At 41.3% G+C, this 127,340-nt stretch overlaps 5 protein-coding genes across 5 annotated transcripts in view; 3 read left to right on the top strand and 2 right to left on the bottom strand.

Moving 5' to 3' along the window:
- Positions 1-16,142: 16,142 nt before the first annotated feature.
- Positions 16,143-52,376, top strand: LOC116309182 (monocarboxylate transporter 1-like). The gene is made up of 5 exons (XM_031725728.2): positions 16,143-16,320; positions 30,310-30,641; positions 48,760-48,903; positions 49,027-49,821; positions 49,961-52,376. Exons 2-5 carry the CDS (start codon positions 30,425-30,427, stop codon positions 50,242-50,244), a joined length of 1,440 nt encoding a protein of 479 aa, XP_031581588.1. The 5' UTR covers positions 16,143-16,320; positions 30,310-30,424; the 3' UTR covers positions 50,245-52,376.
- Positions 52,377-53,927: 1,551 nt separating this feature from the next.
- LOC116309194 (vasopressin V2 receptor-like) lies at positions 53,928-57,682 on the bottom strand. Its single transcript, XM_039604283.1, has 6 exons — positions 57,413-57,682; positions 56,512-56,757; positions 55,960-56,106; positions 55,757-55,884; positions 54,601-54,737; positions 53,928-54,196 (listed from the first exon to the last, which is right to left on the bottom strand). The coding sequence occupies exons 1-6, from the start codon at positions 57,680-57,682 to the stop codon at positions 54,015-54,017; spliced, it is 1,110 nt and encodes a 369-aa protein (XP_039460217.1). The 3' UTR covers positions 53,928-54,014.
- An 8,740-nt stretch (positions 57,683-66,422) lies between these two features.
- On the bottom strand, positions 66,423-72,586 carry LOC116309172 (isocitrate dehydrogenase [NAD] subunit gamma, mitochondrial-like). The gene is made up of 12 exons (XM_031725711.2): positions 72,483-72,586; positions 71,331-71,378; positions 71,111-71,116; positions 70,901-70,998; positions 69,844-69,959; positions 68,794-68,854; positions 68,538-68,670; positions 68,318-68,451; positions 68,140-68,242; positions 67,758-67,904; positions 66,862-67,017; positions 66,423-66,748 (listed from the first exon to the last, which is right to left on the bottom strand). Exons 1-12 carry the CDS (start codon positions 72,549-72,551, stop codon positions 66,647-66,649), a joined length of 1,173 nt encoding a protein of 390 aa, XP_031581571.1. The 5' UTR covers positions 72,552-72,586; the 3' UTR covers positions 66,423-66,646.
- A 2,336-nt stretch (positions 72,587-74,922) lies between these two features.
- Positions 74,923-112,882, top strand: fam120c (family with sequence similarity 120C). The gene is made up of 17 exons (XM_031725710.2): positions 74,923-76,482; positions 81,550-81,796; positions 81,958-82,040; positions 85,229-85,357; positions 88,339-88,441; positions 88,592-88,665; positions 89,021-89,295; positions 93,612-93,774; positions 93,861-93,944; positions 96,116-96,287; positions 98,225-98,474; positions 100,812-100,926; positions 102,411-102,620; positions 104,711-104,948; positions 105,473-105,608; positions 106,121-106,184; positions 106,283-112,882. Exons 1-17 carry the CDS (start codon positions 75,967-75,969, stop codon positions 106,535-106,537), a joined length of 3,114 nt encoding a protein of 1,037 aa, XP_031581570.1. The 5' UTR covers positions 74,923-75,966; the 3' UTR covers positions 106,538-112,882.
- A 10,542-nt stretch (positions 112,883-123,424) lies between these two features.
- The window catches only part of hsd17b10 (hydroxysteroid (17-beta) dehydrogenase 10), a 4,529-nt gene continuing 613 nt past the window's right edge, over positions 123,425-127,340 (top strand). Inside the window, exons 1-6 of the mRNA XM_031725730.2 lie at positions 123,425-123,515; positions 125,196-125,360; positions 126,550-126,714; positions 126,793-126,921; positions 127,007-127,115; positions 127,252-127,340. The exon at positions 127,252-127,340 is cut by the window's right edge and continues 613 nt beyond it. Of these exons, the coding sequence (XP_031581590.1) occupies positions 123,492-123,515; positions 125,196-125,360; positions 126,550-126,714; positions 126,793-126,921; positions 127,007-127,115; positions 127,252-127,340 (681 nt within the window). The 5' untranslated portion in view covers positions 123,425-123,491. The remainder of the gene's footprint in view (positions 123,516-125,195; positions 125,361-126,549; positions 126,715-126,792; positions 126,922-127,006; positions 127,116-127,251) is intronic.

Raw genomic sequence — 127,340 nt, 5'->3', positions numbered from 1 at the left:
AAACCGTCCAACAATTTCTGGCCAATTATAAATGGAAACCCAGCTATTTTTAATCAGAAAGTTTTACTACTAATCTCCACATGATGCAATAAAAACAATCAACACAATTAGCTGCAAATAAGTTAAGAACCACTTCAAATGTGTCTTTTAGGGACTCTTTGTGTTCTATTTGTGTTGTATGGAAGAAGACGTGTGGGGTTCTCAGTGTTGGGAACTGTGAGCTGTGAGAGGATGTCAACAAACAAACAACACTATGTCAAAACACTTACAATAAACTAAGTTGGATATAAGGATCCTTCTCTCTAACTCTAAAGGAGCTGAGTTTGTGCCTGAGGAGCCCTACTTCAGCTCATGGCTCTCACTTGGCCACCCGTAGAGGAAGCGGCTACTTTGAATGGTGTCAGCAACACCTTGGCCTTTCTTTATGTGAAAAACCGATCAGGAATGTTAATGGAGACTTGCTATTCTTTGATAAAGAAAAGACTTCCTGTTGCTACTTTGGCACTTAAACCACGTCTGAAGCCCGAGTACAAATCCTGGAGCCGTTTCTCTGAAGGCTTGGATCAATGTGTGATTTTGCTAATGAAGTCATTTCTAGAGGCGGTGTGCTACCACCTGTTGTGCCTGATCCTTTGATCCCATCATCCCTTTATTTCCATCATCCCCTCCCTACCTGTTTAAATCCTATATATTGTCAGTATGGTGTGGCTCACCTTTCCCTGTCTGGCACTATGAGGACAGCAGGTTGATGAATCTATGATGGACAAAAACACTGGGTAAATACATCCCAGTGACAATGTTAATGAGTACAGGTAAACAAACCACTTCAGAGTGCACATATTAGACAAAGGATGTTTAATATGGAGCTGCCAGGCAGGAGGAAAAGAGGAAAACCACAGAGAAGATTTATGGATGTCGTGAAGGAGGAGAGGCAGAGGGTTGGTGTGACAGAGGACGGTGCTGAGGGCAGATGATCAGCTGTGGAGAGCTGCTCCTATAAAGGGAGCAGCTGAGAGAAGACGAAGAAACAAACCATTTTACTTTTTGAAGATGCTGAGCTGCTGGCTCAAACTTTCATTGCTTGGGTATTTCTATGAAAAATTAAAATGCATAATACCTCATTGTTTGTGTCACATTGTAGCGTGCTCTGAATTGAACTTACACCAGTGTCTACGAACTCAATTCCCAAAACACTGAAATGCTGTGTAAACTGTAAATGCAATGATGTACAAAGGGATGTTGTTCAAAGCAGAATATAGAAAACTTAGTATAAAATGACATTTTACTATTTCACAAAAGAATATTAGCTCATTCTGAGTTTAATGTTGTTTAAAGAAGAGAGGATCATTAGTAATCATGGCCTCCTAACTTTGTTTAAATTTTGCTTCCACCAAACTGAAAATGTGCTAATGGTTTCGTTAGATTTAGTAATTGATATTTTTTATGTTTCACTGTGAATAAATTATGGCTTTATTAGACTTTTGCGAGCTCTTTTTAGTTACATTGTGCACAGAATCGCAACTTTTTCAGAACTGGGGTTTGTCATTAATACATACGGTCCACTGAAAATGAGCAGCAAACGATGGACAGGTGATGTTGCTGTGTCACACTTCATCTTTAGGTGATATGGCTTTAAAATTATGTCTCTGAAACAAGGACGTCTCATTTTATTAAACGCCTGCTGAGTCGACGTCTCTCTCCTCCTCACTCTCTGGTGCTGGTGGGTGGGACTGACACACGAGGAGATCATCATCGCTGGTGTACATATGATGCTCATTTGCACACTGTGATTTGATTAAATTAAAAATTTGAGTAGATGTGCTTCAATATTCCAAATGGTTTTTGTACGTGTTGCCTTTTGGAAAAGATACACCGCCTTAAGTTTCAAAGAACCCAAATAAAACACAATTTAAAATCTCATCTGAGTGAGAATAAGTTTCTTGGAATTTTTTAATTTTTAAGTCCAAATTTTTATTTGTGGCTTCTATTAAAGCAGCTGTGCTTGAGTCACATTTCAAAATAATCCTTCTTTATCTTATACCAGGCCTCGGTGAAGCCCTGACTTCATCCTCTGTCTAAAACTGTCTCCCTTCTCCCTTGTCTCCCAACTTTACGACTGGAACTTGCTGCTCACAGAGCTGTGTGCCATCTCTGACATCATAAAGAGCCAAGAGTAGAAAAAAACTGCCTGAAACTGAGTGTTTAGTGCAGTCCGCAGCCCGAGCAGGTGTACATGCCCTGACCTCTACCCTTGTTTAAATATGCTCATCCACCACCGCAACTGTATATATGACAGAAAATAAGGAACAGCAGAATAGACCCCACCACATTTACACCACAACTTAAACATAAACCAGTCATTCAAAAAATCATGACATGATCTTTGTGTCTAGCATGTTTTAAAGTGACCTAACAGACTGTGTACATGCTGTTACACATGATGGGCGTGTACCAAGCAGGCGTGTGAGACCGTCTGGTGCGTCTGTATGTCAGCTGCTGTGTTTGCATGTGTTACATTGTACAGCATGTATACTTTCAAGTACAGAACACTGTGTTTCCATTACAAGAAATGAAGGAAAGACATCCAGCCCCCATCAACATGTGAATGAGGAAGAAAAGAAAGCTGAGTAATTTGTCACTGATGACCTTGTTGGCGGGGGTCGGATGTTGTAGCTCCACCTCGGCTGTGATTGGAGGGAATCATGGGTGGAATCTACATATGGCTTTAATTTGAAGTTTTGGTGTTCGCCTTTGTTCCAGGGTGCAGAGGCTGTGGCTAGCATGTACAGAAAGTCAGTGTGTTGCATGATTTGATTCACAGCAGCCTGCGATGGATTCCTGACTGAGGGCTGTGCTGCACAAAGTGTCCTTGGCAGTGTCTGGACATTTGGTTTGGATTAGGTTTTATTTGTTTTTCGCTCATTTGTTGGGATGAAAAGACCACAAACCTGTCCTTGTTAGATACTTTCTTCTTGTTAAACATTTACCTTTAGCCTCCACATTAGTCTGGACACTGTATGTTGCAGACATGTGGCTCACCTTGTGTGTTTTGACCCTTTTCTGAACCCATTTTTAGTTGTTTAGCTTAGTTTGATATCTTATTATTTATTTAATGAATCAGAACTCATCTTGTAAACATCAGATATTGTAAGATAAGGTTTAAAAACCTCTGTTGCTTTATCTGCCTCTTCAGCTGCAGAGCACTTATAGTCACCAGCTGTTGCATGTGAATGTGTAAACCTCACATGGTGTTCATATTTGTGTGTCAGCCAGTGTCGAGGGTCTGGTGTTTTTTTTAAATCAATGAAGCCAAAAAATGTATTTGGAAATCTTTAGCAGATGTTTATCCCAATTCCAAGAACTACTGACCACATATATGGTTAATATTTGACATTTACTGGTGTTACCGCCTATTTATGAATACAAGCATTTGTTGTTTTGTTTTTTTTTCTCAAAAAAGAAGAAAAAAAGAAGAAAAAAACATCATGGGTGGAATAAAAACACTAAAAAAAAGGAAGCTAAGTTTCTGATCACTACTGATCCTTACTTCTTCTTCTTCAGTTTATAGTTCATCTCTTTTTTTTCCTTGTGACTGGATTTAAGTTAGAATTTAGATCAAGGAACATCTCCAGGGATTTTCCAGATGACTGTTCAGTTTCACCATTTGTTGACGTCCATATTTGTCCCATTGCTGGCTGCTGATGTGTCTTTGAAGTTGACTAATGGCGAGTCTTATCGTTGCCTTCAAATTCACTGTAGCCTCTGAACTGCTGTTGTTGCTGTAGCTCTCCTCATTCAGCAGGCGGCCCACATACTGAAGATTGCAGTAGCCTGAGCCTGAGTCTGCTCCAGATCATTTCTTTCTGTCTGCACAATCCAGTAAGGGCAAAAGTCCTCATGTTCTCAAATCTCTTCTTCATCTCTTGAATCTTGTCTCTCATTTAAAAACACTGAGGTTCTCTGAGCAGCGAATCTTGTCACCACAGAGACAGAGCTATTAACTTGCCGAGGCCTACGCTCTATTTGCAGCCGGGATATACCTGCAAATAGATAGTGGGTAATGTGGAAGCAGGCGGATGTCGGAGCGTCAAATAAAACATTGTTGGAAATGTATGCGGGAAACCTGGAGCAGAAAGACAAATCATAAGCACACACACACAAACAGATACTATACCACCACTACAGCACACACACACACACACACACACACACACACACACACACATACGCACGCGCACACACACAGACAGTCTGTCCTCCTCATACAGGTCAGTCACTGAGGTGGGACACAAACCTCTACATTTTTATTACCACAGGTCCACTGGCCCGAAACCATGTATAGGGGAGTGTTATAGCATGCTGGCAATAATAATAATAACAATAATGAGGCACACAAATTAAACAAAACAAAACATGAAGGAATATCATCTGTGGATGAAGCTCTGTTCGAGCAAGATTTCACTTAAAGTAATAAAAACAAATACAAAAAAGTCATTTTGGTGAAAACATTTCTGAAGTGAATAAGAAAGTCACATGTTGACATTTGGCTGTGTGTGTGTGTGTGTGTGTGTGTGTGTGTGTGCTCCCGTGACCTAAATTCAGCTGATGTAAATGAATTGGCATCCACACAGCAGAGGGCGCTGAAAAAGGAGCTTAGCAGTGACCTTGAACAGAAAAGTGACGGTCAACCTGATCAAGATTACACACGTTATGGAAGTAGTAAATCGCTGAGCGCCTCATCCAAGGATGCAGCACCATTCCGGAGAAATGTCATTTTGCTTGTATGTCAAACAGCCTTTGATTTCAGGGCTGAGGTCCAGCAGAGCTCACAGAGACTCTCCAACTTCACAACCCTCCTCTGTTTTTACATATTTACGATTTCCTCCTACTTTTCTCTTTGCCTTTGTTAGTTGTTCTTTGTGGTTGGATAAAAGCTTCAGCAATTTGAGGCGTCTAGAAAATTACATCAAATTGCTCCTTATCATTAAACGTCTTTAAATCATTATTACCAGATGGCTTCATGTGCACATCTGAGTTGGGGCTACACACTGAATAAAACGATGGCAGTAGGAGTCACCGAAGCAGAACTTTGAATCTTGACCGTTTTAGTTTTTCATTTCTAAAAAAGTAATTTATTCAACACAATTCAGCGGGTTATGCACTGAAGTTAGAGGATAGAAATAAAGTATCTATCATATCGCGCTAGCATTGATCCAATGCCAGTACCAGTGCTGTTCAATATTTGGATCAATCGGCCCGCCTCTAAACCACACAATCAAATAAGACGGAGCATAAACAGGTCAGTAAGTCCAGTTTACAGGAGTTTATCAGCCACAGACTTTAGAAGAAAATAGTTAAACAAACTCACTGTACTATATAAAGGCAAGTGGTGACGCACTTTCATTGTCTCACTAAACAAGAAGAATTAACTGAATTATGCAGAATATGTATTTTCTATTTCCTCATTTGGAGAGAAAATGTGGCAGAGTATCATACTGGTGAGTTTCAGTACCTCATAAAAGTCCTCTGCACTCCCAACATTGTTTTTTACCTTAGGAGATCTTTTAAGGCTAAAGGACTTTCGTAAATACCATCTTTGCCAGGATCTAGTCGTAACTTTATAGGGAAATTCCTAGAAAACATCATATTTCTGGGAATGCTTTAGAATTCTATCACAAGGAGTTACGCTTAATATTGGAGGCATTATGAGTTCACAGGGCTAAGGTTTATTTGGGATCCATACTGATAACAGCAACTTTTAAGGTATTTAGAAAGAGCTGGGGTAGTTTTTGAGATAATGACGCTTCTTATTGTTTCCTTATCTGCCTCATGCATGCCTACACTGTGGCCCGGCTGTGCTTTGTGAGTCTTTTTACCCAGCTCCCTCTCTGTTTGTGTTTACTTGCCTTTGTTTGTGTGTAGATCCCCAAAGACATGACCCTCTCCAGTTTCAGCTCACTTGCAAACCTCTGGGTCATCATTTAGTACACCATCTGCAGCACATAGCCTGGTCATTCAGTCCTCGCCAGATAATCAACTAAACTTCTGTGATAAAAGCTGACAGGATCACACTTTTTTCTTTAGCTGTTTTTTTTTTTTTTCACAGTCTGATTCTCTTGTGAACTTCATAGCCTGCAAACTAGCTAGAATGAAATCTTAAAATGATGTTTTCTAATAAATGTCCTTGGAAATTAAGATTTAAATCATGGTAAAGATAAAACAAATATTGCAGATGCTATTGGATACAGGGATCCACTCCTTGAAGTCTTCCCCAGAAATCTCTGCAGATGACCCAACATTTGTACAATGACACTCTAACCTCAAGTAATTGATTAAAGAGTTTAACTTTGGTTTACCTGCCTCAGCAAAATCTCTTATTTTACTGTATATCTCCTTTTTAATGTGTCCAAATAAAGTATTAATACTGACAGTTTTATTTTGGGTTTTGCTTCTTTTTGTCCATCTTCCTTTTTTTCACCTGTTCCTTATGCTTTTCTGTGTTTGTGTTTTCTACTGTGAATGCAGTTGTAATGCAGTAAGTCAATAATTTATGGTACAGAGCTAACTTGCTCCAGACCAGCTAATGTTCTAGATTAGAGTTCAGTGGGTGTAAAATCAGCACACACTGACCTCACCCGATTTGTCTGTAGTCTGCAGCTGTGTTGCTTTCAGTGTTGCTTTTTACTCCCTATTGTTCACCTAACAGCTTCATATTCTTCTTATATTCCTTTGTAAAATCAGCTGCTCTGCCTGTGCCCTTACCAATAATTGTTAAACAGAGCTGGAACCCATCCCACTGGGTGAGAGGTGAAGTACACCCTGAACAGGTCACCAAGCCATCACAGGGCTTTTGTTTTCCCTATAGCCAAAAAAAGGGTAAAACTGTGGGAGGCAAAACTGGGATAAAGGTTAGTGGGACAAAGGTAAGAGGGTCTTTAAAAATTACACTATCTGCGGGACAAAGGTGAGGGAGTCCAGCACTAGTGTGGATGAGATGACAGACCCAAACTCCAATTTAACCCTTAAAGTCTAAGGCTATTGTTTTGACATTCCCACCAAAGAAACTTTCTCATATTTAACGGCAACTTCTGGAGCAGAAACGTGAAATCCTCATCACCAGACCAGGGTAAAATCTGAAAAGCAGATATTGACAGTTTTACATCTATCCTCTTTTCAACTCTGAGTGAATGGATGTTGATATTACTGCACCTGTTGTTAAAAGTCTCAACCACAACTGCAAGATCTTTGATGAAACATAATTTAAACACAACATTCTTCATCCACTTAAGTCAGTCGTCATGGCACATTTAACAGATATAGCTTGAACCCAGGACAGAGGCCTTCAGTGGGTAAGGGGTTAAATAATCTAAAAACACAGAAACGTCACTACTTGTTGGTTCAAGGCAGGCTTGATTTGAGACACAGACACAAACAGAACAGAACACCTGGTTTTTATTGACAATGACGCACTTTGTGTACTGTTTGTACGAGAAATGACGAAATCAAATCGAGCATAAACGCCCCATCGATCACATTTTGTGTATGCTCAGGCTAAGATGTCCACGTTTGGGTAGGTTTAAACTATCAAGGTGATGTCTGTCCAAATGTCACACAGATCCAACCCATTCTGACCCGCAGCTCCTCACCTCCTATCCCATCTAACCACGCCGTTGTAATGCTTAAACATGACCATGAAATTTAACACCCAATTCAATGGCTGACCTAAACAACCAGCAACAGAAAAGGTGGATTAAGGAATGAGTGGGGAAAAAGCTGATGCTTAAGTTGCTACACATTGTTTTAAAATGCGATCGGGTTCCTTCCACGTGTCAGTATGTGACGAGCTGTGAGTGAAAACATGGGGGCAGATTTAGCTTATAGCCTGAAGTGAAATGTAATTTTTGTTTTTTTTTATTTTAATACCTTTTATATGCTGTCTTGTTGCCCTTGACAACAGGTTGTGCTCGTTGCTTTAAAGGTGCCGTACTCACAAATGTTAGGATCCATAAAACATGATCACCTTGGCCTCCAGTAACACGAATGTTGGAATGTTGGAGTTGTGTTGGAGTTGTGCATATTAAACATATGTAGGTCTGCTTTCTTGCATTTGTGCAATATCTTTAAAATTAGAAACATCCTGTCTCAGAGTGATGCTGAAAAACTAGTTAATGCATTTATTACTTCTAGGCTGGACTAATGTAATTCAAGCTGTCCAAAAAACTCCTTTGAAAAGCCTTTAATTGATCCTAAATGCTGCAGAAACATCACTGACAGGGACTAAGAGAGAGTGTGTATTTTTTGCAAACTGGCTTCTCTTCATTGGCTCCCTGTTAAACCCAGAATAGAATTTTACAACGTCCTGAATAATCAGGCCCCATCCTGTCATATTACCATATCACCTGAATAGAGTACTTCACTATCAGTCGCTTTCAGGAATAAAGTCCCAGTTTGGGTTCAGGTGACAGACACCCTCTCTGCTTTTAAGAGCATGCTCAAAACTTCACTTTTTGATAAAGCATATAGCTAAGGCTGGATCAGGCGACTGTGAATCCTCCCTGAAGCTTGATTTAGACTACTGCGGGACATCTTAATCCTAACTCACATGATAACCAGAAACTCATTTTCTCGTTGTGCTGTGGGTCGACCTGACTTGTAGTTACACATCTTCCAGCAGGAACATAATTCACACATGAGTTACGGTGCAACAGGCATAAGTTGTTGGAGGGTTCCCATGATGCATAGTGTTTCTTCTTCACTCACCTTTTTTCACTCACTATGGTTTTTTTTAACACCTCTCTGCATTTAATCATTAGTTATTATTGATCTCTGGCTCTCTTCCACAGCATGTGCTTTGTCTTGTCTCCTTCCCCTCACCCCCAGCCAGTCGCAGAGGATAGCTGCCCCTCCCTGAGCCTGATTCTGCTCGAGATTTCTTCCCATTAAAAGGGAATTTTTCTTTTCCACTGTCACTTAGGCAAGGTAGACCAATTCATCCATCTCCAGAAATACAGCACGATGCTTGTTTTTCTGCTCTTAGAAACATTGCTGCAGCACTTTCATGGATAGAACCTGGTCTGCATGTGGCTTATATAGTGAGTCACAAATACACAACAGTTGCTTCACTGATTACATGTTTTAAAGTTTTACTACTGTTTACATCTGCCACCTCCATCTTGGATTGCAAAGTTAGGGTTGGTGGGGCTGACTTTGCTTTTCAGGGTGGAAGTTGAACTTAAGGAAGTTGAAAATTTTGACTGGGAAATAATAATTACACTGTACCTGTAAAGGTTGTAAATTAGATAACGCATACAATAAAAGTATGAAGACATAAGAACTCAGACGAATATCTGGGCACAGATAAAGACATGCACAACAGAAGAATTTTATCAGCGGCTTACTTTAACAGAAGTAGTGAGCTCTGTGCTTTGACGCTTTTACAGATTCAAGGTTTGTCTGCTGGAGAATGGTGAATCATGAAGAAACTGTTGGCTCACATGAGCAGAAAAACTTATGTAAACAGAAGGAAATCCTTGAGCACACACTGTTATTGCAGCATGCATTCCTAATGTCTGAAACTGAACTGTTCAAAGGACAAAAACATTTCTCCTTCAGTCTTTTTTTTCTCTCACAGATACCATCCCCCTCACTGTTACGGTTTTTGTTTTTACTGCCTGCCCCCATATCTTTGTTTTACTCTCTTCCCCCTCATCTCAGTTAGTGTTTACACAGTAGCATGTGTCTTCCTTGAACTGGCTATTGTGTTTGGCTGCATCCGTACGAATGAGTTCTTCAGATGAGCATTTTAGCACACATTCAGAAGGCTTTATCACTACTTACCACTCCTGTGCAATGGTTTGTTTAACTCCTGCACATTTTAGCCGTCCTGCAGTACCTGTCCTTCATTATCCATGCTTGCACAAGGATGGAGGCCTTTGCTTTCTTCCAGAAAACAGTCAAGAGTTAGGGGAATTGTGAATCAGTGGAGTCTATGTTAGCGGTGGGACAGACCCAGACTGTCTCTAAATAATGATTTCCTCTTCTCTTACATTTTAAATGAGTCACTTTATTTTCGGTTGTTCTTCCTGCCTTTGTTTCTGTTTCCTGCTAACAACTTTGTCACATCAATTACATTTACCTCAAATGATGTCAGAGCTGGGGGTGACGTCACGTCAGAGTTGGGAACATTTCAGTGGTAAAGTTGGAAAAGCAAGGAAAAACAGGTCATGTTTTTCTCCTTGGCAAGGTAGACCAATTCATGCATCTCCAGAAATACAGCACGATGCTTGTTTTTCTGCTCTTAGAAACATTGCTGCAGCACGTTCATGGATAGAACCTGGTCTGCATGTGGCTTATTTAGTGAGTCACAAATACACAACAGTTGCTTCACTGATTACATGTTTTAAAGTTTTACTACTGTTTACATCTGCCACCTCCATCTTGGATTGCAAAGTTATGGTTGGTGGGGCTGACTTCACTTTTCAGGGTGGAAGTTGAACTTAAGGAAGTTGAAAATTTTGACTGGGAAATCCTGACTTCTGGAACAGAACATTATTACTCACCTAGTAAACAGCCGTGATCCTTTTTGTACCAACAGTTTCCTGCTAATACGTCGGATCTTTTTTGGGTGACCTACTGCCCCTGTCCTACTGCTTTTTATCAAATCCCTGAACTGTTCGGACTCTCGTCTGCCCACCTTTGTCACCTTGTTAGCTATGGGGGCTCCTTATCTCTGTGACCCCACACAGTTAATTTAAACTGTTATTGTGGACTTTTGTCACAAGCTCTGCCTCATTCCTGCTGTTTAGTTAACCCCTGATTTAACATGGTATATTACAGGTTCTTATTTCAAATATCCCTTTACCAAGAAAGATTTCCACAACAATTTCAATTACCATCATAACTACTCCATGAGTGCTGATGGAATGAATAAGACGTAAATGGTATTTAACTAAGCTGCTGCAAAGAAAAAGAAACTAATGGGGGGAAACAGAGATTAGCAGGGTAGTGAATGAATGCACATCACCAGCTTTTTCACCTTATTAGAAATCTGGTTTTTATCCTTTAGCTACAGATGTAGTGTCCATGCTGCAAGTTCAGGGCTATTGTGTAGTAACCCGTTTTACCACAATCTTTACCTAAACCTAAACATCGAGTTACCAAAAACAGCCAAAGTTCAGAAACACAAAGATCCCACTGGGATCCAAACCAGTTTGGCAAACCTGAAACTGAAGTTTAGAGAAATCTGCCCTCTAAACTTCTAATGTGGTTTTCTAAGCCTCTTACCTCTCTGCTCCCTATATTGTTGTGGCCATCAGTCAGAACACTGGCACCACAGGACACCTTGCTCTTAATGGGGAGATGCTAGAGGTATGTAACACAAAAACATTTGTTTATGAGTTTGGACAGGAGTCATTCTGCAGTTCTCAGTCTGAGACTGTGTCATAATTTCCAGCAGTTTCTATCTGTCCAAACTAAAAATGCTCAAAGAGTTTTCAAACTAAAACTGATTCTTGATTTTAGGGATTAAAAAACCTCAGAGTATTGGGCTTTTTAGACGATGGATGAATGGATAGACATGACCTTAGTAAGATCTTTTAGTGTTTGGGCATTTGTGTTGTGTTCATTGCTGAAGTTATTTCCTTTGGGGTGGCACAGTGGCGGAGTGGTTAGCACTGGTGCCTCACAGCAAGAAGGCATTTGTGTGGCATTTACATGTTCTATCCATGCCTGGAGATACTCTGGTATCCTGCCACAGTGCCAGGACATGTAGTTTACATGTACCTTGCTTCTCACCATGTATCAGCTGGTTCCAGTACCCTGCTGGTGACCCTGAATTGGATTTTTTTTAAATGGAAGGATGATTATTTTTGTAAGATTTTGTAGCTATTCATTATTGCCTGTGCCTTTTTTTCTTTTTTTGTATCATCAGTGGGTTCAATTAGCCAATCAGTCCACCTCCCATTGGCAGGATGAGGTTGTTATTTAACATACGTCCTTCTCCAAGTATTTCTTATGTTTGTTTGCCTGCAGTGTATTTCTATTTTTTTCTGTTATTTAACATTTTCATTGTGTATTTTCTTAGTTCATTTGTGTTCCTTGTTTTTAGTCTAGTTCAAACCTTGTGTGATCCTTTGCCGGACAAGGCTCCTCCTCACTGGTGTTCACCTATACGACTGCCTCCACGTTTATGACTTAAGCTTCGGATTAAGGATTTGGATCACAGACAGCTAGGCAAGCAGCCATAGCCATATTCATTGTACTGGACTGGACCTGATAAATACTGAGGCGTTACTTTAAACTCCTTCCTCTTCTCCATCTCTCGCGCTTCCTAACTCAACTTTGCCACAGTCGGACTCTTTCTCTTTCTCTTCCTCATTAGCAGAAGCTGAATGAATATGATGAATATTCCAATTAGTGGCTGTCATATTACGGTTCCAAAAGCATCCTCACATGCAGTCAGCTGGAAGCATTTGACAGAGGACGGTGATGGTCGCGGTAACTAAACAAATGCCCATTGTACACGAGTGACAATCTCATCTCTTCCCCACCGCAGTGCTTTCATGAGAGCGCTGGAGAACAGAGTGTAGTAGGGGTACATACAGTTGCATTCACTGTTGCAGGGTCAGTGGGCATGTGATCTCTTTTTTCAGTGGAGGATGAGGAAGGAATGTTAATCCAATGAACTGTACATTAGTTTCACATGGCCTTGCTGTTGGAATGTAAAGCAGGAGCTGCAGAGGAAAGGTACAGGTTCGATAAATAAATGAGCACTTAAAGAAATCCGACAGAAACTTCCTATTTAGAAATTCCTGCATTGCAGTACTGAGTGTATCACTATCAAACATCACATCCTTTGTGCCTTTGATCTTCTTGTGATTACATTAATATCTATCAGTAATAAAACAGAAAGGGAGCAGAGTACACATTGCAAAGGAGGGTGCCTCCTGCTTATCTTTCTGCAGCTGTAATACCTTCAAATCTGATTTGATTACTAAGCGCTGTGTCTTTGAACAACACACCCAGTCATGTCCTCAGGTCATTTCAGGGGTTCTCAGTTTGTGCAACAATCGTCCGGTAGCAGAGTGGAGAAGGATGGGAGGGAGCATGATTGCAACACATGATATTTAAAGTGTGTGGATGCAATAAAAATATGGTATTGCATAATGCATTAGAATAAAATGGCAAATAAAACACACACACGTGTAAATTCGCACACACTTGCACGCACACACACACACGTCTTTTGAAGCTTATGAAATATGAAATTCTCCAAGAAGCGGTCAGTGGCAGAGGAGTGCTCATTCAGCAGTTTTTGAGGCTGTATGTGTGTCATTGTATGCTGCTGCAAGAAATTCATTTTATCCAAACACAGAAAAGTACTATAAATATGTATATACTGTATATTTACTAGTACCTCCTGAAACGCTACAATGCCTCTCTACTATTTGGTCCTAAAGAGACGGCTCATACCAACAGGTTTACGTGAACCTGCTTTTATTACAGCATCTTTAATGTAATTAGGTAATGCAATACACTGCATTACAATATTATGTAATTCTGTTACTTTTACCTGTGGCTTTACCTCTCATTTATTTTATTCTAAATCATAAAAATGTTAAAATATATATTAATGATAAACAGCTAATGACTGTGTATGCATCTCTGTGTGCGTGTAGCAGCTGAAGCATATATGGCAAGCTTTTAACACTAAGTGCTGAGCATGTATTTCAGATCAGTAATTCAGGGTGTGCTACGTGCCTCTGTTGTATTATGGCCTCTTTTGACCTGCGGGCCTGACCACAGGCCGTGCGAGCTACCTGAGCCTGGAGTGCTCTGATATAAATGTTCTCTCATCCTGGGGAACAGCATGCTCTTTGGTGCCACCTGTTCATTCATACATGCTTCATGCTACTGACTTGCTGATAAACACATGCTCTATAATAGAATAGAATAGAATAGAATAGAATAGAATAGAATAGAATAGAATAGAATAGAATAGCCCTTTATTGTTATTGTAATATGTTATTTTTTTTCTAGTTGCCACATTGTTCTCATTCCCAAGCTGTGACAGTGTTGACTCAGTTTGGATAATACAGACATACTATAAGAGAGACACGTGCACATGATGAAGCCTGAATTAAAATCTACTGGAGAATTACACAGGAGTAAAGATGGTTATTATGCTATAAGTGTAACTTGTAGCATTTAAAAATCTTATTTTATGGACCAGTCAATTTATATAGCACCAAATCACAACAACAGTTGCCTCAAGCCACTTTATATTGTAAGGTAAAGACTCTACAGTAATACAAATAACACAGAGAAAACCCGAACACACATATGACCCTCTATGAGCAACCGCTTTGGCAACAGTGAGAAGGAAAAACTCCCTTTTAACAGGAAGAACCCTTCGGCACAGCTATCTGCCGTGACCAGTTGGAGTGAGGGGAGGAAGACAGGACAAAAACACACTGTCGAAGAGAGCCTGAGATTAATAACAACTATTAAGTAAATGCAGAGTCATGTATGAGCAAAGAGTCAGCAAATGCTCTTTGAATTTTTACAATCAGATTGGATTGGCTTCTAGAAGGACTTTGAGTGAAATCTAAAATCTGTTATTTGAGACCACTACAGAACATGCCAGAGAGTCTCATTAGAAATCTTCTTCTTTTTTTTTTTGCACTTCTTACTTTAAGATTCACAGTAGCCGCTCATCTGTCTCCATCTCATCCTATTACTAGCATCCTCTTCTGTCACACCAACCCTTTGTATGTCTTCCTTTAATGCATCCACTAATCTTTTCTGTGGTCCTTCTGTTTTTCTCCAAATTTAACATTCTTTGTCCACTATATCCAAACCATTTCAGCCTTGTCTCTTATTTTGTCTACCGATGATCCGAGCTGTCTCCTTGGGATATAACCATTTCTATTCTAGAACACCCTAAAAGTTCCTATTCTCACCTCCACACCCCTTCTTTTCCCTTCTCTCTCAGACCTCCTAACATGTCTTCCCCCTTTTCCTCTCTTCCTTTGTCTTCGGTTTATGTTTCCTGAAAAATTATAATTTACTGTCTTTTACTGGATTAAAGTCCCCAAAGACTCTCTATTGCAAAAATAAGGACAAGAACCAGCCTAGCAAAGACTGCCCACTGGGCATCTTCAATAAATGAGAAGGAGTGCTTACATTTAGGGCTTTTAGTTGTATTTTCATAAATTTTACAGCTGGTCCTACTGATAAAGACCTTCACCACAGCCATTCACACTACATTAAAGCAATGACGTAACAGAAAAACAATTAAATTACAGAAAAGTCTCAGTTTTTTCAGTTTTTTACTGTCTACAACAGAAATGTATTTATTTATTTACAATGTATCCACAGTAAATTAAACACATTTACTTTGAATTCTGCTGTATAATTATAGGACAATCTGGGAAATGAGCTGCTAGAAGCTTTTCAGTAATTTTACTTTTTATGATTTAAGCCCAAAGAGTTGTGCTGACAGATTTCTTTCATTAACTGCAGCAGAAAAACTGAGACGTACTCTTGATATCGCACCACTTTTTCTAATTATGAGAGTTAAATGTGCAGTTACACTTCTGTACACTGACACAAACAACAATTTTCACCAGTCCAGCCCAGTTAAGATCAAATTATGGCCCATTACGTAAAGTCAGTTTGACATTCCTGCTCTATTGAATTTAAGCTTAGATCATTTTGACTTGGGGTTGAAGCATAGGTAGATACTGGCATGTTTGAGTAATATAAATTGTACTGTTAGACAGCCTGCTGGACATTGCAGTGTTTCTCCGGGATCAGCTGAACCAATATGGTTTTAGGATATGAGGCGATGGATATAAAACATATTTAGGCTGCTACAAAAATCTCAAGCATCTCTCAATATTTCAAACCTAAACCAAATAAAACTCTAAGTAAATAGAGGCTCAGTAGAGTGACTCCATCTGGTTTCCACTCATTTCTTCTGTAAATTTAGGCGGATAAAGCAGGTAGTGTGACGTGTTAGACTTCATCTTTACAAACCAACGTCCGTTCTCCGTTGAAGTCACATATGGTTCCCGCTAAGCCCCGCCTAGCACGTGCAGGTTTTCAGCTTCCCCTTACTGCAACTCAGAGATTCTTTCACATGCGCATGCGCCACGGTTATAACGCCATCACCATCACGTAGCTCCTCACAGTCTGAGGTCTGTGGTACCCGGAGGTGGTACCGTAGCAACGTGTCGCCGTACTCTACAACAAAAAGGACACCGGGGCGACCCGCGCTCCACCGAGCTTCCAGCGGACGCAGCCGAAGAACCTTCCGCGGTGAGTGAGCGGGACCGAGAGTCCCAACGTGGCGTGTCGAGGCAAAAGATCCGCTTTTTATAGTTTTACATCACAATTTGGGCTCAACGGCTAAAGCTGCATTAAATTAGCTAGCTCTGCTTCTCGGTTAGCCGCCTCATGTGTGAGCCACTCTCATCCCACCCGCTTCCGCTGTCGTTGTTCAGTCCGTTTACTACGACAAGGCGCACATGATTGAAGCTAAGTGGCTTCATAGGAGCGCTCTGAAGCGACGTGGTTTCATTCACCGTGGCGTGATGCTGCCCTCCCGCTATTTTTACATCCACATGTGAAGGCAATGTGGCTCCTCTGTCCGCCTCAGACCAGCCGGAAAGTTGAATATGTATGAAAATAGTTTTGTGGCACAAACACGTGAAGGGCTTCACATCTCATCTACATGAGAGAGGTTTGTCGAAGCCGCATAAAAAAGGAATTTTAGTGGTTTCTGTGACTTTACCAGAATAGTCAAACAGAAAGTCAGTGTGATGTAAATTTTGTCATTTTCCATCTCATTATGTTGACTGAGAGTCCAATCCCTCGTGTCCTATTGTGGTTTTCCGCAGACCTTTCAGTCTTCTAGTGATTTCACCCCCTCTCCCCCAGGGACCTTTGGCTCCCTAGCGTGCCCCAATCTACACACAGGTCCAGTTCACTTAATTCGGTTAGCACGTCCCCACAAAGTGTTTTTCCTGGCTCAAAATGGAGCTCTGGGAAGCTTGACTAGGCATGATTAGTCTGTATTGTTTTAAGGAAATGAGTTTTTGCTATCATGTCAGTCATTTGATAAGCAAAATGCATTTTATGGCTTTGGAAAGTGAGTGAAGAGTTCAGAGAGTGAACAAAATCTCTTGACTCTTGTGTGTCTGGGGGGGAAAAATGCCACATTTTCCAGAGACGCCATGCCAGTGCCAAGTCTGAAACTTCTTCCACTACCTCTTGTTTGAAAATGTCGGTACCATCGTCCCACCCATGTCAGCGACTATTAAAAGTCGCCACTGCAAGAAATTCAGAAATGATTCCCAGATTCAGCCTGCAGATTCTGACCACTGTGGTCGTTTCCCCATGGAAAACTACTCTTAAATTTTCTGTGTAGTGCTCGTAGGTGGTATAAAACCTGGATACAAATGATGTGCCATCACAAAAATGGTTTCTGAAGTCATGTTATATAGCATGGACCCAAGCTTCTTTTTTTTTTGCCGTCCACATCTCAGTGTTTTGAAACTGGATGTGATGAGCAAGGGAGTCTGACTGAGAACAGTACATTTGTTGGCTAACAGCCAGTGATTGACAAATCTAAACCAGTGAACATACTCTGGATAATCCTAGTTTCTAACTCTTAATGACTCAATGTTTTATTCTGTATGAACTGAAACTTGCGACTGAGTCCATAAAGTGACCAGTAAAGAGTTCAGTAGTCGGATTAAAAGAGCTGATAAAAGTTCTTATGTATAACAATAGTCTTTTAGCCGTCACAAGTGTTGCGCCATGCTAGCAATTAAACAGAAGTCAGGTTTGAGAAATTGCCCTATTTTCTTCACATTTTCAACCGAAAGCTACATCGAGCTTTTGTGTTCAATGGCTTCATCTGGCCCAGTGTAATAAGAATTGGATTATTAGTTACTAGATTTGATATTACTGGCTGATAACACTCTTTCCGAGCATTCAAATACGATAAAGTCTTTGTTTTTGGTGTCGTGTTAGTTTGTTTCTGCAATTTCAAAAAGCTCAGTCCTTTTCTCAGATTACACAGAAAGCAATAATGCAACAGCTTGAAAATATATGAGCAGAGGGGAGAAAAAGAATCAAATCAAATAATCTCTGTTGTTTAAAAAGGTCTAATGGGGACATAGAAATTGTCTTAGCTGTGATTTCCAGTATGGTGCAATGTTGCATCTGACTGCAGGCGAACGTGTTATCTCACTCAATGAGTTTCACATGCCGACCCTCTGAGGGTCACGGCTGAATGGAAAGATCGCATGACAGCCACACGCACAGGGATCCCACACAACCCTTATTGTCCCCAAACAGCCAGAGCTGTTTATTAATAGGTGTGTAACCAGGGCATGTTCTCAAGCTGTGGTGCATAAAATGAGTGATTGCTGTGTCATTTTCCACTTGCGGTGACAAGGTGACCCCTACAAGGACAAACATGGCACTGGATTTATGTTTCTTTGTAGCTACTGAGTGCTGGGGGCTGTCCTCTGAACTCTGACCTCCCTAGAGGACTGACAGTTAAACAGCTGAACATCTCCCCCTGGGTTTCAGGAAAACATAATTTGTAGCTGACAGAAGTTATTGAAACAGTTTTTTGTTTTGTTTTTTCCTTTTTTATCTTTTGAAAGGGAGATGCCTTAAAGTTGAAATCTGAGGGGCTGCTCATATTCACATTTAAACTTCCTGTAAGCACTATCCACACTAATTACAATGATTATTTGCTATGAATAATTGTCACAGTACTAGATACAGTTGCCTTTTGTTTGACATTTCTCGGAGAAATAAATTGACCATTGGAGGAGAAAGTGTAGATACAACATAGACTTTTCAGGGTTTTTTTTTTTTTTTTTTTCTTTTTTCTTTTCTTAAAGCACATTTACCAGGTACCTACCTGCTGTTCATATGTTTTGTTTCAGCTGAAAGGGAGAGTGGCCTTAAAGAGTGTCTATAAATGGATGTATTTCCAGGTTTATTTTGTAAACAACAGTCCCTATTTAAATGGAAATGAAGGATATGGGTACGATTTAGGGGGGGCCTAGCAAAGTTGCTACTCTACAATTGTGCACTTTTGTTACTTCCAGTTTCAAAACACCAAGGTGTTAACGTCCCATTGTGAAGGGCCTCGGCTCGAGGTTTCACAATGGGAGTTCACTAACCAATACTACAATATTACCATTTATACAAAGCCTACAAACTAAAATGGCTTGTTTCAGACTGAGTTGCTGCAGCAAGGCACAGCTTAAGATAAATAAGGATTACTTTCTATTATGCAGTTACTTTAATAGAGACACAAGAATAAAAATATGGAGCTCGAAACCAGCAGAACAGGTCCTGCTTAAACTTGTTTGTAGATCAGACTTAATAATAGTGACATACTGTTCTCGTTGTGCAACTGGAAATGAGGCCAGTAGGTACATTTTAAACAAAATATTTTTGAAATCCAGTTAATGTGGTTAAAAGTTTGTTGCCAAAATGCACCATGGGTGTCACAGATCCCCTCTTCAACTATGTACACAAGCCCACAACTTTACCCGGATATTTCATAAGCCCAAAGTTAATCATTTGCACTAATGATTAAACTAACACTTTGCTCCAGGCGTGAGTTCTGTTATCTGTGGGGGGCAAAAAATGAGACTAAATTTGACTTTGTGGACCCGGGGCTCAAATATATCTTCCCACTGAACACCTTATTAAAACAAGTTCACTTTCTTTCTTGGTTGTGTACCTTTTTAAAAACACACATTGTGTTTATTGAAAGATTACCAGGTCATCCCAGTGTGGTTTTTGTGTTACAGACATGTTCTAGCACTCAGGTATTGCCTGTAAGGGGAGCACGTAGTCAGCAGTACTTCATTATGAAATCTTTGTTGCAGGTAATCTTTATTGTTATGACTTGTCAATTCTGAGGATGCCAGCCAAATTTCAAAAACTGCTATACCCAAGCGCACCTTTGTCTTTGTGATTGTTGGCAGGTATCCAGTGTGTTAATACCAGAAAGTTGTAGGTCACAGACTGCATTGTTTTGGTTGGAGAAGACGCCCAGTATCTATCACCTGAATTAACCTGGGCTGGTTTAGGCAGATCTTTTGAAGAAATGGATAGTAAATGTAGTGTGTTGCTCTCATTTTTAGCTTTAAGCTATTTTACACTGGCGCCTCAACCTTATAGACATTAACCAGAGCAGCAGGATGTGGGAACAGAAATCTCTTAGGCTACGTTCACACTGCAGGTCTTAATGCTCAATTCCGATTTTTTGATCAAATCCGATTTTTTTTGGTCTGCTTGTTCACACTACAAATGAAATGCAGCAGCAAACGCGCTCTAGTGTGAACGATCAAAGCGGCCCGCATGCGCAAAAGAAGACGTCACACACAACTCGCTCTGTTTAGACCCAGACCAAACAGTATTGTTTGACTGATGGCCCTCAATATAAAGACTTCGGACTTTACGTTTCCCAATTTTTGCTTTAAGTTATTTTGTTATTTACATAATAATGTAAATAACCTAATAATTATCCTTATTGCTGTTTTAGAGGAGCGGTGCTTCAAAGGATAGTTGCAGATTTCTGTCAGAATTTGCAGATTATACAGTACAAATAAAATGTTCACGTTGTCTTCCCAACAGTTTCACTGACATCTACACTGGATGGACAGGAAGCGTTCGCGATGTCTTCTCGGGCGCTTCTCCGGCGCTGATAATTGGCGTCTGTCTTGTGTCAGTGACGTAAAAGACGGATTTAATGCGATATGACTGTTCAAACAGCAGTCGCTTTCTGAAACATCGGATATGTATCGGATTCAGTACCACATACGAAAGTGACCCAGATCAGATTTGAAAATATCGGATTTGTGCTGTTCACACTGTCATACCATGATCGGATATGGGTCGCATAGGGTCAAAAAAATCGGATTTGATGCGCTTTCGCCTGCAGTGTGAACGTAGCCTTAATCTGTCAACTTGGACTTTAAATAGTCTTGACCACGTCATCTCCCTCCTAGAATAGAATAGAATGCCTTTATTGTCACTATACAGTTGTACAATGAGATATAGAGTCTGTGTAATTAGTCCATATGAAAGTTGAGCAGGTAATTGTATCGGGAATTCACAGCTGTTCTTCTTCCTGCTCCCTTAACCCAAGCAGCACCACATGAGGGAGGGGACACACTGTGTGGTGAAAGGCAAGTCTGCCTGCCTGCACATGACAAGTTCTCCACATGTTAGAAACCACAAGTTTGGACAATGTCCTCATGTGATTCTCCTGACATGGACATAGTTCAAGTGTGCAAATGGCTTATGTAAAGCAAGTGGGATAATATTTAAAAAAGGTGTCACAGTGACTACATAAATGCAGTGGAAAGGTCCAGTTTAGTGACTGCAGGTCAGGTGTGTCAGGTGTGTCAGGTAACCTGTCAGTCACAGCAGCCACACCTGTAATTCCCTTATCCAAATGGATGAATTATTAATTCACCCCAATTAATGATAAGCGATTAAGTGATCAGATGGAAGGGAAAACATTTTCCCTCCCATCTAATAATCCAAATCTGTAATTTTGGCCTTTCCACTTGTTTGAACAAATAAAAAGTCCTGTTTAAATAGTTAAACTTGGCCTTAGAAAAAAATCCATATTTTATTTTCTTCAATAAATGGGTCAGTTGAGCAGATACTCCACAACAAAGAGGAATCCTGTAATGCGAGTGTCTGAATGCTATAGTAGTATTTGACACTGGTCATGGTTTGGGTACGTGCATTTACACCTGCACGAGCTTCACGTGAGCATCGCTGGACTCCAGGGTGAAACATTTGCGTGTGGCAGCTGATTGTCCTCGATCAGGCCTACGTGCGTGTGTACATGCACAGGCTTTGCATGCAAAAGTATAAGGATTTATGTGTACGTGAGTTTCTGAAGTGCACAATGGGGCCACATTAACAGCAGTGAATGCCTGTGGGGTTTAAGTGCTAATTACTGCAAGCTGGTAAACGTCACACTGCAATTATTTTGACTAGTAATATTGTTTGGTGTTTTTTTTTTTTTTTTTTTTTTTTTTTTTTTTTTAAATATTGTTTGGTGTAATGATCAGAAAAAATGGGTTCAATTGGTTTATATAAAAACCAGTCTTAACTGAAAAGATCATCTTCTGTCATCTAAAGTAATTTTTCCCCTGTTCCAAGATATTAAAATCCAATCGAAAGTGAGAGTTCAAAACTTATGTTGTCTTATGTTCAGTCATGGGGTTAAGGAAGTTCTGAGTCATCATGATGCTGTAAAATTACAAACTCACTCCTCCCTTAAGTACCCTGGCTAACCCTCTTCTCTCTCTTCCTTCCCTTGCTTCCTGTCGCCAGTTTTCAGTGAGTGGCTGCAGTATCTTGTCTTTCATTTGGCAAATTAAGCAAGACTGGCATTTTTAGTCTTAGTGCTGACAGTGTTTGTCCTGCAGTCGGACTCTCTAAAGGTTAGTCATTAATCTCAGTACAAGGGCACATTGTATAAATCCAGCCTCAGTTTGTTTTATTGTCAGACTTTTGTAACCTTTCACCTGCTGTACCCACTTATTTATTCTCAGTCTGTTGGATTTCAGGTAACCCCATCCCCTCTACACTCTGAGAGAAGCGTTGTTAGTGGGGATGAATGGCCTCATTGATGGTTCCTTCAGGACTTGTCCTGCTTTACTGTTGCACACAAACACCTAACTGGGCTTCAGCACAGATCAGTACGACCTCAGGGGAAAAGGCAGCATTATTCTGTTCCCACTGGTGAAGCCTACTTCACATTAACAGCAGGCAGTAAACTTCACATCTCACTTCTTTCTGTCTGGGTGACATGATATCTGATGCTGGTTTGGTCTGTGACGTATAAAACCAATGTTTCTAACCAGTGCTGCACATGTCGTTAGGTTTTTGCAGTATATGAAGTGAGAATTTAAAAAACCTGCACTGTTTTGTTTTTGTAGCAAACCTCTTATTCGCACACTGCACATTTGCACTTGCGCTGTAGGGCAGCAGAGGTACACAGAAGTGCATACCAAACGTTTCAATGCCCACCTGTATTCATATCTGCAGAAACAAGTCTGGAATGCCTACAAAAACAAACAAACCAAAAAAAACCAAAGCAGTTTTGCTTAGAAATAAGATCCACTGGCACAACCTTCATCATGTCATTGTCAGATAATTCTACACAATCCAACAAACAATCTTGTGCCCTCCAATTCAGGTCCAGGAATCTTTTGAAGTGGATAAAACAGAAAAAAGAGAAATCTCTTCTTGCTGAAGGGATTTTTGGTTTCCAGGTACCTTAAACAAACTTGGAGCAATCCCTAAGATGGGTAGCTCTCACAGTAACTTCTCCAGGCAGCTTTAGGTCTTTATTACTCAAGGCCTTTGATGTGCACTAATATGTAGTAGTTTTGTTTTTTGTTTTTTTTTTCTAACTGATTTTTGTGTGTAGTACTGTTTGGTTGACAGAACATCCCACGGTACACTGGACATGTTATGGGAATCTCTCGGTAAGAGCATAGAAGATTCACCTTGAGCAGGTTTTTTTTGATTCATGTATAGTGAGCAGCTAAGTCTGGTTCTGGTTGCAGGATAGCGATTATTTTATTTGAGTGTTGACTCAGCGTCTAACCCTCTCCTGCTAGTAGAGCCAACTTGAAAGGCTAACTCTACTATCATGCTATTAGCTAATACAGCTGCCCAAATGCTTGTGGTGGCACTCGTGCTCCACATGTTTTTTGCTTTGGAAGTCTGTCGACATAAATAGACTTGTGGACTTGTGAATATAATTATTTGGCTCACAGGTGAGGTGTCATCTTGACCCCCTGCCAACCAACCAACATATTTGTTGCCTAAAATAAGCGTTTATGAGCGAGATACCGAAGGCAACAGTTGCTCCATGAGCTGGCCTCTTGTGTTTTAAAAATATGGTGTGGTCACTTGTGTCAGGAAATGAAAGGCACAGTATTCTTGTTTATTCTTGTTTACAAACATAGAATTAAAGTTATCTTGATGCCTGAACTATATACTATACTATACTATATATACATACTACTAATGAAGAAGGGGTAGTTTAAAAAACACCTTATTTTTTAGTTTCCTGTCAGGAAGTTTACACCCATATCACACTCTGAAGACACACAGCAGTAATGAGGTTGACTACAGCAATTAAGGCTAGTAACAGTCAAGACTGTTCGTATCATATACAAACAAAGTTTGTAATGGGCAACTGTTTTGCATGGACCAAATTATTCAAAGTTTGCTTAGCTTGCTGTTGGTCTACAGAGCATCACTGCTCAGAAAATGCCACATTTCCTGGAGAAATTGAAAGTAATGTATCTTAGTCTTGGTATGGTGCTAAAATGGGATCCAGTATGCAGAAAGAAACATTATACGTTGTCATAGGCTGTTCCCTCTCCAAGTGTAATTGAGAAGCTGGCCTATCCAAGCCAGATCTGGCCTCTGATGACCTTTCTGTCGCAAGTACATAAGGTAACCCACGGTCACGCAAGGCTATGTACAGTACAAAGAATTTAAAAAATACAGATTAACTTGCTTTAAAAAGCTGCTTCTTATTAGCTTCAGTTACCAAAGACTGAATTGCAAATATTACTCTCCTGATCTGCGACATCTTTCACTCAGTTTCTTTAGAAATGCTTTGAAGGCATTAAAAAAAGGGAACTTGGATTGTTGTGACATCATGTGTTTTGATCTGTTTTTCAAGTTATCAAATTGCAACTGTGCAACTATTTCAGTTTCTGTGAATAGAAAAATCAACGCATTGTGTAAGTATTCATTTACTCATGGGTATAATAAAGATTCACAGATCCAGTTCAGTTTTAAGACCCTGACTTTTGGTATCTGTCAGTGTTGGAATGAGATTTCAGCGTTAAATGAATGTACTGGATTTTAATTTATAAGCAAGAGGGAAGGAAATATGTACTTAAAAAGAGGCTAGTCTTCCAAGAACTCATTATGTTTAAGTGTAGTAAAACCTTCCCAACAAGTGTAAAGGAACATGGTGAGTGAGCGGCAGAAAGGAAGAGCAGCGTCTGTGGAGCTTTTCAACAGATGTCATCTTGACCACAGTTGGTGGTTAAGTCCATTGCAAACATGCATCACATTGCTGACCCTTTCCTTCTAGCTTCCTTTGTGATGTTTGCTCTCGGTCTAGCAATTAGTGTCACATTTTCCTGAAAATGATGAGGATCATAAATGAGCCTGATGGGACTATTTCATCAGCCTCAAATTGAAACATCCACAAGTTGGAGTGAAGAGGAAACTCTGGGTGGCGGGGGACACTTAAAATGCACACAGTGCAGTTTGGTTTGTCAGAAATAAAGGAAGATTGGGTGCAGTGTCATCACATTCCTCCTCAGCACAGGAAGGCAGTGGTGCAACTCATGTCAGGACCCCAGTGCTTAGCTTATCGCTGACTCAGTAGCAATTGATGGGACTTTTACCCCCTCCCCCGTTTTTTTTTGTTTTTTGTTTTTTGTTTTTTTTTGTCGTCTCCATTGTGAGTGGAACATTAAGTTTTGTGTTTTGGCTTTTTTCCCTTATGAAATTGCACTTAAGTGCAGCACATCAAAGGCTGACTTTGACTTGAGGTACAGTGCAAGTGCTTTCACAAGCATGTGAGAACTCTGCCTGGTGAGATCACTGAAAGTGGACTTGGGTAACAACTCCTTGAGCAACATGAAGACCTCACTGCTGTTGCCAGGCTTACTCTGTGGCCCCTGGATGACTTTTCTCTACATCCAGTTGGCTTTCTTGAAGGTCATAGTACATTAAAGGCCAGAGCCAAAGGATCTGAGCTACTGACATTTAGTTGGCCTAATCTGGACCTCCTAAATTGCACCAGTGGTAAGATAGTGTGTTAGGTAACATTAAGCTACTGGGCTGAGTGCTGAGTGAGTGAAGATTGGTGACGTGATGACAGAGAGGAATGTTTTCTAATGAATAAATACAAGTACACAGAGATACTCTGAAATTATTCCTGTGATGGTATTGTGTTTTCAAGTGTGTGTGTGAACCAAAGTCTACGACAGAAGATCCGACCAGGCATGCAGTGTAGACCAGCCAGCTTGGAGTAAAAGTTATTTTATGGCCATTAGGGTTCATGTTGAGGTCTCAGCTGTGTGTGTTTGGCAGCTCTGTAGTTGTTAATGTGAGGAGTCTGAAACCGTCAGAGCAGGCATGTAATGAGGAAGTAGAACTGTCTTGTTTGCTTTTCACCATTTAACAAGCCTGTCTCAGTAATCGCTTTTAAAATTGTCAGAAACTTTCCATACTGGGCTGAAAATCCACTGATGTTTTTGCAACATTGCTTCAATCCTTGAGGCCTAAATATTGAGAGAACTGAACTGTCTTGGTACATTATGACTCAGCGTAGAGTCCTACTGAGTTTCAGAAACTCCCATGTGTCTGCATAATGGCGCATGTGGAGGTCATGTCTAGCCATATAATATCTCAAAAGGTCACATTATTTTTATGCAGGTAAAACTGGATGGAGATGACCTCAGTGTCATCCCTTCCTTTTCAGGAATGGTGACACGTGCTCATTGCACAGACCACTTTTAGTATGAGTAGTAACATAATAGGTCTGTTAAACCCATACGATGAAATACACCGCGTGTTGGCACTCTGGAAAGTGCAGACCAACTGGCATGTGGTAAGCTCCATCTCAACCTACTGGTCTTCCTCCTGGGTGCTTGAATACTTGAAAAGGAACTGAATCATACTTGATATACACGTGACTCTGACACCAGCTCGCGTGTTTATTCATATGCTGGGTTCTCGCCAGGATTTGAAGCCCAGCTGGAACTTGACTACCTGCAGCAAAATCTTTTCCTATAAGCAATGACTCTACATATAAAGCATCCTGTATTTAAAAGGCAGTGGGCCCAATTATCTGCCATAAGTGTACTTCATAGGTAGGAAAACAATATTCAGCTTTATTTATGTAGCACCCAATCACAATAGCAGTCGCTTCCTAATTTCCTTAGGAATTAATGAAGTATTCTGATTCAAGGTGATTTATATTGTAAGATAGACCTTACAATAATACAGAGAAAACCCAAGCTATTAAACAACTTGTTTTGAGCTAGCACTTGGCGACAGTGGGAAGGAAAAACTTCTTTTTGTTTGCTTTCTCTCTTGATGGTAATTGTCGTAGGTCTGCTCCTTTCAATTTTATCAACTCCCTTAACCACAGGTTGTACTTGTTGGAGTAGCAAGGGTGAATTGCCACTAGCTGCCACTTTCCCATATGACAGCAGCAGCTCTTGGTACAGCTAATTAGGTTAGAGGAAACTAATGGCAACGTGAACACTGAAGTGAGTAGACTGACCCATAAATTGGTGCATCTTTACCCAGGGCCTTTTGTGAATCCCTAGCCCTGATTTATGGAAATGATCTAGCTCATAAGCTCCAAAATGACAAAACCCGACTTTTATAAAAACTACCAAGTTAAAATCTAGGAATAAAGTGTAGTGAAAGTAACAGTTAGGAGTGCATCATGGGCAGCAAGAAGAGCCAGCCCAGATATGCCTTATTCAGTCCCTCATAGGGTCTGAACTCTGACCTTATGCAGCCTTAGACAAGATTTAGTTCAATCTTGAGTCTAACCTGTGTGACCTTCTCTTCATGCTTCAAGTTGGAAATAAAGGCTGCAAAGAACTGCATAGATTGGTACTTGACTACTTTTTTTTTTTTTTAAATGTAATCTTGGGTGCAAGAAAAGATTCTGAAGTTGACGAAATGCCAACTATTGAAACTAATCAAATGGAAGGAAGGGAGAGACTGAAAGCTCAGTATAAAAGCCAAATGAACAAAAAAATGCAAAACAACCAGATTCAGGGCTTTAATACTCCAGTCTGCGGTCTAAGATTTGATTAACAATCAGAGCTGCAAGCAGTCACGTTTGTGTGTATGTGTTGTGATGAAAATGTGTTTAAAGTTCGAAATGACACAAGTCTGTGCTTTAAATTTGGCCGATGCAGTCTTTAGCCTAGTAACTTGCTTCCCTTCTGTTCAACACAGGCAGAGGTGATGGCTACACAAGTTTCAGCATGTGAGAGAAGAGAACAGTGAGAGCTAGCTGTGGGGATGTGCTGTGAGCGTGGGGCCGGGTTAACCAGTCACTCTACATCTGCAATGATTGGTAGAGCATGGTTGTTTACAACATGATCAAGGCTAAATGCTGTGTAGGAGAACTTCACTCCTGGCTGTTCATTTCTTACTGAAAGACTGGCTGGATGCTCTTGAAGTTTCCCAGAACAGTCCTCTTATTCAGTGCACTAAAAATTGGTTTTAGTGATTTGAGTGGGAGTTTCTCCATGACTCTGCTTTAAATAGCATCACTATAGAGCTATAGGGTCCCTTCAGTCTATTTTTGGTTAATAAAGGTGTGTTCTAAAGTCCATTTAAGGTAAAGCAAACCCAAACAGTAGCAGAGATGATGTCAGAGCCAGCTATAAATGGCTCCGTTGTGTGTGTGACCTAAATTGGAAAGGGGACATTTAGATGGTTGCATTCATAGAAGCAGATCAGGAATTTCCAGCTGTAAAAATGCCAAACAGTGAGTTTAACAGTAAACATGATGGCTATCTGGGTTGCAAGCTGCTTTGGAGCAGGTTTTGAGATGTGATTGAAGTGGACAGTAATTCTTTTGGGGCTGTTGGTTATGTTTTTTACACTCAGTTCACCAGATAGCTTCTGTGTTTAGCTTTCTCTGCCATGAAATGAACAAGTCTGAGAGGAGTGTTTCTCAAGAACTGAACACGAACAGGAATGGCACGGTTACCAGGCAATTGAGTTTCATCAGATGAGAAATAAGATAACAGCTTATGCAAGCTTCATAATTCCTGCTTGCTGTCTGTGCAAGTGGACATTAAGCACTTCATGTAGAAAGGCTAATTTACACCATGGAGCAAGGAATAGATTGAACTTCTCTTCCTAATTTCTGTGTGCACAACATAAACTAGGACTGTAGGGAGGCCAACAAAGAACAGACCAAAGCTAAAGTTCCACATTTAACTACTTGCGCCATCTTATCTTAGATGACATTAAAACAGAGTATGCCACTCCCTGGCCTTGTTCCTTGGTTTTTAAAACTTGGTCTTCACCAGTTGCTCAGTGGTCTTTCAGGTCTTAAATTTCGACATGACTAATGATTGCCAGCTGAGCTGTTGGCGTTTCATCAGACCCAATGGTGCCAATATCGGCAACTTTTATAATGCTGTGGAATTTTATATTGATGTGATAAAGTAATTCACCAGGTCACCAAATGCCAACATGTATGAAGACATTTGGTGTTTGCCTTTGTACCCAATTAAAACGATTAGAAGCAGTTGGCTGAGAGAGAATAAAAATGTTGGCAGGTGTTCTTGAATTGAGAACGTCAAATATGGGCTGGCTGTGGCTCAGGTGGTAGAGCAGATCAGCTACTGATCGGAAGGTTGGTGGTTCGATCCTTGGCTTCCCCAGTCTGCATGCCAAATATCCTTGGGCAAGATACTAACCCCGAGTTGCCCTCTGATGCGTTCATCGGAGTATGAATGTGTATGAATGTAGTTTACGTTGCACTTGAGTTTAGAAGTGCTTGTATGAGTGGGTGTGAATGGGTGAATGAGGCAGTTGTATAGAGCGCTTTGAGTACTCCGGGAGAGTAGAAATGCGCTATATAAGAATCAGTCCATTTACCATTTACCATATATCGGGGCTTCAAAAAAGTGGTGGTTTTGGCATGATGTCTCCTGATCTATCCATCTGTCCATTAGGCTGTCAGTCGACTGGCTTGCGAGTGCCTTGGCCTTAGAGTATTAATAATGGCCAATTTTCATTCTGAAGCTTCAGTTGTAGGTTTCTAGCATTATACACCCCTGTTGCATTTTTGTGTCTTACTGGCACAACTCAGCTAAGATATGTTATTAGTCACACCACCCCCTTTCCTCCTATGATGAGCAGGGTTTTTCCTGGCTGAGAAATGCACCTTTGGGGGATGACCCTGCATACACGTGTGGTTGCAGCATCCTTGGTGACTTTAAATTCCTTCTGAGGAAGACCAGATCCCCTGAGATTTGTCAGAATATTAATAGTAAAAGTTTTAAAAATAGTAAATGTCTTTGTATTAGTATGACCGGTCTAGTATTATAAAGACTGTACTTTGATAGATTCTGAGGAATTTTCTGTATCGCAATCACCTTGTTGCACATTCTTTCTGGATTTTAACACACTCCCTGCTCTTCGCTTCCTTCACAGGTACCGCTTGTACTCCCAGTTTGTGCTGCATCCTCTAGTCCTGTGAAGCTCCGCTGTCCTTCAGGAACGGCCTTAAACACAATTTCCATCGTCATCTCAGTTGTCGTGAGCAAATATGCCTCCAGCAGTTGGCGGGCCAGTAGGGTACACCCCTCCTGAGGGTGGCTGGGGTTGGGCGGTGGTGTTGGGGGCCTTCATCTCCATTGGCTTCTCCTACGCCTTCCCCAAATCCATCACTGTGTTCTTCAAAGACATCGAGGTCATCTTCAATGCCACACCGAGTCAAGTGTCCTGGATCTCTTCCATCATGCTGGCTGTCATGTATGCAGGAGGTGAGTGATCAGCTGTCAACATCAACAACTAAAACCCTGAAGTGTCCTTAAGAATTTTATTTTATTTTTTTTTAATTAGTTTGTTGTCAGGTGTTATACAAATGCACAAAGATGTTTGTTTTTAGACCATTTTATTGTGGCCACTAAACCAGAATTAAGCAGAAAACTGTTAACGCTTGCAGATAAGAAGCTGAAACTAAGGTTGTAATTAAAATTTTAGAATCAAAAACTTACTAAATTGATTATTGTTCAATCAATTATCACCTTAATTGATAGTCATGAGCATTAAATCCACATTTTGGACATTCCATCCATTTTTCCTTACAGAACCGCTCCTAATATAATGGTCGTGGTCAAAGATGTTAGAAGAATGACTTCTGTGGTAAACCCTGTCAGCCAAACTTACTGCACAGCTTCCGAAACACTGAGAACTTACTTTTAATAACTGGCAACAAGGAAAAGTCTTCCTGTATGCTTTAGTTATCTTTAGCTGTAGCTTCCTGAAGTGTTCCTCTAGGATTCTACACTAATGTACAACACATCTCCAGCACAGCACCCACACTGGTGTTGCAAAGACTGGATTGCTTTCTGTTTATAGAAACACGTCCTTGAATCAGGTGTAAATGTTATGTTTTTGTGTAAACAGCAGAAATGATGCTCATCAGATCTGATTTGAACTCACGTCCTGGAGCTCAGTTAAATCTTTCATTCTAGTTTAGAGTTGATCATTTTAAACATTTGATGTACTTCCTATTATCCTTTAATTTTGAGCCATTAACTCAATATGCATGCAAGATGACCTCAAAAAATGGGGCTTCCCCTTTCCCCCTTTTTATGCCATTCTACAGTTGGAACAAGTCATCATTTCAGCTACCAGGAAAAGTCTGTCACTACCTGACAGAAGAAAAAAACTGGAGTTGAGTTTTTAGTTTCCTGAAAGACTTCATATCTGATGGCAGGCAGACTGAGACAGTCAAGTCAATACGTCAAGTTGACTACAATTTGCAGTCAACATTTAATTACATAGTTTATTAAGATAGACCTACATGACTTGGCTCTAATAGGGCTTCATCTGGATGACCCTGTAGTGTCCTGGCTTAGCGGACGACCAGGGAATGCTGGCAGTGAAACAGAATTATTGGAGCGCTTTATTTTTATTTAATCTATCATTGTTGGTATAAACATTTAAACATTTATTGGAGCTTTCTCGGTTCTGCCTCTGTCGTTCGCCCAAAGTAAACATGCTATCCATCCTTCACCACTCAAACTCTGAGTCATTCACAGCTTGAATAGCCCTCACTGAACACTCAATGGGTGCCTAACAGTGGTTGCAGGGAAAAGAAAAAGGAAATCAAGCAGATGTTTGTTCTACTGTAACCCATTCAAAACCTAATGGAAAAAGAACACATTGTATTAATGACTAAATTCACTTCTCTCATAAGGGTTCATGCTGTGGTTTACTGGGTAAACATAGGGATTACAATGGGCAATACATAAGCTTAGTGTAAATAAAATGGACTCAACAGCACGTAATGCAAAAAAAATCTACGTGTATTTCGACATATCTGAAATTTCTCGTTGCAAAATTTTAACTGCCTCTTTCATGAGGCTGTGAAAGTGCACTTTTGAAATGGCAGTTTCAAAGGTGACACCCATATAGCTTTTTTAATACCGTCAATTTGAACGATTGACTCCTACATAAAGCCAGAATTTTCCACCTATAAAAATCTTCTGTGGGCTGTGTATTGGTGAAACTTCCACTTAAGCTGGAAAAAGCAGTAACATGCAAACGGAAGCACCCCATGCATCACGTGACCTCATTTGGGTTAGAAGTACGTGTTGATGACAATCGCTGGAGTTGGCGCTCTCCGCTAGATTGCCCAGATGTAATGTGGTGTTTGTTTATCATCTTGTTTGAGGTCTAATTCTGGCTGAGAGGCCAGAATTAGGCCACCAGTGACGCTAACTAGTAATAAGAAAAGAATGTTTAACTCTTCAGCTGCATTTCCTAAAGCTGACAAAAGTTCAGCTGGCATGTATGAGGCTCATCTGCACAAACTCACTACTTTATTTGAAAATAAACCCAGAAACACAGCTTTACTTGATATTAACATGAACATGCACTAACTATGGACACTGGCTAGATGTCTTGTTGGTCCGTTGGTAGCTAAACTCAACACTTTGTACAAAAATCAAGTTTGTGCTTGCTGAATAATCGGGGACCAAATCTGGTCATCAGAATAGTCATCTTTAGCTGCCTCTAAGCTGTGTATTCTTATAGCTCACTGCTGCTTGGAGAGATTTTGCTAATTGCATGTTTAGATAGATGTGTGTTTGAAATGAATGTGCCGCCCATACTGCTGAGCAGTTCTAGATTTGTTCTTGGCTGCAGAGGAATTACCTTGAATTTTACAAGTCTTTGTAAATCAGAAAAGATGGGCGGTACAGCAGTGTTATTTCTGGTAGTGTCTTCTGTCTCTTCTAGTTGGGCACCTCTGTCACTGCTGGGAATAGAGCTTTAAATTTAGGTAACCTGAAGTTGTCAGGACTAGAGGGTAGGGTAAGAACAATGTCCCATCAGGCCTGGCAGAAATTCAAGAGGGAAATCTGCAGAGCTGCTTTCTAGGACTTCCTCGACTGTCACTCATGTAAGAACACAAATGTCACATGTGATCAGAGATTGTCTGATCTTTAACCCACTAGGTCCAGGTTTACTACTACCAAGTCCTGCTGCATGCTCTGTCCAGGCATCTCCATCATTTAAAGCACTCAGAGTATTTCCAGTAGTCTAAATGCATCTTTAATGGGCTGTTTCCTGCTATCCTGTGAAAAATATCCTGACCCAATTCCCTTCAAGTTCATGTACAAACACGACTAAACTATGAGTCTGATCATTGGAAAGCAAGCTGTCCTTGGGCTTAATTACATATACATGGGATTGTTAAGACATATTTACAAAAAGACAGAAGTGATCGGTTTTCAGGTTGGGCTGGATTTTCAGATCGAATTTCTTTGCTTTTCTTCTGAAGACAAAGTCGAAGAGACAGATAAAGAAGGACCTAAGTGTATTCAGTCAGCACAGCCCCCACAGTCTCTGTGTTCGTTAGTACTTCAAATTTCAGAGCTGTGTGTCAGTCTGCAGTCTTTTTCTGCAGGTTAAGACTTTTATAAAACTACCGAGGGAGGAAATGATGGGAGGAGTGAAATTGCACAACAGGAGCCAGCTGGTGAAATGTATTCCCCCAAATATTGAAATGTTCCTACTTTCTTGCTTCACGATTCACAGATCACCAGTTCCTGGAGTCGTTGTACTAAATGAGAGAAGCTGAAAGACTGTAGGTTTAGGTTACCGCAACCATTTTACTCACCGACTGGTTAACACATGAGGCAAGGCACGTACGCAGACCGACTTCCACAAAAGGAGGGGAGGGGAAAAAAAAAAACACACCCCACACGAGTCATGCGCAACGTCACTGAAAGCTGAGTAACAGTGCGAACAAATAAATGCACAGGATGTTCTGTACGTAGGTAAGAGTGAGACAATCATAAAGGGAGACTATTTAACGCCCACAAACTTCCCTTTTAACCAGAAACCAAAAATGAGTCATGCATCATGTATTGAAATTAATACGACCAACATAAGTGATTCCCTCAAAGTTGTGTCATTTGGCAGTAGAAGGTAATATTTCAGCAGCCGGCCACAAGTTTAACCAAAATTGTTGGAATATTTGTGTTTAACAGGGAACAGGATCCAAGACTAACTTACTGTTTATGAAAATTGAAGATTTAGTGTATGTAATGTAATTTGTGTTCCAGCAAGTGTATAACTCAGGATCAGATGCATTAAAACAAAAGAATAGTCATTTTTTGCTTCGTTCCACAGCAGATCGGTTTAACATGGTGTAAAAGGAGCAGCTGTATTAAAGCATTAGGCGTGATGCAGGTGAGTTTCACTTGCATTCTGCCCTACTGCTTTCAAAGTCAAACCATGTGCTGCATAAAAAGGTCACAGCTGCTGACAGAATGATGGCAAAAGGCCAGGCATTGCCTGGCGCTGATCGAAACAGGTTTGTTTTGTATTAAACTGTCTGACGTAACCACGGGTACCCACAGGTGTCACCACGATAACCAGCCTTTAAGGTTGACACTTAATTATTTAGTGTTTTTTCCGGCTTAGATTTGACCTTTTGGTATTACACATGCAAAAAACAGTCAGTCCATGTACAACAAGGGGCAATTAATTCAGAGACGGGAAACTCTGAATGCAATTACAGGTCATTCTTCAGCTCTGGTTAAACATCTTTGGGTTTACTTGATGTACTGTTGGTGCATTTTAAACATACCAACAACAAAGTAGTACAAATGGCTTCATATCTTTGAGAATCTTCTCACGAGGATCATTATTTGACCCAGAAACTGCCACTTAACCCCTGACTCCCTCACTAGTTTGTATGTTACACCAGTAGAGCTGTTTTTGGTCGTAGACCCCACTCAAATTAATTTGTCAGACTTCTACACTGTAGGGTACTTAAGAGGTCATGTGGTCACTGAGCTGGACTGTCCTCTCTCAGCGAATGACACTATAGGTTTTTCATTAAACCTCTTATTGGGGTATAATTTTAATTGAAACTTGTCTCTAGCAGTTATATGAATAAGACTAGGGCTGTGCGATATGACCAAAATCTCATATCCCGATATAAGAATTCTATCGTCCCAACTAGAAAGCGAAAATTTCAGAAGAAATTTTATGTGTGCCTATGCCGCTGCTAATCACTGTAGTTTGCCATTCATACAGCTACAGAGAGCAAAACTCAGCAGAGCAGCCATTCTCCACCATGAATTATGATAAAAACAAACACCGCTCGCGCCTCACAGATGACAGCTTACAGTTTTGGGTAAAGATGAAGTGACTTTGTACAGCCCCGATTTGCAGACGCTGTGCACACAGGTTCATGAGCAGAAGTCCCCATTGTAGCACGGCAGACCCGACAATGTTTGCATGAACACGCTTTGAAGCATTACGTTATGGACCACTTTTCACACATGGTTGGTGTACCCACACAGGCAGCTGTAGCTTTTCAACTCATAGCCCAACACACACCCAAAAACAGCCAAGAGAGCACAGACTTTACACCCGTGGGTCCACCTCCCCTGCAGCGGCACTGCAGACCACGCCCGACACACACACATCAAACACATAAAATAAATATATATGCACTTTTGCATTCACTTTTTGTTTTTGTTATTTTTACACAGTGTTCTGAATGATGAACAATGGTCTACAGCCAACCTTGTGTATTATTATACAAACTTTGGTTGTAAGATTCGGATAAGCATTTAATAAAAGCTAAATATTTTATATGAGAGTAAGAAAGAAAAGTATATCTTTATGTCCACCTTTCTCTGTTAATGCCCTACCTGGCCCCTGGCAAAAGCTTTGCTAGATCCGCCCCTGCACAGTTACCAGCTGTCAGCTACACAAAAAAAGGAGCTTGGTGTTTACAGGAGTGCAGAATTATTAGGCAAATGAGTATTTTGTCCACATCATCCTCTTCATGCATGTTGTCTTACTCCAAGCTGTATAGGCTCGAAAGCCTACTACCAATTAAGCATATTAGTTGATGTGCATCTCTGTAATGAGAAGGGTGTGGTCTAATGACATCAACACCCTATATCAGGTGTGCATAATTATTAGGCAACTTCCTTTCCTTTGGCAAATGGGTCAAAAGAAGGACTTGACAGGCTCAGAAAAGTCAAAAATAGTGAGATATCTTGCAGAGGGATGCAGCAGTCTTAAAATTGCAAAGCTTCTGAAGCGTGATCATCGAACAATCAAGCGTTTCATTCAAAATAGTCAACAGGGTCGCAAGAAGCGTGTGGAAAACCAAGGCGCAAAATAACTGCCCATGAACTGAGAAAAGTCAACATGCAGCTGCCAAGATGCCACTTGCCACCAGTTTGGCCATATTTCAGAGCTGCAACATCACTGAGTGCCCAAAAGCACAAGGTGTGCAATACTCAGAGACATGGCCAAGGTAAGAAAGGCTGAAAGACGACCACCACTGAACAAGACACACAAGCTGAAACGTCAAGACTGGGCCAAGAAATATCTGAAGACTGATTTTTCTAAGGTTTTATGGACTGATGAAATGAGAGTGAGTCTTGATGGGCCAGATGGATGGGCCCGTGGCTGGATTGGTAAAGGGCAGAGAGCTCCAGTCCCACTCAGATGCCAGCAAGGTGGAGGTGGAGTACTGGTTTGGGCTGGTATCATCAAAGATGAGCTTGTGGGGCCTTTTCGGGTTGAGGATGGAGTCAAGCTCAACTCACAGTGCTACTGCCAGTTTCTGGAAGACACCTTCTTCAAGCAGTGGTACAGGAAGAAGTCTGCATCCTTCAAGAAAAACATGATTTTCATGCAGGACAATGCTCCATCACGCGCGTCCAAGTACTCCACAGCGTGGCTGGCAAGAAAGGGTATAAAAGAAGAAAAACTAATGACATGGCCTCCTTGTTCACCTGATCTGAACCCATTGAGAACCTGTGGTCCATCATCAAATGTGAGATTTACAAGGAGGGAAAACAATACACCTCTCTGAACAGTGTCTGGGAGGCTGTGGTTGCTGCTGCACGCAATGTTGATGGTGAACAGATCAAAACACTGACAGAATCCATGGATGGCAGGCTTTTGAGTGTCCTTGCAAAGAAAGGTGGCTATATTGGTCGCTGATTTGCTTTGGTTTTGTTTTTGAATGTCAGAAATGTATATTTGTGAATGTGGAGATGTTATATTGGTTTCACTGGTAAAATAAATAATTGAAATGGGTATATATTTGTTTTTGTTAAGTTGCCTAATAATTATGCACAGTAATAGTCACCTGCACACAGATATCCCCTAAAATAGCTAAAACTAAAACTACTTCCAAAAACTTTCAGCTTTGATATTAATGAGTTTTTGGGTTCATTTAGAACATGGTTGTTGTTCAATAATAAAATTATTCCTCAAAAATACAACTTGCCTAATAATTCTGCACTCCCTGTATTTGTCTGTCAAAAATAGTTCATAACTTCCCTTCAACTCATTCATGTCACCTAAAGAGTAAACCTGTTTCTCCATCACCAGTTCAGCTCTGATGATTCAGTAAGGACATCTGCCGTTTTACAGCTGTAGCTCCAGCAAACATCAGCTGATACCAGAAATTAAAAGCAAATGAATTCTAACAACAGCTGATCAAGCTTAAACGTGCTGCTGTTGTTTTTGCGCGATAAACAAACAAGAGAGAAACGCCGATCATTGATCAGTTTCATGACTGAAGTTTCAACAGGCGAGAGAATGACAGGGAGGCTGTCATAAAGTTCAACATGCGCACACAGCTGTATAGAAACTCCGTCGTGCTAGCTAGAACGCAGTACGAGTTATTGTAAGTGATTGAAAAAGTCAGCACAACGAAAATAAACTACACCTAAACTCGGTTTATATCTGACCGAAATAGAGTGCAGTTCATAACTCTTACCTGAAATTCAGTTCACCTCACGCCCTGCCTTCGCTTTCCCTGATCCATGATTGACCACCGCGTTAGCAATCGCCTGCCCGGCCTCGTATGTCTCGTTGGCGGCATGTCCTTTCTGTCACACACCGTGGATAGCTGCCCTCTGTTGTAGCTCCACCACCAAACAACTCAGTTATTTTTTCCACATCGACCAGCATCATCGGCCCATATAAACGAAAAATAAGTCCAGCTAAGACACAGACCCTTGCTGAGCGATCGGGCGATTAAACAAATTTTAGCCACCTCACTATCAGCCAAGCCTGGGTGGTTTTTCACGAAGGGTCGCTAGCTGCGCTAGCTAGCTAGCTTAGCGGCGCTAGCTAGCTAGCCAGCCGGCTATCAGCAACACGAAGAGAACTGTTGCTAAATAAACTACACCTAAACTCGGTTTATATCTGACCCAAATAGAGTGCAGGTCATAACTTCTTACCTGAAATTCAGTTCACCTCACGCTCCTGCCTTCGCTTTCCCTGATCCACGATTGACCTCCGTGTTAGCAAACACCGGTCGCCTGCCTCGTATGTCTCATTCGCGGCATGTCCTTTCTGTCATACACCGGTGGATAGCTGCCCACTGTTGTAGCTCCGCGTTATAGCACCACCAAACAACTCAGTTATTTTTTCCACATCCAGCTGTAACTCCGATTCTATGCGGGCATTTGCGAGAGACCGGGGAGGTGAAACGACAGACAGAGTCCCCTCGCTATCCATTTGCAGCCAAGTGCGGCAGCTAGCTAGGTAGCCGGCTAGCTGTCAGGCAGGACCGACGTAGTCAGAGCACTGTCGCTAAATATGGGATGTCTTGATAAAACAAGCAGATATTTGAAGTTTACACACCTACATTCTCGCCTGAAATAATCTTAAAAGCTTATTTTGTGACCTAGAAACACGAATAAAAGACATATAAAACGAAGTGGTGGCCGCCATTGTTCACTCTGTAGAGGCGTGCTATGAATTGTGGGATATTGAGTTTTCCACCAAGCATTACCGTAACTTTTGAATGATTTATGCAACCTTAAAAATTCCAAGGGCTCCTGAAAGCAGCGAGCGCTGCCAGCGCACCGCTGAAATTGTCATCATTACGGTAATCCAAATAAGGGTACACAGGCTGTACCACTCCCGGCATACCACTAGAGAGAGCCAAGACACCACAAATGAAGTCTGTTTATTTGGCGCCAAAAGATGAATTGGCCTAAATTTGCACTAAAATATTAATATTTAAAAACTATAAAAGTTATAAACACCAAAAGTCATAACATAATAGTCCAGCTCCAGCCGCACAAAATGATCTAACATATGTAACCCTAATGTCAAAACTGTTTGGCAGAGGAGCTGGAAAATTTTCACTAAAATATTAATATTTAAAAACTATAAAATTCATAAACACCAAAAGTCATAGCACACCATTCCAGATCCGCCGCACAAAATGAGGTAACATATATGAAGCTTGTCTCAAAACTGCGAGGCGAGATTCGCTGCAAAATTTCAGGCGGAAACTGGAGAATAATAATAATAACTAGAAAGGAAAATTTCAGAAGAAATTTTATGTGTGCCTATGCCGCTGCTAATCAGTGTAGTTTGCCATTCATACGGCTACAGAGAGCAAAACTCAGCAGAGCAGCCATTCTCCACCATGAATTATGATAAAACAAACACCGCTCGCGCCTCACAGATGACAGCTTACAGTTTTGGGTAAAGATGAGGTGACTTCAGACAGCCCCGATTTGCAGACGCTGTGCACAGAGGTTCATGAGCAGAAGTCCCATTGTATCACGGCAGACCCCGACAATGTTTGCATGAACATGCTTTGAAGCATTACGTTATGGACCACTTTTCACACATGGTTGGTGTACCCACACAGGCAGGCGTAGCTTTTCAACTCATAGTCCAACACACACCCAAAAAGCTAAGAGAGCACAGACTTTACACCCGTGGGTCCACCTCCCCTGCAGCGGCACTGCAGACCACGCCCGACACACACATCAAACACATAAAATAAATATGTATGCACTTTCGCATTCACTTTTTGTTTTTTGTTATTTTTACACAGTGTTCTGAATGATGAACAATGGTCTACAGCCAATCTTGTGTATTATTATACAAACTTTGGTTGTAAGATTCGGATAAGCATTTAATAAATGCTAAATATTTTATATGAGAGTAAGAAAGAAAAGTATATCTTTATGTCCACCTTTCTCTGTTAATGCCCTACCTGGCCCCCTGGCAAAAGCTTTGCTAGATCCGCCCCTGCACAGTTACCAGCTGTCAGCTACACAAAAAAAGGAGCTTGGTGTTTGTCTCTCAGAAACAGTTCATAACTTCCCTTCAACTCATTAATGTCACCTAAGGGTAAACGTGTTTCTCCATCACCTGTTCAGCTCTGATGATTCAGTAAGGATATCTGGTTTGGAACAGCCGTTTTTACAGCTGTGGCTGCAAACACCAGCTGATACTAGAAATTAAAAGCAAATGAATTCTAACAACAGCTGATCAAGCTTAAACGTGCTGCTGTTGTTTAGCGCGATAAACAAACAAGAGAGAAAAGCCGATCATTGATCAGTTTCATGACTGAAGTTTCAACAGGCGAGAGAATGACAGGGGAGGCTTCGTAACGACAGAATAAATCGTAATATTTTCTCTGAATGTGGCACGATTCCGTTTGTACGGCAACTCTACTGAACTAACCATTATGAATAAAATAAAGTCCAACGTCAGTAACTTAGCGCACACAGCTGTATATAAACTCCCGTCGTGCTAGCTAGCACGCAGTACGATTGTAAAAAGTCAGCACAACGAAAATAAACTACACCTAAACTCTGTTTATATCTGACCCAAATAGAGTGCAGTTCATAACTTCTTACCTGAAATTCAGTTCACCTCACGCTCCTGCCTTCGCTTTCCCTGATCCATGATTGACCACCGCGTTAGCAATCGCCTGCCCGGCCTCATATGTCTCGTTGGCGGCATGTCCTTTCTGTCACACACCGGTGGATAGCTGCCCTCTGTTGTAGCTCCACCACCAAACAACTCAGTTATTTTTTCCACATCGACCAGCATCATCGGCCCATATAAACGGAAAATAAGTCCAGCTAAGACACAGACCCTTGCCGAGCGATCGGGCGATTAAACAAATTTTAGCCACCTCACTATAAGCCAAGCCTGGGTGGTTTTTCACGAAGGGTCGCTAGCCGCGCTAGCTAGCTAAGCTAGCGGCGCTAGCTAACTAACCAGCCGGCTATCAGCAACACGTAAGAGAACTGTTGCTAAATAAACTACACCTAAACTCGGTTTATATCTGACCCAAATAGAGTGCAGGTCATAACTTCTTACCTGAAATTCAGTTCACCTCACGCTCCTGCCTTCGCTTTCCCTGATCCACGATTGACCTCCGCGTTAGCAAACACCGGACGATCGGCGGTAGCCTCACCGCCTTTGTATGTCTCGCTCGCGGCATGTCCTTTCTGTCACACACCGTGGATAGCTGCCCTCTGTTGTAGCTCCACCACCAAACAACTCAGTTATTTTTCCACATCGACCAGCATCATCGGCCCATATAAACGAAAAATAAGTCCAGCTAAGACACAGACCCTTGCCGAGCGATCGGGCGATTAAACAAATTTTAGCCACCTCACTATCAGCCAAGCCTGGGTGGTTTTCACGAAGGGTCGCTAGTCGCGCTTAGCTAGCTAAGCTTAGCGCGCTAGCTAGCTAGCCAGCCGGCTATCAGCAACACGTAAGAGAACTGTTGCTAAATAAACTACACCTAAACTCGGTTTATATCTGACCCAAATAGAGTGCAGGTCATAACTTCTTACCTGAAATTCAGTTCACCTCACGCCCTGCCTTCGCTTTCCCTGATCCACGATTGACCTCCAGGTTAGCAAACACCGGACGATCGGCGGTAGCCTCACCGCCTTTGTATGTCTCGTTCGCGGCATGTCCTTTCTGTCACACACCGGTGGATAGCTGCCCTCTGTTGTAGCTCCACCACCAAACAACTCAGTTATTTTTTCCACATCGACCAGCATTATCGGCCCATATAAACGAAAAATAAGTCCAGCTAAGACACAGACCCCGATCGGGCGATTAAACAAATTTTAGCCACCTCACTATCAGCCAAGCCTGGGTGGTTTTTCACGAAGGCGCTAGCTAGCTAAGCTAGCGGCGCTAGCTAGCTAGCCGCTATCAGCAACACTTAAGAGAATTGTCGCTAATATGGGATGTCTTGATAAAACGAGCAGATATTTGAAGTTTACACACCTACATTCTCGCCTGAAAATATCTTAAAAGTGTATTTTGTGACCTAGAAACACGAATAAAAGACATATAAAACTAAGTGGTGTCCGCCATTGTTTAACTCGGCAGAGGGTGCTATGAATTATGGGATATGGAGTTTTGTAACAAGCATACAGATTTTCAGCCGTACTACTCCCGGTATACCACTAGAGAGAGCCAACCCACCACAAATAAAGTCTGTTTCTATGGAAATTGGCCTAAATTTGCACTAAAATCTAAATATTTCAAAAACTATAAAAGTCATAAACACCAAAAGTGTATACCATACTAGTCCAGCTCCAGCCGCACAAAATGATCTAACATATGTAACCCTATTTTCAAAACTGTTTGGCAGAGAAGCGGGAAAATTTTCACTAAAATATTAATATTTAAAAACTATAATAGTTATAAACACCAAAAGTCATAGCACACCATTCCTGATCCAGCCGCACAAAATGAGGTAACATATATGAAGCTTGTCTCAAAACTGCGGGTGAGTTTCGCTGCAAAATTTCAGGCGGAAACTGAAGAATAATAATAATAATAATAAATCCGACGAATAGTAATATGTGTGCCTCTTGTCATAGGCACACATAATAAATCCGAGGAATAGTAATATGTGTGCCTCTTGTCATAGGCACACATAATAACGATATAAATCACAAAAATGTAACATTTTCTGTAAATTATGTGAATCTCGGGCAGCTCGACTTGCGGGAAGTGTTTCCAGCTGCGCGTCATGTAGCTGGAGCTTTGAGTATTTATTACACGGCGTGCTGCGGGGAAAAGCCTGTTCTAACGTTTGAGTCTAAGGTTTGTTTTTTAGCACCTGGCGGCTCTTGTTTTGCTTCTCATCCGTAAATAATCTGCTCTTTCACGTGATTGAGTTTATTTTGAAAAGTCTCAACAGGATCTTGAGCTTTATTGTGAAGGGTTTATGTGGAACATAAACAAGCGGACACGCGATGGTGTTACCGTCGTTGTTGCTAACCGCAACGCATAAAAACAAGTGCTTGTCCGTCCGTAGTGTGGTTATATTAAATATAAGAGAGAGAGAGAAATTACGAAATTAATATAGCCACTACAGTGACCATCAAAACGATGAAAAAATATTGCCGTAAACAGTTTATTTTGTGACACCACGAAACAAACGATAGCGTAAAATGAAACCATAGACGTTTTTATATCGTCATCCGATATATATCGTTATATCGAACAGCAATAAATAAGACCATGTAAAATAAGTGGGTTGAACTTGGCACCCTGCTAACACTGAAATCTGATCTATCTCGGTTTGTTTTAAAAGGGTCAGTTTTTACCCAAACTCACGGTTTTGGTTCGTACAGCCGAAAGGAACCGTGATTGAAGGTCCCAGACGAGATGAATGTGACTTTCCCGGTCGAGAGTGAAGAGGGGTTTTTTTGTTTGTTTTTGGTTTTGGTTTTGTTTTGTTTTTAAATCTTTTGTAAAACTTTCCTTATTTCCCTTGTCAGGAATAAAGATTTCAGAGGGCCATGATTAGTCTTACTCATGAAAACAGTCCTAATAACCCCTGGTGTTCACACTCACTATGTGATGCTTTGAGGGCATTTTTAGTGTGAAGGCCAAATAGACTTAGTCAAAACATCTTTAATCATAGCTGTGAAATAATCTTTCCTGACATTGAACCCGTCTAATGTGTGTGGGGGTTTGTTTTTGTTTTGTTTTTTTCTTCCCAGAAACCACACGAAGTACCCTCTTTGTAAATGCAGTAAACAGATTTGCATTGATTTAGCAGTAGCTTTGGGAGATTTAGCTGTTTGAGCAATTTCAATAGCCCTGTGTACACCAGCTGTTTACATCTGATTGACTCAGTCTAAATGGGATCCTATTCTTTTGTTGAATATTTAAAAGTTTAACCCACATCTTTCCCAAAGTTTGTACTTTCTCATACACGATTTCTTTTGCCTGCCACTTTAATTTTATGCTCTACTTTCTTTAAAGGGTAGTTAAGAAAGCACAAAAGTTGTCTTTCTGGGAGGAACTGTTATAAGTGGCGATGTGCACGATGAGTTCTTGTTGTAAACAGGATGCAGTTCGTTGTTTTTCAACTGGAACTGTTAGTGAGGTTACAGACCTCATATGTATTAAACGATATGAAATGCTTCAGATAAAAATGAGTGATGCAAATGAAAATTTTAGAGGATAAAGGGAAATCAAACACAATGCTTACAGAGCCTTACTTTTCATGTTCCCATTCTGTATCAGTATTCTTTCATAAAGAATTTCTATTCATATTTCTATGAAGGAGAAGCGCTCTTTGTAGAGCTGTTGAATTGGGTCCCTTTAAAGAAAGCCATCTGATTTTTATAAAAACAAAATGCATACAGGAAATGTTTGCATTAAATTGTAAAAAAAAATTGCTATATTTTTGAGTCATAGTTGTGTAATAAATAAAATGACATCCACGGTGCTGTTGTTTGTGCGGCAGGCTGTCTTGAATCGGCGGCCTCCACAGCTTTGGGAAGATAGATATGTTTGTCTGATCTTCACCCTCTTTTCTACTGGAAAAAACCTGTTTCCAATTATCACTCCATGACTTAAGACTTTGGTCACAAGTCCAGTAATCCTATAGATAGTCAGGGCTCCACAGTACACGTTCCCTCACTGACACAAAGACGTACGTGCGTATAGAAGGTACAAACACTAGCGACTGGCGTGGTTCCAGCCCCAATTTAAATGGCTTTGTACCCTGAACATGTTATTCCTGCACTTTTTGGCAGACGTGCTTATTTAATGTATAACTCTAAGCAGTCTGGGAAACCCAGGCAAGAGGATTATTGATCCTGATTTGTGTAATCCTTACAGCTTTAGACGTGTAGTGGAGTTGCAAACAAAAACACGTTCGTTAACTTTGTAGTCAGAAATTCCAGGATTTTACGTTGTGGAGTGGGGAAAGGGGGCTTTTTGTGGCTCCGCGTAATTCCGGTCACAACCTCATGATGAGTAGGCGCACGGATACAGGACGTCTCTTTCTGACTTTTCTGAGTCAGTAGGAGGAAAAAGAGCCTGTGTCTGAAGAAGGGATGAGTGGGAATTGGTGTATGGGTGCTTATTGTGTTGCACTAAGAGCAGAGGCTCTTTACTGTCTTGATGTTTTAGAGCAAAAAAAAGAGAGTTTGAAGTTCACCACACATGAAGTGTTTTATTGTCCATTTTTCCTGTTGACACTGCTGGCAGTTTGTTTTGTTTTTCTCTTGCACTCATTCACAGTGGCTTCCAGTGTTAGAATATTAGTGTTTTTTTTTTTTTTTCTATAACAAACCCTGCCGTGCTTTGGTTTCTGATGAGCATTGAACAAAGAGTGATATAATATGCACTGAAAGTGTGTAGTTTTATTGCCAGCTTGTCTGTATATTTTTAGCTTTGGCCTAGAGTAGTTTTGCATGAGTCAGTGTCATGAATAAGACTAATTTAGCTTATAGTGAGCTTTGGAGCAACTCCTCAGTTCTTCTGCTGCCTGAATCAAGTTGTTGTCATTCTTCTCTCTTAAAGACACCCCTTTTGTGATTGGCTGCCCCTCAGTGTAAACAGAGTTTATAGATGGATGGAGGTAGATGTTTTGAATGTGATGGTCGTACTGAGCTTTAAACCACACAAAAAAAAGAAGAAAAAAAAAGATGGGTTTAATGCAGGCCAGATGGAGGGACGTTGATCTGTGAGTAATGTGGCTGGTGGAGAAATGTGATGCACTTGAACTGTTGGGGCAAATCCAATCAGCTGTTTCTTCTGCACAGTTTTCTTTTTGCCACAAAGTCTGATCAGTCGTTGTTTAATGAAATAAATGAAATGAAGACATGCTAGCGCTCTGTTATTGGGATGCTTTTATATAAATAAATCTAGTCCTGGACTGAAGCAGAAGGGTCAGTGCTAAAATTAGATGCTCGCACACCTGCCTGCTCGCTGCTTGTGGATGCTGTGTCAGAGTGGAGATGAGGACAAGTCTTTGTGGTATCACAGGGAGAAAGGGAGCAAATGAAGGAGGGGGAGGGGGAGAAGGCGAAAGGGATCATTTATATAATATCTGAGAACACTACTCACTGTGCTCTCTGTGCTTTGCCAGCAAACACTGTCAGGAGTTGTTTATGTGCAGCCTTTGTGCTGAGGGTTTGTAGTTATTCCTGTCCTTGTTCAGTTTCACTTCAGGTTACCGTGAAGCTCCAACAAGCTTAGACAGCAGGCACAAGTCTTTGTTTTAAGCACAGCACGACTTTACTCGTTTGACTCGAACGTGGAAACCCACCACCCTGAACATGGCAGCCTGCCCAGCTCGGGCTTTGTGCCAGCCGGTCAGACCCTCAGTAGGGGACAGACACAACACAGAAGCGAGCTGTCCGAGACAGTGCATGAGTAAGTGCTCATGCAGCCAGAGCGCCCTCAGCCTTTGTGGCCTTCTGCTCAGTTTGAAGGGCAAAGCCACCATGGTCTACGTGAAGGACCCAGGCTGAGTGAAATGGAAATGGATGCCGGCTAAGTGCACTTGAGTCTTTGCGTCTTCTAAAATCATGAATATTTAAAGACTCTATTTTTGTCCTCCTCTCTCTGTCCACTCGGAGCTTATTGTTGGACATGATTACAAATTATTTATTGATGAATCTGCAGGATTTCAAAATATTGCTGTGGAACACGTGATAAATGTCTGGTTGTGAAGCTGTAGAGTCACCTTAGGTTACCTTTTGATGAGCCATGACTAGCCTGATGTTTATCCCTAATCAGCTGCTGTCTTTCACCGTGTCCGTCCATCCTTAGGAAGGAGGAGCCAACTAGCTCCTTTGGGGGAGAAAAGGCTCAGTGTGCTTGTATTGGTCACCCTCACAGATGTAAAGGATGTGCTGGTTTTGTTCGGGATATTGTGAGGTGGATCAAGACGCACCACTTTGACCATCCAGCTTTCAGAGATGTCTTATCTTAACTTCAGGGAGCTAATCCTGGAATTAAGTTAATCTATGCTGTATCTAAAGTGTGAGGGGAAACTACTGAGTCATAGTTTGGTACATAAGGGTCGACTTAAATGCACCTCTCATACCTTTAATAATGAAATGAACCCAGGGAAAACGCACAAGTGGCAAAACTGCAGTTTAGTCTTCACTGGGAGTCAGACCAGATGTGAGTGGAAACTTGGAAATGTTTCTAATTTGTAATTGGTCACCATTAATCTTATCTTTCTCCTGACTGGTGTAAACCCCAAAGATATTTGGTTTACATTATAGAAAACAAAATGCTGTACGAACAGTAACTGTAGGCTCATGTGCAGGCCTTCAGTATGTATTCGTATCCAGCAGAGCCAGTGTCCACTGTCAGCCTGGATCCATGTGAAGGCCCATTCATGGCGAGCCTGGCAGGCAGGCAGAGACACGTGGGCCTCCTCTGCCTGGCTCCCTTCTCCTCCTCCTCCTCACCCATTTCTTTCCCACCTCCCTCCTTCCTCCCCTCTTTCTCCAGTGAACATCTTGTAACTGGTGCTGTTACGCAAGCGTTGTCCCAGTTTTTCATTTGTGCTGTCATAGCACCACCTGTTGGTGAACTGCTCTCCAGTCTGTCTGTAAGTCTTAAAAGCATTGAACTCATGTCTGTAAGATGCCCCAAATTGAATTTACACGTGTTTTGGAGTATTTATTCTTTGATGGTGTAGATGTGGCGTAAACTCGAGACACGTGTTTGAGTGGGTGGTGTTACCAGAGGCAGTCCGTCACGCAGTTATTAAAAGTAGTATTTCATGTCAGGAGCTCAACAAATATAAATTAGGTTAAGTTCTGCCAGTTATCTGGCTTCTGGTCATTCTAATTGATTTAAAGGGGATTTCATCGTATTAAACACAAGTTAAATGTCAGTAAACAGATTTTCAGTTTCCTGCTGGTTTTCAGTTGTTTTCAGTGCGGCAAAAAGGTGGAATTCCTAATAATCCTAATAGCAACTCAAGGAGACATCTTAAGTATCTCATTTTATTTAAACCAAAGACTAAATCTCAAGTTTAAAAAAATAAATAAATAAAATGAAGGAAAATACCATAGTTGTTTCTGACGTGGTAGAAGTTTGAGTTTTGCGGTCTTTTATGGTTTCACAGAAAAGAAAATCTGTAGTTGGGCTCAAAAGCTGCGTGGAATTAAACTGGCACGGATCAAAAGTGTTAGTCCTGCCTGCTGTGCTGGCAGCAAAATATTGGCCACAGATTTACTTTAAATAGTAAATTGTCTTCTGTCGCTCTACATGGTGCTTGATGGTTCTCTTTCTTACCATTCTCCTGTTCCTCTCCAGGTCCAATCAGCAGCATCCTCGTGAATAAATTCGGCAGCCGACCGATCATCATCCTCGGCGGTTGTCTGTCAGGGTCTGGTCTGGTTGCAGCTTCTTTCTGCAACACGGTGGAGCAGCTGTACTTCTTCATTGGAGTAATTGGAGGTTTGTTTTTCATCAGTTTTCTTGAGTAAATCCTCAAAATGAGGGAAATCTGGACTCTTTCTTTTGATGGCTGAGACGAGTTTTGTTTTCTTGTTAATCTTGTTTCTGTGCCCTCGTTTCCAGGTTTGGGACTGGCCTTCAACTTGAATCCGGCGCTCACTATGATCGGTAAATATTTCTACAAGCGTCGGCCCATCGCCAACGGCCTCGCCATGGCGGGCAGCCCTGTGTTTCTGTCAACCTTGGCTCCTCTCAACTCCTGGCTGTACGATGAGTTTGGGTGGAGAGGCAGCTTCCTCATCCTCGGTGGACTCCTGCTCAACTGCTGCGTGGCCGGCTCGCTGATGCGTCCCATCGGCCCCAAACCTCAGCCGCCCAAAGTGGAGGCAGTGGAAGCAGGGCAGCCTCAGCCCAAGAGGACAGTGCTGCAGAAAATCAACTCCTTCATCGACCTGACGCTCTTCAAGCACCGCGGCTTCCTGCTCTACCTGCTGGGCAACTTCGTCATGTTCTTCGGCCTCTTTTCTCCGCTCGTCTTCCTCTCGAATTACGCAAAGAGTAACGGCATCAGCAAAGAAAAGGCAGCCTTCCTTCTGTCAGTGCTGGCATTCATCGATATGTTTGCTCGACCCTCCATGGGCGTTTTGGCAAACACCAAATGGGTCCGGCCCAGGATCCAGTACTACTTTGCTGCATCAGTCCTGTACAACGGCGTGTGTCACGTGCTGGCGCCTATTTCAACTGACTACTCGGGATTTGTGGTCTACGCTATCTTCTTTGGCTTTGGTTTTGGCTGGCTGAGCGCTGTGCTGTTTGAGACGCTGATGGACCTGGTGGGGGCTCAGAGGTTTTCTTCAGCTGTGGGTCTGGTCACCATCGTGGAGTGTGTACCGGTGCTGCTGGGCCCACCACTCACAGGTAAGACATCCCAGGAAAAGGGAGGGTGGAGATTTGGGCTGGTTATAAAACTTGATGTCAAAGATTATCGGTGTAATAATTGTTAAAATGTTGACGCAGATCATAAAATCTGAATCTTCTTTCTTTTGCCCACCTCCAGGGAGCTTCTATAACTACTACCAGCACTATAACTACACCTACATCACCTGTGGCATCGTCCTCATTATCGGAAGCATCTTCCTCTTTGTGGGAATGGGCATCAACTACCGCATGTTAGACCGAGAAAAGAAAGCGGAGGAGCAAAAAGGGGAGCAAAAAGGGGAGCCCAAAGAGGAGCGTGCTGCCATGCTGGCGCCTTCTTCTCCGGCAAAATCGAGCGAGGATGGCGTACCATCGGCTGTCACAATGGACGAAGTCTCCAGGATGGATGAGGACACAGTGTAAACGGACAAACTTGGGAAGAAATGAACACGCACGAGAGCTGCAGTTACAACCACACAGCATCTTTATAGAGAATAAATCCCTTTTTACACCATCCTGAAGCCATAGAAACCGCTCCATGATTAAAACCAGAGACCTGCTGCGGTCACACTGATGTGAATCTGCGCTCTGCATCATTCAGACCTCCGGTTTTTCAGTCTTTGACGTGCCTTTTTGGTGAACTGAGAGCGTTCCAGGCGGTGCTGCTTGCATAAACAACAGATAGACGCACAGCAGACGGAGTGACTGTAACCATCCCTGAAAGTAACGAGGACTTTGTCTCAGGGTCTCGAGCTGTCACAAAGGTTCAAAGCCTCGTGCGCACACTTTTTAACTTTTTTTTTTTTTTAAATAGGTCACCATACATGTTAAAATACAGAAAGTTCTCCCTCGTGTTCTGCACAATCACTTCACTGTTCAAGGGCTGCATGTAAGTGCTCGCATCCACGTTGTTAATCATAATATTAGTTAGATTTTTTTTTTTTTTTTTTAATTAATTAAAAAATATGGGGTAAAAAGTAGTTCACTACAACACAGGGAAAAGTTAAGGTTCATGTTTTTAACCTTTTTAGGAATATAAAATAACAAACATCAATTTTTCTGTTTGTGGAAAATTAGGAAGCTGTAATGTAGGAATCTTCTGAGCAGTATGAAACTAGGTCAGGATGCAGGTATGGAGGCAGAAATGTGGAATTTCAGAGCAGCGCTGATCTTTTATTGAACTGATGAAGTTTATGCGCATCATCAGAACAGGTCACACAGGCAGGCTCCAACCCTGCTGATGTATCCACCACGTGAGCTGCAGGTTGGGTAGGGTAATAAACGGTAGCAAACGTTGGCGTGTGTGAGGGGGTGAAGCTGTGGGGAGTAGACAGATGGGTGGGTGGCTTCTGTGTGCTCTGAGTAGTCTGAACGTTGTTACAAAATTTTATTATTTTTTTTTTATGTTATTTTTGGGGCGCAGAACAGCACATTTGTGGTATTTGAATAGTGAAAAACGGTTTAGTTCAGTTTCTACAAATCCCTACAAAAAAAGTAAAATATTTTAGCTTTCTGGAAACGACAATCTAACGAGGTCCTTTTAATAGATTTTAATGTATTTAGATCAGTGGCGACGTGAGTGAGTGAGGTGTGTTTGTGTCAGCAGGTAGTTTTAAAGTTTAGGGGGATTTTGTCATTTCATTCATTGAAAGTTCAGTCACAAAAATATCAGCACACAGGTTTGTTTGTGAAGTGTACAGAATTACTCATATCAGAAGGACCGATTTAACCAGGTGAATTAACGTGGCTGAAAGCTGAGAACCTTTAAAGAACCCTGTTGGGAGAGGGACTAACACGGTTATCATCTTTGTTTTCATCACATTGAGAGTAACAGAAATATTGCACATGACCAGCTTTAGAATCGGATAAAGTCCCTGTCCACATGAAGCGTTTCCACGGTCGCTCGAGCATTTCCTTCCTCACAGAGGAAAGCTTCTGACTGGGCGACAGATTTTGTTTCCCTTTCAGTAGGAATGGATACTTATTATGTTATGTTTTTTGGTAACTAAATATGACCAAATGTTAGTATTCAAAGTGATTAATTACAAAGTGTGAATTTGTTTCTTCGCGTGTATTTTTGTAAAGGTACTACTGGTACCAATGGGAAACTGGTTTCTCTCTCCTCGCTGAAGTATCCACCTGTTCAACAGGTTCATATTTCAGGGGAAAGAGTATCTGCTGCGTCGGTACGTCCACATTCGACTGCTCCAAACCCTGATTTCTTTTCCGTTAAAAACAAAAGAACTGACCTTCATGAAATTGTGGGTAATCGATAAACTGTTACTCAAGGTTTTATTTTCTGAATTATGGTGATTCCAAATTAAAAGTTGTTCTAATTTCAGGATGAGTGTTTTGTGAAGTGACACGTTGAAAGGATGCAATACTGTTTCATGGGTTTTAAAGCGGTACTGTAACAGCACCTTTTTTAGTGTTTTTATAAAGCGAACAAAATTTTTTTTAGTTTCTGTAATATTTTATTTCTTTTAGTTGCTGTGGATTTTTTTTGTGTTCATATTATTATTGAGTGTTGAGAATAAACAGTTTTTAAAATGAAACCTGCTCTATTGATTCTGTAATTATAAATAATTATAAAAAATGCTTTTTTCAAAATTAGCAGAAAAACTGTACATTTACAGTCATTACACATGTGTAACATTTTTATATAAAACTTACATTCTTGCACACAAATCCTGAAAAGGAGGCATCTCTATATACCTGAAGCTACCACAGCTAGCAAATACTTACAGAAACTTGACGAGAGAGAAACGTGAAACTCAATGACTCCCAAATTCACACTCACTGGACATTTCATTAGGTACACCTTGTTTGTACAGAGTTAGACTTCGTTGATTCTTCATGGCACATCCGTTATCTCTGTTGGCTTGAGATCAAGGGGACTCTGGACGACATCTGAGTCCATACAAATCCAAGAAACCATTTTCAGATGATTTGAGTTCTATGACGTGTTATCCTGCTGGATGCAACCATCAGACGATGGGCACACACTGGGCATAGAAGGGTTGGACAGCACCAATCTGTGTGTACGCTGTGGTGTTTAGACAACGCTCATTTGGTGCCAAGAGGCAAAAGGCGTGCCAAAATATATCCTCCACACCACCAGCAGCTCGGCCCACTGGTGTAATCCAGGATTGAGTCTTGCTCGTTCACTTCAAATTCTGACCCCTACCATGTGAATGTTTTTCCAATCTTCCGTTATCCAGTTTTGGAGAGCATGTGTAAATTACAGCCTCAGTTTCCTGTTCTTAGCTGAGAGGAGGGGCACCCAACGTGCTTATCTGCTGCTGTAGCCCATCTGCTTTAAGGCTTAACATGTTGTGCATTTAAAGATGCTCTTTTGCCTTTTTGCCTCTTTTACTTTTACATACTTTGGCTGTAGCCAGGAGTTATGAGTTATTGTTGCCTTTCTATCAGCTTGAAGTAGTTTGGCTTTTTTTCCACCCAGAGAATCGCTGCTCACTGGATATGTTCTCTTTCTTCACACCTCTGTAAACTCCAGAGATGGTGTGTGTGTGTGTGTGTGTGTGTGTGTGTGTGTGTGTGTGTGTGTGTGTGTGTGTGTGTGTGTGTGAAAATCCCAGCAGATCAACAGTTTCTGAAAGTCCAGCCTGTCTGACACCAACAATCACACCTTCTCCAAAATCACTTAAATTACTTTTCTGCATGGTGTGATGCTCGGTTTGTTGAGACGACCAGGTGAAGTTCAATGTCCACACGACTGAAAGCACCAAGTTAATGCCATGTGACTGGCTGATCAGAAAATTGCAGTGGTGTACCTAATGAAATGGAATGAGTGCATAGCTCTAACATTCAGATTTAACAAACATGACCCAGAAATGAGCCTCACAGGTGCTGGAAGATGGATTTTTGTAGTCTTTGGAGAGACTCGTGGTTTCCATGGTTTCATGGAGGGTGTGTGAGTGATGGAGCTCTTGTGTTTTTCATGGAGCTAAGGCAATACATACAGTTACATTTAAAAAAAAAAAAAAAAAAAAAAATGTCACATATTTCTATTATAATAAAAATCCTCGCTCCACTCAACCTTTTCATTTTCGGCTATTTTCAGCGCCCCCTTCACATTGGTTAACTCTGGTCTCATCTTAACAGTTTAACTAATATTTCCTTAAACATCAGCCGCCTCAGCTGTGCCACATGCCCTCCATTGTGTCCAGTGTTCAGTTGGAGGTATGCGTGATGGTGGAGTCGTTCGTTACGGAAGCTCGGCGCCGACTGTGCGGCTGACAGTGAAGCAGCAGACGAAGCTCCGGGGAGACGCTGCTGGAGAAGGCGGAGTAGATCCAGGGGTTGGTGCAGGAATTTAGACTGGCCAACAGCATCAGCAGGGTAAACGCTACACCTGTGTACATACACAGGAGGAGGAGGTCCGTAAATGGCACAGGGGACTGCAGATCACGGCATCAAGTCCAAATCTGCTTCAGGGTGGCGTCTTTGGTAGCCTTAAAGGCACTTACTGTAAATTCTTGTATATAAAAGTTCTTTAGAGAGTTTTAGAGTTAACACAATGACTTCATGTCTAAGGCATCTTTATGTTGTACAGATAGGAGCCTGCACCAGCTGTCACGGGATGAGAGGTGGAGAAACAGATTACCGCTCCATTTCAATTGGGTTCAGGGTATTTATGTAAAGTTATTTTTTAGTTATTTTATACGATTTGGAGGTTTAAAAACTGGGATGTAGAGAACAAAAAAATCCTTAAAATTACAGCAAGTTGGTCTGGCAGGACTTTGTGTGTGTGTGTACCGTTTTGAGGTGGGTCAGGGTCCCAGGCGGCCCAGAGCTGGACGCTGAAGAACGGGGCCCAGCAGAGCGAGTACACGAGCACAATGACCAGCGTCATCCTCACCGTCTTTGACATGGCTGCTGTTACCTCTCCACCTCTCACAGGGGGCAGTTTGGGTAGGTGTGGTGAGCAGGCAGCAGAGGGCGCTGTCGGGTCTGGTGGGACGCCCGCTTGCAACTGAGCTGACGGGGAGGACAAAAACATTCCTGTGACGCTCACTCTCTCTGAAATTTCCTGTTTCCTGGAAAAGTCCAAAATTTCTTCTGCAAGTATGAGTTAAGACCATAAATATGTTTCAATTTTTATTAATTAATTTTTTATTTATAACTTTTTGATTGTAGTAAAAGCACATATTAGCTAATTTCAGGCATGAGACTCCAGATCTTTGTCACCTTTTACCACCACATTGCTTGAGGAGTAAGACTGCAAGAAGTCAAGTACCTGAAGCTCGAGCAGAAGTGGGTGAAGAGTTTTTATGGAAAGTTTAGTTTACCTGAGCAGCACCAACATATCAGTCATAACCATAACTGAGAAACTGAAAAACAGTGCACACTCTTAGGCTGTGACTTATCAGTCATGTGGCAAAACACACCATACTTCATATACATAATCAACCTTCTGCAGACCAGTGAGGACTATAATTTACCAAATGAACATCATGTTGATTTCAACAGGACTGCAGAGCTGTGACTGGGAGCCTAAATTCATCAGGAAACATGAGTTAGACTGAGGGTTGTTTCTCCATAAGCTTCTATACAGACTGATGTCCTTTACTAACTACAGCAGTCGCCCCCTGCTGGCCATTAGAAACTATTGCAGGTTTAAGGCTTATGGATACGTCCATCTCAAGGCTCAGTGTAGGATAAATAAGCATTATTTTCATTACTGGATCATGCAAAGCTACTGTAGAGTCCAAGAATGATCACCAGACTGTACTCTGTATAAATCTCACCGGGGTGAAGAGCAGTGAAGGTGTGAACGTCACAATGTGACGTGATGCTGCTGGACCTGAGTGGACCCATTGGTAGGTGCTGATAGGTGGACACAGGGTCCAAACTGCTGTCATTCCCAGGGTTGTTGTACATGAGGGGGGAAACATAGAAGGGGACATTAGACTTTCCTCCTCCTCCTCCTCCTCTTTCTCCTCTCTGGGTTTCTTTTCTTAATTGAGGGAGAGCAGCAGGGGACAGGCGTCGGTCTGATTTCAGGTACAGATTGTTATGAATCTCCTTGAAGATTCGCACCTAAAAGAAGAAAGATGAGAGAGGGTACATTTTTGTTTCCAGAAGCATCTTGTCTTGTGGTTCTCTCTGTTCTACCTGGCAGATGGTGATGATCAGAACGGGGAGGATGAAGATGGCTACGGTCATCCACGTCACGTAGGCTTTGAGGCCCCAGGACTCGGCGAAGTTGCCCCAACATTCATACACACCTGGAGCCAACTCAGAACGGGAAAAGATAAAGACCTGCAAACCGGCAAAGAGATGAATGGAGGTGATGGTAACGACAAACAGTCTGATTTTGTGTTTGTGCTCTCTTCTATAAGATTTTAATTGGCACAGTGCTTATTTACACCTTCATGTTTTAATGTGATAAAAGTGTTGGTTGGAAATGTGTAAAAATGGGACACTACTTCTTTGTTTATGTGTTCTTATCTTCAAAGTTAAAGGTAATCTTATGTGAATTTGATGATAGGCCTTTAAAGTAAAAGCTTAGGACCACAATGATGCCCCTGTCCTTTCTTTGACTATCACCTTGTTTTCTTCTCTTTTTAACGTTAATTCTAAGAGAAGGTCAGCCTAACAGTAATCAGAACCTAAGTTGTGAATCTCAGGAGCAGATCTGTGGCCAGCCTCTTTGCTTTGGCCTACCTGTGGCAGGCTGAGCAGCAGCGACAGTACCCAGGCCAGCACGATGAAGCTGTTCCAGCGCTTCGTGGCCCCGCTGCGATGTGCCTGCAGGGGGCAGCAGATAGCATAGTGGCGATCCACCGTCATGGCCACGATCATGTAGGAGGAGGCAAACATTCCCAGAACCTGAAGGTACTTCACCAGGCGACATAAGAAGTCAGGACCAGGAAAACGTCCCTTAGCGTCCCACACGAGCTGGGGCAACACCTCAGAGAGGAAGAGGAGAGGGACGAAGGATATATGTGCTTTTGCAATAACATGTAACAATATATTTCTCTGTGGAGAGTTGTGATATATGATGCACAAAATGTATGCACACACACATGCACACAAACACACACAGACGTTTGTGCACTTTAAAAATTAGAGTTACAGATTAGTGTGCACATTCATAAATCCCAGAACACATTTATAGATTTTTTGCACATTTCCATATTTCAGTTCAAATTTACAGATTAATGCAAAAACTGAAAGACTTCTCTGCACTTTTCTGAATTTGCATGTACATTTAAAATCTCAGAATTGTGTACAAAATACAAAAAAACACCAAAAACATAAAAAATCAATAAAAATTACAAATATTTGTGCAAATTAATAGATTCATGTGCACTTTTACCCCAGTTTAGTTCACATTTACATATAGGTGTGCATATTTGGAGACCTGTGAAGACATTTGCAGACTTCAGTGTGTTTATGTCTTTTTCCACATTTATGTATTTGTTTACAAATTGTAAAAAAATAATCACATTTCCAGATTATTTTCATTTCATAACTCTGCACATATTATCAGATAATTCTATAGTTACACACCTGTAGTGACGTATAACACACATATAATCCACAACATGAATGTGTGTGCTACCTGGAACAGCGCCACCACCAGGTCAGCCACACAGAGGTTCAGCATGAACTGGTGCAGGGGGTTGTGGTGTCGCCTTCGCCTTAGCAACACCACCAGGACCAACCCGTTGCCAAGTAAAGCCATCACTAAGATGACCGCCAGCACCACCACCTCGGCCACGGCCAGCAGGGCGTCTCGTTCCCACTCTGTGACATTAGCGCCTGTGGGGGCCTCGGAGAACACCGGCCGGTCGATGGACGGATACGTGTCTGTTATCACAGAAACCGACATGCTGGCTGGGACAGGAGAGGAACACCACAGAAAGACGAGACGACGACATCGTTATGAAGGGAATTTGATGGACTGTGAAATAAACTTCAGTCTTTCCTGGTCCATCTTCTATATACAGGTGATTATTATTATGTTTTAGAAACTTTAATACAAGCACCTCAAAAGTGGGATAGAGTACAGCACTCAAGTTAATTTAAAATGCTGTTCATTCAGTCTATTTATTCATCATCACAGCTCTTAATTGTATGTATTTTCAGTCACTATAAAAGTTTATTGTTAAATTCTTAGAATCAGGTGCAGCTTTGGGGGAAATCCCTAACTGCCAGTTAGTTTGTAATGATGTTCACTGGAGACTAGCCAAACAACAGGACTGCATTACCGCCTTCATATTTGCTCTGATGAGCCCTCGGGGCGTGCCTCTGCGATTGTGTCTGCGTGTGTGCGCTGAACTGTAAAATCTGCTGAGTGTCTTTGTTTGTAATTCTTGAAGCCCTCCGCCCCTTTTATTTGTTTGTTTAGGGAAGAAGTGTTGATCTCTTTTTAGTTCATGGGACACAAAAAGACCAATTTGATCCCAAATGGGCCAGACAAATGCCACTGTTGTATAAGATCCTATAAAAACATTTGAAAATGTTCCCTTTCTTTTTCTGTCAGATTCACTGTTTGTTTGTTTCTTTCTTTTTTCTTTTTCCTTCTTTGCTGTTCTTTCAGTTCATTGTACTCATTACATCCATTTTCCCCAGATTCTTTGAGTATTTATTTGAAATAATCACTAGTCTAAATAATGTCCAAAACTGGTTTTTTTTTAATCATTTATAAGGTTTGTGCGTCTATTCAATAAAGAACTAATCTGTTTGATTTTCCTCAGTGTTCAGGCTCTATTCTTTACATCACTTCCTCTTTCCCATGCTGTCAAACTCAGTATTGACATCATTACTGTAGGCCAATCATTTTCTTTTCCTCAGTTTATCCAATCAGCCTCTCTGTCTTTGTGCTTTAAAGCTCTGTGCTCTTCTGTTATTTGCCTTTCTGACTTGCTTCCTCCTTATCCAAGCCTCTTTTGCCATCTTCATCACCACCAGCACTTATCATGTAGATCCTGAGCACTGGGGCAATCTAATTTATTCTGTATCTGAATAAATCACTTTTCCTTATTGAACTATCGTTAAACCCTACATGGAAGTGGGTGGTAAAGGTAGACTTAAGCAGCTTTCCAGCAAACCCAAAGCAAAGCTGAACCTGCAAAATCCAAGTGTGCAAAGAACTGTTCAAGTGTCCTAAGAACCTCTGGCCAAATATTTTTTTACAAGCCCGTTTCTGCATAGTTTTCATTGTTTTAGCTGCTCCTGTAGTCAGGTGAGTGTGACAGACATCAGTAGATGCATGCAGCATTTGTAGATATACAAACACTTCTTTTTAGCCTCAGACAACAGATTTCTTTGGGCAGTAGAAAAAGAAAGCTTCCTCTTGGTTGAGATTATTGCATGGTCTACCCACTGACTCGCTGGAAGTTACCATGGATAATGATGACCTCACACCTGGGCCAGAGTCATGTCATCCATATGCCCCCAGTGTTCTGTTTTATCTTGAACTGTTAATCCATTTTTGAAAATCTATAGGTCCTAATTCAGTTCCCTGTGCAACTCCACATATGGCATTCAAATCAGACAGATGTCCTGCTTGGTCATGAAATCAGATCCAAGTCCAAGATCGAGGAGGCACCAAACTGCCCGTGAAGTGCACACTGATGCTGGAACATCACAGGACGTCTACACCAGGGATCTCAAACTCCAGTCCTTGAGGGCCAGTGTCCTGCAACTTTTTCATGTGTTGCAACACACCTGAATAAAATTAGTAGGTCATTAGCAAGAGTATCGAACTTGACTGCATGCTGAAGTGGCAACCCCTAACCCTACTCAAGTAAATTTAAGTAAATGTATGTGTTTGGAAAAATGTACTTCTAAAAGTATTTTTATTGCACCATGTTTATTCACTCATGAGCTGCTGTAACATGAATCAAATGGCTGAATTGCCACCTCAGCATGCAGTCAAGTCTTGCTAATGACCTACTAATTGTATTCAGATGTGTTGCAACAGGGACACATGGAAATGTTGCAGGACATCGGCCCTCGAGGATTGGAGTTTGAGACCAATGGTCTGCACCAGGGGTGGGCAATCTCAGTCCACGAGGGCCGGTGTCCCTGCAGGTTTTAGATGTGTCCTCGAACCAACACAGCTGATTTAAATGGCTAAATTAGCTCCTCAACATGTCCTGAAGTTCTCCAGAGGCCTGGTAACGAACTAATCATGTGATTCAGGTGTGTTGACCCAAGGTGAGATCTAAAACTTGCAGGGACACCGGCCCTTGTGGACTGAGATTGCCCACCCCTGGTCTACACAGAGCTCTTCAAACTGATGCATTTGTTTGTGTTGGCAAAACTGGATTAGGTCAGGATTTGGTAATATGTGAGCAAACTGCTCACATACTTTGACGATCTGAGCTCCTAATGAGGTTGTCCTAAGTTCATCCATGTTTGGAGTCGAACACTTCGGTATGCGGATAACAATGCAACATGCTTTTGACTGCTTACTAAAAAGCAACTTGTCGCAGGAGGATGTCACATGTTTCAAATGCCTTTAATCAAGCTGTCATCAAATATAACTCCAGTCAAACCTTCATCGTCATTTGCATGCTAGAGCTTAAAACTGCGTTTGTCAATGGCACTGTGGACAGTTCACACGCAATGATTCCCGGAAGTGTTCCTGAGTCCATGCAGTGATAACGTCTGTTTTTAATGCAGTGCTGTTGGAGGACCCGGCCATCACAGGCATACCTGTCAACCTCGTTCCTTGTGCACAGAGATTTCTTGAGATTCTCAGATTTTTTTGATGATATCACGGACTGTAGATGATGAGTATTCAGAGTCTTCACAATATCACATTGATGTACATTATTCAGAATAGATCAACAATTTTTGGATGCAGTTTTTTGGGGAAATTGGGGAAACTCTGTCTCTCCATGATGCTATTTTTTACATCAAACAATCAATGTTAGTTGTTGCCATTTTACCTAATAACTTGAAAAGTGATTCTCCAGTTGTTAAAAGTACCACTTTTCCAGCCTTTTTAACACCTGCCTCAACATTTTTGAGATGTGTTGCTGTCACCAAATTCAAAGTGATTTTTTTAAAATGCTGTCAGATTTCTCAGAACATTTGATATGTTTTCTGTGCTCTATTGTGAATAAAATGCAGCTTTTTGACATTTGCACATCATTGCAGTCTGTTTTTGTTTACATTTTAAATCTTTTTTGAATTCGGTTTGTGATTTGTGATTTGCCAATGAATCATCTGAACTGGCAGCTGCTGTAAAAATCATTTGAGGTGATCGTGGCCGAGTTTCTAATTTAATCCCAAATTTTTACAATAAAAGAATCAGCAGATAATTAAAAAAACAATTATTAGCAGACAGAAAATGATTTAAATGAACTCCAACAGCAAAGCCCTGCATGGATACAGTAATAATATTAATTTATTATATGAAATATACTTTAACATATTTTTTTGTACTTCATTCTCCAGTGGTTATATAATAAAAAAAACCCCACTGCAGTAGTTAAAACTCATTCACAAAACACTCATTAAATGACAAAACTAAAGAAAAATCATCAGATCTCTTTTGTGTTTCCTCCTTTTTTATGTTTTTTGTTGAAATGAGTAGCCAAGTCTGGCAGAACGAAGCACTTTAGGATGTAAATATTAGAGTCTGCAGGTGAGAAAGTGTTTTTCATTCAGCCAGAGGTGACTGCGCAGGAGCTAAATACAGGAGTCACTCCAGTATCTGTTTAAATAAACTCAACAGCCGAGACTTACGACGAAGACTAGACGCCTGCTTTATATTGAAGGTTATTTGCCTATTGCTTTGCAAAAATGGCAAAGCTAAAGCTAAAATCTTCAGTTTTCTTTTGTTTTCTCTGTTTTAATTTTAATATTCAATTTGAACATCATGAACTTCAGTCGGAAGAGGAGAAAATTTTTCGCAGTCAGCCGGAGGTGTCAGGTTGGAAGTATAGAGACGAACAGAGAATTCCCTCCAGCCCATGGAGCTGAGTTTGTTGACACCTTTCAGCTCTTTTAATCCTATTAGAAAGATGGACACCTGCTGCTTTACACATATTTTGCTTTGCAGAAGCCGAGAAGCTTAAAAATCAATCCAGTTTACTCGTTTTTTGCAATCCTCTACCGTTCTTGATTAAAAAAAATACACAAAGAGAATGAAACAGGAGGTTTAAAGTGCCTGACTAAAATTAACATCTGTACAGATTTTAATTTCCCATTTTCATGGAAAACAGGAAAATCAGAGGGAAATACGAGGAGACGGAGCCGACTCACCTCCTCCTCAGCGTCCCGTGAAGCATCTGTAGGAGCCAGGACAACCTGATCTGCTGTTGCACACACTAGCCGCATCCATGCTGTGTCTGCTGCATGTGTGTGTGTGCGTTTGTGTGCTTATTACACTGATGGTGACCTCTGCCAACTCGCTCTGCTGTTTCTCCTCTCTCTCCTCTTTAGCACATCCCTCTCTCTCTCTTACTGTTCTCGCCTTTCTTGATTTTATGAAAGTGGAAGAAGAAGAGGAGGAGAGAGAGAGAGGGTGATGAAAGGACGCAGTGCCCGGGCAGTGTTGGGGAATTAATGTGATTTCCTGTTGATTATTGATATTAAACATGTTGCTGTTGGCCCTGCTTTTGATCCACCCTTCAGAGCAGATCACGGGGAACATACACCAGCAGATGAAATGAGATTTTCTCTATTAGGCTTCCAGAAATGATCAAAGACCCTTCATACGCGCAAACTAATATGCGTACGTGTGAGTTTGCATCAGCGGGTGGTCGAGAGGGGCGGGAACAGGCGGGCAGAGAGAGTGTCAGATGTTGTGACAGATGGGAGCTCAGGTTTTTGGAGAGAAATGAGAAGGCAGCAGCAACAGAAGGAGACTTGTCTTTCTCAGCAACCTTTTTCCCTCTCACCCCGCTCCACTGTTTTCCCCTCTTCTGCATCTCGCTGTCCTGCATTCCAGTTTCCTCTCCCGCTCTCATTCCTTCTCCCTCTGACGGGGCGGTAATCTGCTTGCTTCCCCTCGATTGCTCCTTCATTTGGAGAGGCCTCTAATTATCAAGGGGCCCGCAGAGCGACCTTAAACATACACACAGAAACAGTTGAACGCGAGGCTGATTGCTGCTCCGCCGTTTGTGTATAAACAGCTTTCTTATGTCTGTTAAGTAGTAAGCACGAACACCAGAGCTTTAATTAGTTTTAATTTAAGCGTGAATTGTTGTTTTTTTTTAGCTGCATGACAGTCAAAAGAAAGACTTTTGTTTTTGTCAGCAAATCCCTTCATTACCCACTGTGCTCTGTTCCTACTCAAGAAACTTATCCTTTTAAGGCAGGTCATGCATACTGATGTCTCACAGCTTGTGTCAGTGTACTGGCTTCCTGCGCCTGTTAGAAAAGACTGTAAAGTCCTTTTACTTTTTTGTGAAGTCTAACCTTTCATAGATCTGCCACTTCCAGCTACAGGTATTAGATATTTTGCTTCCTGTCTTTTATTTCCGGTTAACCTGTCCCATGAATGCTCGATTGACTTTTTTTTTTAAAAAAACAAAAAAACACAGAACTTTATTTATGAACAGGAAACAAGTCACTAATCAACAGTTCACAGTTCAAACTGTTGAAAAATCAACAGTTTTTCAATCACAAGGCTGAGCATTCAAAAAAATAATTAAAAAAGAATAAAAACATAAAAAAGGCAACCATTCTACCCAGAAAAAGTTGGATCAATAATCAATAAAATAAATTAAGATGATTGAATAGAGCAGCTAGTTTAAGGGCTTTCAAGTCATTTACAAGTTTTAATGACTTAATCAGGAGTTTACATTTGTTCAGCCATCTGTTTATACATGTTTTAGCTTTAAATTATCTACACTGATGTGTCCAAATTTGATTATCAACAAATATCCCAAATTCAATTACAGTGACTGTTAAATGTGTAACTCAATTGCCCTGGACTTTTCCCTCAGATGTGAATGTAGTTCAGTGGCTAAAACCATTATTGACACCTGGTTCTAGAAAAAAAAAAAAAGCCACACAGTTGAAAGTTGATTTTATCCAAAAATGGCTACTGATCCATTTTAATTGTCCTAAAAACTCCCTGAAAAGCCTTCCGTGGATCCACAATGCTGCAGTGAGAGTACTGACAGGGACTAGAAAGAGAGAACATATTTCTTACTATTGGCTTCTCTTCAGTCCAGAATCAAATTCAGTCCTGCTCCTCACATACAAGGTCTTGAATAATCAGGCCCCATCTTATCTTAATGATCTTATAGTACCATCACCCCATTAGAGCACTTCATTCTTACACTGCAGGCTTACTTGTTGTTCCTAGAGTATTTAAAAGTAGAATGGGAGGCAGAGCCTTCAGCTTTTTGGCCCCTTTTCTGAGGAACCAGTTTCTAGTTTGAACTCAAAAGATGTCTCTACTTTTAAGATTAGGCTTAAAACTTCCCTTTTTGCTAAAGCATATAGTTGGAGCTGGATCAGGAGACCCTTAATCCTCCCTTAGTTGCACTGCAATACGTATAGGCTGCTGGGGGATTCCCATGATGCTCATGATGCATGACTCACTATGTGTTTATACACCTCTCTGCATTTAATTATTAGTTCTTATTAATCTCTGGCTCTCTTCCACAGCATGTCTTTTTCTTCTCTTCCCCCCCTCACTCCATCCAGTCGCGACAGATAGGTGCCCCTCCCTGATCCTGGATCTGCCGGAGGTTTCTTCCAGTTGAAAAGGAGTTTTTCCTTCCTACTCTTGCCAAGTGCTGATTGTTGGGGTTTTCTCTCTATTAATGTGGGGTGTTTACCTTAAAATATAAAGTGCTTTGAGAAGACTGTTGGTGTGATTTGGTGGTATATAAATAAAGTTGAACCAAATTAAATTGAATCGGTCTGGATTTATGTCAGGGTGACACTATCTGCCTGTTTACTCTCCATAACTAGTCATCAGAAGTGTAGTTAAACTGCAACAGATAATTTCATGTAGTTGGTTGTGATGGTTGATGGAGAAGCTGTCTCAAGGCCAAAAGAATTCACAGTAACCTAATAAATTACCACACACACCCAGCATACGTCATATCCTGGCATATCCTGGTATATGTCAATTTGTAGGACAGACGTGGGAGTCTATGTAACTCCACCCTTTTAAAACGGTGGGCCTTTTACCTTCTAACCATCAGACTGTGAACAAAGAGAAACCTCTAAGTTAAAAACACTCTGGTTAAGCCTTCAATTAACTGATTGTCGTTGATTATAAAGGGATATTTCACAATCACTTAAATGTTTATTGTGTTACATTTGATGCTGTATTTTTACCTTTAAATGGAGGACAATGGAAATGCCAACATGGTGGGTGTGTAGTTCTGTGAATCGGATTGATCTTTAATTGTATTTATAAGAAGTAAAATGATAATTAAATTGATTGGTTTGTTAGTGTTATCAGCGCATCAGCAGCTGGAGGAGTATTGAAACATCTGGTGTTGTGTAGTTCAAAACATAAAATAATCAGGCTGAAGGGACCCAAACAAAGACTGTGACGCTGGGTGGACGGGGAGAGAACAAAGTCTGACACAGCCAGCTCTTAAATGCTCTGGGGAGACTGAACAGGTGCTCCCATTAGCACTAATTAACCCCGCCCACTCTGAAACCTGCACAACAACACAGACGAGACAGAAGGAAATGTGACCAGAGGGCTGCCACATTACATAATTACTGATTTAATTACTGTTATTAACACCAGCATGTTACAACACCTGTAGCCTTGGCCCCTCCCATTTAAAACATGCCAAAAAAATTCATGGTAATTCTAAATAGGTGTGAATAATTGTCTCACTGTGTTATCCCCATGTCAGACTGGCAACTTGTCCAGGGTGTGCCCAACCTGTAGCCCTAAAAGAAAATGCCAAAAGAAATTCAGGCAGGAGAGAATGGATGGATGCTCCATAGAACCCCAGTAGTTTTTAGTTAACTGTACTCTGATGCCTTAAACCGCCATTCTTTCTACTGGCCAGCAGGGGGCGACTCCTGGTTGCAAAAATACTTCCATTAGAAGTCTATGGAACGACTGCGCTTGACCAACTTGATCTGTGATTTGTGGTCTGAGTTACTTTATTTATATTTTGTTATTTGAACCAGGGCTGTGATACATTTTCTATATTTTCTGATATATATATACTACTACAGTGGTTCATATGAAAATGACTGACATTTCAAACACTGAGGTGTAAGTGCAAGTAATCCATGTAAGGCAAAAGCTCAGGCTTGAAACTGCTCTAAACACTGATTAAAAAGCTTCAGACAGTAGAGGAACTGAAGGGCTCCAGCTTAGGCTACGTCATGACTTTTTCTATCTTTGAATTATGCAAAGCTGCTCTATTAGTGTCCAAGAATACAAATATGGGGGGGGTTTAAATAGGCACAGTAACCTATCCATCCAGCCATCCATCCACCCATGCATCATAATGTTGTGGTTGCACAATTTGATGTGAAATGCCAAGCTGGAATAGCTATATTTCAGTAGGTGATAACAGTTTGGTTAATGTTTTGAATTTTTGGTGCATGGTTTATAACTGTTTTCCCATAATAATAAGAAATAGATCCAAAATAATATACATGGAAAGCATTAGTTGGATCTCAAATAGGTGCTTTATTTTTTGTGTTTTCACAAAATATTCATACAATATTCAGGAAATCCTAAATATAATCTCTATCATAGTACTAATATATATTTTTGCTTTACACGGGGGCCTTTTTAAACCACTGAACCCACATAGGAAATAAAATCTGTCCATACATTACAGCTTCAGTTCAGTCTTACAATCAAAGGTACAATCGTACAGTCATCTGGTTTCTAGTGCCTCTGTGTGCGAGGTCCAGTGCTCTGGATTGCATCCATGATGGACTGGACCATTTCAGATGTGGAGCCCTTACCTCCCAGATCAGCAGTGTGCAGCTGGAACACAAAGGAGATGACATATTTAGAGTAATGTCGAAATACAAAGCAGGACGTAGCAATAAAAGTTGAATACCACCAACATATTGCATGTAACATCGGTGGGATCGTACCCGGGAATCGGTGATTGTAGAGAGGATGGCTTTGCGGATCATGCTGGCGTAGCCGTGGAGCTTTAGGTGATCCAGCAGGAGGCAGGAGGCCAGCAGCATGGCCGTGGGGTTTGCCGTGTTCCTGTTAGCGATGCTCTTCCCAGTATTCCTGGTGCCCTGTACAGAGAAGAGCACGTTTAGAAAAGTGAGACATCCTTTTATACATCCTTACGAAAATGAGATGTTACATTAGGGGAGGCTTGAGTGAGTGTACACTCACATGTGCGTACAGGGCTTGATTAGAAAAACAACAATTGTGGTTTCATTAAAAATTAAAGTGCTTAGATTACACAATAGGGAAAAAAATTCAAAAGATGGAAGTTACGTTACGTGAAAGAGGTGAAATAGAAAAGAAGGAAAGAACCAGCCGACCAGAAGTAGGACTGGGATTCAGTTGCTGAGGGCATTTTCACAGGTGAGGAGCACTCAGACCACCCAGCCATGGATGTGTGTTCATTAGGAGACGATGAACTTCATACACACCCAAATAAAACGCCACTGAAAACCAGACCTGATCAGTGATTCCAGTTAGTGGAGGTGAGGCTAGCAGACAAATCACTGGCGACACAGGGAGCTTAGCCAGTCAAAGTGGCCACACCCCCCAACTCCAACATGATGGTGACTTCTTTTAGCTGGTGAGTTATAAACATTGATAGAGACCAAAACCTTTGTTGTACGAGGCTGTTAACATGATTATTGATGCTTTAACAGTGGGATTTTAACAGGGCAGTCCACAAAGATGACTCGCCTTTGGAGAGAGCCTCAAGTGGACTCCAGAAAAACTGCAGCTAACCCCAGAGAGCCGCTAGAAAAACAAAAACCCCACAAGACATGAGGTCTCATTAACCCTGTCTCACCGTCTCAAACACAGCGTAGTTTTCTCCATAGTTGGCTCCAGGCACCAGGCCGGGTCCACCCACCAGGCCGGCACACACGTTGCTCACAACGTTGCCATAAAGGTTAGGCATGACCATCACATCAAACTGCTGAGGCCTGGAGACCAGCTAAAATACACACAGAAAAGCTAATTTTAGGACATGTTTACAGGCTGGAGAAGCCAGCAAGCAGGAGGTTTTTCTGAAGACAGAAGGAGGTTGCAATGAGTAACCGCCTTCTGTCCTAACCCTCAAGAGTCTTGGCTTGAAAACGCTCACATTTTCTGATTAAATACCCCAATAAGAATGTGAGGGACATGATGACACAGACGCCACACAATGAAATGGTCTCGCATGGACATGCCTGCATGGTTGTGTTATCCACAATCATGCTGTCGAAGGTGATTTCAGGGTAACCACTGGCCACCTCCTTACAGCACTCCAGAAAGAGGCCGTCACCCAACTTCCTGCTCCGAGAAACACACGAAAGATGAGTGGAACACATCTAAGAAAAGAGATAAAACACGGGAACAGAAACGGACATGATGTTAGCTTTGTGCACGGCGGTGACTCGTCTGCGTCCTTTCTCTCGAGCTGTCCTGAAGGCGTAGTCCGCGATGCGTAAAGATTTGGTCCTGGTGATGATCTTCAGACTTTCGACGACGCCTGGTACATTCTGCAGAGGTGCAGCGGAGATAAAACAGAGACTGATTAGTTAGAGACGCACTCAAAGAGATGGGAACCACACACACAGAGACGCACCTCATGCTCCAGGCTGCTGTACTCGCCCTCCGTGTTTTCCCTGATTGTTATGATGTCAATGTTTCTGTGGTGCGTCCTCACTCCTGGCAGGGACTGGCAGTGCATCACACTGGCATACAGATCCAGAGTGGTACTGCAGCGAGGAAGACGAGTACAAACAGGAGGAGGTGAAGGTAAGTCATCACAGAGAGCTCAAACTCTGTGACGCTACATCAGCAAAAAATCTGAGCTGAAAACCAAAAAGTAGCCGACTCACCGGAGGAGGCTGTTTCTGGACTTATAGGAAGGTGGCAGGTTGTGGTTGGTCTCAATATTTCCTAAATAAACAAACGAATGTTATGTTTAAAAGATTAAAAAAATTGAACTGTGGCAATCCAAAATTAAAAAAATCTTTCCAACAGATTTTTGCTGCACTAGTTAAGTTTTCTTCTAATTTCCTTGCATAAGTTTTTCCTGTTTAAAGTTTAGTTTGTTTCTCTTATTATTGGTTCTTTATTTATGGATATGACATGTTTGCACACCTGTTACCTTTGGTGTCTGCCTCACTGACTGTCTACTCCTGTATGACCTCAGCCTGGATAATAAAATACTTCAGCTTTGAGCTTCTTCCTCATATGTCCTGTGATTGGATTCTCCTCCTCTGTGCCCACTACATCATTAGGCACAACATTTACTACGTGATTTTCTCAACATGCACATCCAAATATTTCATTTCAGAGTTTCTGTTTATTTATTTTTTTATTATGAATTGTAAAAATAAATAAAATGTTTACATGTATACGAAGGAGAAATCAATAAAGCTTCCTAAGAACATTAAAAATCTCTTGTACCAGTCACACCTCACAGTTGGGCCGCTTAAAAATTTACATTCAAATACTTACCATGAAAAAAGTATAAAGACTAATCAGAGCTAATTTACATGCTGATCTTCATTCATCTGCCTCTTTTGATCTAAAAATCATCTTGTATCTTGTACTTGAGGGGGAGTCAGTAAAAGTAGAGCACGAGAATCAAACTCAGTAAAATAAATCAGAACACAAGAGGAAAAAGAAGTTCAATTGTGTTTATTGTATATGTTTGGTTCAGTGTTATCGCCTCTGGGAATGATTTATGTCCGTTTGTCTCACTTACATCTCTAATAATATGATTTACTCATGAAAGTGGCTTCTTTGGTGTTTTTTCTTTTTTAGGAACATGATGTTTACTGTTTATGAGACACAAAAAATAAAAAACTCTACATTTTTTGTGTTTCTTTTGCATATTATCTGCCTTATAACTTCATTTATGGTATATTTTCCACAATTACCTTTCAGCGCAACTCCATTGCGCCTGATAGCCATTATGGCGTTATTGATATCATCTTCTGAGGTCTCAGTCGAGTCCACATTGACGACTTCAAAGTCTACAGGCACACAGCAGAATCTGATAGTGAACACAGACAAGGAGAGCACTAATGTATGAGAGAGCTGAACCATTTAGTGGCCTAATATTAGCACTGCATCTATGTGTGTGTGTGCAGTCAACATTATGGAGTGTGTCTCAGGGCATCCCACGGGAAATTCTGAGCAAATCCTGGCATTCTGTTAAATGTTAATGCACCAGTATGTGCCCTTTCTGCATCAGTTTATGTTTTTAGGAAGAGCCAAAAGGAACTAATCAGTCACCCATTTGTTTTTAAACGCTTATCCAACTTAAGCTTCTTCTTTTTCTAAAACTCCTCCCTCTGGACTGGGGAGAGCGGCTGCGCTGAGCAGGACCTCACGATTTTACTGACAAGTGACAGAAAGAGGGAGCGAGAGGACGACCGGATTTGTGTGGCATCAGCAGAGTTTCCTCTGTATGCTGGCTGGAGTCAACCTTAGAGATATAGTGAGGAAGTCAGACATCCAGATGAATCAGCCGGAGATGTTATACAGCTCATCTGACATGGGAATGCATGGATGGATGGATGGATGTAGGCTTGAGCGTATCCCAGTTGACATGAGGTGCAAATCAGGGTACACCCTGGATAGACGGTCAGTTAGTCCTGTATCCATTATGGCCACATGTTCCCCGGGTCCCCTCTATAATCTACTTAAGTCTTAGATTCATTTCTTATACATTCCTATGTTTTAAAAATTCTTTAAAAGCTTTTATGATGAACAGATTTCACGTCTAAAATGTACATGCACTGTGAGAAAGAAACAAGTCAGGGTAACCTTTATTTATCCAGACATCGTTTATAGTGACAGCCGGGAAAAAAGCCTCTGGAGGAAATTTATGAAGGGCTAAAAGATGTAAAAAGTTCAACGTTTCAACACGCCAACACGCTAGTGGTGAATGTTTCAGTGAAATTCTGCGGAGGGTAACCGTGGAACTCTCACCGGAATAGCTCACACACGTGTTTGGCCAGCTCCGGTCCGATGCCGTCTCCGGGAATGAGAGTCACGGTGTGTCTGCCTCCGTACCGAGCAGGCGGAGCCTGTAATGCACAAACACACACATTTTAGATACAACCCTAAACAACAGAGAACTGTCACTCTTTTAGCTGTTACACTGAAAGCTTATAAGCACTTATAAGCATCCATACTCACTATGGTCTTGGGTGGGTGGGTGGGCGGAGGAAGGAAGGATTCAGAGCAGAGAGGGGAGAGAAAACAGGACAAAGGAGAGGCTGAGACCACATTTTCTTGGAGAAGCGACTCTAAAGGTGAATCATGGTGAGGGGAGTCAGACGATCTCCTAAAGACTGAGTTTACAGAAATTATAGAAGCTATAAAATAAATCCTCATATATATATATTACACAACTTACAGTGTAAGTGGATTTGTGAGTCTGATGACACACTGCCACAACATAACCCTAAAGATGCAGAGAAAAAAACAGAGGTTACATGCAGACAATACCTTACAAGTCCTCCTAAAAATCACACAAATTACCTGCATAATAAATAGTATTTTAATTTTAAATTGTTCTAAAAAGTTATAAACTATATATACATATGTATAGTTTTTTTTTCTTTTTTCTTTTTTTAAAATTTTATTAAATTATTATTATTATTTTTTAGCTATAAAACCAGGTGTCAGACATGTTGGATGGCTGGCTGCCTCTTCTCCTCGCAGCTTCACTGTTACGCTGTTATTTAGAAAAAGAGGGCTGATCTGGACGTCTTTGATGGACCTGTTCTGGACCCCGGCCCATATGTTTGACACTGCTTATCCACATGCAGATGAAAAAAAGAAACATTTCAGTTGTTTGGGGATTTTTTAGGAGGGTTGTTTGAAATATTACAAGTGCAATAAAGTAATAATTAGTCGATGTTTTCTTTGTTGTGATGCTAGTATTACTACACAGGAGTGAAAACAAACATAATTATGGGTCTCGACAGGCTGTTTGATAAATAAATAAAAACATGCATTTCCACCGTGATCTGCGGACTGTAATGAACATGTAAGCACGGCAGAGTCGACGAGCGTGGGAAAACTGAGGTTTTTCTTTGAGCCCAAATGCAATGAAAAGCAAAATAAAACAGGAAATGCATTCCGGATCGGCAGCTTTAACAAAACAGCGAGCCTGATGAGGCTTGTTTTGTGTAGACTGGCATGTCTACCCAACAGCGAGGCGCATATTTGTGTTGTTATACCCGCTCGACACTTCTTAAATCTGCGTCTGAGTAACAGCACATGTAAAACACGGACTCGTGGACAACAGACAGCTTTTCCGCCGGAGAAGTGAACCTGTCTGTCTTTACTCGGCGCAGAGGTGTAGTCTCTGAATAATGCATGACTTTGCAGGGAAGAGTGTAGGCTTTCAGTTGGCAGCAGGAAACATCCTCAAACTGCAGAATCACGTAAAACGCTGACGCTAACCGGACGCTGACCCGTGGTGCTGAACGGACAGCGATATAAGATCTGCTGCACCAAAACGCGGTGTGTTCAACAGGCAACCGCACCTGGCGGCTCCTACCTGCGGTGACCGGGGGCTGAAGAGCGGCTTCAGGGCTCCGGACAGAGCGCGCACAGAGCGGGTCGTCATGTCTACTCTTCCCTCTGAAGACAGGAAGAGACGGGGACGAGCTGCGCAATCACGTTAATCTGTCTGTCATGCGCGTAGGTTTTATTTGAGCCCTACAGCCAGGGGCGGTTCCAGGAGTTTTAAATGGGGTGTCACAGGGATTCCAAGAATCAGGGTGTGGAGGGCGGAGGCTCATGGGAAACAAAAAAAACAAACAAAAAAAACAAAGTCAGAAATGGGAATAAAAAACAAACAAAAACCCCTGAAACATATTGAAAATTAGTTTTAAACATTTAATGTAAAGGCCTCCTCAGTAATGCTGGAATCACTGGTTGCTATGGAAACGCATGTATGACTTGTTGGTATTAAAATCAGCGCCAAATAAAGTGCAGCACCAAAAACATACCAGTGACTACTTTGGTTTCTGTCAGATTTAGACGATTGCCTTTAGTTTGTTATTTTTTCTGCAAACTCTCGCTAAATACTTGCCCAGTGGTAGTAAAATGTGAATAGATGGACCTTTAACGTTTGCCTTTGAAGTAAAAGTTGTGCCTCAAAGCCGCCAACATGTTTCAAAAGGTGTAAAACTGAGTTTGAAGGGGAATGGTCCCTGTTTCTGGTTTCTATCACACTTTTCACAATTTCATTTGTGCAGCTACAATGTTAGGAGAAAAATCACTTCCATGCAAACTACGTGCAACAAGGAGGTTTTTGCCAACATGGGGAATACATGTTTTTCCCTGGCAACAGGTGGGTCTCTAAGGAAAAATAGGGCCTATTGACTGATCTCTAGCCAACATGACTGGGGCTTTGGTATTCATTCTCCCAGCAACCTTCCAACCAGTCAGGGAATAATCATTTTTCCTTCATAACTGGTGGTTGCCAGATGACCAGACCAGTCTCTAAGCTTGACTGGGGCCTTACTCACACAATCCTCTACCCAGTAGTCAAATGTCTGCAAAACCTCAGTAGTCTGGATACAATACTAAACATGCTTAAAGTTACTGAATGGTAGAAGTAAGTAACAGTGTCTCAAATATCCTTTTTTTTCACAGTTTGTAAAGTAAAAGAGTTGAAGAATGGTAGGCATAGGGTCATGGTTCATGTTCCAAGGACACCAGGCCCCACCTTTAGCTACGCACCTGCTGGGGGGGGATTACACTGTGGAGTCTCTGAGCATTACAGGCTTAATTTCCTGTATTCAGGCAAATTTTTAGGCTCAAGGGCATTTAGACCACTTTATTTATGGTTTAAATGCCCTTATGTAAAGTAAAAGCATTATTTAGCAGATCTAATGAAGTAAGATATACTTTATTTATCCCAGAAGTTGTACAATTGTGTTATTGCAGCAGCTAAAATGCAACTTACTGCAACAAAACTGTTTACATAAATAAAATAGTATGAAGCTTGATAAAATAAAATGGAAGATGACATCTGAATAAAAAAAAATCAAACCAAAATAAATCCAATAAAGTATAAATTTAAATAGAATTACTGTGGCTCAATGTACAGAGTTTAAAGTGTTTGAAATACACCATTAACGTGAGAGAGCAGGTGAGTCTCTGTTGGACAGACATGAAGCACTGTTAGGCTTTCAGAATTTCTCATTTAATACCATCCCTCTTGAGTCACCACAGGCTCAGTTACTCTTCTAGTCATACTCAGAAATTAGCCTGAAAATCTCCCCCAGTGTTCCCACAGGTGGAGTCCAGAGCTATTCTGATTTCCCCTCAGACCACGGCACCTGGTTTTATTTCATTCTTCATTTCCTCCTTCTTTTCATATAGCTTGTATAAAGATTTATTAAGATGATTTTTTTATATACAGTATGTTGATTTTTCTCAACAGCACATTTTATATATGCTGCCACAAGGAGGCGACAAACCCACAGAGTTTCGGCACAGGTGGGACAGCGCCATTCTACCTGTTACACTGCTTAAATAACTGATCCCAATTTAAGCTACCACCAATGTATATCTATTTTTAGTTTGCCACTTTTTACTACTTTGATCCCTTGAATAAAATGTTTTTAAAAATCTCAACACGATAGAAATTGGTGCGCCAATATCAGAAATATAAAACAGCAGCTATATTTCAATACATTTTGCTTGCTTTTGTGCTTTTATTTAAAAGAAAAAGTAGCGACCTGCACGGTGAAGTGTCAAATAATCTCGTATTTACTGGATTCACTTGGAGAACTGCTGCTCTCCAGCTTTTTTATCCTTGTACAAACCGTCGCTGGCAGATGTAGTTTTTTTCTCGTTGCCGACGCTAGTGTTCTGGACAGACGCTCTGCCATAGTCAGACTACTATTCCCGTCGCTCCCCGCGCTCGGCCGCGCCTCCTTCCTCGCGTCCCTCCGCCTTCCCTCCCACTCCACTGGGCCGCGAGGAAGTCGCAAGATGGCTGACGTCGCTTGGAAGTAATGTTCCCCTCTGCAACATGAAGCCGTGAGCGTGGAAGAAAGCGAGGGAGGCACCATCGGGCTTTTATTTTTATTTTCTTTTAGTTACTTTTCTTTTCTTTCGTCAAACATCCATCTCATTCCGCGTCGTGTCCGCCCCGGACTAGTCTTCGGGAGTTGACGCGTCAAATCACGCCGGGGACCCTGCCAGCAGCAGCTAGCAGCTTAGCCACAGTTAGCAAATATTAGTGCAGCCAGGCACGCTGCTCATTAGTTTGTTTTAAATTAATATTCTGACACTTGTTATCCTGCACGCTGGTGCTGCACACGTGCTGAAATTTCCCAGAGCCAGTGCCGAATAAATGTGAACATTTTCATCTGTCAGATTTAAAAATAACAACGGTTTTCAAGCTGCTCGGTTCACCATCATGTCCGCGAACTGGCCATCCAGCCTGTGGGTTTGCTAACTAAAAAGCGCAGTATTGCATCTGTTTCATGTGCACAAAACAGCGGGATTTTTTGTTATTTTGCAGACATTTCTCGGTAACATCCACCATCTCGCTGCATTTCCGTTACTCGCTACCGACTGCATTTTGGAAGCTGGTCGTGTTTAAAGCCAAATTATGGGAGCAGGAAACGTGTTGAACTTTTTCTGGTAGGGTAGGTAGGTAGCTACACTGGCCTTTTCTGGCATCTCACCAAAAATCCACAGGGATGGACACTAAACTGAGCACCCTCGACCAAAACTGAAGTAAAGAAAAAACAAATTGGCATTTCGATATCTTGGGATAACTACCAGATACAGTGGTGCGGCGGTGCATGGTGACTCGTTTTGCTAGTCAGCGTGACAGCCAAGTTGTTTTGCTGGGTTAACTAAACTACAGTTTTGTCACTACATCGGAGACCAGTTAGCTTTGCCCCCGGAGTGCACAGCTAGCTGCAAGTCTCGCCCCACAACACGTTACAAACACGGCGTACAGAACGTATTCAGAGCCCGCTCCCGGTCAGACGCACCGGCTCAATAACACCGTCATGGGAGTGCAGGGCTTTCAGGAGTATTTAGAGAAGCGGTGTCCCGGGGCCACGGTCCCCGTGGACCTCCTCAAGCTTGCCCGGACCGCGGCCCGCCAGCCCCCTCATCATCATCACCCACACCACCACCCACATCACCCCGGGCCCATGCCTCCCCCGCCCCCGCCTGCCAGGATCCTAATCGACGCTGATTCCGGCCTGCAGCGCCTGTACGGCGGCTACCAGACGGACTGGGTGTGCGGAGGCGAGTGGAACGCCATGCTGGGATACCTGGCCGCCCTGTCGCAGGCCTGCTTGTACCAGGGTGGCCTGGAGCTGGTCGTGGTTTTCAACGGCACCCTGGGGAAGGAGCGCTGGCCCGAGTGGGCGCGGCGAGCTCAGAGCCAGCGACAGACGGCGCAGCTGATAGTCAACCACGTCGGCAGCAAGGCCACCCCGCCTCCCCGGGCATGGTTCCTGCCCCCGGCCTGCCTCAGCCACTGTGTCCGCCTCGCCATGTTCCGCTTCCGAGTGCGGGTAAGCAGATCAATCATGGCTGTGTGAAAGTTGTTTTATTGTGGTCGTGTCATACGGCGTGCCGCTCATTTTACACTTGTTAGGTGCAGCAGGCCCATTTAGCTGCTTGCATCATTCACAACCGTTTTAACGCCTTCCCTGGTTTGTGGCAAGTGCAGGAAGCAGCTCTAACCACAGAAATGAGGGAACCTGAGTCTAATTATTATTATTATGCTTATTTTTTCGGTTTTTGTTTTTTTTGCACAAATACAATCACTTTCTGTTAAAGCAGGGGTTTTTGGAGCAGAGCCAGATGTCAATTTCTAGCTGTTGCATGTAGCTGCTGCTCTTCTTTGCTGTCATGTGCTTTGTGGGGTTACAGCCTCCAATGCTCCAGACACGCCTGTTTCTTTGGCCACTGGTACTCCCAAAATCCTAAGCATAGGTTTATTTTCCCCCCACTAGATCTGGAGCGCCAGGCACTTATTCTAGTGCATTCTTTGTGATTTATTTTTTCCTCCTATCTTTTCGGCATCATTTTATGCTGCATATATCTGGGATGTAGTGTATAGTTTCTCTCATGCATTCTGTATTGCTTTCATGATTTTATTTCTGGTCTCTTTTGTGCTTGTGGACCAAACATGAGAATCAGAGTGTAAATACTTGATAATTCTGTCTGAAAGTGAGCTACTTCTGTGTCTTTTTGGGGGGGGTGATGTAGCCTGCTTTCACATTACACTTGTCCAAAAATGTATTTATAAGCCCCAGAATTTTAATGTCTTTTCAGTAGGATTTCTGTCTGTTTAAGAAAAGAAATTCTACACTTTACATATACACCAGTGATGATATTTATGAAAATTTGGACAGGCTTTTTCTACCCGGTAGAGCTATACATTTGCTTCTAGCTGTTGTGTGTAGCTGCTCTTCTTTGCACTCACATGCATTTGGGATCTGCTGGGACCGTCCTCACCTTGCTCATCTGCTCCAGTTGTTCCTTGAGCCCCTAGTACTTGTCAATCATGGATGCAGGTTTAAGCACGAGGCATTTAGTTGCATTTATTCATGGTGAATTTTTAGGCCAGTTTTCACCTTTCACTTTATGCTATTAATATCTGGGATATAATTCAGCAAGTCTCTTGGGGAATTCTGCATTACTTTCAAATAATTATTCTCATTTTTTCCCTTCCCATAGATGTGATTCAGTTCTTCTCAGTCCTCTTTTGTTTTTCTTTTGCTTAGACATGAAAGTCAGAGTGTAAACAGCTGATAATTCTGCCTGATAACAGGCTACTTTATTGTCTTTTGTTTGAAGGAGTCACCTGCTCAGAGGTGCCTAAGATACCTGTCCAAAAATGAATTTCTAAACCCCTGGATTTTAATAGCTTAGATGTGTTTCAGCAAGATTTCTGTAGGTTTAAAACATGTCTCACACACCTGTCATGATTTTAAAGAATTTAGCAATTGGTATTTCTAGCTGGTCCTTGCAGCTGGTGCGCTGTGTTTGTAATGGTCTTGAGGGAGGTGAAGTCTGTCCAAGATAAATTCGGATATAGTGATAAATGCTTGGTCTAAAAGAATTGGTCTGTCCATCCTCATTCCAAAGTGGAGATTGGAAACATGTACTTTAAGGCATGACCTCGTTTAGCCTATATATTACATAACATGAACTCTGTGAACTTTTTTATATATTGTTGAGCAGCTGCTGAGTTGGGAGCACTATTTATAGTTCCCAGGTGACTTACAGTGGTATACTTTGAATTATTTTGTACATTTGAGTTAGTTGGTGTTTCAGAATACTAAAAATATAATATTTTTGTGCATCTGACCTTTTGAAACATCATTATTGTGGTTTATAAATGCACTGAACCACTCTGCTGTTATCATATAGTAATGTGAAATATATAATGTATCCTAGAGAGCCATAAATGCAGCTCTACCTCTTAGTGCCTCTCGCAGTCCCCTCTTGTCAGCTTTATGTAGCCTGCTGTCATGTTTTGCCTTTGATCTACATTCCCATAGCTAGTATAACAAAAACACAGTGCCATATTGTATCCTGAGAGGATACTTGTTAGAATAGAAAAATCCCACCTACATTACAACACAACACACTCTGATGCTTCGTGTGCTCGTACAGTATCGTTACTCACAGTTCCCATGTGTGCACGCTTGTTTTGCCCTACCTGTATTCTGAGAAACTGTGTTGCTTCTGCAGCTCCAAGTATTTCACCTCTGCTTGCATTGCACCTTCACTTTAGTTACTGTTGTTCTTTTCTGTGCAGCTTTGGGTCTCTGCTTGCTTCTATGTGTACTGGGTGCCAGTTTGTCTGTTTGGAGTTGCTACGCATGCATTATTCTGGTCATTAAACTCTGGTATTAATTCTAGATATACAGACTTAAAGCTGAAACTGATTGTTTACTTTTATCACTGGACTGTGTGGCTAAAAATCTACATCACAATATTTTTTAAGATTCTAGCTGTTTTATTGTATATTATGCCATTATTGATGTATAATTTCTATTTAAGTGGGCATTCATTCTTCTGTCGGGAACAAATCGAATATAAAAAACGTTTTAACATTGTTATAAAAGTTAACTTAAATAAAACAAAGACCATACAACCAAAACAATTAATAACCTACTCTTAGTCTTAATAAAATTAAATACATTTGAATATTTGTATTAGTCAGGTATTTACTAAGGATGTCCCTGGCAACTAATTTATTGAATGTTTAAATATACGGGGGAAAAAAAATAAGACTGAGTAATCCCCCCCAAAAACACTCAAAATATTTGGGACTAAATACAGTCTATTGGACAAGCTGTGTTCAAGGACTGCTATGTGTTTGTACACACAATGTCATACACTCATTAATCTGCCATGTGTAGCTAATGTTAGCAGTGTTAGCGCCACCGGCTTTCTTCCCATGAGGTCTAGTTTCCACGTTGTTGAGTAGTTGCGTCACCTTACTCTGAAACAACCTGCACATAACCCCTTGATTTCTAAGGTAAAGTACTGCAGCTGTAGTGTGCTTGATTTTCGTCTGAATTTTTTTAAAACTTCCCATCTCACACACACACACACAGAGGCAACCATTTGTCATGGTTATAACAACATCTGACAACCAACTGCTATACATCAATGTGTAACCAACTAGTTTCTAATGCTGACTAGTGAGGGCGGCAACATTTAAATATCTGGCCAACTAGTTATGCACGTCTCTAGTGTTTACTGCATGTTGTGGCTTGATTATTGAAATTTTAATTTAACATTTTGCTTTGGATTTAGCCACAGGCCATTATAAACATGTCACTCGTTTTGTCTTGGGTTGCAGGCCTTTGATTCATAGCATCGTGCATTCACCCCCTCCTTTAAAGCACGAACGCAGTCATCGTTTATTTCAGCTCGAGTTGAGTGGGATTAAACAGTGTCCTTGGTTTAAGCTATCTCAAAACAGTAAAAGTCATAAAAGGGTCCAACAAACGAAGGTGGAATGATCATCACAGTTAGCGCAGCCTTTTTCTCAGAATCGCTGGGCTTTATAGTCTGTAAATATATCTGCATCTGCATCCCCCTCCACTTTCACGTCTTTTTTAACCCACTGATTTGTGCATTGAATTAGGTATACAGTATCAGAATGTCATTGTTATATTGCTGCTAGACTTTTAAAGTGTGCTTCACTGTTAGTTAATTTAAAAGCATCATTGTGTTGTAGTATTTCCCAATGATAATAAATGTCTTGCACTTTTGCCATTGTTCATTCTTCATTTTTATTTAAGATCTTAAAATGGATTGATTCTTAATGTTTGCTTGGTTTTAGTGATACAGAGAGATGAAACGGTTTAAACAAGTCAATCTTTGTCCCACATTGCATTCATTTGAAAAAAGATATTTGATTACCAGCTCATTAAATTGAATTTTAATAACGAAGCTTTGCCTAATTATTTCGTTTTCACATTGATTAACACTGACATTGATTAAAAAGATTCGACATAGTTCTGAAGCCGTCGTGCTCTCTCTCTACCTGACAAAAATATGGCCCCTCATCCACAAGCTAAGAAGAAAATTACGCGGACATATATTGAGATAGATGCATCACCAGGACACTGAAAGCAACCGGTACAGCACAGTTTTGCCTCAGATGTAATTTTGCGAGCAAACAGGGTTTTATGAAATGTTGTCGTGGACCGTGGAGGAGAAGTATTTTGTTGGCATAAAATGTGTCACTGCCAGTTTCAGTCTGTCATCTACATTCATCATAAACGAAGTATGTTGTAGTGACAGCTTGCACGAGAGACTGTCATTTTCTCCATTGGCAGTCCACTTAAAAAAAAAATTAATTAATTTCAATTCCTCTGAAATGTCATCTGGTCTATAAAACATCGGGGAGTACTGAAAAATGCCCATCATGATTCACCAACCAGCTGTCTTGTACTACAGTGGTGTGGGTGACAAAATTCTACAGTCCAGTCTATCTAAACCTCCCTTCAGCTCTCTTACTCTGTGATCTCATTAGACCCTTTATAGTCTCAACCACTGGCTTCAAGTTTTAATGAATGCAGCAGAAAGTTTATTTTGTAAATTATGATCCCCATTGGTGTAAAACAACAAAAAACAGTTGGGGTAAAGCGGGGTAAGGCGTGCTGTGTGATTGACAGCTGTGCTAGCCTATGGTTAAGCAGCGTTCCATGTTTTCTCAGACAGATAGCTATTCAAACAAAAAGATGGCAACAGCAAAAAGTCTCAGGTTGAGGCGGAACATCCCAATGGCTCGCTCCGTCATTTATATACAGACTTTAGCAGCAGCTCAACTTTCAAAATAAGAGTGTGGAGGCTCTCCACTTGTAAACTAGTACAGAAAGCTAATAAAATAAACCCCCAGGCTCTGTGTGGGGGAAACGCTGATATCAAAAAGCCAAAAATTAGAGAAGCTAAGTTTGAGTAAAACTTGTCTTATTCTTCAAAAAGCAACTTAAACAGTGATCAGATAAGCTATAAATAACTTTTCTTAATCCATTTATACTTTAAATATGAAAGAGGTGGTGCAAAATTTCATAGAGCTAACAAATTTGTCTTCTCTGTATCTACAGGTTGTACAGACTTTGGAGGACCACCACCAGGAAGTGCTCTCTCTCTACAGGGACTATGGATTTGCAGGCCTGATCGCTCAGGATTCAGAGTTTGCGCTCTGCAACGTCCCCGCCTACTTCTCCTCGCATGCGCTCAAACTGAGCTGGAATGGAAAGAACCTGACCACACACCAGTATCTGCTGTCCGAGGCCGCCAGGCAGCTCGGGCTCAAGACACAGCACCTGCCCTGCTTTGCTGCTCTGCTGGGTGAGGAGCGATACAATGGCACACACCTCAAAATCCAAACCATACCACACTTCTTACTTTTGAAAGACACACCCCTGTATGTGGGTTATAATTGGCAACTGCCTTTGTCTGTTGTTTTTGTTCACTGATACAACATAAAGTTAAGAGCTTCTTTCTTTCAGGAAATCATATTTTGCCTGATGAAGACCTGGCTGCCTTCCACTGGAGTCTGCTGGGACCAGAACACCCACTAGCCTCCCTCAAGGTAACGATTGCTTCTTTGTCCAAAGTTCTCTGCGAATAAAAGAAAATATTAGCTGTAACAGTATGTGATGTCACACGAACCCTTACCTCAGTTTTAAACAGAACCAGACTTTCGCATAACTTTATATGTGACACATTTTAGAGAGGGGTGTCTTATTTTTCTCACTCTGTTTTTTTTCTTTTACAATAAGATCCAGCTGTTGATCTTTAGAAGGCTTTGATTGTGAAACGTTTGTAGCAAATGATAATAAATAAATGTATTGATGCGTTCCAACAAGCTATCTGACTGTTAAAATACACCTGAAGTGTATCACCGGATGGAAACCTGTTTCCAAGAAAGGCCTTTGGTCTCGTGGATGGAGTGCAGTGCTTAAGTCAGATGCCGTCAATGTTTCCTCTACTGGCTGTTTTGAACTTTGATGTTGTGCCCGCAACAGTGGCAGACCGACGTTGTATTACAATTAATGGCTTACAGAGTGCCGAGTGTGGTGTGCAGCACAGCTAGCATTTGCAGCCTTCGTCCACACGCTGCACAATGTGGTTGATGTGGTTTACTCTGACACAGCATTTATATGACTGTATTTTCAAGCTTGAAGTAATGCAGTACGCAGCTGGTTCACTTGCCAGTCTTGTCTTACTTTCCATCTTGCTTGCTTGCTTATAATTTCCCATCACACAGTGTGCGTTAAGTGTTGTCATAGGTCGGGGCTACTGGTGGCTGCGTTAAAATTTAATTTTACTTTCAAAAGTGAGTCTTTGTGCCAAGGTATAACAGTATAGCATAGTTCCCATCATCCTGTAAAAAGCAGACAACCTGGATTTTTAAAAAAATTTTACAGTCAGTTCTGCTTCAGTGGATATAAGTGATCAGGGATCAGATAAAGTTAAATGAGAGCGGCCTTGCCCCTCAGTGATATTGTCAAAGGTTAACATCCAAATGAAATGTGCTTCTTCTTTTAATATGATTATGTGAATACTGTGAATTCCATCCATCCCTTTAAAGCACACAGTCAGTTATGGCTAAAAACCCCCCAAAAACAGGTAGTGTTGATCTTTGCTGGCCAGACAAATGCAGAATCAGATGACCCTCAGAAATGTTGTTTTGATAGTTGTGTACTGGTGGCAAGTAGTCAATATTTAATTCTACATTGGTCTGTGTTTACTTTGCCATGCCTCAGCAGCAGTGCACCAGTTGCTAGAAATCGTGCTAACATAAGGGTTAGCAGTTTGCAGCAGGTGTGGAATACCTGCACTAACAAGTTTTCTTTGTAATAGTGTGTTTTGCTGACGATGAGTGAAAGACTCAGATGACTACGCTGTCCTTGTTGACTTTTCACCCTCTTTCTATAGTTCCGATAAGTTTAACACTTGTTCGGAAGATTTTTTGTGTTTAAGGGTGACGTAAGTTGTTTTCTACTCGCTTCTTATCTTCACTTCATCTTCCTCTCATCTGTTTTGTTCCTCGTATGTGAAGAGGTGTACCCACATTGAAACTGAGAGCAGGGAAAGAAGAAACCGGTGTGACCGGTAAACAACAAAGTTTTAATGAATTAGTTCACTTACATAAGTACAGTTATCTTTCTTTTATGCTTCTTCCTTTGATATGCATTAATTTATCAGCAAATATCAGTCCATTACATTTGTATATTGTATGTTTCCTGACACACAAAATGATGATTACAAGTCCTTTCCTAGCACTGAGGGATAAGGCTTATTAATTTAGCACTGGTATTGGATGAGTACTTGTTATCAGCAAATACCTGAAGCCATGCCACTGGTATCATATTGGAACTGGAAAGCAGATCTCCCAGTTTAATTTTGTTTTTTTTCATTTTTAACATTTATTAATGAACAGATGATGGAAAATGCTGGTGGTTGATAATGGTTCCTTATCTTAACGTTCCTTGGAAGGAATGGTAATTCTTGTACACATATGTAAATTGACTTCAGAGGTTAAAGCAGGAAAGCCTCAAAATCTATGTTCACAACTATTTCACGAGGTAAATAGCTTGTGAAATAGTTGTAGAATAGAACGTAGATCGTGTTCATGATAATGAATTGTCACTTTTTTTTTTTGGTTTGTTTTTGTGAGAGTCAGCATGACTTTGTAAATAATGTGTTTCAGTAGAAGGTGGCACTGTTATTAGCACTGTGGCAAGAAGGTTTTGGGATCTTTCTCTCCGGATACTCCGGCTTCCTCCCACAGTCCAAACACATGCATGTGGAACCTGCCAGGATGCTAACCAAAGAAATGAAGCTTTGAAAAAAGTGGCAGCTGCATTGTTTCCACGATCCATGAGCTTTTAAAGACTAAACCTAACCAAGTTGATTATGTCTGACCCTAAGCACATAGTTTAGCTTCTAAACTTCACAGTGATTCTTTATTACTAAACCTAACAGTTGTTTTTCCACACCTAAATCTCACAGTCATTTTAAATGTCTGGCTCTAACAAAGTGGTTTTCAATGCAAATTAATCATAAAATTAATAACATATTAAAAAATAATGTAGATAACAATCTGTGACCTATGAGACTCGAACGTTGACATTTTCACTGTTAAAAAATGGAAAATGCACTTTCGTGTACATGGACACAAATCAGTACCTTTGAAATGGGTCGGATGATAGTTAAAGTGGAAAATTCCTATCCAGAAGTCAATCAATAGTTTAGAGGTTCTGATATTCACTACCTGCCACGAAATGGTATTGGTTAATCATTTCTTTCTTCTTCAAGTGCAGCCAAGCCCCACCAGTGGCACAAATTTCATGCAAAGCTCTCCATAAAGTTTTAGTTACCCTGCAAACAAACTGATAAACCTAACCAGCCTCTCCCTCAGAGCGAGGAACACGGGTTATTAATTTAACACTCCTATGGGCAGATGCCAAAAGCCACGTATCTGCAACGCAATCATTCTGTTATTGGAATCATTCTTTTGTCAGAAGTGTAATTTTTATTGGTGAACATTGCAGTATTTGGTTATAAAATAACCAAAGCTGGTTTAAAAAAAAAAAAAAAAAAAAGGTTATAAGCGCATTAATAAAAATTCAAAAGTTAGAAATATGAATGGTGCTTCTGTGCAATGCTTCTTAAAAAAATCTACCTGTCTGTCTGTCATGCGGCTGTTTCACAGTGCCGCTGTCCTCGTAGCTCGATATAAGTACATGAGAGCCTTTGTTCTCTTGCTGTCAGGTGCGAGCCCATCAGTTGGTGCTGCCGCCCTGTGAGGTGGTGATCAAAGCTGTCTCAGAGTACGTAGCCTCCATCAAAGATCTGGGAAACCTCGACGCCATTGCCAGAGATGTCTTCAAACAGTCACAGGTAGGTCATTTGTGTCACTGATCTTTTTTTACCGACTGCTCGTAGACCGACATCCTGCCGGGTGAATTAAAATGTCTTTGAATAAGATTTACATGAAAAGAAAAGAACAATGTGAACATGCTTTTAGCCGAGGTTTGACTTTACATATCAGATTTTTGCTGACAGTTAAATAGGTTATTACTGTTGACACAAGGCCTGAGTCAGCAACTGTACTTCCTCACACATCAGTGCTAAACTGTAGCCTTCTGCTTATCTGATATAAATCTGTGCTGCACGGGGTTAGCTAGTCCCCGGTGTCGCCTCCGGAAGTAGTTTCTGCTGTGTTGTTCATGTCTAAAGGACATAAACATTTAAATCTATAATTGGGTGGCGTGTTGAGTTTGATGTCTTCTGTAAAAGGAAAATTATGGTAGGAGTTAAGTCGTATTTTACTGAACATGTTTATAAACTATATGTCATGTCAAGGCTCTTTGACATTCATTGACTAATAGGGTTTTTCCACTGTGGTTAGTTTAGATGATCAGTTGAGCTGCGCTGCTAGAGTGCATGTGTTTTTCCACTGTTTCACACAGCGAGAAAAAAGCTGAACGGTGAATATGGTGCATTTACTTGACAACACATACAAGAAGCCATTCTGTATGTTGTTTTCGTGGCCCAAAACGGGGCTTCAGGGTTTTGTGAGGGCGAGTGACTCCCACAAAGTTGAGACAAACCTAAAACACCCAAAATAAACCGGTGCATCTTTGTTGTTTTTGTCCATCTGTGTAGCAAAGATGCATTTTAAACTCAAGTACTTAAGGCCGTGTATGCAATGTAACGTCAAAATGGTTTAGAGCTCCCAAATAAACTGATACGTTGGAAAAACCATGTTGTGATTAAGTAAAGAGTTATTATTACAGTTATAATTACTATATGGGACAGGAAGGACATACAAGGATATAGGAATCTTATGAGGGACCAAAAAAAAAAGGCATCTATGGGATAATTATGTAGAGTAGAGATGACAGTTGTCCCCTCCGTAACCAGGAGCCAATCAACAGCCATTTTAACCTACCAGGAAGCTTCACGTCGGGTTACAGTGCAGGGTTCAGTGTAGTTTGTGGTTGCGATGTAGGTTTAACATGGAAGTATACGTTTCCTTTAGGAAGCAGATTTGTGTCTTCAGTTATAACCAAAGTGTCACAGAGAGGACGGGGAGGTTGAAAGATAAACCTTTTCATGGGATTGGTTTACAGTAAACATGGCGACTCTCTTCCAGCTACAAGGACTTAGTGATCTGGAACCAGAGTGGCAAACATTTAACCAGGTGTCAGAAACCAAACCAGTTGTTCCTGTAATAATGAATGACACCTGCGTTAAATAGAGAAGGACCGATACTTCACCCATGTAGACTCGTGTCAACATATCAGTAAATAGTAAGGCACATTCATCTGTTGTGTCATATTAATATTCCAATCTTTTGTGTAATGCAGGACTGAAGGACTTGGAAGCTGTTTAGGTATTTGAGATATGATTTATTTACTTCCTGACACAAGTGAGGGATGAATAACTACAAAAACAAACATATGCAAACATATGTCAGCCACATTATTTTAAACATCGGGATTGATCCAGAATTTGAAAATCAGTGAACCTCTACTGCTCTTTTTTAAAAAAAAACACTGAAGCTGAGTTGCCTCTGACCCATGCTTAGTTGAAGTAAGAGAGTCGGGAGACCAGGGGCTTGTTTTCTGGAAGTTGGAAGTTCAGCTCAGAGATCCCAGTTCAAATAAATCTGGTAACCTCAACCAGTTTCTTCTGTTTTCAAAGCCACAAAATAATTGGATTAGCCAAGCTGGATTCAATCTACTGAGATGATCACATACTCTTGTGGTCCTTCACTAGAAGAGCGATACAGTATACATTTATACTGAAAAAATGAAGTATTAATCTTAACAAGAGTTTTTGTTTGAGGGCTATATTAATTCATAGTAAAGGTGAAATGTAATTTATTACTCTACAATTTAAAGATAATCCTCTGCAGCACCAGTCATACTTAAAGCAGCCACTTCTTTCTCTGAGCTGCAACTCGTTTTCGCAAAACAATGCCCAGAGTCGAGCGTGCCTCAAGTGCCAGTTTAGGAATGCTGCAGCGTGACTCTGAACTATATGCTGTAACCTGATGTGCACGTCCCTAGAAAGATGTACACAGCCTGCAACCATTGTGATTGGCATGTTTAGCACAGTCAGTTCCTCCCATGTATTTCTGACTTTTTCAAACAGTTCTTACATTTTTAAGTGAGATATTGTCCCAATATAAGGAATAATAATCATAGCATCAATATAAGAACTCACAAATGTTGTCAAATTCCTGGAGGAAGATTGTTGAAGGTGTTAGAGTGGAGGTGGGGAGATGTACAAAAAAGTAGAAAAAATTGAGAGACACGTGTGTGTGTGTGTGCCCCTGGAAAATAAAGTGACCACAACAAAGAGCACAGACTTGGAAGTGTGAAACGTCGCAGTATTTTCTTTCCCTTGGATAGCACAGCATGTAAATCAGCGGGACACGACCATACGGCAATTAATGCATATGTGCCACACATGAGTGTGAATGCAGGCAATGATGCACAACTTGCACAGGTTACCTCGTAGGCTCTACAAAGAGTCCCCGCAGAGGTCTAAATCAGGCCTTAGGCATGTTATTTAATCTTGTTTACACTGGATAAACCAGTGACCAAGTAGATTTGACTTTATGGCTATGTTGCTGTGACAACCTCCCCAGCATCTGCTTCGTAAAACCAAAACATCAAACACTGGTCCACACACAGAGAACAGGCCAAAGGTTGAAGAAGTTAAAGGTATTTTTGTTGTTGTTTTTTCCTTCTTGGGTGCGTAATGCAGGAAATCTCTCCAGCAGATCCCTCAGTTAGAACATCCTCACTGCCATCTGTAATACCAGCAGGTTCAGTAGTCTTCATAATGCTTTTGCCCCCCCTTTGCAGTCTCGTATGGAGGACAAGGTGGAGCGATTCAAGAAAGCTGTGGAGTATTTCTCAGCTGCCTCCAAACCCCGCTCACCTAACATGGGGCCCTCCTCTTTCATCTGTGAGTAGCAAGCTGCTCAGGAAGCAAGTTCAGAAAACAGGATTGCTGTTATGTAATCTTCTTGGCTTGCTCGATGTACTTTTATTCACTGTGAATAAAACACATTTGTCTATTTGTTTTTAATCCCTGTTTTTTTCTCGCTGTGCACAGTACCTGGGTTTGGACCTGCTCCATTTGGGGGACCACCTGGTCACATGGGACCGATGCAGCCTGGAAAGAATCAGGTAGCTTCCTTCTCTCGCTAATCCTTAAGTCTCTTTGATGTGTAATTGTTCTGTCTACATGAGTCTACATGTAGAATAGTGGATTAGGCTTTATTTCCCTTTGCTCTTTGAAATCCCTTTGAGGCATGTGCTCGTTTAGTGACTGATGGAGGAGGGTGCACTCCTTCCCATCCTGTATCCTCCCACCAGCCTTGATTAGATGCTTCCAGTTTGATCTGATATAAAATAGGACAGTATTAGTGCCCACCCCTGAGACGTCTTCTCTTCCCTACTCTTCCTCTCTTGTACTCAATTTCCCATGCTTCTTCCTCCACCAACCCAATTTTCCTTCTTTATCCCCCCTCTCCTGTCCCAGTTCCCTCCCCCCCAGGTCCCGGGGTTAAAGCCACACTATCAAAATGCTCCATATGGACCTGGCTCCGCCCCTCTGTTCCAGACCCCACAGCCGCCATCCCAAGACTGCAACGACTCACTGACGGGCAAGATGGGCTTCACTGACTGGTCAGCTCCATATGATTCCACTCAGGGGGGAAGTCGACTACCCAATCATCACACCGGCGCTCTGTCTGGCCCCTCTCCGTCTCCTTCCTCATCGTCGGATGGAGATGAACCCAATGACAGCAACGCCAAGTAAGACACTTGTCGAGCATGTAAGGTTCCTTTTGCACAGTTTGAAGTGGCTCTGTGGGTTCCTAACACGGGACTATAAAAGAACCTTGGTACCGTGTGTCTGAAAACAGGGTTCGTACAGGTGCTTGAAATCCTTGAAAATACTTGAATTCTAATGTCGTCTTTTCAAAGTTTGAAAAGTGCTTGAATTTCAGATGTGGTGCTTAAAAGTGCTTGAAAATGTAACTGGATTTCATTCACAATAAATAGCTATCTGATTGAATTGTTTTCTTATCAGACAGAGAAATAAAATGAGGCATAAAAGCAAAATTTCCCGCCTGGGCTGCCTTGCGTCTGTTTCAATATGTGACCCCGCCCCTCCCTCGGACAGTCGGGGATGAGTGCGCTAACATACCTGTAGGTTGCTGTTTTAATGAGTGTTTGATGGAAAACAACAATGGTGGAGTTTGCGTTCTCCAGTCGCATGATAGGTGAGTGCTAGTAAATAATTTTCCAGTACGCGTACGTTACACATACTATTTTTTTAAATTATGATGATTATTTTGCTAGCTATCAAACTCGCTGGAGAAATGATTGAAATGCACTGAGTGTGATGCAGTGATGCAGTGTGGCAGCGCTATTACGGAATATGCTAACATTACTTAGCAGTAATATGAGTTAATTTACTCAAGTGAAAGCTTTAAACATTAGCCCGATACATAAGATAAGATAAGATAACCTTTATTAGTCCCACACGTGGGAAATTTGTTTTGTCACAGCAGGAAGTGGACAGTGCAAAAGTTATGAAGCAAAAATTAGAATAAAATAAAATAAGAATAAATACAGTACACAACTGTACAGAATAGAATAAAATAAAATACTATATACAGTAGAATAAAATATACAATAAGATAAAAATAGAATACAAATGCTATATACAACTGAGTAAAAATACAACGATGCCAGAAAAGATTATTGCACATTAGTGTTATTGCACATGTGTGGATGTGTGTGTTTGATGTGTGTGTTTAACTAGCTAACTTAAGGCTTTCTGATTAACCCTCTGGGGTCAACGGACCCAGAGTCTCCATTTCAACTTGGGTCGAACGTGCGGACTTCAAACTATATACCAGTTTTTAAATTGTGTTGATAGGTCACGTAAAACTGATTTTATTGGGGGTTTTTCTGAATAAAACAGTGGCGTTTACTCCGGGAAGAAACTGTAAAAACGGCGTTTTTTATGGCGAGCGCTAGCTAACACGCTTTGCTTGTGAGTGAAAAAAGAAAAAACACTACTTCTCTATTGGTGGAAAAATGTACCATGTCGACCAATCAAAAAATAATATGGCAACATGTGGTATTTGGTTGGTGGGAAGAAAGGGAAGAGAGAGAGTGAGTGAGGTTAAGAGAGAGAGAGAGTTTTGATACGTGAGAGATTTGTGACGTTTATCGTGTTTGGAGTCTCAAGTTAGTGTGTTGTCTTGTGTAGTTAGTGTGTAGTGTAGTCGTTTTGTTTTGTGTGTCAGTTCTACTAGTGAACGTCACAGTTGCTGCAAAAAAGCCACCAATGGCAGATTGCAGTGTAAACGCTGAGTGACACACCTGCTGTCAGACCTGCAGGATTGATCCCTGTGCTGTTCCCATCTGTTATAGTGGACACAAACTATTTTTTGGAGTTGCATAAATAATTTGTGTGCCTTCTTATTTGACGAAGAGCACCTGATTGTTCTGTAAATAGTTTTGAATGGTTATATAAAAACCGTCTGAGCCTTGGCTGCATTTTTAGGTAAATAGTACCATATAACTTTGTTGTTTGCAAAACTTGTTCATATTTTTTAAAAATGTCCAATTTCTATTTGCATTTCAAGTTATGAAAATGATTCGTTAAACATGCTTGTGGTTTTTACAGTCAAAAATATCACTTTCTACTTGTATTTTAAATTTTGTCTGAATTTAGATAAATTGTGCTGACACATTATGTCAAAATGAGTAAATAATAGATTGGCAAGATAAACAGTTTTTAAAGGTGAAATATAGAGGCCAAAGCAAAAGTAGTCAAAAACGGCCAATTATACCCTGGACACCAGAGGGTTAGAGGCTAAAAGCAAAGTTTATATTTGTGTGTATTGCTGCAGCTTTTTTGAGTATTAATTTGGTGCCTTTGGGTGAAATAATGGTAATATGAGTGACCCATATGGTCACAAAGAATAGCCACCTGTTTCTGTGCTACCAAAGTTCCCCGGCTTTCATTCAAAATGTGTTTATGGTCAGCACCTACACATTAAACTACTTAAACAGTCAGTGCTGTTCTCCATGACTGTCTGACTTGATGTTATTAGCACAAACACTTTAAAGGTGATCATTTAGGACTTCAGCAATAATACAGACAACAATCTGGTTAGCAATAAAACAGTTTTATTGGGAATTGACTCAAAAAAACAAACAAACAAACATCTGTCTCCTATTTTTTTTTGTCACACAGGAAAGAAGCATCAATATCTGATGAGAAGACTTATTTCTTTATTCTTTTTTTTTTTTCAACAGGAGAAGAATATCTCTAACAAGTTGATTTGTTCACATTTTCTCATCTTAATTTTTAAGTGAAATGTGCATTTTGAGTTTATACACTATGTATATAAGGTGACCGTTTCCTTTTCCAGTATTTTTATGTGGTGCGTTTTTCTATGTCTTAACAAAAGGGGAGCTAAAGTATCTTTTCACATGGTCTTACTGAGGTGATGCAAATTGAAACATGCATTCTTTTTTTTTTGGGGGGGGTGCTGCTGGAAAAGCTTAAAAAGGGAGCTTGAAAGTGCTTAAGATGTGCTTGAATTTGACCCTGAAAAAAGCGTACGAACCCTGCTGAAAAGTAAATTCAAAGAGCTTTGCGTTTCCGGATGAAGACATGCATGTTACACCAACCTGTTAGGGAACTTTTTCATCAAGGCAAGACTGAGCAAGTCCAGGCAGCCATGGCTCATAAATCTGACATGTAGTGGACACTGACACCACATATAAAATAATTACAGTTTCACACGATGTAGTAGTATAGTATTTAATGTTTAATTACTAATCTTATTTTTCATAAGTAGGCGTTTATATAGGATTTCAGTGATTCATACTCCTACTAGGAATAGGTAGTAGGGCTGGGTGATTTGCTCCATCATCCGGTTGTTCCCCTGTGACATCACCTATGACTCATACCAATGCAGCCATTGCAGGCTGGCACAGGAGGTGAATGTGCAAACATTATGGTTGTGCTATCCACCCTTTCTCCATAATGTGCAATGTGGGGCCCATAAACAAAATTCAAGGGCAGTCAGTGAGAGAGAGACACACACCCTGAAATTTATATCTCACCTCCAGAGGAGACATCGACACACAGCTACAAATGATCTAATTTTGAAGTAGCTGGTTAACATAACAGATATTTGAACAGCTAAAACTGTATATTTTTGTTGTTTTTATTTAGTTTGTTCAGTTTGTTCTTTTGTGTGCGTGTCTCACCTGTGCCCTGCACACACAGTGGAGGTTTTTGTTTTTATTTTAACCATCACACATGCCATGGGAAGGGGTGGGAGAAAAAAATTAGTTAAGAACATGTGATAAATGAGTGTCTCATCCGGTGCACCGAAATTAATCCAACAAACACCCAGAATTGGCCTCCTGTTTTCTCTTTTAAAGATGGTTGATTGCTCACAAATGGCAATGAAGGTTAAAGTGCACACCCAGATATTAGATTAAGGCTGATTTAGTTTACTATGAGTCTATTAATAATTTAATGCATCTGTGGGAAAATTTATTTGTGAAAATGGTCGGTGACCAGGGGCGATCCTTGATATGAGCGACCATTAACACACCCGTTGCAGGTAGAATATAAAATGTCACATAATAAATAACAAAAATGAATGAGATTATTTAATGAAACCACACAACAATAATTCGTTTTGGAATATTAATGGTTGTGCTGTTATATTTTTAAACCTTTTTAGTATCTTGTTAATAAAGGTTCCCACTCAGTATGATGAACCGCTCTCTTGGTGGCCAATAATGTACATGCAAACCTACTGATAAGTCACAGAGAGCATCCGTTTGTTCAGTATTTTAACATTTATGTCATAATGGTGACAGGTGTAACATCCAGTGCTGATAAATGCAGAGACAATAGTCAGAAGTGGCTATTAGTCAAATTACTCTAAACATTATTTTAAACTTTACTATTGGTTTGTCCTTGTCAATCTAATTCTTACACCTCAACTAACCACAATACACATGTGTTGACCCTGAATGCCAGTTTCTGGATAACTTAAAAATTCCCATAATCCCTCTCTCCTCAGCCATTTGACAGACAAGTCCTCTCGGTGGGAGGATCCCGCTGGAAGAGGGGGCTCCGGCTCTGGAGACGGTTCCCAAGGCAATGGGAGCGGGTCAAACATTCCGTCACTGTTATCTATGGCGACACGGAGTCACATGGACATAACCACACCCCCTCTGCCTCAGGTCAGACACAAACTCCAGAGTTCACAGCACAGTTTTGGGGTGTTTCTGGGGAAAGTCTGTCACCGTGTTTCTCTTTTTGATTTTAGGTCAGCGCTGAGGTTCTTCGTGTAGCCGAACACAGACACAGAAGAGGGCTGATGTACCCCCAGATCTACCACATATTGACCAAGGTGAAACAGTTCTTCCTTGCGTTAAGGGTTTAATTTCCTTTTCAAAATCTGTTTTTGAGTGGAAACTTGAACCTGAGACCATCAATCCTTTACTCCAGCACAGACATTGTGTTATGTAATACGAGTTTTAATGTTAACAGTTGAATCATTGTAGCACAAATAGAAAGCAGAAAATCTGCTCATTGAAGAAGTACATTGGGTTGATTAAGTTTCTGAAGCATCATCCTCTGTGGGTTTGATTTTAGTCTCCAAATGCCCCAAAACTTTACAGCTGTGTGTACTGCTCCCTTCACAACCTGACACAATCTACCATTAATGGACCTGTGAGGGCACCTGTTTCTCAAGGTTTTTCCTGGCTTACAGTGGGCCTTTTTTGGCTGATTATGCATATAAACATCAACTGACCATGTACAGTAAAGACAGTGCAATACCTTTGCTGTATTATGTTGCAGAAATCTATATATAAACATTATATTTCTGACGCTTTATTACAATGCTTTAAAAAGTCTCTGCAGGTTGTCAAAAAGTCCTTCTATGCAGGAAAAACCTGTTTGTGTACCAGTGTTCTTGCTTAGTTTTGTACTGGGATTTCCAACTTCTTTCTCTGGTTGGAGCCTTTAGGTGTTGTTTTGTGAAGGGAGTAGTACACACCCCTGTATAAAAATACTGTCCCACATGGAATACCCTTCATTTCCTGGAACAAAAGTACTTTCAGGTTTCTGAAAGTTTGAAGTTTAGAGACTGTAATCAAACCCACAGAGACTCATGAGCCACACACTCAACTAACAAAATGTGTTCTTTAATCAGCAGAACAGTTTTTTGTGCTAATATAAATTTGAAAAATGTTATTAGGAAAAAAGGTCTTTTAACCTCATAGACATGTCTTAGGTGCACAGTGAACACTGAAGTTATGGTTGCTGAAAAGTGGCCATTGTATGCTTACATACACCTACCTATCTATCCATCAAAGTTCAGCCATGTGTACCAATCCTGGATACATGCAGGAATGAAGTCTCAGCAGAGACCTCCATCTTTCCAGCCGCCTCCTTCAGCTCCTCTGGGAGAACACCACGTTGTTCCCAAGCCAGCCAAGAGACGTGATCTCTCCTTAGACCTAATTCTTAGGTGGTCTTAGGTCTGCTCCAGGGTCACCTCACCAAGAGGCATTCCTGTTAGATAAAAGCAATAAGAGCTTCAGCCCACAGACACAGCACAGACAGCCATTTGGAGGAACCTCATTTCTGCCCCTTGTATCCATGATCTCATTCTTTCAGTTAGTACCTAAACTTTGTGTCCACAGGTGAGGGCAGAAACGTATGTTGAGACGTGAAACGACAGCCTTGGCTTTATACTCTGCTGTCTTTTTACCACAACAGTCCAGTACAACATCCGCAACACTGCAGATGCTGCACCAATCCGTCTGTCTATCCCCCGATCCGCGCTCTCCCCCGTGTTACTGCGATGTCAACACTTCACGAATAAAATAATTTCCAGCTTCCAGCTGGCACGCCACACTTTTGTGGCTGATAAGCATGGCCTCGGTGTTGTAGGTGCTAATCCTCATCCCAGCCAAACAAAAGCAAGAAGGATTTTCTGATATTTTAAATGAATTGCTTTGTAATAACATGTGGCGTACCGCAACAATGAAACCTAAGTGTGTAGTTTTAATCAATCATACATTTTTCTCAGGTAATTAAACTGTTGCTGATCATTTTCAACCTTTTGACTTGGGGTGTGTGTGTGTGTGTGTGTGTGTGTGTGTGTGTGTGTGTGTGTGTGTGTGTGTGTGTGTGTGTGTGTGTGTGTGTGTGTGTGTGTGTGTGTGTGTGTGTGTGTGTGTGTGTGTGTGTGTGTGTGTGTGTGTGTCATTTCTGGCAGTGAGATTCCTTTAGTCATTCACATACTCTGCAGGTTAAACTGGACTAACGAAATGCAGTCAAGGCTGACTGAAAGACTCAACATAAACAAATTTGAAAACACCTTCTTAGGCTGGCACCACTCTGCAGAAGACTGTTAAACAGTTATTGTTTTCATTCAGAAGCAATATCTATGCATTTGTCTAAATGATATTGTCTTGTTAAGAGAGAGCGTATCAGACTCTTTAGAGCTCTCGATCCTGCTCTCTTATTCATTTTGTCCTCAACTCTTCCTTATGCCCCTGCATCCCTCAGGGAGAGATGAAGATGCCAGTGTGTATAGAGGATGAGTGTAACTCTGAGCTGCCTCCTGCCTCTCTGCTGTTCCGTGCTGCCAGACAGTATGCCTACGGCGTCCTCTTCAGCCTGGCTGAAACACACCGCCGCCTGGAGAGGCTCGCTCTCCGCAAGAGGGCTCCCCTGGAAGGTAGGTCTTGGTCTGGGACGGACTGGATACCTGGGTGCAATATGGAATAACAGGCATTGTGATTGGATATACACTTTACGCTGCAATTTTCTTTGAAATATTTTCATTTGAGAGACCAGTTAACCTCAGTGTACTACAGTTGTGGTCAGACGTTTACGTTCACCCATAGGCATGAATGTCATCGTAGTTGGGGCTTTTAATGATTTCTTTGAACTGTTCTTTATCAAAGCTGGAATGATTGTACAGCATGCATCTGTAATGACTTTAAAAAGCAAGAATTGGGTGCACAAGTTTTAATTTATTTAGGAACGTGCAGGCTCAAATATATGCACATAATCAAATCTTTTAATAAGTGTCCCTTTGTTCTACAGCCTTTTAACTTTACAGGGCCTATTAATTTCTTGTTAGTGATCGTGATGGACTATAACTGGTAGTTCCTCTTTGCCAGTAGGATAAGGATTTGTTTGACAGCACCCATTGGATTAACCAATACTTTGAACACTCAGGAAATCCAGGGAACTCAGTGAAGGTCTAAGGAGGAGAAGTGCATATGGATTTATACAAGCTGGGAAGGCCTCTTGGAGCCATTTCTAAATAAACGCAGATTCCAAGATTGTTAGTTCAAACAATTCTGTGCAAGTAGAAGTTACTTGAATGTATTTCCGCTTTTCTAATGTTTGGAAAAAGTCTCGAACCGTCACCCTCAGATGAGAGGAAGTTGGTTAGGATGTTCAGGAAGAACCCACGAACCACCGAGGCTCAAACATGCTGTGGATTGGATACTGTTAGAACAAAGTCATGCTGCTCTACTAGAGTTCAAGAATAAAAAGTGGAATAAAGCAAAATCGGTTCACTTTAAATAGGCCTCTCATCTAAAGCTTGCATCAGTTGAGACAGATTACAGACTTTACAGACTACAGATACTCAATTATTATTACACCTTCAGTCGGTATCATGTAGCCTCCCAAACCTTACTCTTACTGGGTACGTTTTTCATGTTGGCCTCTTACTAGGCCACCTGTCATTTAAAATTTTACTAGCTATATTTGTGCTTGTTTCCTTTTCTCTCCTTTCTTTGTTCCCTTGACTAAAAGGAAGTGGGTTGTAGTGCCTGTATATTTGCTGACTTGTCAGAAAGCTGGCTAGACGCTTATTATTCAGACATTTGCAGTTTTTCATCTGCTCCTGGGCTTTTTCATCCAGAGGTCATTTTGATTTCGTACTCAGAAACTACTTCAGTAATCTTACATTGTAGGGTGAGATGCACCATTAAAGTCAAGCAATATACAGGCTTAAAATGTCCTGTTCCTCATAAATTGCTGTTACCTGGGCCGGTATGCCAATCAGGCTTGTATGTGTGCTGCTTTTACCTGATTTGAGTCAGTATGACTCAGTTAATACATCTCGAACATCTATGGCTGCCTAACTTAAAGTTGTAGTTAACCACAACTAGTCTTTGACAACTAGTCAAAGTTGTAGATAACCACAGACCACAGTGACATCTTGGATATCCTCTAATTTTTGTTTTACAACAGATTCACTTGATTTTAATGTGTGTCAAAGAAAGGCAGAAGTTGTGTACCCAGCTGGTAGCTACAGCTTGTTTTTAAATGCTGGAAAATAAGGCACAATTTCTACATTTTTCAATCCTAATTTTATTTATTCCGGTCTTAAAAGGCATGGGTTTTTGCAAGAACCCTAGAGAAGTCTTAAAGATGATGATGATTATGATGTCAGGACATCTCCTATGATCAAGGTCTCTTCACTAAATATTCCAATTTCACAGCACTGACAGAATCTATACGTGTGAAACAGCTCAGACCTCTACATGCTCTCATCTTTAGCAGCTTCGGAAAACTCCAAAACTGAAACATCTGCATCATAAGCAACGCCACCGTATGTATCTTATTATTCCAACACTTGTTTCTGTGTTGCAGTTCCTCCAGTGATTATCAAAGAGTGGAGCAGCGGTAAGGCCAAGTCGGCCCTGACACCAGAGCTGGTTCCCGCCTTGTGTTTCCGTGAGTGGACCTGCCCCAACCTCCGGCGGCTCTGGTTAGGTCGTGCCAGCGAGGACCGCTCCAGGAGAACCAGGGCCTTCCTGGCCTGCCTACGCTCAGACTGTCCAGCCCTCCTCAACCCAGCACAGGTCCCACAGCATCTGCTGCTCATGTGCTGCGTGCTCAGGTATCATCAGTTACAGGGATTTTAAAACGCTTTGCTGGGTGCAAATTTAAATTTGACAGGTTTTTTCGGAGGGTGGAATATCCAAATGGCTTTTCTGTTGCAAATCCAGGAGTGTATAAAGGTGGCAGAGCAACATATGTGCATTATTGGGTATAAGCAAACAGCCAATGCTTTTAGAAGCAAGTTTTTGCACTCAGCAGGCATCTTGACAATTCCTGTAGGAAGTTACTTTAAAACATGTCAAGGAATCTGGTCAAATAGTTAAAAAAAGAAAATAAAAAGAGACCTTGTGTCTTTATTTTTTATTTTTTCCTTTCCCTGCTTGAGAATTGATCCAATGTTACTTCTGCCTTTGCAACAATAAAACAGTTGTTTAAGCTGATGTCATAGGTAATTCAAAGTATTTACATTTTTCTCCTGAATTTTCCCAGAGGCACTCTTGTTCAGTGATAATAGCGATAAATAAAACAGATTTAGCAAGACTGAACTCTTCTGAAATGGTCAGTAAACTCTTTCAAAAGATAATAATACCTGAAGGAAAACCTTTCTCTTCAAGCTTAAAAACCCCAACTGGTTTCCTTAAGATTCACTCTTTTTCAGTAACAACAGTAATATGCCAGACTTGAGCAGGAGCAGCTCTATGCCATTTATATTTGTTTGTAGTATTTATGTTTATCTAGTTCATCAAATGCTTAATTTACTCAGTTTAAACTGACAGATGAGCCCTTGTCACCTCACTGTTTGTAGTAGTTTTGTCACACGTGATGTCCGTTATGATAACGATGCCTCTGCTCCTGTCAAACAGTGAGTCAGCATACAGGCTACCACAGAACAGGAAGCTCACAAAGATAAATGTCACCATTTTGATGTCATAATTATACCTGTTAAAGCCAGAATGTCTTCTGTTAACAAGGCTGTGAACTGTGGTGCTCCAGCACGTGTCTTCATCTTCTCTTATTGCCGATCTCCTGTCGGCCTCTCAGTCCTCATTTGTGGCTGTACTTGCAGAGCAATTCTGCCCACAAACTCAGGTCAGAGCAACCTTTGCTGGGGGTCACGCATTACAAGAATAAAATAAGTACACACTGCTTGTATCTGGTTTCACTTGTTGATGAACCAGCTGGAGACGGGGATTACAGCCTTAGAAGTATTCTCCTGTCTGCTTGTTATTAAAGTAGATTATAACAAATAGTTAAACATTAAAAAGACCGACATTTCCACCAACTACAGTAGGAAAGACACGTGTTTCTAATAACATTAACAAAGGCTTTGTCTGCTCTCCCATTAAACCCCATCAGCGCTGTAGTGAGCCAGCACTCGTAACACCAGGAGTCTAATTGGAGTTCAACAGTCGCTTTATTATTTATAGCAGTGCTTTTCTTACTGTGACATGTCAGGATGTCTTCTGTGAAAAAGGCTCATCAGTAGGTTGACAGAAAATGACATCTCTGTTCATACAATGGAGCCGGTAACGCTGCCTTTGCAGCATAAATCCTACACAAGATTGCCCTGCTTTCTTTTTCTGGAGACAAACTAAATAATGTGCTGATTATTTTTGATTTGTGTGGGTATTTATATGCTTCACAGTTAAATTTAACTAAATTTTAATTCATCAGAGAGGTAGTAGTTGCTGCTTTGTTTTTCACGAGTGAAACAAGAAGTGAATCTTCAGCCTTGTTGATGCGGACAAAGTGACAGCAGAAAGGAACATTTTCAACAGGCACACTCGAGAAATTTAAAAATAACGAGATGAAAATTCACGTTTGTGTTTCAGACACGAACTGGAACAGCTCACTGGCTCTGAATGTATGCCTTGCCTAGGATTGATTTATGTAATGGTGCAGGATGTCTCTGGGCTTGTTCTGGCTTTTGCCTGGGAGCTCCTGTTTCTCAGAGACATGCAGGTTAATGCTGCCTGTGTTAGCCCAGGACTCCCAGTTTCACTTCCTGATTGAGTACATGTTAAAAAAAACATCAGCGTTCGACTGTTCGATATCCCCTGAAATAAATATAATCGCTTTTATTTGTCACAATTTGTGTTGCAAAAATTCATTTTCATTCATGCAATAAGTAATAAAAACTGATTTGAAGATTTTCCACTCCAGTCATGTAAGAACAGAGTGATGCTAGAGTAAATCTTTTTTTATTGTTGTTCTTTTTTTCATCGAAATCTGCACTCTAGTCATCCTTTTGATTTAAATGTAAGTGTGTGTCTCTGAGAACTGTTATGTCATATTCCCTGAAGAATGAAAGAAAACTACAGTTTTTGCTTCTGTTGTTACTAAATTAAAACTGAAAAATTCCAGGGCACTGTTTGAATTAATTATTTTTTTTCAGGTATATGATGCAGTGGCCTGGAGGAAGGATCCTCCAGAGACATGAGCTCGATGCCTTCCTGGCCCAAGCTGTTTCCAGCCAGCTCTATGAGCCTGACCAGCTACAGGAGCTGAAGGTGAGAGTTCCCTCCTTTCAGGGAATAATCATTAACAAGTGTTCTTATTTTTCTTGCTTTGTGGTGTTAATTATATCTCTTGGTGTTGTTTGAGAAAACAGAAGTGCTGAAAAATAAAACATCCTTTCCCTCGGAGGCAGTTTGGTTAATAAGGGAAGAATGTAATGGCATCTTAAAGTGTAATTTATTGTCTTACAAATGTATCCTTCTTCCAAATGGAAGAAGGATGTATCCTTCTTCCAAATGGAAGAAGGATACATCCTTCCAAATGTATGTGTGTCCATTTGGATGGAGAGTGGAGATGGGTTTTCACGCACCCAAGATGCCAACTCCATGTTGCTGGAAATGGATGGGGAATGCGTTTGCTGAATACTTACCGGTTGAAAAGTGGACCGAAATAAGGGAGGGAGTGACGGCAGAGTTCACTAGAAATAGGAGAAATGCAAAAAAACCCCAAAAACAGAAAATTAAAAATACAGCATGAAAAGAACAGGCCGTGGCTGTAGTGGACAATCGTTTTCACTTCCGCTCTTTTTGTTATAACTTCGCCCTTCTCCACAGCTGGTCGGATCAACGAAAGCACAATCAAGAGTATCCCACAGACCGGTTGTATCACATACTTTATACACCACCTCCATCGGCAAAGGAGCTCACCGTGGACAGACCCGAACTGCCAGCTGACTGCGAACACGCTCCCGCTTTTCCACAGGTTGTCATGCCATCGTCATGGTTGATGCATCCTCAATAGGCTCCATGTTTCTCCTTAAGGATATGTGTCACAACTCCAGAAGTTAATTCCAGAAAACTACAAAAAAAAAAAATCAGAACTCAATCAGTGAAGTCATTGCCACATTTTTCGAGTTTTCTTTTGAAATCCTGCGTGTCTGCATTAATATCATAGGAATACATACAGAAACTAACCTGTTTTCATATGCATGCCTCTGGCTGCTGTGGCTGTACTATGTGAAGCAGGTTATAAAAAATAGGAGATCCACAAGAAGCCAAAATGCACAATGTTAAATGTGAAAACAACAAAATAAACCCAAACAGAAAAGGTGGTGGTAAAACCCTCGAAAAAAGTTAAGATTCAACTGTGGAAGGAAAATTTAGTTCAGTTTTAACAGAAGCTTTGTTTGAGTGATGTATAGTCAACCGAGCCAAGGAGGAAGTAGCGTAAAAATGAATAGTAGCGATGTGCTTCTTGGCCCTAAGTCAGTATTGATTATCATCATACATGCATCAGCTGTGATGTGGGTGGCAGTGAACCTCCGGAGAGCGCAGTGTGTAGGCGCCTTTATGAGCAGATAAGACTCTGTAGAGTCAGTAAAAACCCTGACAAGCTAAAGTCTCTGAGAAGAGTCTCCTCCATGCGTGCTCACGTGTCGCAGAGACCTCGCAGCTCTTCAGCGCCGTCGCCTCTCTGCTCTCGTTTCTGTTCCCACCTCTTAAATGCTGTCATTTTTCATTTGTGTGTTGGCTGTCAGGTGGAGAAGGTGGATGCTCGCGGCGTGCAGCTGGCTGCTCTCTTTATGGCCGGCGTCGATACGGCGCTGTTTATCAACGATGTCTGCGGTCAGCCGTTGCCGTGGGAACACTGCTGCCCCTGGGGCTTCTTCGACGGTAAACTGTTCCAGAGCAAACTGGCCCGAGCCGCCCGTGACCGAGCCGCCCTGCTGGACATGTGTGAGGGGCAGGTACGAAGCAGAGCGTCACGAGGCTGTGTGTGACGGTCGTTTGTCTTTCATGTCCAAAAATCCCTGTTGGAGGGTGAATTTGAGTCCAGTCATAATACAGCTCTGTGTGTAAATGGCTTTTAAAATGTACTTTTTCCATCTTCGCCCACAAATTTGTGAAGGTTATTTTAAAGAGCAGGATGGGGAAGTTCATATTTTCTTTTGCTTTGAGACTTGAAGTGTAATATTGATTCAAAATGCTTTACTGTAACTCTGCCCATTTAAGATGGACACACCAATACAGTTTATAAAACACAAGCTAACAGTTGTTTAAAACAAATACATGGCACAAACCGATAACGTATAGAAAAAGGGAGTGTACAGAGGTGAATAAAATGGAATGTTGGACAAGAAAAACTAGGAGTCAAAAAAAGATTAAGTCAGCCGCCCTCAAAATATATATTTTTTTAATTTGTTACATATTGTGATTTTCCTAATTTTTTTCCCCCAACAATAACACAAAAATGTAACAATTGTAAATGATTGGAGCATGCTGCATGTACTGGGGATTACGGTCCTGGGATGGTTGATCAACTTCACCCCCAGTCCATCTGCTCTACACTGCCTTTGACCTAAAAGCACCAAAAAAACATTCAAAAAATATAAACCACAAGTTTTCTTGGCGACTTTCATAGGAATAGAAACAAATAAGACATTGAGACAAGTCAAAATTGAGACCATTTTAATGACTGTGGTTGCTGTATTTAAGAGCCTTGGTGTAACCCTTCATATAGGACATCCATGTAGCTCATCTGGCAGCCCATGTGCCGGATGCTTACCGCAGTGCTCTGAGCTCAGGTCCATTCCAGTGTTCCTGTGCTGTTCCAGTCAAACGAAGCCTTTAAAACCTCCAAAATAAACCATTAAAAGTAGAAACATACTAAGCTTATACTGCATACACACAATATCAGCTTACCCAGCCGTGATACGAGCCTTATTAACGCATTAGTTCCTATAAGGTACTGTAAATTTACATTAATAGAGTATCACTGATCGGTTTAACTTGCTTATATTTCTGTTGCTGACTTGCTAGGGCAGCAATCTTTAAGCATGTTAACACAGCTAAATGAATAAAAAAATAGAAAGCACTATAAGAATTAACACGAATACAAATACAAAACTGAGTTATTGAAGGAATTAAAGCCTTGTTTGGGTTTTTTGAGGGTTGTGGGTTTTTTTTGTTTTTTGTTGTTGTTGTTGTTGAAGCCCAAATCAGTGTCAGTGACCATGGTGGAGGCTGGCTGCTCAGTTCACTTTACCAGGAGAAGTGCAAATTAGTCACCATCTCTCTGAATGTGTGTGTTAACAAAGTTTCCAGCTGTTATCACATGGCCAAATTTTAAAGTAGACATTAAAAAAACAGAATGAAAAATGACTACAGGAGGAAGCACACAGGCCTGTGATAAAGAGCTTCATAAAAAAGCTTTATTCATCCTCACAGCTGAATTGTATTTGAAATGATTGTGATGGTATCAGCTCCTCTGCCCTGGCTGGACTCAGTATGTTGGGGTTGAATCTCTGCTGTGTTTCATATGTTATTAAACCTTTTTAATAAAGTGACTTACCCATATGTACAGTATGGCAAGAATATGTTTAAATTTTTAGCTTTTTGCAAAAATAGAACTTCAATAAGACAGAATGCAGACATGCAGCCTCGGAAACAGGACAAGTTAAAATAAGCAGAATAGATGGGGGGATGTTAATGAGTGTGGTGCATGCTACATCCAGAGCTGTGAGGGTGCGATTAACTACGTCCTGACCCACATAGATGCATACATAAGAAATTAGAGTAAGATAAATTGATAGATATCTATATGTATGGAGTTACATTATTGGCATGGGAGGAAAAACTTAGCACTGAGTCGCCCTCGGAGATAAACAATTTTATTTTTATTATTATTGTTGATGTAATTAATTTACCCCCAAAGTATTTTACCCATGATGCATGCCCACTCCAGTTTTATGGATGGTAAAAATGACAGTTAAAGAGAAAGTGGGATCTACTCTGTATCTGTCGCGTACTAACAGCCGTAATTCTTTCTGCTCTGCAGGAGGAGCTGGTGTCCAAGGTCGAGAAGATGCGCCAGGCGATCCTCGAGGGCATTAACCTGTCTCGCCCTCCTCCTCCACCACCACCTCTTCCACCTCCTGCCTTCCTTCCCCCTGCCATGATGCCCCCTTTCTACCCCATGCCTCCTCTCTACCCACCCCGTCCGATGGGCGGCATGCCCCCACATCACCCACATCATCCACACCACCCAGCCCAGCACAGGCCCCGAGGCTTCCCAGGTACGCCACAGTTCATCCACTGTCTGAAACAAGTAGTTTTAGCTCCTTTCCCACTTCTTTTAAGCCAGCTTGTTTCTGATTGGACACCTTGCAAACAAAACATTTGAGTTCTGAGATGACCATATTATAAATATCCACTCTGTAAGTTACAAAGCCAAGAGTAGGAAAATACATTTGGAGCATTTGGAGCAGTCTGAAAACTGAGATTTGGATTACTCGAGTAGTCGTCGAACATACACTGAAATCAATATAAAGCAGAATAGATTTCCTTTTACAGATTGAACAGAAAGTTGTCTTCTATGTAATGCAGTTACATTTAATTGATACAAGGAAATGTTTCTGACTCCAGACTAATGTTGTAAAGTTTCTTGTTGGTATAAAACTGTGTGCTTGGTTATCTACTAGGTGACAAAACATGGTAGAATATAGATAAATGCATAGTTGTTATATTAAGATAATATGGAATATAAAACAGGAACACAGCGTTTATTTGAGTGTAGTGACTTTACAATCTTTTCTTTCAGGCATTCAGTCCATCCCCCCTCAGGGAGGGAAACTGGAGATCGCTGGCATGGTGGTTGGTCAGTGGGCTGGCAACAAACCAGTCCGTGGGAGAGGGGGCTTGAACATGCAGGTGGTGTCAGTGGGAGCCGGGAAAGGGTGAGTACTGCTATATATTTTTTTTTTTCCAAGTAAAATGAGCACATTGCAGGGTTTGGATAAGCGCTTCCAGGGCTGCCAAGGCTGTAACGGCTTGAGTTTAAAAAGTCTTGACGTCGTTTGAGCCATAGTCTCTGGACTTTGTGCTTCTTTCCATTTATTAACAGCTCTGGTATATAATTACTGTATCAAAGTGCTAAAAATCTACATTGACAGGGAAATAAATTCTTCTCAAAATTCAGCTTTCTCATAGTGACAAGTCTTCCTCAGCCTCTGAAAACCATCGATCTCCTCTTTCTTGGATCAAGTTTGTAAAGTCAGCTCTTACTGTTCGGACTTCAAGGACAGTTGTAAAAAAGAGATCACTACTTGATGAAACGAATCCTGTGTCAATCATAGCCTGTACAAAAGATGACCACCGTGAAGTCACAATCCCAAATGTGTAATATGTGTTGGTTATTTATTGAAGAATGCAAGTAAAGGTTTCAAGTCTTTCTGTTTGTTCACCACAGGAGGGGTAAAGAGACTCCAGCAAAACTAAGGGGAGGGAAGAAGACAACTGCCAACAGAACACAGGTATGACAGCAGACAAGCCTCTGTACTCTCAGGTGAACACTGAAATCAGGCGTGGATGTCATCTTTGTTGCACTCCAACATTTCTGTCTCTCCTTCAGACGTCGTCCCCCCCATCCAGCAGTCCCCCAAAGCCCTCCGAGGAGGCGGGCTCCACGCCAGAGGTTGCGCCTCAGCAGCTGAACGGCAGCTCAGCAGCCTCCGCCATCGGCCAGCCCTTGGAGCTGACTCCCCTGGCCCAGCCAACCCCGTGTGCCTTAGCCAGCAGAGACAACCAATCAGAGGGGGTGGAAGTGGAGGCCCCCTGTTGCCTTGACGACTGCCCGTCAGACGGAGCACTACAGAAGGAGGAGTGATGGCATCCTTACCAGGATGCGCTGCTCTAAGAGAGTTATCTGTGTTCGACTGCCTTTCCCTGTTTTTGTAGCCCTGTCTGCTAGCTGTGCACATCATCACACGGCGCAGGAGGTGACGTGAGGCCTGTCCTCGCCTCCTCTGCTGCGCCGTGTGATTAGCTAAACCAGTTAGCCGTTACCCCCCCTCCCCCCTATAAGTTTTCTCATATGGTTTTGCATTGTTTCTGAAGAGAGGTTTTTCCATGAGTCCGTAAGCGCCCCACCTGTCAAAAAAAATCCCCCATAATCCTTCCCTGTCCGCACTCAGAGTGAAATAAGCTTAAAGCCCCGCCCCATCACCCCCACATCTTTAATCAATCCCACCCCCTTTTATTAGGGGTGTCTGTACAGTTTGATTATTTTGTTGTTGTTGTTTTTTTTTCCAGTCGTCCCGTTGTTTGAATCTCTGCACACAGACGTTAAGCATGCGGCGACGGTGACAGGCGGTCGTTGTATGTTGATGTGGTTTGTTGCCATAGCCACCTCACGAGAGGTCAGAGATGTTCAGAGTCCGACTCTTCTGTGCAGCGACCCTCGCCAAACTCCACTCTGCAACCAGGTTGGCTGGCAGCGCTGCTAAATACACAGCGGTAGCGCTCGCGCTAGCATCAAACCCCGTTATTATTTTTTTTTCTTTCATTGATTTGATTGGTTAATCTGTCACTGAAGCACTTCTGCACCACCATGGCATTAGTGTGATATCTTACTTTGCCCAATGTAGCATAGCCTAGTACTTAGCTGTGCTAAGAGATCCCATGAATTTATGCACCTTAAGCCCTACAGTATGCAAGATTTTCCCCCGACCCTCCAAAAAAGAAAAAAAAAATGCATTATTATGTTATTGTCCCACCCCTCACCCCGCCCCCTTCCCCTCCTCCCAAAGCTTTGATTGTACTACCCCAGCAGAAGCACTTAATGTTGTATTTAAATATAATGGATTTAAACAAGCCCCTACACCACAGGTGTCGAACTCCAGGCCTCGAGGGCCGGTGTCCTGCAGATTTTAGATGTGTTCGTGATCCAATACGGCTGATTTAAATGGCCAAATTACCTCATCAACATGTCTTGAAGTTCTCCAGATGCCTGGTAATGAACTAATCATTTGATTCAGGTGTGTTGACCCAGGGTGAGATCTAAAACCTGCAGGACACCGGCCCTCGAGGCCTGGAGTTTGACACCCCTGTCCTACACAGTTGAATTGACAGTCGGTGAGGGGCGTTCCCCACGCCCGAGTAAATCATTATGACACATAGATCTACATTTAAAGATAGAGATCTATTTGAGAGACGTCAGAATGTGAACAGAGTGGTTTCAGACAAAGAAGCACTTTGTTTTAAAAAATGTTAAACCACACTGGACAGTCCTCTAACAGTTGATATAGAAATGACAACCTCTCTGAGGCACCTTCTTCAGTTAAAGGCCAAAAACGTAGAAATGGAAACTGTCCAGTAAAAGATGGAAATGAGCGGTGAGGTTTTTGGGCGACTGCTGCCAGGCAGAGTTCCCCTCAGACTGCCCTCACACATTCACTTTGCTATGAAGCTAAAAGGAGTCTTGATCGTCCACGTCGAGGAGCTCCTGGGAATCATTTCAGATTTCTTAAAAACTATTTCCAAAGTGTATTTTCATAAGACATATGTGATATAAAAGTGGCGTGGCAGCAAAGCCTCAAAAGATTGAGCAGCTGTTGTCATTACAAATGCCCGACACAGAGAGCCGCTGCTCGGCGAAGCTCCGGTGTGTCACTTTAGACCAGCAGGAAGCACTTCCCTGCCCCTGAAGCGCCTCAGCCGAGCGTGGCGCGAGCCTTCATGGGCCGGACCGCATCGTCACTTGACAGGGGAGAGGGAGGCCTCGTGGCGGACCCCGAGCGTGCCGCTCACAATCTGAGACTTCTAGGAAATGTTTTATTAGAGCATTTATGTTTGTAGAGAATGAAATGTGTCCCCCACCTCCACACACACACAGTAACGTCTCATCTGACAAAGGAAATACAAGCATGTACCTTCTTAACGATTAGCTGTAGCACAACTGCAAACGTCAAAGCAGTAGAGCGACAGATACTGCCTGAGAGATGCTGGCCATGATCGTTGTAATCTCTCTAAAACGTACGTAGAGAGGCTGAAATAAACTCGTCACATGGAAAAAAGGGCAAGTCAGCAAAGAAGCACCTTATTTTCTTACTACATTGATGACTTGCGCTTCATCGTGTGCCACAAAATTTGACACGGAAGAAAAAAGCTCCTATGAAATGCTTTTTTTTTTTTTTATTTGTTTGTTTCTTTATTGTTTTTTGAAGGAAACAGAAGACCCTGACTATATATATATATATAAATATATATAAGTAAGTGTTAATGTAGTCGCGTCAGACATCCCCTCTGTTATGAACTCAGCCATTTACAGTGACACGCTGACAGTCGACCCAGCCGTGAGCGCAGGCCCACCGAGGCCATGCCGCCGCCTCTTACACCAACACCAAATGAAATCAAAAAAAGGTTCGGACTAGTTAGCCGTTAATTGGTAGGGATCTACGAGCACTTTAGGTGTTCTTAGGTTAAGAGTAGGTAAACAGCGTCGGGGCTTAACACAGGACTGTAAAACAGACACCAAGACTAGGCTAGAGAATATAGCTCCACTGGCCGAAATACTAAGTCTAGATTTACTAGGAGTCATATACTTAACTGCTTTCAACTTTTGACATTAGTACAAATACGTGTATTGCAGCAGTACATTGTTAGAAGATGGCTTTTCTGCGGCGATCCAGAGTGTGACCTGGTATTCGATGCCCTCTCTCGATTCGCGCGCCAGATAACAGTTACACACACACACACACACACACACACACACACACATGCACAAACACACACACATGTTCACAATACGCGCGCACACACACACACCCACACGCGCACACACACACAGAGAAATCAGTTGCATTTGTTACCAGCGGCATTCTCTCTGCTTTCGTGCTGAAGTGATTTCTTTTTGTGCAGTTTCAGTTCCCAGTGGAGTGGTCGTCAGTTCATCTGAGATTTTTTGGTAACACTTTCTACTGACCGCGAGGAGGAAGAAAAAATAAATAAATCCCACATTCACATTCAAGTTTTTGCTGCATGGACACAGATTGGAGAAACACACGCGCACACCGACACACTTTTAGAATACACGCACATAATAAACACACGGATATATAGATGTTAAATCCTGAGTTACACAGTAGGTAGTTTGGAAAAAAAAAAGGAAAAAAAAAAGTCAACACAACACATGATGTAGTGTCCCTCTTTTGTCCTCGTCTGTTTTAGTTTGATAGGTATTTGATCAGTGATTTTTATGCTTGTTATCCTCTAACCCGCCCCTGCTATGACACTTCTTCTCGCTGTTCATCCATTTATTCTTTTCTCCCACCCTCAAATTTTTCCTCAGCCTCCTTGTAGAGTACTTACATCCACGAAATCACACACAGACACACACACACACACACATAAACCAAGCCCACTGCAGGCACACACAGATATCCTCCACACAGGTTAATCCCACCCCCCGTCCTCCTCCCACTGTATCTGTTTCCTTTCACCTCCCTCTCTGCCGCTCCGTTAGCCCCTTTAGGACCGTTTCTATTGGCCGTTTTTATTTTTTCTCTTTTTCTCTTCGGGCTGCCCCGCCCCCTTAATCAACCCAACTAACAGTAAAGGTTATATTAACGTTGATAATCAGTTTCTGTATGTATCTAGCCAGAGTGGATTTAAAAAAAATCTGAAAAAAAATCAAAACTGTTTTATTCAATTGTGCAAAATGTGTTTTTTCTTACTATTTTTAATGTTATTACATCTTCTAATCTAATCCTTCTACCATCGCTTCAGTTAGTACTGAAATACGCTTAGCCAACCTAGAGATTTGAACTGTAACGATCGCCATTTTCCTTACCTGTATTTTATATGGCATCTGTAGACCACTTCACCGTTTTATTATTGTACGTAAGTAAATATTGCCCGTTTTTTCGGATTGAAAATCGTCGTCTGCACTATGTTCGATTCTCATATTATCCCCGATAACGAGTTTTTGCTCTTCGTCGTTAATCAAAGCTCAACTCTGCGCCCTTGCACAAAGCAGCGAAACATCTCTTGTGAACACCTGAGAACCAAAGTACACCTAGTATCCCCGTCTATCCCTCCACCACCCCAAAACAAGCTCCTCTATAGCCCCTCCCCCTGCCCAACATTGACAGCTCCCCGCCCCTCCACCCCGAGTAATAAGTTTCTGATGATTATATGTATAATGACATTACAGCACGTGTGATTTATCCGACAGATCTGTGAGGTAACGGTGTGGTGTTTCATTTTTATTTTTGTTGTTTTTCATACTGTGGTTTTCGTGGAGACGCAGACGGACCGGGCAGCGAGTGAGCGTCTCATCAAAATCTCCCGCTCGCTCCTCACAGTGAAGTTTTAGCCGGTGTGAACCGCTCCACTCGCTCCCATCACATCAAATTAAGTAACCACACACGGGAAGAAGGAATGACACCTGACAAATGTTCTCTGTCACGCCGAGCTTGTGGCACCCTCTTTTGCTTTTTTTTTTTTTGTTTGTTTGTTTTGTTTTTTGTTTTGTTTTTTGCTTTTTTTTCTTCAAAACTTTGTCTTTTAACTCCCAGGACTCGAACTGAACGAGTCTTTTCATGCTGTACGTGGGCACTGAGGCGGAGGAAAGAGAGACTGTTTTCCTCACAGTGCGAATCTGAGATTGATCGACCATCCAGGAGGTTTATTCACATCAAGGAAATAAACATTTTAGCCATGAGGATCTGCTTTCAGAGCTTTCGGGCTTCTCATACACAAAAAATTGATAGAATCTCAGAGTTTTGTGGACCAGAACAAGCAATTTTAATATTGGTGTTGTGCTGCTGCAACATGAGTAATTTTCTGTCACTTATTGCAAAATTTACTAAACAGAATGCGTATTTGGTAGTTGTAGGGCCGATCTCTTGGTGGAAATTAGTGTGTTATTCTGACATTTGTACGTTTGAACCATAACAAGCTAATTGACATTAGTGCATCGAGCTGCAGAAAATACAGCTGCTTCCTGGCACATTTTACTGCAATCATCAAGTCATATTTAAAGGAATTGTTATCTGATATGATTTAGGCTGAATATCTATATTTTAGACAGTTGGTCTGACAAAATTAGGCGATTTTAAGATGCTGTCTGTTGATTTTGACATCAGTAGTGAAAATCATTGCAAGTTTGCAGACCTTGTTAGTTAATCCCAGTCCATAGTCAACATCCTGTTTTTATAGTGAATAAAAGTTATTTTCCATCTTAGTTAGGGCATTTATTGGTTTAGAGGCTTTTGTTCAGATAAAAAGAAGCAATTTTAAGACATTTTCTCCACCAAAAGCTGTTTTATTTTGAAGGAATGAATAAAGAAAGCTGCAGTCCTCGTTAACAAATTCCAATCCATGGCTTACATCTCGCTTTGATCATCATAAAATTTCATTTCCAGTTTCTGATTTAAATCAGGAGGTTTAAACCATCTTAGCTGAAGTGCTGTGAGGAAAATTCTCGCTCTGACTGAAATGAATAGTATTTGTGTCATAAAGCTGGTTAAAAGTAACCCCCACCTCTCTGCCTACGAAAACGGGAGCATCCTCTGAAGAGAAGCAAAAGCCCCAGAACAGGAGTGTGTGCGTGTATTATTGTAGAAATGAAACAGTATTATCTTCTGTCATACAGAAAGGAGTCATCGGTTGGGTTGTATCTGTCCAGGAAATCTCACAGCATTTTTGTCTGGTTTGAATAAGGGTCCCTAATTTCTGTCTCTCTCTACACTGCCAGTCTCCCCCCCCTCAACAGCCCCCCGGAAGGTTCAGAATAACCTGTCCCCCCCTTCCACCTCCCTCCATTCGTGGCCGAGTCCCCGTCAAGCTGGGGGCCGTTTCACATCACGTCGGTCAATGCATCAGTACCCAGAACCACCCAAAAACTACCTGTGCAGCGAAAAAAGGGTTAAAATTTATCCATAATATTGTTATAGAAATATTATCATCATCATTATTGCTGTTATAATTATGGTTGGTATAATTTGTCATCATTGTTAGCATTATGGAAGCACCAGACGGTTTGTGGAAAGGTGAGAGAAAGTTTTTTTTGTTCTTTTGTTTTTAATTTGTCTGGCTGTTGGTGGTCTGATCTCACAGAGGCAGGGGAGGAATGGTTCAGAAAGAGACAAAGATGGCAGTCATGTTTGTACTGGTTGGGAAATGACTTACAGTGCTGAAATAAAATTTATTCTTTTAGTAAAAAAATGTATTTCCTGTGTCCTGTGTCTTCATTCATTGAATTTTTGAGGGCTTTTAATAGCAAAACTTGCACCAATGTAATGTCTGTGATGTAGAGGGATTTTTTTTTTTTAAATAAACCACTGATGTTTCACTGGAGGAAACTTCCAAAAGTCCACTTTGGGTAACCTTTAAAGCAGGGGTGGGGAAATCCAGGCCTCAAGGGCCTGTGTCCTGCACTTTTAGATATCATCCAGGGTCAACATACCAGAATCAAATGATTCAATTCAGTTCAGTTCAATTTTATTTATACAGCGCCAAATCACAACAAAAGTCGACTCAAGGTGCATTATATTGTACAGTATACTCTATAATAACAGACACAGAGAAAAACCCAACAATCATATGACCCCCTATGAGCAAGCACTTTGTCGACAGTGGGAAGGAAAAACTCCCTTTTAACAGGAAGAAACCTCCAGCAGAACCAGGCTCAGGGAGAGGCGGGGCCATCTGCTGCGAAGACATGCTGTGGAAGAGAGAGAAATTGATAACAGATATGATTCAATGCAGAGAGGTCTTATTAACATATAGCGAGTGAGAAAGGTGACTGGAAAGGAAAATGCAATGCATCATGGGAATCCCCCGGCAGCCTACGTCTATTGCAGCATAACTAAGGGAGGATTCAGGGTCACTTGGTCCAGCTCTAACTATATGCTTTAGCAAAAAGGAAAGTTTTAAGCCTAATCTTGAAAGTAGAGATAGTGTCTGTCTCCTGAATCCAAACTGGAAGCTGGTTCCACAGAAGAGGGGCCTGAAAACTGAAGGCTCTCCCTCCCATTCTACTTTTAAATACTCTAGGAACAACAAGTAGGCCTGCAGTGCGAGAGCGAAGTGCTCTAATAGGGTGATGGGGCCTGATTATTTAAATGATTAGTTCATTACCAGCCCTCTGGCTCTGGAGTACTTCAAGACAGGAGGTAATTTAGCCATTTGAATCAGCTGTGTTGGATCACTGACACATCTAAAACCTGCAGGACACCGGCCCTTGAGGCCTGGAGTTCCCCACCCCTACTTTAAAGGCTCCTGTCATATTGTTTTGTTTGGTCAAAAAAAAAAGTTCAACCATATCCTTATTTATATTTAAGAAAACAAATTTCTAGATGTAATTCCTTCTGTGTTAAAATAATTTTCTCAGTACTCGCAGATGTTTCCTACTGCTTTGATATTGAAGTTTAATCTAAATCCTCACGATCAGTAGATGCGCTCTTCTTGGTGTGTTACTACTTCACTGTCTCTTCCCAATGACTTAATAAGAAATGACCCAGGTGTAAATGCTTTTAAAAAAGAAGTAAAAAGCACTTCTGCTGAAGATGTATGTAAAATCGGAGCCAATCTATCAGAGCAACTCCACTTCCTTTAAATCCCGTTATGTAGAAATTGGCTGCAATTCACATTGGAGGGGGCAGAGGGCGCTCATGATAGAACTAAACGCTTAAAAGTATTATTTACACTGTCTTCTAGACATAAAGTTTTAATTTAATTTTCTAGCATTTGCTAATTTATGCTTAACCGTGACTTTCAGGCTGTAAATTCATAAAAAACGACTCCACTAAATCTATCGTCTCAAAGCATTTCATCATGAAGTTTACTTCAAACATTTTTAAGATTACTGGCGCCCACTCTGAAGTAGAAGTCCAGAAAGTGGGAACTCTTGATATTTTATAAGCTCAGTGATTATATACACGTAAAAAAAAAAAAAAAAAAAAAAAAAAAATCCCGGCACGACACATAAATCTCGCGATATTTGTGTATATCAGCAGCTGGCTGCAAACCCGCTCCCCTCGGAAAGATGGCGACGATGATATGGGGGGCCACCCGGGTTATAGGGAGGCTTCTGAGGTAAACCACTGCTGTAGGTCGGCACCCAAACACTTGACTAGTTACGGGGGGAAGTACCGAGTCTACAGGCAGGTGTGTGTTGTCGCGTGCGGTGCGGATGTGATAGCAGGTCGAGAACCGCCAATTCGAGCTAGCTGTCAGCTAGCTCTGTGAGCTAACAGCGGGCTAGCTGCTTCCGAGGCAGGCTCAGGTAAATATTCCACACACGGTGACAGTGGCTGCTTTCCATCCTCCTTTAACAGACACTGCTGTTATTCTGACGGGACAGGGTTACTGTAAACCGAGCAGCCGATGTTTCCAGAGGCTGAGACTGTGCTCGGGTTAGCGTGTTAGCGTCACCTAATAATATAGCATGATACGGGATCCCTGCTTTAGTTTAACCCTCTGCCGCACACACTTTATGCGTACATGATTAAAATAGTGACTCCACATCGTTTACTGCAGTCATTCCAAACATCAGACTAACCAGTTTGAAGTGTGAAAATCTGCAGGGGGCCCACCCAAACCTTTAGTCTCACCTCTGATCACCACACAGGCAGAAAACTGAGGGTTTCATTTGAGTTTTATTAATATAATAACAACACAAATTGATGTTTAGATGATGATGTTTGGATAGCGCCCACGTAGAAATAGCAAAACGCAAAGGCTTTTGTTACGGGGAAAAGCTTGCATGTTGGATTTGGTTCAGCTGTAGGTTTGTGGTGTTATATCACATTCTTTATTTTTCACTTCAAAAAGCAGCTGCACCCAGAAACCCTGCAGATTCCCGTCATGCCACTCATTAGTGGCCAGTGTGACGTGACCCATCAAGAATGACTAAAGCTTAATGTTTGACCACCATGCTGTTAACTGTGACTCGTAACATTTAAATCCAGATGGACCGTCACAATGTCTGTTGATTTTGTTGTGTAAATAATAATGTTGTGACAAAGAAGAAATAAAACATGTATGGAGAGGAAAAAGTGAACATCATGAGGTGTGGGAATAATGGCAGCGCAAGGAGATAAAAAGGGGAAGAAGGACAGTTAAAAATGAAATGCAAGTATTTTAAAAGCACAAATAAAAAATGTAGAGGAGGTGGTAAAACAATTATGGACACTAAAGAGATAAAGCCTGCTTTAAAAAATGTCTTTAAGACGGATATAAAAAGATAACAGTGTGCTCGTCAAACTGATCTTCTCAGGCAGAGGATGGGTGTCCTGACAGAAAAAGCCCAATCACCTTGGTTCTTAGCCAAGACTGTGGGATGGTCAGCAGAGCAACCTCATGTTATATTGTCTGAAAATGTATCATGAAGTGCAGCAATCTAACCTAGAGGAGATTAAAGCATGTATGACTGTCTCTAGATTTCTTTTTGATAAAACTGAGTTAATCGTACTGAGTTGTTGAATAAAACACAACTGGAAAGTGTCATTTCTGACATGGTTGTGAGGGCAGGTAATGATCTCCTCTTTAGCTGCAGGAATTTCTGAGCCATCCACCATTTAATATCTTACATATATCTAGCAGGGGACAGTGAGAGAAGTTCACTAAACAACCAGAGAAGTAATGTTAAAAACCCTGTTTGACTGTTTTGGGGTTTGTTTTTTCCCCCACATCTGCTCGCTGTCATTGTTCTCGTATCTCACTGTCAGGAAGGATTTTCTTGCTCTGTAAAAATATATTGCATGTGGAATAGGAAATGCACTTAAATCCTGAGCCTATGCAGTGCAGATACATGTGATAATATTCAAACACAATATCAGCAAAGACGAGTTTAAAAGGTACCACAAACAAACACCTTAATTCACACGTTTTATTAGCAGCATATCTAATGTCACCTTCTGCTGGCCTTCAAACGATGCGTCATAACATCTCCCACATCTTATTCAGCTCTTCTTTGATGCTTTTTGTTTAGTTCAGGTTTTGTTGGTTGTGATAATTTAAAGATTTCATTATCATTATTATTATTATTATTATTATTATTATTGTTATTATTATTATTATTACTTTTTTTTTTTCTCTAAATTTCTCCTAGTTTTGTCCTTGGAGATGCCTACCTATCCTCAAGATTAGAGAGCTTCTGGGAGAAGGCTGCAGGATTTTCTGAAGACCAGTCATCTGTCCTGCTTCCACGACTGCAGAGCCATGTTTATTATGCTCATATAAAGTTAATATATGACCGGGGTGGGCTGAGGAAGAAAATGGGAGCTGTGGGATGAGGTAGTAGTTTGTATAGTTTTAGGATCACACCAGATCTGGGAGATAACTATACAGCCTACTGTCTTTCTCACGGCAACCGAAACCATCACCTCCATCGTCTTACCTCTTCAGGTTTTTGGTCATAACTTTGTTCCAGTGTTGTTGCTTTCCACTGGTCTTGTTTTAAATATTTTATCATTTTTCTATTATTTTTAGATTATAGATGAAAGTGCTTTGGTTATCTGTGGAAATCTGATCAGATTTTCCAAAGCGCCTGCAGCATGCGTGGTTTCATTGTCTTATCTTATCAAAGACAAGGAATTTATTTTGAATTCCCATATAGTGCAGGATTATATTAATCAATTTTATGGTTTTGTACAAATCTATACAGATGCAAAATACAGGCGATCAAGTGGGTGTGGCATTCAATCTTCCAGAATTGAAGATAAAGGTTGGAAAAATGCTCAATAATGGACTTTCAGTGTACACAGTGGAAATGTTGGCATTGTTGTTAGCTGTTCAGTGGGTGGAGGAAAACAAGCCATTATGGACAATAATCTGTTCAGACTCTAGTTCATCATTGGCCAGCTTGGATAAGTCATTCAGATGCCAGACCAGACATTTTAATTGAGATTTTACAGACAATCCACAGAATAAAAATGATGGGACTGATAGTTAAATTCGTACGGATACCAGCACATTATGGTGTTATTGGCAATGAGGTGGCAGATGAAATTGCAAAGCAGGCTGCTAAAGGAGATCAAGTTGATTTAAATGTCAGTATTAGGAAAGCTGAAATGAAGAGCATGGTAAAACAGAAAACAAGGGAAAGATGACAAAAGCGGTGAGAGGAGAGGACAGGGAGATGGTTTTATTCTAGTCAAAGGAAAATGGGGGAATCAGGAGAGAAGAGACAATATCTCGATTCAGATTTGGACACACTGGGTTTAACAGTTCACTGTTCATTATAGGGAAAAATCAAATGGGGAAATGTAGTAGTGAAACTGAACATGTTTTGTTCCATTGTCAAAATTATCAGGAAGAGAAAAGAAAACTAATTCAAAACCTGGAATGCTTTTCTTTGATTGGAGGGACCACACTGGAGGTGCAAGTCTGTTGCATGCCGGTCTATGCCATTACAAATGAGCTGTCCTCTGGACTTAACTGAGCTGGGAGGAAAAAATACGGACCAGACTAAGCAAAAGAGGGCATTTAAAGAGTGAAGGTCTCACAATGGTTTCACCTGAAACCTCTGCCGATAATGACCCATACCCTTTTTCACACCTTGAAAAGGGTATGAAAAAGTCACCTTTCATGTGATGAGACACATGGTCTATAATGTGTCAAAGAAACTCTTAAAGAGACTACTCCCACTACGGTTTAAGTACTTGGGACTGTCAACCATTTGGTCTTAGAACTAAAGAAGCTTCTTGGATGAAAGGTGAGACATTTTCAAGAAAATTAAAGAAGTCCAGTCGCTTTATTTTCCAAGCCCTGTAGATTTCTCTGAAAATGGTCAGGTACAAGGTCTGGACTGAAAATTTTGAATATTTAGTATAATATTATCTAATAGCTAATATAATATTAGCTCATCATAATTGGATGCAGCAACTCACGGCTCTGATTTTTAGTAAACTACAAAGTTGGTCTGTAACTGCTACACTTGGTGCTGTTACTTGGTAGCTGAGTATTTCTTTCTGTGCCCCTAATTAGTCTCACAGTGTTTCTAGGTGCTTCTCTGTTGTTTCTTTGCAAGCCTTACAGCTTTTAGTGTCCTGCAACATCTGAGTCACGGTCCTGGGGGGTCCAGCCCCATCCCAGAGTAAACTGAAAACACTGTGTAAATAATAGAAAAAAAATGTTTTCATAAAATAGACTGTTTTCTTAATTGATGCAAAGATGTCTGTCTTTTTTTATTAGATCAGGTCTGGCACTTGGTGTTATAGAGATTCTATTATGGACGTGTTAAATTGTATCCTTTTTTTTTCTTTTTTTTGATAACAAACCTGTGAAAAAGACAATTGTGTTAGCATTGATGGTAATTTGCAGTGGTTTAGTATTGATTGAAATATCTGTGAAGTCCAGTTGATTTTTAATCATGATTTTATTATTGTTTCAACATTAACCTCTGGTGCAAAGGTGGTGGAAAATCAACATCAGAATTCAACATTGATTCAATATCAAACTATAATATTGTTCCAATATTAAGATGGGTTTGGCTGTTGAAATGTGGTGCTTTACTGATCTTCCCAGATCACCCCTGACTTTGTGATAGAGTAATAATAATAATAATAATGGCATTTTTGACCATTGGTATACCACAACCTAATCCTTTCAACAGCTACCGAAAGCTAAGGGACCTAGCTTGTGTGAGCCTTTTGGGATATATTTACACTGCTCAAAAAATAAAGGGCACACTTAAACAACACAGTGTAACTCCAAGTCAGTCACACTTCTGTGAAATCAAACTGTCCACTACTTGACAATCAATTTCACATGCTGCTGTGCAAATGGAATAGACAACAGGTGGAAATTATAGGCAATTAGAAAGACATCCCCAATAAATGAGTGGTTCTGCAGTGGTTCTTCTTGGTACCTATGCTTTCTGGCTGATGTTTTGGTCACTTTTGAATGCTAGCGGTGCTTTCACTCTAGTGACACACAACTGGCTCGGGTAGTGCAACTCATCCAGGATGGCACATCAATGTGATCTGTGGCAAGAAGGTTTGCTCTGTCTGTCAACGTAGTGTCCAGAGCATGGAGGCGCTACCAGGGGACGTGGAGGAGGGCAACAACCCAGCAGCAGGACCAATACCTCCACCTTTGTGCAAGGAGAAACAGGAGGAGCATTGCCAGAGCCCTGCTAAATGACCTCCAGCAGGCCAGAAATGTGCATGTGTCTGCTCAAACAGTCAGAAACAGACTCCATGAGGGTGGCATGAGGGCCCAACGTCCACAGGTGGGGGTTGTGCGTACAGCCCAACACCATGCAGGACGTTTGGCATTTGCCAGAGGACACCAGGCTGATCCACTCCTGAGGGATTTCTTGGTGTTTTGCCATCTCCAAGGGAGAGGAGCGAGGTTCCCAAGCCAGTTATGATTCTGCTACGTCAGTGGGACCGTTTGGTAGAGAAGAGTGGCATACTCTATCGCCAGACTTCATGTCCTGATGGGGGTGAGGAAGTGCTCCAACTTGTCCTCCCAGAGGCTCTGAAGTCTCTGGGATATCAGCTGAGACAGCTGCACCAGGACCATGAGCGTACCACCGAATTGGTCAGACAGCACTGTTACTGGCCAGGGATGTCCTCTGACTTCAAACAGTGTTTGGGTTTGACAAACTGCAAAAGATTCAGGGTGGGTATTGCATAGCTATATGGGCCACCCTTTTGGCATCTAGGACAAATGAAATCCTGGCCATAGATTTCACTTTGTTGGAACCCTCCCTTGGTGGGCTTAAGAATGTCCTGATTATGACTGATGTTTTTAGCAAATACACTGTTGCAGTCGCTACCTGGGATCAGCGGGCTTCTACTATAGCCCAGGTCCTTTTGACAGAGCGGTTCTTTAAGTTTGGTGTTCCTAGCTGCATCCACTTTGACTAAGGCAGGAACTTTACGAGTTTGTTGATGCAGCAGTTGTGTGAATTATACCAGGTAGCAAAGTCTGTACAACTCCATACCATCTAGCACGTAATGGACAGTGTGAACGATTTAATAGAACCCTTCACAACCTCTTGCGTACCCTTCCACCATCCTGAAAGCGTGACTGGGCTGTGCGTTTACGTCACATCCTCTTTTGTTACAACAGCACATCCCATCAGGGCACAGGGGAGTCACCATTTTTCCTGATGTTTGGCAGAGATCCTATGTGGGTTAAAAAGTGAAGAATGATTTAGATCCACACATTCTTACCCACCTCCTTAAATGCCGACTCAGAAGTATTGTTATAAAGTCAGTCTTAGCCCTGTAAGTTATGACGTTACTGCAATTTTTTTTTTAACAACACATGCAATTAAATCTTTCAAACACCCATGACTCCATGAATCAGAGTCTGTGAGATTACACTTTATTTCTTGAACCACCAGTGATTAAAATGATAAAGTAAGTCTAGGCATTTAGTGCTTAATATTGTGAAAAGTTTAAGATGGCAGCTGCCTTGAAGGGAGTCTCACCCTGGCTGACCTCGCTACATGGACTGAGAATGCTCTTGATAAGGAGATGAGCACCAATAACCCTGATACTGCTCAAGCTGTTTCCGGCTCTCTCACAGTGGAGAAACAGGTTTTTGTTTTCCCAAGGAAACAGGATAGGAACAATTTTCAGTTCAATGTTAATTATACAGCGCTAAATCGCAGTCGCCTCAAGGCACTTTATATTGTAAGGTAGACCCTACAATACAGAGGAAAAACCCAACAATCATATGAACCCCCTATGAGCAAACACTTTAGTGACAGTGGGAAGGAAAAACTCCCTTTTAACAGGAAGAAACCTCCGGCAGAACCAGGCTCAGGGAGGGGCGGGGCCATCTGTCGCGACCGGTTGGGGTGAGAGAAGGAAGACAGGATAAAGACATGCTGTGGATGAGAGCCAGAGATTAATAACAAGGATGATTCGATGCAGAGAGGTCTATTAACACACAGAGAGTGAGAAAGGTGACTGAAGAAGAAACACTCTGCATCATGGGAATCCCCGGCAGCCTACGCCTATTGCAGCATAACTAAGGGAGGATTCAGGGTCACCTGATCCAGCCCTAACTATATGCTTTAGCAAAAAGGAAAGTTTTAAACCTAATCTTAAAAGTAGAGCTAGTGTCTGTCTCCTGAATTTAAAGTGGTGCTTCCACAGAAGGGGTCCTGCAAAATGAAGGCTCTCCCTCCCATTTCACTTTTAAATACTCTAGGAACAACAAGTAAGTCTGCAGTACGAGAGCGAAGTGCTCTAATGGGGTAATATGGTACTATAAGGTCATTAAGATAAGATGGGGACTGATTACTCAAGACCTTGTATGTGAGGAGCAGGATTTTGAATTCAATTCTGGATTTAACAGGGAGTCAGTGAAGGGAAGCCAATACTGGAGAAATCTGCTCTCTCTTTCTAGTCCCTGTCAATACTCGTGCTGCAGTATTTAGGATTAACTGAAGGCTTTTCAGGGAGTTTTTAAGGACATCCTAATAATAATGAATTACAGGGTCTGACAGCGACCCTACGATGTCAGACTTAAAGACCGGATTGGTCAGATCAGGACTTAGTGGGCGGGGTTCTGAGCAAAGATGAATAAAGAGAGGTCTCACTCTGAGGGTCTTTCGGATACACAAACCTTAAAGCAGTTAAGTAACAGTAAAGAGTAGGGGTGGGTTTCAATAATCGATTAAAATCGATTTTAGCTTTAATAAAGTGATATTGATTCATTCTGAATCGATTTTTAAGTATAAATGTATTTTGCCAGAAAGGCCAGAATCTCAGGTTAAACCTCACAAAACTATTTTAAACAACCACCAAACAGCTAAAACAGCAAACGAGAGCAGGTAAACGGATTCCGAAAAAAGACGTAAACACAAAGTGCGGACTCGACGCATCGGAATCAGTGAGATGTCGGCTTTCTCACCTGACAGCACGTACGTGGACACGCCGTCCGGGCTGAAAGCTGACAGCACACTGATTTTGATGCTTCGGGTCCGTGCTTTGTGTTTACGTCTTTTTTTGCGCTAGATTCTGAAGCTGTAGGCTTTGTCTCTCTCCAACCAAATTCGACTGAACCAGCAGCAAAAGAAGATCTTAAGCTTCACATTTTGCTTCACATAAACATCGTCATGAATTCCCTCTTACTTCTGCTGTTTTGTCTCCACCACGATAAAACCACACTCCCTGTACAGCTCTCTCTCTCTCTCTCTCTCTCTCTCAGTGTACTTTAAGAACAGTTTCCTATCTAAAATTCTCAATTTTCTGCATTACTCGCTTGCTTATTACCCACCATTCTACCGTTGTCTACAGCGCTGTCGGCCGCTGTTTTTTTTTTTAATGACTTCCGGCAAGGAAGCCTCATTTCTGCTGTTCAATACTGAAGAATTGTAAACTTTTTAAAATTATGACAAATCGGAAAACACTTGTCTCTAATAAAACTTCTGTAACTTTGGGTAATTTCATATGTTGAGTCACGTTTTTTTCCCCTTTTTGTTCTACTGCAGAATATTTTTAAGGTTATCTGCTATAAAAAGACAGGCCAGGAAAATCTCCTTCATGTTTTTCTGTTTTATGCTCTGTTACTTTGACACAAAGGCATCTACTGATAAAGTCTCACAAGTATCAGCGTTCTTTTATAGATATAAAAATGTGGATATGTGCTGATAAATGATCAGAATTATAATATTTCTGGCTGTCTGAGGCAAAATTTCCCCGACTCTAATCGAATCGAATCGGGACCTTGTGAATCAGAATCGAATCGATTCTAGAAATCAGTGACGATACCCAGCCCTAGTAAAAAACTCAGCTTGTCTTCATCCGTCACAGCCTCTCTCATACATACACGATCTTTGGCATGACGTCAGCCGAGTCCTGTCCACAATGGCGAATATTCGGTGTGTGAAGGTGAGGAGCAGAAAAAATATGAAATATCTCCGCGCTGCCTCGCCGTTTTCTTTTCTTCTGAGGAAATGTGACGCGTTAGACTTTCATATTACATCGGTTTCGATTTGTGCTAGTTTTTCTGGTACTTCCGGCGTGCACGCTCTCTTTATAGTCCATAAGTCTGAGTGCCCGGCTAGCATACCTGCAGGTTAGCAAACATGCTGATAGCTCCCCCTTCAGCCATCCCAGCTGACCTCCGGTTCTCAGTTAGAGGTCTGAAGACTAAATGAAGGTGCGCGCATTTGTGTTCAGCCCCCTCTTTTTGTTTACTTGCACCATCAAAAGAAACAAGATAATTTAAAAAAGTTGTTTAAAACTTTTTTTTTTCAGTAGTTTATAAATCAGGTTTTTCCTGGTTCTCTGGAGACGGTCTGCCAACAAAAGCACAATGAGTCTGTGTCACCTTACTTCACGGAAGCCTGTGTAGTTTCTTATCATCTCTGGATATTTGATACACAAAAGTCTATGATATGCTGTATGAAATCCTGGTTAAACATCCTGTTAAAAGTGATTTATCACAGGTGATCACTGTGATTTTCTTCATGGGGAAAACAAAAACCTCTTTGGTGGGTGACAAAATGTTCATATGCAGGGAAACCTGTGGCATTTTGATGTAATGGGTCTCCTGATGTAGACTGCAAACACCGAATGACTGATCCCAGCAAACACTGAGGAAACACTGACTGCATCTCTCATATAAAGAGGTTTATTTGTAGAATAATGGTCCATATACCTCCTGTATGAAGGACAGAAAGTAGTTTACATTATTGCAGCAAAGACCTGAATTCATGTCTCTTTTTTCTTTAATTATAACATTTGAATGACAGTTAAATTTCCTATGAAATGTCTGTGATCAGACAGAAGTTATGTATGTTATTTATGTTCTTTATGGCGACTGGCTACTTTATATTCAGTGTTCCTGCCATAAAGGTTTAGTTCCTTTAACATGTTTTCAGTTACTGTTTTGTTAGATTTAAGCAACAATGCCACTGGGTTAGATGTAGGTAAAGATTGTTTTGGGTTAAAATGCTCCACAGCAGCAGCTGCACATACGGCAGGAAGGTCAAAGTGCAAGGTACAGTGTTATGAAGAAATGGTGCCAAAGTTCGTCTAGTTCGTTCAACTAGCAGTTTTTTTCCACCCCAACAGTATCTTTAGTGAAATTGTGGCTTGCCATTATTTCCAATTAAAGCTTTCTTTCAATACAGTGTGGATGTTGCAGTATTATACTATTTCTGAAAGGCCTTTATTGGAGTATTGATCTGATTACTATTGAATTTTGATCATTGAAAACCACAGCAGAGAGATATTGAATGGGATTTATTGGTAGTCACCTTAAAGACACTGGACAAGATTTTAAAAGTATTTTAAATTCAATGAAGCAGCTTTAACATCAAATATGTTTGACTAACCAAAAACAAATTCCATCACAATTTCATGAAGTGTACCTAATATAATCCATAACTGGAGAATTAAAGTTTAACAGATAAAACATGCAGTGTTTTTTCGAAAGGAACCCAGTGATGTTCTGATCTGTCCTTTCACTCGTCTTTCTTATTTATCTGCGACTTTCTTTCCCCTTTTCTTCTGCCCCCTCCTCTTGTCCCGGTGGGTGTCCCTCTTTATGTGTGTTTTGAGCAGGGTATGGTCGGCCTGGTAACAGGCGGTGCCTCTGGTTTGGGGCGGGCCACCGTGGAGCGTCTGGTGCAGAGCGGAGCGTCTGCTGTGATCGTGGACCTGCCCTCCTCTGACGGACAGGCTGTGGCAGCCAGTCTGGGAAACCGCTGTGCCTTTGCTCCTGCAGACGTGAGTCCAAAATTACACCGACGCGAGAATCCATATTTTCCCAGTGGAAACATTAACAGAGAAAGTCACATTTATAAACACCCCTATCTGTGTGAGCTGTGCGGGGCATAGAGTTTACATGAATCGAATAGAACAAAATGGACCAAAATGCTTCTTAAGCCATGTGAGAAATGAATACTGACTGTCCTTTAGCGCTAGAACCACAAAAGCTGTCATTTTGACATCCTTGGCATTTTAAAAATCAAGTAACTCTGTTGAATTAAAACACCATCATCTCATATTTCATGACTTTTCCTAAAATGGGTTTATTTTAGTGGATTTTTGGGGTGTGTGGGATTAATAAGAAAAAAAAAAGTACAACAACTTAAACCTAGAACCATCGAGGACGCCTTTCTGACCCCATAAAAATGAATGTGACATACATTTTGACATAAAGGCCGCTAAAACCTGAGCCAGAGACTGTTAGATTGATAGACAGACAGATAAATATATAGTGGGGTGAGTTGTGGAAAAATAATTTGAGCATCAAAACCAAACAGATTTTCTGAGATTTATTGAAAGAAAGTGAAAACCTTTGCAAAGGGATCAATACAGCATGAACGCGGTTCACACCAGCATTGACACAAGGGCAAAATTACAACAGCTCCTTTATAGCCATCATGTGGATACAGTCTTTGTCTGTTCAGCGGTTGGATGTAAAATTCTCACCGTTGTGTAGGCAGCAGCTTGATAATGAAGTGTGTCATGACCTTGAGGCTTACAGTCTTGCAGTCAGTTGTTTTCCCGTCTTCATACACTCTTTCTTTGTACACAAAGGTTAGATGAGGCAAAACACAAATTTTCCATCACAGGGTGTAGGTGGATAAAAGATGAATAATTACTGCCTCAGTGAGCAGCTTGTTTTGTGGGAGAAACATTTAACTAGATTCTGCACGTGCCACTGGGAATGTAATAGCCTCTCAGCTCAGTAGATGGCGCTCACACACAGCAGATACTGAGCACCAGCACCAGTGCATTCATGTTGTACATTTTGGCCATAATTATTCTTATTTGTCCTCTATTTTCCTGCAAACAGGAAATATAAAGAATCTTTGGTGCATTTCGTGTTCTTGTACTGGGGTTGTTATTCGCTGGAATGCTTTATAACTTGATGTGAGCAAGAGGGCTTCTTGTCCTCGTCGTTTTCCAGGTGACATCAGAGGCAGAGGTGCGGTCAGCTGTTTCCCTGGCCAAAGAGAAGTTTGGGAAGTTGGACTTGGCGGTTAACTGTGCTGGCATTGCTGTGGCTGTGAAAACATATAACTTTAAGAAAGACCTCCCTCACAGCCTGGAGGACTTCCAGCGCGTCATCAATGTAAGACGGACGGACAGAAGAAGAAGTAATTAGAAAATCATGTGTGGCTTTTATTTATTTATTTTTTTTAACCTGCAGGTGAACATCGCAGGATCTTTTAATGTGATTCGCCTCGCTGCGGGCGAGATGGGGAAGAACGAACCCGATCCAGACGGACACCGAGGCTGCATCATTAACACCGCCAGCGTGGCAGCTTTCGATGGACAGGTAAGGTTAAAAAAAATACTATATATAGTATTTTTTAAGTGAGTGATAAAATAAATTAGTGATTTTGTATTTATTTATTGTTCAGGTCGGACAAGCGGCTTACTCTGCTTCTAAAGGCGGCATTGTTGGGATGACCCTTCCCATCGCACGAGACCTGGCACCCATGGGCATCAGAGTCATCACCATAGCACCTGGTTAGTGTTCGTACTCAGCCCGTTATAGTTAACTTAAACTAAACCGAAAACTATGTGGGGAAATTAGATTTTCTGATTATTTTATCAAAAATTAACACAAAAAGCAAAAAATCAACCAAACTGTTTTTTCCTTCAGGGCTCTTCTCCACTCCTCTTCTCGCCAGTCTTCCAGAGAAGGTGCGCTCATTCCTCGCGCGCCAGGTGCCCTTCCCCTCGCGCCTCGGT

This window comes from Oreochromis aureus, linkage group 20, assembly GCF_013358895.1.
Source record: "Oreochromis aureus strain Israel breed Guangdong linkage group 20, ZZ_aureus, whole genome shotgun sequence".
Lineage (NCBI taxonomy): Eukaryota > Metazoa > Chordata > Actinopteri > Cichliformes > Cichlidae > Oreochromis > Oreochromis aureus.
Note: the sequence above shows the minus strand (reverse complement) of the source record. Positions and strands in the feature narration are given on the sequence as shown.

Coding starts and splice junctions, on each gene's coding strand:
- LOC116309182 (XM_031725728.2), top strand. CDS start 30,425: ATGCCTCCAGCAGTTGGCGGGCCAGTAGGGTACACCCCTCCTGAGGGT. Junction 48,904..49,026: donor CTTCATTGGAGTAATTGGAG/GTTTGTTTTTCA, acceptor CCTCGTTTCCAG/GTTTGGGACTGGCCTTCAAC. Junction 49,822..49,960: donor GCTGGGCCCACCACTCACAG/GTAAGACATCCC, acceptor GCCCACCTCCAG/GGAGCTTCTATAACTACTAC.
- LOC116309194 (XM_039604283.1), bottom strand. CDS start 57,682: ATGTCGGTTTCTGTGATAACAGACACGTATCCGTCCATCGACCGGCCG. Junction 56,758..57,412: donor TGGTGGTGGCGCTGTTCCAG/GTAGCACACACA, acceptor TTCCTCTCTGAG/GTGTTGCCCCAGCTCGTGTG. Junction 55,885..55,959: donor TGATCATCACCATCTGCCAG/GTAGAACAGAGA, acceptor TTCTTCTTTTAG/GTGCGAATCTTCAAGGAGAT.
- LOC116309172 (XM_031725711.2), bottom strand. CDS start 72,551: ATGACGACCCGCTCTGTGCGCGCTCTGTCCGGAGCCCTGAAGCCGCTC. Junction 71,379..72,482: donor TCAGCCCCCGGTCACCGCAG/GTAGGAGCCGCC, acceptor CTGCATCTTTAG/GGTTATGTTGTGGCAGTGTG. Junction 68,671..68,793: donor TCCAGAAACAGCCTCCTCCG/GTGAGTCGGCTA, acceptor TCCTCGCTGCAG/TACCACTCTGGATCTGTATG.
- fam120c (XM_031725710.2), top strand. CDS start 75,967: ATGGGAGTGCAGGGCTTTCAGGAGTATTTAGAGAAGCGGTGTCCCGGG. Junction 88,666..89,020: donor TGCAGCCTGGAAAGAATCAG/GTAGCTTCCTTC, acceptor CTCCTGTCCCAG/TTCCCTCCCCCCCAGGTCCC. Junction 106,185..106,282: donor CAACTGCCAACAGAACACAG/GTATGACAGCAG, acceptor TCTCTCCTTCAG/ACGTCGTCCCCCCCATCCAG.